Raw genomic sequence first — 124,310 nt, 5'->3', positions numbered from 1 at the left:
CACGTGCCCAATCCACTGAGAGCACGGGGTTCCTGTGCCTCAAGAGGAGGCTCTGTGCAGGGTTGCCGGGGCTGCATCGCCAGGATCTGCCCTGCATCAGGATGACCACCGAGCCTGACACTGCTGATGGCCGGCCTCAGGACCTACAATCCACTCCCAAAGTCACTCCCGGAGGTGCCCCTGGGCAGGGCCTGGCAATGGGGAGCCCAGGGCCAGCCGTGAGCACTGGGGCCACGGTAACTCATGACAATGACACCCCCAGGCCAGATGCCGGCCCAGGCCCAGTGAGAACTTGAGGACCTCACTCCAGGCTGCAAAGAGGTACCGCCAGGGCCACTCTCTCCACAGAGTCAGCAGGAGCCAGGGACAAGAAGGAGCCCCACCCCTTCCAAGTTGGCCGGGTGGGAGCTCCCCAGGTGTAGCTGCGGCCACCCTGCCCTGTGGAATCAGGCATCTCTGCACTCTTAGGAGCCCAGGAAGCTCCCTCTGCCCCCTGCAAGCTCGGGGGTGCCTACTCCCACTGCCTGTCTTCTCCCCACTGTTGGCGCCCCCTCTGATCTCAGAGCAAGGCCAGGGCCTAGCCTGGGCACTGTCCTAGCCCTGCCTGGGATGCACATACTTGGGACAGTGCTGATACACCTGGCCCCTGCTGCCTTGGCTCCCTCTGGACTGTGGGTGCCAATAAGCACAGGAAGGAGGCTGAGGGCAGGTGCTGAGGACGACTGGAGCTGGCCTGCAGACTGAACAGCCTGGGCACCGTGAAGCCTGCAGGAGGCAGACAGGCTCCTAGGTGGAAGAGGGAGGGTCCCCAGTGAAGCCCCACTTTCAAGGGAGTGGTGGGGTAGGGGGCAGCTGCCAATCCAGGACCAGAGAGGGGACCTGTAGTGCTTTTCTCTGAGACCCTCACATAGCCACCTATGGACCAATCAGCATGCACTTTCTCCCTTCGAAAGCCCATAAAAACCCTGGACTCAGCCAAACTGAGCAGAGGGAAAGATGACACACAGGGAGGTGATGACCAGCTGTAGAGAGGAGTTGCCCTCCCCAGAGGAGCTGCCCACCCCAGGATCTCCTCTCTGCTAAGAGCTGAGGAGATGACCAGCTGCAGAGGGGAGCTACCCTTTCTGCTGAGAGCTGAACACTCACTGGGACACCCTCGCTATGGAGAGGAGCTGCTCACTGCGGGTCTCCTCTGAGCTTTTCTGTTGCTCCATAAAGCTCCTCTTCATCTTGCTCCCCCTCCACTTGTCTATGTACTCATTCTTCCTGGTTGCAGGGCAATAACTTGGGACTCGCCAAATGGCAAGACTAAAAGAGCCGTAACACAGACAGAGCTGAAACATGTCCCTTGCTTGCCCCAAACAAGGGGGCGAAGAGGAGAGAAAAGCTGTGACCCTTCAGGGATCTCAGACCTGGGAACTCCCCAAACCAGGGCTGTGACTCCCTCTTTGGGGACCTGTGGTTCCTGGCATCTCCAAGCTTCTGGGTGCCACTGCATTCCCCAGTGCCAGCCAGGGAAGCTGTTTGTGCGCCTGGTCCAGCAGCAGCCTCACACACAGCTGGCGCCCATGCTAGCACCTGGAGCTGCCCACCCTGTGGCAGCAGCCAGCATGTCCAACTGTGCACAATGGCCAGACCCCATGCTCGCTCACGCACCCCTTGCCGCTCCACGCCTGACTTGCAGCCTCCTTTAGAGGCATGGGATTCAGGCCAATAATGTGAGCTGAGTATGGCCTGCCAGGCCGAGTGGGCGGAAAGAGCCCAGCAGGCCTGATCAAAACTTGGGCAAAGACGCTACCGACCACAGAGGTTTCCAGCCAGAAAAGCAATACCCCAAAGATCCAATAACACTACCAAGTCCAAATAATCTAAGTCCTATCCACAGAAAAAAAAAGAAATTTAGTAATAAGTACACCTGAGTTACAAATCACATGACCCACGTGACTTACTGTCTTTCCTGCTACTCCCTACCCACTCCATCTCTTCTCCCACAACCCACAAGACTCATTGCAACCAGACACCACAAAGAAAGGACCAGAGGAACAGGATCACCAGGACACATCCCCCCATTCCACCTTCCCAGCTGGAGCCCCAAGCAGCATTCCTCATTTCCTTTAAGGTCTCTTCGCCTCTTATTCCCTGGGAAGTGTCCCTAACTCATCTGTAGTCTCTGATCATTTCTGTACTCTAAATCATTTCAGTATTTCTGCCCTAATTTTGTTCAATGCTGGTTGGATGGTTGGATTTTTTTTTTTTTTTAACCTGCTGGCAGGTTTGTACCAAGGGGCCTGAATGCTTTGCTGTACACTTCTTTGAATATTCCTATTGTCATGTTATTTGGTGGCCAGAATGGTACGTGATGGCCAAGTAACCAAAGCTGGAGAAGAGGGGAGAAAAAGAAAGCAGACTTCCTAGAACTGGATGGGACCCCAGGGCATGTTTGTCTCCTATACTGCAAAAGGAAACTGAAGCCCAGAAGGAGAAAGTAACTTGATAAGGTGACAAGTTTGACTGGTGGTGAGGGAGAACCAGGCAGTTTTTGTTTTCTACTTCACGGCACTGAGTAGAGAGAATTGGGGTGGCGCCAAGTAAAGCAAAGGGCAATAAGGCATGGTGCTAAGAATGCAGGCAGCGAACTGATGTGGGCCTGATTCCTGAAGCTTCCACCCACTCACTGAGTGCCCTGGTGAGAGTTACTTAACCTCCAGAAGCCTCAGTTTTCTCATCTGTAGAATGAGGTTAATCACACCTACCTCATGAGGCATCTCTGAGAAAGTTAAATGAACAATGTACACAAAGCACTTGAAACAGCATTAGCACAGGGGAAGTATGCAGAAGAGGGAGGTGGGGTCTGGCCACTGTGCACAGTTGGACATGCTGGCTGCTGCCACAGGGTGGCAGCTCCAGGTGCCGGCATGGGCACCAGCTGTCTGTGGAAGAAAGAAAGAAAGAAAGAAGAGAGAGAGAGAGAGAGAGAGAAAGAGAAAGAGAAAGAGAAAGAGAAAGAGAAAGAGAGAAAGAGAGAAAGAGAGAAAGAGAGAGAGAGAGAGAGAAGGAAGGAAGGAAGGAAGGAAGGAAGGAAGGAAGGAAGGAAGGAAGGAAGGAAGGAAGGAAGGAAGAAGGAAAGAAAGAAGAAAGAAGAAAGAAAGAAAGAAAGAAAGAAAGAAAGAAAGAAAGAAAGAAAGAAAGAAAGAAAGAAAGAAAGAAAGAAAGAAAGAGAGAGAGAGAAAGAAAGAAAGAAAATGATGGGAATGGAGGCATGTGAGTGCTGATCATCAGGAAGACTCAGATCTGCTGGGGACCTGCCCATCTGAGGGAGGATGCCCAGTGGAGGCCATCAGAACCTGATGACGGAAGAGAGGAAAAGAGGTGGCCTCAGTGGTGTTCGAGCCTGTGCGCCCTCAGTTCCTACTAGGGGATATGTGCCCCATGCAGATCCAGCAGGGTTTGGAACAAGATTCAGAGGAGCTTGGTGGGAGTGTTTATGCAGATCAAAGTGGCCCCACAGAAGAAGTAAAAGTTATAAGTGGAACTGTGTCTTTAAACCCAAGTGTGACCCAAAGAATAGCGGGGGGCAGAGCTGGAAGTGAAGAGAGTCCTGGGAGAAAGAGATCAGCTGTCTTGGAGTTCATGGTAGCCTGAGAGGAAGACTGGCTACACCAGATGCAATGGCAAAACATTCAGGAAAAAGATAAACAGAATCCCACAAAGGCCCTGAAACAGCAGTTCTTAATCTTTTTTTTTTTTTTGACCTCTGACCCCTTTGAAAATATAACAAAAAGGACAAATCCTCCTCTTGGAAAAAGAGCAGAAATATGCCTATGATGGTTTTCAATGATTAAGAACCTCTGTTTCTATGTGGCACATATACATCATGGAATACTATGCAGCCATAAAAACGGATGAGTTCTTGTCCTTTGTAGGGACATGGATGCAGCTGGAAACCATCATTCTCAGCAAACTATCACAAGAACAGAAAACCAAACACCGCATGTTCTCACTCATAGGTGAGAACTGAACAATGAGATCACTTGGAAACAGGAAGGGGAACATCACATACTGGGCCTGTTGCAGGGTGGGGTGAGGGGAGAGGGACAGCATTAGGAAATATACCTAATGTAAATGACGACTTAATGGGTGCAGCACACCACCGTGGCACATGTATATATATGTAACAAACCTTCATGTTGTGCACATGTACCCTAGAACATAAAGTATAATAAAAAATAAAAAATAGACCTTTGTTTCTATTGTAAAAAGAATGAATGGTACTCAAAATTGAAATTCTAGACGGGGCATGGTGGCTCATGCCTATAATCCCAGCACTTTAGGAGGCCGAGGCAAGAGAATCACCTGAGGCCAGGAGTTGAAGCCCAGCCTGGGCCACATAGCAAGACCCTGTCTCTACCAAAAAAAAAAAAAAAAATGTTTAATTAGCAAAGCATGGTGGCATATGCTTATAGTCCTCGCTACTCAGGAGGCTGAGGCAGGAAGATGGCTTGAGCACAGGAGTTCGAGCGTGCAGTGAACTATGATCGTGCCACTGTACTCCAGCCTGGGAGCAGGGTTCCAGTCAGGAGGCACAGGGTGCCTTCCTCTTTGTCAGCATAACCACAGTTCCTACCTTTTAGGATTTGGGTAAAAAGAAGTAAAGAAGAATAAAAGAAGAGTGAGAAAGAGAACTGGAGAATGGGATGGAGGCAAGGAAAAGGGAAGAAAGACAGGCTGGAGCGGAGAGCACCAATTCACTGTGGAGTCATGTGTACCCGTTCAGAGGTAGAGAAGCCAGGTGAAACAATCTGAAGATAGGTCAGGCGCGGTGGTTCATACCTATAATCCCAGCACTTTCGGAGGCTGAGCAGGGCCGATCCCTTGAGCCCAGGAGGTCGAGACCAGCCTGGGCAATGTGGCGAAACCCTGTCTCTACAAAAAATAGAAAAATTAGCCAGGCACATAAGTAAAAGCGTATATTTGTTGGTTTTAACATATAAACATTTTCATTTCATTTTAGACTTATGCCTTCTTGGCTTTGTTCTCACAGCTCTATGCCACAACTTTACGTCCATCAGTGCCTCTCAGCTCACCTTCAGATTTTTTTTTTTTTTTTAGTCCCAGCTACGTGGGAGACTGAGGTGGGAAGATCACCTGCTCCCCCCCCCAGGAAGGCTGAGGCTACAGTGAGCCGTGATTGCATCATGCTGTGCTCCAGCCTGGGCAATGAAGTGAAACCCTGTTTAAAAAAAAAAAAAAAAAAAAAATTCTGAAGGTGAGCTGCGAAAGCACTCATTCTTTTCTCCCCTAATCTTGTAGAATCACAGAATCATAGGTTTCAGGGTCGGAAGAGACTGTTAGTTCAAACTCTTCCATAAAAACCCATGAAATATTTGCTAGTGCTCACTTGGATACCTACCACGACATGGGACTCACTACTTCGCAAAGTGGACCATTCCATTTGGGATTGACATTAAGTTTTTCCTAGTAGGGATCTGGCATCTATATCCCTGAGGCTTTCATCCACTCATCCTGGATTTGCCCCCAAAGTGACCCAGAAAAAATGTAAAGGCAATTTCCCATGATAGAAGTTGCTGTTTCCCCACTTCTCAGCCAAGTACTTTCCGGCAGGTGCTTATTCTAGGTGAAGATTCTTGAATCCGTATTATGTGGCCATTTGCTCTGAAACCTGTTTTATCTTGGGCCTCAGTTCCCTCTAAGCTACGTATTTTCGTATTTTAGAGTCTCCTCTAAATTAAAGATTAATCTCCTTGACAGAAAAGATGGAACTGAGGTCAAAATAGAGGTTGAGTTCTACTAATGTCACACTGCTAGCATAAAGGACAATGCCCTTCCTGTTCTTCTTGCTCTGAACATAAGTAAAAGCATATATTTGTTGGTTTTAACATATAAACATTTTCATTTCATTTTAGACTTATGTCTTTTTGGCTTTGTTCTCACAGTTCTATGCCACAACTTTATGTCCATCAGTGACTCTCAACTCACCTTCAGATTTTTTTTTTTTTTTTTTTTTTTTTAGACAAGGTTTTACTTCATTGCCCGGGCTGGAGCACAGTGTGGCGCAATCACAGCTCACTGCAGCCTCAACCTTCCCGGGGGGAACAGGTGATCTTCCCACCTCAGTCTCCCACGTAGCTGGGACGACGGGCATGCCTGGCTAATTTTTCTATTTTTTGTAGAGACAGGGTTTCGCCACATTGCCCAGGCTGGTCTCGACCTCCTGGGCTCAAGGGATCGGCCCTGCTCAGCCTCCAAAAGTGCTGGGATTAGGCATGAGCCACCACGCCTGACCTATCTCCAGGTTGTTTCACCTGGCTTCTCTACCTCTGATAGGGTGCACATCACTCCAGAGTGAATTGGTGCTCCCCGCTCCACCTTGCCTTTTTTTCCTTTTCTTTGCCTCACATCCCATTCTCCAGTTCTTTTTCTTACTCTTCTTTTATTCTTCTTTACTTCTTTTTACCCAAATTCTAAAAGGCAGGAACTGTGGTTATGTTGGCAAAGATGAAGGCATCCTGTGCCTCCTGACTGGAACCCCGCTCCCTGAGTTCTTGTCTATTGATATCCCATCAGAGCTTGCCACCCCTCTTCCTTGAAGCCCTCCCTGACCACCCCACCTCCTCTGAGCTCCTAGTGTTCTGGTCCCACACCTCTCCCTTGCTCCTTAGACATATACTGCCTAGTGTCATTTCGATTATTTTGTCTTTTAGTATAGTTCAGCTCCGCTTACATATTTTTTCCCTCAAGTACAGTATAAACTCATAGAGGGAGAGACCACAGATGACTTTGTTTTTATATCCTGAAGTACCTACTGCTGTGCACTCAAAAATTTATTTTGAATGAATGCTTCCCACCCCTGAAGGTTCTGAACACATATATACAATAAGGCTCAAAATAAAACAAATGGACTAAGGCTGACTGTTGTGAGAGGGAGTTGTTGAATGCTAAATGATTAGTATCAGAGAACTGGAAGCGACATGAACCATAGTCTAATTGACTCCGTCATTTTGCAACGTGTGGACTGAGGCTGAGTGGGGATGTGACTTGACCAGGTCCCCACATGTCCGCAAGTGTCCTCTCTATGACCCCTCATTGCAAAACCTTTGTGGGTGTACTGAAGCGAGCGAACGAATTGCTGTGAGTCTTTAAAAGTCAACAAAAACTCCATTTGTTTGAAGGCAAAGAGACGGACTAAGTGACTTCTGAAGTTTGCTTTCAGCCCGGGGTGGCAATCGGTTTTCCTCTGCGTCTCCGGAACGTGTGTGAATCCCAAACGTGGGCGTCCTGTTGGAAGCTCGCTGTTGCAAGTTTGTCATCTAGTGGTGGAAGGTAGGTATTGCACCTCCAGCCCCCTCCACCAACACAGTGTTCCCTAAAAGCCCTGGTCAACGGAGTTTGTGTAGGATGCCAAACGCGTGATGACATTCTGCTAACCGTGGCCCTGAGGTGATTACACTCTACTAGAAGTCTGCAGGGTCTCCTGTAGCTCTACAGTTCCAATCTGGCGACTGTGTTAGGGAGACTAAATTGTGACCATCACTAATTAATACAGATGGAAAAATCTCTAGGGAAGGGATGAGCCTGACTGCATCTGCAAGAGTGGGAATAACGTGGATGAGCAGAATGGGGCACATATCAGGAGAGAGGAACAAGATGAATCAAGAGGTCGTGGGGTAAGGAGAGAGGAGGAGAAGGAAGCAGCATTGGGGAGCTAACAGAAAGAAAGGTCAGCTGGCTTCAGCCAGTGATGCCTCTAGCAAATTTGGGGCAAATAAAGGAAGGTCTTAGAAATTAGATAGAAAGGTTTGGAAACGACCCAGTAGGGGATAGGGGCTCTTTTAAGTCCTAATTGGGGAAGAAATTTGATTAAAATGGTGTTTTAGAAAAATTAATATGCCATGCTACCGTCTTTTTTTCTTTTTTTTTTTTTTCTCGCCACCCCCGCCCCCCGGACTACCAGTCCCACCCCTGAGACAGAGTCTTGCTCTGTCACACAGGCTGGAGTGCAGTGGCACCATCTCAGCTCACTGAAACCTCCGCCTCCCAGGTTTAAGCAATTCTCCTGCCTCAGCCTCCCAAGTAGCTGGGATTACAGGCACCCAGCACCGCATCTGGCTAATCTGTGTATTTTTAGTAGATACGGGGTTTCACCATGTTTGCTAGGCTGGTCTCAAACTCCTGTCCTTGTGATCCGCCTGCTTCGGCCTCCCAAAGTGCTGGGCCACCACACCCGGCCTTCTTTTTTTTTTTTTTTTTTTTTTTTTTTTTTTTTTGAGACGGAGTCTCGCTCTGTCGCCCAGGCTGGAGTGCAGTGGCCGGATCTCAGCTCACTGCAAGCTCCGCCTCCCAGGTTTTACGCCATTCTCCTGCCTCAGCCTCCCGAGTAGCTGGGACTACAGGCGCCCGCCACCTCGCCGGGCTAGTTTTTTTTTTTTTTTTTTTGTATTTTTTAGCAGAGACGGGGTTTCACTGTGTTAGCCAGGATGGTTTTGATCTTCTGAACCTTGTGATCCGCCCGTCTCGGCCTCCCAAAGTGCTGGGATTACAGGCTTGAGCCACCGCGCCCAGCCAGCCTTCTTTTTTTTTAAGATGGCGTCTCACTCTGTTGTCTAGGCTGGAGTCCAGTGGTGCGATCTCAATTCACTGCAACCTCTACATCCGAGGTTCAAGTGATTCTCCTGCCTCAGCCTCCTGAGTAGCTGGGATTACAGGCATCCAACACCACGCCCAGCTAATTTTTGTATTTTTAGTAGAAACAGGGTTTCACCATGTTGGCCAAGCTGGTCTTGAACTTCTAACTTCAGGTGATCTGCCCACATCGGCTTCCCAAAGTGTTGGGATTACAGGCGTGAGCCACCGTTCCTGGCCCATACTACCATCTTTAACTGGAGCGGGGAAACTAGAAAAATTATGAGTCGAGTTTGTTGTTATTATTCTTCCTATATATTTTTTAATTAATAAATATTTTTAATTAACAAATACATAAACTCCTAAACCGCTATGAGAGAATGATAGAAGTGCTTAGCACAGTGCCAGCACATAGTAGGTGCTCAGTATGTTGATGATGATCTTTATTATCATCTCTCTGAAATTCACCTTTGACATCAGGGGACCTCATATGATGATCATCTTAGCTCTAGTGACTGCTTTGTTCATTTTCTCTCTGCGGGGTAGTAGAGGCTCTGGCCTCTGTCAGGGGCCTGTGGCAGTGGATAGGGAGGAGACTTAGAGAAGGCCCCTGAACACCCTCTTTCCCTCTGCTCCTTTCCCACCTCCCTCCTGAAGGTCATTGGCTGTTCGTTCCTCTGACAGTGGGAAGTTTCCATGAAGATACCCATTCTCTCTGACAACTTTCTGGGCAACTTTCTCCCCAGCATCTGTCCACAGGGAGCCGAGAGCCTGGCCTTTAGGGAACACACAGTCATACTCTCTTTCCAGAGAAGCAGCTTCCCTGTGTCCCCTCATGTGTCATCATCCCCTCAGGATGGTGCCGTTGCTGGTTGCAGGCCAGAGCCCCCCTTAAATCTTCCATAGAGCTGGGACACCTTTCCCTTCCTCCTTCTGGCCCACTTACTCACACTCATCCTGCCTGAGATGCCGCCTTCTCAGGCCCTCATTCAGGAACCCCTCAGGGTGGTGGAAGGGCCCCCAGCGGGCTCAGTCCTATTTCCATAAACTGCAGTTGACCCATGAACAACATTGAGGTTGGGGGCACCAACCCACATGCAATCCAAAATGTGCATATAACTTTTGATTCCCCAAAAACTTAACTATGAATGGCCTACTGTTGACTGGAAGCCTTACCAAAAACATAAACAGTCAATTAACATACATTTTGTATATATGTATATTGTAGACTGCATTCTTTAATAAAGTAAGTTGGAGAAAAGAAAATATTAAGAAAATCATAAGGAAAAGAAAATATATTTACTTCTAAGTAGAAGTGGCTAATCTTCAAGGCCTTCATCTTCCTCATCTTCATGTCCAGTAGGCTGAGGAGGAAGGGTTGGTCTTGCGGTCCCAGGGTGGCAGAGGTGGAAGAGGAGGTGGAGGTGAAAGGAGACGCAGGAGGGACAGGCACACTCAGTGTACGTTTTATTGAAAAATATCTGTATATAAATGGATCCACACAGTTCAAGCCCATGCTGTTCAAGGGCCAACTGTACATGGTCTGGATCTGGTAGGAAATAGTGGAAGTCAGTCTAGTTGAAGAAAATCGTGAACTTTATTTAGTCACTTTTTATGCATACCTCTTCCCAGGAGGGGCAAGTGCTGAACCTTAGTTATGGGCCGGGCAAAGTACAGGGTTGGGGAAAGGATGACTAGGAGGACAAGAGCCTCTTCTGTCTTCAGATAAACAAGCCCAACACCACGGAGGTAGCGAGTAAGTTGGTTCCCAAGGAGGTTTGTCAAGTAGAAAATGTTTCCTGGCCAGGTGCAGTGGCTCACACCTGTAATCCCAGCACTTGGGGAGGCCAAGGCAGGTGGATCACCTGAGGTCAGGAGTTTGAGACCAGCCTGGCCAACATGGTGAAACCCCACCTCCGCTAAAAATACAAAAAATTAGCCAGGTGTGGTGGCGCATGCCTGTAATCCCAGCTACTCTGGAGGCTGAGGCAGGAGAATCGCTTGAACTGGGAGGCAGAGGTTGCAGTGAGCCAAGATCGTGCCACTGCATTCCAGCCTGGGTCACAGAGTGAGACTCCATTTCAAAAAAAAAGAAAAAAGAAAAGAAAAGAAAATGCTTCCTGAACTATTCCCTCAGTGGAAGTGATGACTGAGCCGGAGCAGCGTCTTAGACCATGTGTAGAGGTCACACACTGAGACGCCATACGATAAAAGAACTTGGGTCCCTGAGGACCCATGTGGAGCATGCCAGCTGTGCCAGCTATGGACTGCCAATCTCTGGATTGCAATGGGAGGAAGAAATGCACTTCCATGTCTCTTAAGCCACTGTGTTTTGGTCTCCATACGCACAGCCAAATATAATCTTAATTAATACTGTGTTCAATAAATGTCGGCTGATGTTGTCACATGATTATAACTAATGTCTGTCTTCCCACTAGACTGAAAGCTTCATGAGGACAAGGGCCATGTCTGTGTAGTTCAGTATATCCCCAAGGCTCATGCCAGTGCCATGTGCACAGCAGGTACCCAGTGGGCATCTGTTGAATTAGTGAGTGAGCCATGACCTCTGTTCATGCTCTTCTTCTCCCTGGGCCTAAGCACCAACCTTGGGGCACCTTTTCCTTTAAGGTCTCACTGAAAGCCCTTCTCCCAGAGAAAATACTTGTAATGCTTCACTTCCTTCCGGTTCCTCCTTTTATTGGTTCCTTAAAACTTACACTATATGTTACATAGATGGAGTTATCTCTATGCTATTTGGGGATCATTCTCTGTTTATCCCTGGATACTTATGTGATTGCTTAAGTGAACAGTAACCTACTTTGGGCAAGGAGACCACTTTCAGTTTTCAAATCACTGGGAACCTTAACACCAGTTCTTCACAAATGAATATAGTGGGCAATAAATACTTGCTGAAGAAAGAAAGAAGAGAGGGAGGAGGGTGAGGATCAAAAAACTACCTATCAGGTACTATGTGTTTTACCTGAGTGGTGAAATAATCTGTACACCAAACCCCTGAGACATGCAATTTACCTGTGTAACAAACCTGCACAGGTACCCTTGAGCCTAAAATAAATGTTAAAAAAGAAAGAAAAGAAGGGAAGGAGGAAAACCTGACGAGGTCCCAGTGCTAAGGAGAATGTTGGCATCTCAAGTTGGGTGTGTGATTTAAAGAAAAGAAGCAGAAAGTGAGGTCAATAAGAGCAGTCTGAGAGGTAGGGACAAAGAAGAGAGTCCTAGGAGTCAAGCTTGGAAAACATTTCAAAGGCAGGTTGAAAATGGTGTGTTGAAAATTGAAAAAAAAGTAGAATTCAAGGGACCTTGTCAACATTAGCTGTGATCTTGATTAAGTCACTTCACCTTTAAGGATCTGTTTTCCTGATTTCGACACTTAGGAAGTCTGACTAATCAGTGAACTGGCTCTGCGCCAAGGAGACCAGTTAGAGGCTCCAAGAAGCCTGAACCCAGCCCTCTCCTCCTCAGCCAAAGAAGCTGTGTTCTTCAGCTTCATGCACTGAATTTATAAAATTTAGTTTGAACAAAAGGCTATGGGGCTAAACCAAAGTTTGAGAACCACTGGATTCAATGAACTCCTCAACTGTATGAAGATCCCTGATTTTGAGATTCAACCAGTCACTCCCAAAGCTGAAACCCTTCCTCAAAGAAAATCTGGGAAACAAAGGGCATATACATAGATCTTGGCCTTGTCTCCCCAGCCAGACTGTAAATTCTAAGAAGGGCAAACTTGGGCTTGTGGTTCTCAGGTTCCCATGACAGGTAGGCAGCCTTGACTGAATTCATAGATGTTCCACAGAGTTCTGTGGCTGGATGCTTGACAGTTACGCAATAGAAAGGCCATGGGAAGGATTTATTTCCCCTTGGGGAGTTCTCGGGGATGTAGGGACTCCCTTTCTCGGATGACTGGACCCCTGTGCTCCCATTTAAATATTTCTACTCATATACGTGTGTCTTTAACTTCATCACATCATCTTGCTCCTTCTTCTCAATTGCTGGTTTTCAGGTGTCTCCTTTTCCCACATACCTCTACCCACTCCCCTTCCCTCTCAGCCTGAGGTTCATGACCTCTGACCCTGACTCTTTCGAAGGCATTGAGCTGGAATCCTGTGTCTGGAGTCAATGAGATGTCCAGAACAGGCAGGACTGAACCAAGTACCGGGAACTTTGCACACAGAGGAAGAGGCACCTAAAAAAGCAAGGATCAAACCAAACTGTGGTCCATCTATACAACAGGATATGATTCCACCTTAAAAAAGGAACATGAGGACATTGTGCTAAGTGAAATAAGCCAGCCACAAAAGACAAACACTGTCTGATTTCACTTATCTAGCGAGGTCAAATTCATAGAAATGGAAAGTAGAATGCTGATTGCCAGGGGCTGGGAGAAGGAGGGAATGGGGAGTAGTTTAATGAGTACAGAGTTTCTGCTGGTGGAAATGAAAAGGTTCTGGAGATTGATTACTGATATGGTTTGGCTGTGTCCTCACTCAAATCTCATCTTGAATTCCCACGTGTTGTGGGAGGGACCCAGTAGGAGGTAACTGAATCATGGGTTCAGGTCTTTCCTATGCTGTTCTCATGATAGTGAATAAGTCTACAAGATCTGATGGTTTTTAAAACGGGAATTTCCCTGCACAAGCTCTCTTTGCCTGCCACCAGCCATGTAAGGTGTGCCTTTGCTCCTCCTTGCCTTCCACGATGATTGTGAGGCCTCCCCAGCCATGTGGAACTGTAAGTCCAATAAACCTCTTTTTCTTCCCAGTTTCAGGTATGTCTTTATCAGCAGCATGAAAAGAGACTAATATCATTACATGACAATGTGAATATACCTTACTCTACTGAATTGTACGCTTAAAAATGGTTAAGAAGGTAAATTTTATATTATGTGTATTTTACAACAATTTTTGTTTAAAAGCAGCAACAGCAAGGACCACAGGAGGAGTCCCTGCCTCAGCCTGGCCCCTCTCTGCCTGCCACCTGGAGGTGTGATAAGGTAGAGGGTGAGCCCGAAGGGAATGAAACTCCTCCAGGTGACAACTCTTCCAGCTGCTGGCCTTCCAGAGCTTACTCTCCTGAGACTGACCCCAATATCTCTAGATCCACAGGCTTTTGTCTTTGTCTCCTAGTTCCCAGATGCTACTCATTTCTCTGAGCACACATGAGACCGCAGGTGACATTATCACACACACACCACAAACCAACTCAATCTGTTAATTAGTTTTTTAAAAAACAAACAAAACAGAGACTGGTCATAATCCCAAAGCCCAGCCTGGCCGTATTGGAGCAGTTTATTAACAGGGAAGGCCTGTAAGGTCCTTGGGGCAGTGGCGTGGTGATAAGTCGAGGACTCCACCTCAGCTCAACCATCCGGGGCCTCTCTCTAACTCACCCTGGTATGGCTAAGGCCAAGGGCCAGGCACCTGAAAGAAAGTACTAGGTGGAAAGGGCATTTCAGCCTCTTATACCCAGCCCCTTACCACACCCAGGGGGATCACAGGGAGAACCTAGGGAAAGAAGTGAGGAAGAACAGGGTCAAGAGCACAGGCCAGGGACCCTCTCTTCCACTTGGGATCTGGGTTTCTCACTCTCAGGAGCCTGTACAGGAGACCTCAGGCCTGAGGGAAGGGCGTTGCCTTGAGAGATCCTGGGAGAGGCAAGAGGATGTGACTGACAGGGTCAAGACAGGGAGAACAGGCAAGGGCAGGCAGGAGACAGGAGATGGTGAGTGAGCAGGGCTGTCCTCACGTCCTGATCCCAAGTGGTTTCCTCTTAAGGGGTCAGGGCTGGGGCAGATGCCTTCTAGAGCATGTGGTGGTATTCTTAAGGCCCTAAGTGACCCCAGAAGGGACCGGCGGGGGAGGCTGCACTCACCTGGAAGACTCTGCTTCACCCCGACATGATGTGCTTGACAAAGGCTAGGAAAGAAGTGAAAATCAGCTGCCGTGTGGCTCAGCACCTCTAGGCCCATAAACCACTTGTCCCTTCTCCACACTGCCTGACTTCCAACCCTCCCACTCCCCTTTCTCCAGACTGTGTAGTTCCTGCTTTTATTTGGGGGTTGGTGGGGAGAAGGTGGAAGAAGGGCAGACACTTAAACTCTGCTCTGTGCCCACTCTCTGTGCTCATTCTCAACACAAATGGAATGAACTACATTATGAATCCCCACAGCCTTGAGAAAGGTGCCAGCATCACCCCTATTCCTCAGACGGGAAAACTGAGGCTCAGAGAAAATAAGTGACTTAATCAAGTCCACTAGCTAATATATCACAGAGCTAGCTGCAAAATCCATGCTCCCACCATCACACTAGGAGGTTCACTCACAAGATGGAAAAGAACAACATCCAATAGGGGGTCTACCAAAGCCCACATCAGACACACACTCCCCAGTTCCTGGGCCTACCCCACCCAAGCTGTTCCCACCCTACCATCCCTGGCTGCCCTGGGAAGCAAGGCGTGGCTTAATACCTTCATAATTGATGCAGCCATTGGCATCCTCTTGCCCGGCTAACAGCTGCTCCACTTCAGCCTCAGTCATCTTCTCTCCTGCAATGGGTTTGGGAGGTGGTGCGCTCTTAATTACAGATGGCAAAGGAGGAACTGGCAATACCCAAAAACCCCCATAAGTCTGAAGGTTCAAGACTGCCTGGATCTGGGAAGTGGTTCAAACCAAGCCTCCCCCAAATGCTTTGAAGGGTGGGGTCAAGGGTCTTAAGGTCTTGCCTAGTCTCCGAAGCCTCCCCCTCTGCCTTACAGCTGCCAGGGCCTCAGTGTTTCAGGGAAAGACAAGGAAAGAAGCCCTGAGTCCCACCTCTTAGGCCTCAGCAGTAACCCCTGCTCTGCCAACCTGCTCTCCCCTCCTCTCCCAAACCCTGGTACTTGCTGAGCAAACCCAACTGGGGATGGTTATTCTTGCAGGGCCCAGGGAGGCAGGGCCTGGATCAGGTCATTATCCTCAGGATGCAAAGACCCTTTTATACCACCCCCCAACCCAACCAGTATATGTCACCTTGGCACCTCCCACCCCTCCATTCCTCCCTTGGTCTTCATCTCTGCCCAGCTGGCATACCCAGGGTGGCAAGGACGTGCCGAAGCTCAGCACCCATGACCGTGCCATTGCTCTCCTTGTCAAAGACACGCAGGCCCTCCACGAAGTCCTCATAGGTGCCCTGCTCCTTGTTGCGGGAGATGTGCTGCAGGATGGGTAAGAATGTCTCAAAGTCCAGCATCTTGACATTCATCTCTTTAGGCAGGCAGGGTAAAGAAAGAGAAAGCAACGTGAGCTGGTGCTCAGGGGAGCAGAGGGTCAAGAGAGGGCCTCGCCCCAAGTCTGGCAGCACCCAGGGCTTGGGCTACAGCCACTTCTGGGTGGTACACCCATTAGTGCTCCTGGAGGACACAGAGCTGCCCATCCAAGCAAGGCAGGGGACTGGGGGCTGGGGAGACAGTCTCAGGGGCCTTCTTTTCTCAGTGAAAGGAGTAGGGTGGAAGGAAAAAGGAGCCCTCCACCCAGACCTCTGAGCACCAGGTGGCCAACCAGGTGAAGGAGCTGAGGGTGGCAGCAGCAGGATGTGAGGGGCCCGAAGTGCCACACAGCCTGGGCCTCACACTCAGTTTAGACCCTTGACATGTGACAGACCTATAATCACAGGGGCAAACAGACAGGACTGAAAAAAGAAATGTTTGCACCACTCTGCATGGGATCCCATCACTAGACCACACTGCTTGAAGCTACTCTGAATCAATAATTTTTATAAATTCGCAGTTCTCTTGTGAACAGTGCACTTCTCCCACATGGTAGTGTATTAAAAAGCTTTAATTTAATAGAGGCAAACTATTTTTAAATACCACAAATGTGAGCATTTCTTTCTTTTATAAGCACCCAGGACTTGCTTCTGACTTCTGAGAGGCAAGCTCCTAGCCCTCTGGTCCTTTCCTGCCCACATCCTTCACCCCCGCGGTTATCTTCAGCCAGAGGAGAAGGGGAAAGGGCCAGAACCAAGGGATGGAGGGGGGAACCAATATGGGACCCAGGAGGCCTCCAGAGATGGCCCGCCCTTGCTGAGAGGCTCACCCCACCCCAAATCCCATGCCAACACCACTGAGGAGAAGCATGTGTGTGTGTTTTAGAGCAGCTGTTAACTTGACTGGCACACATGACAGATGACATTACAAATGGAACACACTCCACTGCACCTCTTTTCATCTGCCGTAACAAGGACTGATGGAGGCACAGCTCACACATGAGTATGAACACTCCACGGTCGCACTTAAGAGCTACAAAAGAATCATTTGCACCACTTTCTAAACACTCACTCACCAAAACCTATTGAAGTGCAAATGAATGCAAGAGGCAGCATGTAGAGCTAAGAATCTCAAAGCTGCTCTAATTCATATCAAACAATTTGTAAAGTCAGTACTCTAACCATCATTAGAAACAAATTATTTGTAATACAGCTCACGATGGCCACCACAGGATACTTGGTGCTGTGACAGATGCCTCTCCTGAGAGCTCCTGGGCTGGGGAGTGAGAACCATCAGTTACCAGATTTCCAGATTCCCACCCAGCCTTCCTCAGACACTGAGGCAACAGAATGTAGCTCCTGCCCCGCAGGAACTCCCAACCTCGTGAGGGAAACAAGCCCAGGCTACCTTCCTCCAGGGTCACTTAAGTACGGGACGTCTAGAAAAATTCTCAAAATGGGACTAGGGTAAGCGGGTAGGGGAGGCTGTTCCTGAGGGGCTAAAGTGGGAGAAGAGAGAGCCCAGATGACAGAGAAAATCTGGACAAGGAGGGAGCCCAGGGGCTGCAAGTTGGACCCTGGGAGAGGTCTGCCATGCAGACACACGGACCTTCGGACTTGGGCTTGCCCAGCACGCGCAGCACCTCGGCGTTGGTAGGGTTCTGACCCAGGGCCCGCAGTACATCCCCGCACTGGCCGTAGGTGATCTTCATCTCTCCAGTTGGGGTCCGATCAAACAATGAAAAGGCCTCTTTGAACTCTGTGAAGAAAAGACCCAGCCATACCCCCCAATCCCCATTGAAGGTGGTGGCTGGTGGCCAATCAGCCTCCACCAAGCTGAATAGTAGGTGCGTGTGGTTGTTAAAATATTCCAATATTTCTCTTTGTCCATTATCCTAGGCCCTCCCTCGAACCCGTCCCCATCTCATCTTCTGCCAAACCAAGAGGCAGCCTGGTGCCTCCACAACCCATTCTAGGGCTGGGCCTGGGGTCTCTTCTATTGCTTCATTGTTATAAAATTCAAATGTTGGGAGGCTGCAGAACGAGAATCGCTTGAGCTCGGGAGGCAGAGGTTGCAGTGAGCTGAGATAGCACCACTGCACTCCAGCCTGGATGACAGAGTGAGGCTCCATCTCAAAAAAAAGAAAAAAAATTCAAATGTCTCCCTGGTTTCCACCCCTCCCACCCACACATCCTGCTCTGGTGTAGGTGAGTTTCCTGACTGCTGAAATGACAGACAAGTGAAAATAGCACTGGCCCGGAACTGAGGATTCCTAAATTCTCATCTTGGCTCTGCCTCAGAGTGCAGGATAAGCTGGGCTGGGTCTCAGCTTCCTGTGCACACAAAGGAAGTGACAACTCCACCCCACTCCCTGGGCCTGTCACTGTGAGAGCAAAGGGAGGTCGCAGTGTGTGGAAGCATTTTACAAAGTGATAAGACGGCTGGAAAGTCAGCTATTATCAGTACTGCCTGTTCCAGGGTGAAAGGCGGCTCCCAGGCCTGATGAGGCAGTTGTCAGACCACCCCAGCTCCGCCATCCACTCGCATACGGCCTTGGGCAAACTATTAACCTCTGTGGGTCCTCGTTTTCTTAGCTCTAAGTGGAGACACAGTGATCACTTGAGCGGGTTGCAGGTGGGATCACAAAACACGCCAAGTAATGTCCAGGATATGGTAAGGGAATCGACAAATGGTGGTTACAACTGTTTCCTAGTTCTGTTTCCTACTTAGCAGCCCAGAACCATAGGGACTGGACTCCTTGAAGGCAGCAGGGCAGATATCCCTGCAGCAAGACCAAAGGAAGTCACTCCTGGTCCCATTTTCAAAGAACCTTAACTTTTCATTGATTTGTTTTTGTTTTTGTTTGAGACAGAGTCTCGCTCTGTCACCCAGGCTGGAGTGCAGTGGTGTGATCTCTGTTAACTGCAACCTCCACCTCCCAGATTCAAGCAATTCCTGTGCCTCAGTCTCCTGAGTAGCTGGGACTACAGGCGCCCACCACCACCACACCTGGCTAATTTTTGTATTTTAGCAGAGACTGGGTTTCACCATGTTGGCCAGGCTGGTCGCAAATTCCCGGCCTCAAGTGATCCATCTGCCTTGGCCTCCCAAGTGCTGGGATGATAGGCGTGAGTCACCACACCTAGGCCCCATTCTTCATTGATTGGGATTCAACCAGTTCATTAGTGGAGGTAATTTGGCCTGGGAGGGGCATTGAAGTTACCTTATGCTACCCACAAAGAAGTGGTTTACTAAGCAGATTAACAGTATAAGCCAAAAAAGAATTCATGAACTACTTAGGGAAAAAAGCCAGTTTTAATCCTTTCCAAGTACTTCTTTCCCTAGAGGCTGCATATGGATTATTTACAAATCATTCCACATATCACAGAAGATTCCCTGGACCTTAACTTTCAACTCTTTCTTAGGCTTTATATGAATTTAAAAGACATAAAACCACATTTCTTTCACATTACTGAATAATTGAGTTCAAATTTCATTCCCATTGCTTACTTGACTTTGGACAAATAAATATTTAACCTCTAAAAACCTCTTATATAAATGGTACCTACGTCATAGGTTTCTTTTTAGTTAGATTTTTTTTTTTTTTTGAGATGGAGTTTCATTCTTGTTGCCCATACTGGAGTGCAATGGCATGATCTCGGCTCACCACAACCTCCGCCTCCCAGATTCAAGCAATTCTCCTGCCTCAGTCTCCCGAGTAGCTGGGATTACAGGCATGCGCCACCACGCCAGGTTAATTTTGTATTTTTAGTAGAGATGGGGTTTCTCCATGTTGGTCAGGTTGGTCTCAAACTCCCGACCTCAGGTGATCCATGCACATCGGCCTCCCAAAGTGCTGGGATTACAGGTGTGAGTCACCGCGCCCGGCTATCATAGGTTTCTTAAATTACATTCAAATTAATATAATAATGTATGTAAATATACTATGTGTATAAATACAATAATGTATGTAAAAAATTTTAACACAATGTCCAGCACATAGTAAATGCATAAACAGTGCTGCTAGTATTATCTTATTGAGTTTAATCCTAATTTGGATCACTTAACTGTGTGATCTTGGCCAAATCATTTAACCTCACTGAACCTTGGTTTCCTCCTCTGTAAAAAGGAAATAACACCTACCTCATAGCCTTGTTATAAGGATTTAATCTTTTTTATTTATTTATTTATTTTTAATTTTTATTTTTTTTTTTGGAGACAAAGTCTTGCTCTGTCACCCAGGCTGGAGTGCAGTGGCACAATCTCAGCTTACTGCAACCTCCACCTCCCAGGTTCAAGCAATTCTTCTGCCTCAGCCTCCCTAGTAGCTGGGATTACAGGTGCACGCCACCACACCCAACTAATTTTTTATACTCTTGGTAGAGATGGGGTTTCACCATGTTGGCCAGGCTGGTCTCGAACTCATGACCTCAAGTGATCCACCTGCTTCAGCCTCCCAAAGTGCTGAGATTATAGGTGTGAGCCACTGCACCCGGCCAGGATTTAATCTTTTTTACTTTTAAAACAATTAGCATGGTGTCTGGCACAAATTCAGTGCTCAATAAATACGTATTTGTTAGTTGAATCTGAAGTCAGACTTTTTGATCTCCTAGTTCATTCGGAAGAGTGAGGTCAAGTTTAACAAAAGAGGAAGTCTCGTCAAAAGAAAATGTAGCCGGGCGCGGTGGCTCAAGCCTGTAATCCCAGCACTTTGGGAGGCCGAGACGGGCAGATCACGAGGTCAGGAGATTGAGACCATCCTGGTGAACACAGTGAAACCCCGTCTCTACTAAAAAAATACAAAAAACTAGCTGGGCGAGGTGGCGGGCGCCTGTAATCCCAGCTACTCGGGAGGCTGAGGCAGGAGAATGGCGTAAACCCGGGAGGCGGAGCTTGCAGTGAGCTGAGATCCGGCCACTGCACTCCAGCCCGGGCGACAGAGCCAGACTCCATCTCAAAAAAAAAAAAAAAAGAAAAAAAAGAAAATGTAATGATGTGCCTGGCACAATGGTTCACGCCTGTAATACCAGTACTTTGGGAGGCCGAGGTGGGAGGATCACCTGAGGTTAGGAGTTCGAGACCAGCCTGACGAACATGGAGAAACTCCATCTATACTAAAAATACAAAATTAGCTGGGCCTGGTGATGCATACCTGTAATCCCAACTACTCGGGAGGCTGAAGCAGGAGCATCGCTTGAACCCGGGAGGCGGAGTTTGCAGTGAGCAGAGATCACACCATTGCACTCCAGCCTGGGCAACAAGAGCAAAACTCTGTCTCAAAAAAAAAAAAAAAATATATATATATATATATAATGATGCTTAATAAGAGGGTGAAACCTGAAGAGGGGGGTAATAAGAACAATGACCTATGATTTGAGCACTTACCATGAACCAGGTCCTGAGCAAATAATTTTGGACAGAACACTTTATTAATCTTTATGAGAAAAACTTATGCTATCGGTATTATTATCCTCATTTAAAAGCCAAAGTAGATGTGACTTATGATCAACTATTAAGGAAACCAAGGAAATGATGGGGAGGAAGGAGGAAGAGGAGGACACCTGCTTGTTATAACTGCTGATGCTCCAACCTATCACCTGGCCTGCTGGGAAGTCTGCTATGCACATAAAAAAAATCAAACACTGACGTTTAGGACTACAAATAGAAAAAAAAACAACAACCCTGTGATCTTCAGGTATTAGAGGTGATGTTCAAGGGTCCAGCAGAGACCTTTCCTCAGTACTCTGTACTAGTGTAGTCACCTGCTTACTACAGCAGTGACTCCCCTCTCTAAAAGAATACAGAAATCTGGAGAGGGATGAGAAGGAAGTCAAGGGTTAGAAGCTAATTCCTATGAGGGAAAAAAAAAAAAAAAAAAAAAAAAGCACAAAAGAAATTGGGAGGCCAGGCACAGTGACTTAACGCCTATAATCCCAGCACTGTGGGATGCCAGAGGATTGCTTGAGGCCAGGAGTTGGAGCCCAGTCTGTGCAACATAGCAAGACCCCCCCATCTCTACAAAACATAAAAACAATGGTACATGCCTGTAGTACTAGCTACTCAGGAGACTGGGGTGAAAGGATTGCTTAAAACCAGGAATTCAAGGTTACGGTGAGCTATGATAGCACCATTGCACTCCAGCCTAGGTGATACAGCAAGACCTTGTCTCAAAATAAAATAAAATGATAGCATAAAATAAAATAAAATAAAATAAAATAAATCGGGGCATGTCACCTAGAGAATATAAATCTTAGGAGGGATTTGAAAACTCTCCAAATAGATGGAGGATATCTAGAGGATGCTGAATGGACTAGAATGTCTGAATTGAAACCCAAATACCCGGCCGGGCGCGGTGGCTCACGCCTGTAATCCCAGCACTTTGGGAGGCCGAGACGGGCGGATCACAAGGTCAGGAGATCGAGACCATGGTGAAACCCCGTCTCTACTAAAAATACAAAAAATTAGCCGGGCACAGTGGCGGGCGCCTGTAGTCCCAGCTACTCGGGAGGCTGAGGCAGGAGAATGGCGTGAACCCGGGAGGCGGAGCTTGCAGTGAGCCGAGATCGCGCCACTGCACTCCAGCCTGGGCGACAGAGCGAGACTCCGTCTCAAAAAAAAAAAAAAAAAAAAAAGAAACCCAAATACCCTCACTTTGTAGATAAGAAAATTAAGATTTAAAGAAGTGACTTGTCCGAAGTCTCATGGCCAATAGTGGAAGAATTGGGGCTAATACGAAAGTCTCCTAATTCCACATTATGTTCTTTCCACCATAACATGATAAAACCATTATCATCTTCACCAAAAAACAAATGAAAAGATCGCTGAGGTAAAATTAAAGGAAAAACAATTCTGATTCAACAGAAGGAAAAATGTCTTCAAGGTTGGAGGGATAAAAGATCAGAATAAGTTACCCCCTCCCCATCAGCCCTGAAAAGACACAAGCATCTGTTCCAGTTGGCCATTTGGGAAATTAAAATTTTAAATCATTAGTTGATTTTCTAGTCCTCACTAGTGTCCTTGTGTTTCTATATCCACGTAAGTATATATTTAACTAAAATGCATTAAAATTAATGCTGACTGCAAGTGAGTATCCACTGAGTATTATGAAAACAGAGTCAGGCTCAATTCACTAGTTTCAAAAGGCATATGCCAGCTCTCACGCTGTATTTGTGGGTAAACTGGTGTCACTTTTTTGGAGAGCAACCTGGCAATAACCATTATAATTTAAAATGCACCATCCTTTAAACCACTGCTAGGAAGGCCACCTGGGAAAAGAAAGCTGAAAGCCTCCAACCGGAAACAATCTGAAAGCCTATCAATATAGTCCTGATTAAATTAAAAGGTTACATCTATGTGTGAGAGTCTATATAATTGTTTAAAAGAATGAAGTAGAACTGTTTGTGTGTCTGGGTGCAGTGGCTCACACCTGTAATCCCAGCACTTTTGGGAGGCCGAGGCGGGCAGATCATGAGGTCAGGAGATTAAGACCATCCTGGCTAACACGGTGAAACCCCGTCTCTACTAAAAATACAAAAAAATTAGCCGGGCGTGGTGGCGGGCGCCTGTAGTCCCAGCTCCTCCGGAGGCTGAGGCAGGAGAATGGCGTGAACCTGGGAGATGGAGGTTGCAGTGAGCGGAGATCACGCCATTGCATTCCAGCCTGGGCGACAGAGCGAGACTCTGTATCAAAAAAAAAGAACTGTTTGTGTTAATTGTGAAAAGATATCCAAATACTGTATATTACTAAATCCAAGTATATATTTAATAAAAGGTGGACAGTGTATATCACATGGCTTGATTTGTATAAACTGTATACACTCATCATACATATACACAAGCTTGTGTATCATTGTATATTTTTCTGAAAGGATACATAAATGCCTGTCCACAGTGGTTGTCTTTGGGAGAGGAATCAGCATGGAAAAAAAGGATTTTTATTTTTTATTATTTACTTTTAAGCAATGTGTGTGTGTGTGTTTGCTTTTTTTGTTTTACCATGTGCAAATATTCATTTGATTTTTGAAAGAGAGTATGTGCTTAAAATGAGGGGGCTGGATTAGGTGACTGTTCAAGGTCCCTTCCAATTCCTATAATTTTATGTCCTGGAGGCATTTGGTGGGGGAAACAGAGGGATATACTGCAATGACAGTGAGTCCTGCTTTACAGCTGGGGGACACGGAGCATCATGTGATAAAACATTTCATTGGCCCTGCCACCATTAGTGGGTTAGCATCTTGGCAGACTTCATGGTGGCAGGAGAGGAAGCTGGTAAACTAAGGAGGGCTTTCCAATAATGGGAACAGAAATGAGGGCTTCCAAATATCTTAGATAGATCTTTGGAGTAGAGAAAAAAAGGCACTAACTTTTGTTAAGCATCTGCTGTGCTCCAAGCAGTCTGGCGGGGAGAAAGACTCCAGAAAACAGATCTGGAATCAGATTGCCTGAGTTTGAACCTGAGCTCTACTGCTGACCGCCATGTGAGACTGGGCAAGTCACCCCATCTCTATGTGTCTCTGTTTTATCACTTGTACATGGGGGAGGTAACAATTGCTACCTCATGGTGTTGTTACGAGAATTAAAGGAGTGAATCCATATAAAGTGCCTAGGACTGTGCCTGACACATGGTAGATGCTCAATACAGGTTTGCTATGACGATGATAGTGATTACTATTACCATGAGGACAACAAATACTCCTCCTCTTCTTCCTCCTCCTCCTCCTCCTCCTCCTCCAGGAAAATGCAATAGAGACGGAGAGGTGGGGTTGTCTGTCCATACTCACCTTCAATCTGGTCAGCAGTGAAGTCTATCTGCAGGGAGGGAAATAGAAGTGAGGGCTTGGATTGCTAAAAGCAATTGTAAAGGTCCCCAAAGGGAAGCAGAAGCAGAAGTGGCTTCCAATACAGTCTGGCCACCTCCAGCAGGCCACTCATAAGCAAGGAAGGAGACTTGTGCTAAGGGTAAAAGACAAGTCTCCTGATGAATGAGACACAACTGACAGGCTATAAAATACGGTCGGCCCTCCTCCCCAGCTTCAACCAACTCTGGATTGAAAATATTCAGAAAACAATAAATCATCACATGACAATAAAATATAATACAAAAAATATATAACATAACAACTATCACATAGTATTTACATTGTACTAAGTATTATAAGTAACCTAGAGAAGATTTAAATTATACAGGAGGCTGTGTGTAGATTATATGCAAACTTTATATAGGAGGTTTGAGCATCCTCAGATTTTGGTATCCATGGGGGTTCTGGAACCAATCCCCTACAGAGAACGAGGGACGACTGTAATGTAGACTCTGAAGTTCTCTCAATACCACTTATTAAGTGATGGCTCCAGGTAAGAGAGAAAGAGAAAGAAAAATTCCCTGGATAATTGTAGAACCTACACGGACTCCCTATTGCAATGCCTTTGGGTCAAAGGTAAATTCTTCATCCTAGCCACCCACAAACTGCCCTCCCTGTTGCCTCTTCAATCTCTTCCTAGTCCACAGTCCTCTGACAAGCTGCACTTCTGCCCTCTTTGGGCACCACCACTCCCCACCCTTGGACTCCTCTTTCTATTTGATTCTGATTTTAAATCCACTCCCTTCGATGAAGGCTTCCCACACCCCATCCTACTCCAGCCCCTCCTTCCGCACATGTCCCTAGTTAAGTACAATTTATAAGAGGCCATTGGTTTGTACTGAGCTCCTATACTAGGCCCAACAGACCAAACCAAAATAGATTCACTCATACTGAAGTTCCATGTCACCAAGCTGAAACTAAGTTGTTCATCTGATTCTCCAAGAAATCAGGAAAGTGAGAGATAATAGCCAGATCCCCAAACAGGACAGTTTCAGCCAGCGTGATAAGAAAGTGACATCTGTTTTAACGTTTATAAGAAAAGTAACTTTGCAATGACCAATTTGCATTTTGCTCTTTGTTTCTGCTTGCCTCCGCCCTTCTCTGTCTATAATACCACCTCCTCTGCTCAGCTGGTTGTTGCCAGATTCTAGACTCAAACATAAAAGCCAATTCAGATCTTAAAACTGAATGTGCTGTAATTTTGCCTTCTGACACACTCTTAGGCACTCTGGGACAGCAAGAGTAGCATGGGCCCTCCATGCTTCCTAATTGTTTCCAGTTATGCCTTTAGGTGCACTCTGTCTCCTTGAAGCCACTGTCCCCTCAGGCAAGGATTCTGGTTATTGTTCACTGAAATGCTCAGTACACAGTAGGCACTGAAAAAATATTTGTTGCAGGAAGTAATACATTTTGGACTTCCCCCTCATAATGCATAATAATTTAAAGCTGATTACAGAAGAGGAGAGTGAATGACAATGGCCAAGCCTAAGTCATCATTTTATTTTATTTTATTTTTTATTCTTATTTTTTGAGATGGAGTTTTGCACTTGTCACCCAGGCTGGAGTGCAATGGTGCAACCTTGGCTCACTGCCACCTCTGTCTCCCAGGTTCAACCAATTCTCCTACCTCAGTAGCTGGGATTACAGGCGCCCGCCACAATGCCCAGCTAATTTTTTGTGTATTTAGTGGAGACAGGGTTTCACCATGTTAACCAGGCTGGCCTTGAACTCCTGACCTCAGGTGATCCACCCGCCTCCACCTCCCAAAGTGCTGAGATTACAGGCATGACCCACCGCACCCAGCCCAAGTCATCATTTTGATTTAAGATCTTGTATGTTACCTCATGGTCCTTACGCACCCCACCCCACCCCATCCCATCCCCTCCCCTCCCCGCTCCACTGGTGGTGGTTCCAATCCTGGAGCCTCTTCTTCAAGTGCCATCATCCCTAGTCCTAATTCTGCTGCTGCTTGTGCTGTGCCCATCCCATCTCCTCACCTCCAAGAACTGACCTCCATTCATGAGGACCCAGAGGTGGCAGCCATGAGCTGGGGATGGGTTGGGGCAGTGGGTAGTTAACCGGGTTGGAAAGAAAACTAGCTGTGGCCAGGAATAGACTTTGCCAAAAGTAGGGAGTGGTCAGAAAGTTAAAGGAACCCCCTAGATGGGGTGAAGGATGCTCTGCATTCACTCTGAGGAAAAGGCAGTTTGCCTTACTTTGCAATGCTTTAAGTACCAGGAATAAACATGTAAGAGCAATTAATGTAAAAACATAAAATCTCAATAGATGTGGTCATAACTACACACATTGGGCTTAAGTTGGCTTCTGTTCTATCTTCGAATCTTTTTTATAATTTATTTATTTATTTGTAGAGACAAGGATCTTGCCATGTTGCCCGGGCTGGACTCAAATGCCTGGCCTCAAATGACCCTCCCACCTCGGCCTCCCAAAGGGCTGGGATTATAAACATGAGTCACCTCACCTGGCTTCTGCTCTATCTTGGAGGAAAGAACCTTCTAATCAAAGGAACTGGGTAAGTATAACACAATAATAGGGAAAATGGCTCTCATAAAGATACCTGTTTTTGTCCTACTTCAAAGCAACTTCAACAACCCCCAACAACCTCCAACAACGCCCATGAAGACACAGACATGGAAAAGAGGATTGCAACCAGGTGTGCAATTTCTCACGGGTGAGAAATTGAGAGAGGAGAGTGAATGAAAGAAGTGACAGGCCAAGAGAAGGACATCAGTTTGATGCCAGTAGGCAGCTGTTGCCCAGACACCAGGGACCAGGCCTGGCAACCCACCCAAAGGCACAGTGCTTTATGGGAACAAATCAGAAATAAAGGCGAGGAGGGATCTTGAAGGGGGAAATAGCTTTTCCTGCCAGGCTCAGCTTGTAGAGGGAGTGATGTATGACCTAGAAAACCTGCAGGTGTTTTCAGGGTCCTACAGTAGCCTCAGTTTCCCCAGAGTGAGCCATAACCAAGTTCAGAAATGGGGCAATTGCCTCCATCTCTTGGCTAAGCAGTTCCACCTTAACTCCTGCCCCTTGCGGGGACTGGGTCTTTGGCATAATAATTGTAGGGTTATCCCGGCTGTGGGTATGAGAGGAATTCTCAGAGGGCAGGGAGGTCATACAACTAGAGCTCTGGGTTTTAATTTCCCTGCCTGCTTGTCACAGAACCTGGTCCTGTGCTCTTATTTTGACCCGATACCTCACCACCCCCAGCCCTGTCCTGAGGCTGAGATCCCTGGGGGCTCAGCACTCCCAACCTGTTATTTATAGCTCTTCATACCAGTAGCCACTTGACCTCTTCCATTCTGGTGCCAAGGCTTAAAACTGCTCCTCTCCAGAGGTCTCTGGCCCCCTCTCTGTTCAGCCCGCCCCTCTCCCACCAGTTCCATTCCTTCAGCAGCTGGGCCAGAGAGCTGGGAGGTCTAACATGACTGAGTCAGCAGGCAGGGCCCACACCAGCTCCAGGGAAAGGAATGTTTTGTGTGAGGAGAGCAGGGTGGGGAAAAGGAACCAGGCCCAGCTTCCTGATCCGGTTGGAGAGAGGGTCTCAGCCCCGGGTGGGCCAGTCCTCTGCGTGCTACAGATAGGAACCCAAGCTAAGACCACAGAAGGAAAGGCCTGTCCGGGTAAGGAAAGAGAAAGACAGGAATCCAAGCTCCTCTTACCTTAACCACAACCTCCTTCCCACCCTGCCCTCACCTGCCATAAGAGTGTTTGTGAGTGAAGCCTTTCCCAAACTGCCGTGCACAGGGAGGATATTCCCTGACTGTTTATATCACTTACTCCAAGTTACACTGGCAGCTCCCCTGTGTCTGTTCTCCATAAAGATATCCCACTACCTCCTAGGAAAAGGCTAGTCTCTTTTACTTTGCTATGGTGGTCCTCATAATGCCTTATAAAAGGGTGGATGAATGGTTGGTTGTATCTCTCTCCATTCCCAACTAGCTGCACAAATCTAGGGTAGCAGGACAGGGCTCCCTCAAAGCAGCACCTCATTCTTGATGGAAAAGGTTTATGACCCTATCTCCCCGTCATCAATCAACCCCAACACCCGCTCCACTGCCCCATGGGACTGCGGTCTGGGTCATGGACACCTAGTCCTCATCCCAGTCCGCCCCACATAAAGTAGATCTCTAAGCTCCAGAGCAAAAGGACTCTGAATGTCATCCCCACCTCTATCCCAGTGGCTGAGCCTCACTCACCTTTACACTCTTGGGGTCAAAGGCAGGTTCCTTGGGAGCCTCAGGAGCTGGGGCAGGGGCTGGTGCAGGGGCTGGAGCTGGAGCTGGCTTGGCCGCCTCCTTCTTAGGCTCAGGCTTCTTGGGAGCCATGTTGTCTTGTTGGGATCTTCGGCAGAGGAGTGATCTAAGAAGAAACCAAGAGACGTGGCGTCTGGGAGATGAGATAGGAGCCTGGGCCGCCTCCCTTCCCTTTTATCCTGGGCAGGAGCCCCCACAGAGGGGCTGGGTGAGAGCAAGAGCAACTGCTGCTGACTATAAAAGGAAGAAACGCCAGCAGGGTACAGCTGACAACTGTGTATTGTCACCAGGTTTGGGGCCACCAGCCCCCTCCCCTTCACGCCACACCTCTCTCTTCACCTCTAGGACAGGCTGATCCCTTCCTGCCAATTGGTGGAAACCCAGGAGGACCAGAGAAACAGACCTTCTCAAACATGCCAGAGCAGCCGGAGAGATGAGCTGACTTGAGCAGTTGATAACCCTCACACAAAGCCCAGGGGAGGGTGAGGCTTTTTTTAGCCCCTCCTGAGCAGAGGCAGCCCACTGCACATTCCTTCTAAGCCAAGATCCTTTAAGCTGAGAGCCACTCTGGGCCCTCAGCTCTGCCCAGAGGCCCAACTCTCCAGGCGTGGAGCTCCGAAGTAACAGCTGGTCCAGCCAAACCACACTGCCCCACACCCTCCCAACTCACAGAGTGAAAGCCTCCATTTTCCAGAGCAGGCATCCCAGAAACTCCACAGACCTCAGATCCCTAGATGTACCCCCTTACACACAACCTCAATCATTCATTCAACAAGTAGTGAGCACTTAACCCACGCCTAGGCACCTAGGAGAGAAGCAGAGAGATGTGGTAGAAAGTCAAGGAGATTGAGAGTCAGAAAACTTGGGGTCTAGTTTTCACTCTACCCCTAACTCATTCTGTGCTCTGTGTGTGTGTGTGTGTGTGTGTGTGTGTGTGTGTAGTGCTTACTACTATCAGTACTAGGAACTGTTAAGTGCTATTCATATAAAATGTCATTAAATCTTCACCACAGTCCTATAAGGTAGACACTATTTTGTTTGTTCGTTTTAACAGAAACAAGGTATCGCTCTGTTGCTCAGCTGGAGTGCAGTGGCACAGTCACATTTCACTGCAGCCTCCTCTTTCCTGGCTCAAGCGATTTTCCCACCTCAGCCTTCCGAGTAGCTGGTACTATAGGTGCGCACCACCACACCTGGCTAATTTTGGGGGAGTTTTTTTTGTGTTTTGTGTTTTGTTTTAGTTAGAGATGAGGTCTTGCTAAATTGCCCAAGTTAGTCTTGAACTCCTGAGCTCAAGGGATCCACCAGTCTCGGCCTTCCAAAGTGCCAGGATTACAGGCATGAGCCGCCAAGCCAGTCCAGGTAGATACTATTACTATTTTCATTTTACACCTGGGGAGATTGAGACTAAAACTGGTTGAATAACTTGGCCAAGGTCACTCAAATAATTAGCTATAAGCTGGGATTAGACTCTAGATATGTCTGATTCTAAAGTCTATGCTTGAATAATGTATACGATAATCCAGTTATGGGGGAGAGGCATACAAGTTTGTGCATTCACTGGAAAGGTCAGGATGGATACACACTGAACCGTTAACAGAGACACCTCTGGGGACCTAGGGGGTAAGGGTGGGAGGATAACAGCAATTTGCAGTTCTTTACTTTTTTCACTTCCTGTATTAATGTAAATTTTTATAACGAGCATTTACTGTTTATATAAAAAAAACTTAGAAAGTCAACAAAATAATTCAGAAAAATAACAACAAAAAAGCGTATGTATCCACTACACAAAACTGCTTTGCCCTGAACCTTTAGACTCGACCGTTCAGGGGAAAAGAGGAATAAAGGTGAGAGAAGCAAAAAATCACTTTGCCTTTCTAGGCCCAGTTTCGTCACCTATAAAGCAAGATTGCTAGACCACAGAACGCCTGGTTGCTGTTAGCTCCTAAGCTTGCAATTCTGGGTGCCCTGGAACCCATATCTGCCCATTCCCCAGCTCTCTAACCACAGGTTCCATGCCCCAGATCATTGCTTTCAGAGCCAGAAGGACCTTAGAGATCATCTGGCCCCATCCTGTTTTACAGGCAAGGGATCTAAGGTCCAAGGAAACATTTAAGTTGCCTCAAGACATTCAGCTACTTACAGGCAGAGCTAGTCCAACTAATTCTATTTCCTGGGGTGCAGGGCTCTCTGTAGCACACTGCTCTTCACTGCTCCTCCTGTAGCCTGTACACGCTTACTGGTGGTGACAGAGAAGCCCTCAAAGGAAACAGGCAGGAAAAAGGGCCAGGACTTGCTCAAGGGGATACTAGAATGAGACCAGGGCCCAGACTCTAGCCCAGCCCTGGTCCTGAGCTGGGAAGGCGGCTCCTTTGCTCTGTTTACCTCACCTCCTCCCCTCATCTTCTGCCTTACCGCTCTTCCTTGTCGGCTACCAAACTTGATCCCTTGTACCCTCGATCGCACTTTCTATAATCCCTGTCAGTCCTCTCCCTGACCTACCCCATTCCCCACATGGGTTGGGAGTTCAGGTTGTTGGTGATGGAGAAGGAGAAAAAGTGGAAACCCAGGCCCTCCTCCTTCTCCACCTCCACCTGCATCCCTTCCTGGACTGCATCCTGCGGAGTCTGTGCAAAAATATACAAACTGGGATTTCTGTAAAAAGCTGCAGGATAGAAGCTGGGAGACCCAGGCACTAGTCCTGACTTTGCCAGCCACTTCCCCTCTCTGGGCCTCAGCTTGCTTATTTTAAAAGGAAAAATAATCAGGAGGCTTTCAAACCATGTTCAACAGAATCCTGAGACTAGCAATCTTGCTATCTTGCTTTATACATGACATGCTTCTGGCTGCAAGGGACATAGAAAGGCCAGGCCTCGGAGCTCCTTCCACCACCCTCACTTCAGTCACCACCACTCCTGTATTTTAGATACTAGAACTCCCAGTGCGTAAAACAGTATCATTTTCTAATGGTTACATGGCTTAAATTTTTTTTAAATAATCACTGAATGACACATACCCCCTTCCAGTTAAAACACTCATGCATACACAACAAGTTGTTATTATGTTATTGTTGTAGTTATTCTACAAAGATGTATGATCCTCAGAAGAAAAAGCTGGAAGGTTGTTCTTTTCTTTTCTTCCTTTCCTTTCTTCCCTCACCCCCCACCCCCACATTTCTTTTCTAAATTCTAAGAAGCAAAATGTTAAGTCTGCATGGGAACAGAGCTATGAGGTTAGAAAGCTGGGAAAGCCGAATGGGGTTCCGGAGGCATCCAAAATCATGCAAAGACTGTGGACTCTGGAGGTACGCAGTGATGGGTCTGAAGCCTGGTTTTGCCACTTTCTAATCTAGGCCTGAGTGGCCTCAGGACCTTTGAGGGTAAACATTTCCTTTTCAAATTGTCATGAGATTTGTATGAAATAATGTGAGTAGGGCACTGCAAACAACCCCTGCCATGTAGGAGACATTCAAAGAGATTCATTTCACTTTCCTTTGCCCAGCAGGTTGAAGCTACAGCTGCATTCAGGCTTCCAAGATTTGGAACTTCCAGAGAGAGGTCCTACATGAGAAAGGGACACGGTAAGATGACAGTGGCTGAAGGGATTTTAAGGTGTGGGATTAGGAACGATGAAGAGGTGGAAAGGAATGGAAGTGGGGGAAGGGCAGCCGCTGGGAACTCACGGTGTGAAATATTTGTGGCTCAGAAAGCATGTGGCAGGTCTCTAGGGCCAGGCAGCCTGTCTGACGGAGGACACTCAGAGAAGGCATGCCCAACCACCTGAAACCTTAGGCACAGGTGCCCCAGCAGGGGAGAAGACGCTCCTCAAATCAGTTTCGGATTCGTTTTCAGCAGCCCCAGTGAAAAAAGTGCCTGGCACTTCAGAAACAACTGGAGGAGAGCTGTGGTTTCAGGCAAAGAGCCATGCATGAAGAAGCAACATGTCAACCCCTGGCCTTGTTTTAACTAAAATTCATGACGCCACGCTTCATTAGAGCCCAGTAACTGGAGTCCGAGTTTCCATCTTCTTATGGTCTTCGTTCTGTTTCATGGCCAGTGACTTTCACCTTCAAATCTTACCAATCGAGAGAGTATCCTTCCCAGGGCCTATGACACAGACTTGCCCTACAATATGTGTTGACCCATCAGAGCCAAGGAAAGAAGATGTAGTAGTGTGAAGAGGCAAGTATGGCAGTGGGTACTGGCAGCCAAATAACTTTCTCTGGGAAGCATCTGGTGGTTTCTGAGCCAGCGTTGCTGAGGCTCACCCAAATGCTCCCATGAGGGACTTCCAATTCAGCAGATTGAAAACACAAGACAGAATTTAACACCAACCGGTTTACATCAGATGTCAAATTCAGACATAAATGCACAAAGGAGAAGTGACATCAGCCCTCATTTGGGCTGAGCTCACAAACACTCACTCCTCTTCCTCCCTTCATCTCTAACCACACAGAGCCTGCCTGTGTCCTGCTCAGAGAGAGATCCATTAGAGTCTCCTGCCTGGGAAATGCTGCTGACAGCTAGCCTGGCTGTTAATGCCTTGTTCCTGTCACCCTCTCTCTCTCTCTCCTCTGACCAATGTCTCATAAGTCTGGACATCACAGGGCAATGCCCTGGCCAACACTATGTCAATCGTCCCCATAGAGAGTACTGGGTAATTTGGGTTTTACTGCAAGGCAGAGGTTAAGAAGGCTGATTCATGAATCAGACTGCCTGGTTTAGAGTCCTGGCTTAATTAGTTAACTTCCTTTTTTTTTTTTTTTTTTTTTTAGACAGGGTCTCACTTTGTCATCCAGGCTGGAGTGCAGTGGTGAAACATAGTTCATTGCAGCCTCCATTTCCCTGGTTCAAGTGATTCTCCCGCCTTAGTCTCCCAAGTAGCTGCGACTACAGGTGTGCACTACCACACCTGGCTATTTTTTAACTTCCTTATGCTTCAGTTTTCTCATCTGTAAAATGTGACTGTTATAACGACAAGGTAGTTGTGAGGATTAAATGAGTTAATACAGATGGCACACGGAGAACAGTGTCTAGCACAAAGCAGCTACTCAAGATCTTTAGGCTTGGATCCTGATTGAACTGCTGTGATTATGGCTCCCTATCCCAAGATCACCCGCACAAGAGTTACAAAGAGAAAATACCAAGAAATGAAGAAAACCTCGAGAAACCCCTTGGGTGAAGGAGAGGGCCTTGTTTCAAATTGGTGTGTGTGTGGTAAAAGGGTGGCTTTGATTAGAGGCAGGATGTGACCAGGCACAGCTGTGGAATGATTAAAAAAAGAAAAAGAGCTCTCAGGGTTCTGATCTCTTGTTTCCTCCATCACTGTCTTATAACAAACAGTGCTACTCCCTCACTTGCCATGTGGTCCGGGTGTTGGTAAGAGTAACAGCAAAGTACTGGAGATGCACTGTGCTTGTGATCAAAACAAGTAAGGGGGCAACCCTTACTTTAGACAGATGTTCCCCCTCCTTAGCCCTCTAAATGTCCAGGGCAGGTGAACTACAATCTAAGAAGCATTTCGGCCACAGACGCGGTGGCTCACACCTGTACTCCTAAGGCTCCTTTTCCCAGGCAGGAGGGCAAAGGGCAAAGCCCTGACATGAAGAGTTATTTTATGAGGCTGGGCCTGATGGACTTGGGAGTTTGGGGGCCAAGGGTCCTCAGTTTTAGGGCTCATTCACCCCGGCCTTCAACCTCTAAGCTCAATGGCACCAGTATGCATTGTTGGACAGAACAACCTATACGACCAAGGACAAAAGACACCTGAATAGCACAACTAATCCGAAAGGATACAACTCACTTGATTACACAGTGTAACTTAAGTGGAAATATGACAACAGATGGACCAAGATTTTAAAAGTAGCCCAAAAATCATGCTAAAAGAGATAAAGGAAAATATTACTAATATGACACCTGGACAAGAAAATGTAAAGAACAAACAGAATGGCCGGGCGCGGTGGCTCAAGCCTGTAATCCCAGCACTTTGGGAGGCCGAGACGGGTGGATCACGAGGTCAGGAGATCGAGACCATCCTGGTCTACATGGTGAAACCCCGTCTCCACTAAAAAATACAAAAAACTAGCTGGGCGAGATGGCGGGCGCCTGTAGTCCCAGCTACTCGGGAGGCTGAGGCAGGAGAATGGCGTAAACTTGGGAGGCGGAGCTTGCAGTGAGCTGAGATCATGCCACTGCACTCCAGCCTGGGCAACAAAGCGAGACTCCGTCTCAAAAAAAAAAATAAAAATAAAAATAAAAAAATAAAAAAAAAAGAACAAACAGAATATCAACTATAAAAAGTATAATAGATGAAATAAGAAAAAATATTTTTAAAAAACAAGCAGGCCGGGCGCGGTGGCTCACGCCTGTAATCCTAGCACTTTGGGAGGCCGAGGCAGGCGGATCACGAAGTCAGGAGATCAAGACCATCCTGGCTAACATGGTGAAACCCTGTTTCTACTAAAAATACAAAAAATTAGTTGGGTGTGTTGGCAGGCACCTGTAGTACCAGCTACTCGGGAGGCTGAGGCTGGAGAATGGCGTGAATCCAGAAGGCAGTGCTTGCTGTGAGCCGAGATAGCACCACTGCAGTCCAGCCCGGGGACAGAGCGAGACTCTGTCTCAAAAAAAAAAAAAGCAGATACCTTATGTATGAAAAAGTAATCACCAAAATAGAGCACACAATAGATTTGAAAAGTGGCAGAATAGATATAGCTGGCAAACCAATTAGGGAATTGAAAAACAAAAGAGAGAATATCTCCCAGAAAAAAAAAGAGGGCAAAGAAATAGAAAACATAAAAGAAAAGCTAAGAGATATGGAGGAGAGTACGTTTATATTTAATTGACAATTTTTAAAAAGAGATATGAAGGATAGAAGTCGAAATGTTTTAGCCTGGTATTCCCAGCACTTTGGGAGGCTGAGGCAGGTGGATTACTTGAGGTCAAGAGTTCAAGACCAGCCTGGCCAACATGGTGAAACCCCGTCTCTACTAAAAATACAAAAATTAGCTGGGCATGGTGGTGCAATTCCAGATACTCAGGAAGCTGAGACAAGAGAACTGCTTGAACTAGGGAGGCAGCGGTTGCAGTGAACCAAGATTGCACTACTGCACTAGAGCCTGGGCAATAGAATGAGACTCTGTCTATAAGTAAATAAATAAATACATTTAAGCTTCAAGGAAAGAAAACATCTCTGACTTATCTAGACAGGTGCAAGAATTTATGCTCAAATTGAAACCTTTCACAATACAAATCAATACACATTATTTCAACCTAAGTATGCAGAAGATTCTAATTGTAATAAACAGAATTATGTAAATTGGCTACATAAACAAAAAAAGTTTAAAGAATGCTTTGTTGATATTAATAGATTTAGAGTTGCTTTGTGTTGATATTAATAAATTTAGAGTTGCTTTTTCAATTTATACAATACCTCTTTGAATTTCATGTTAATAATACTGAGTTGACACAAGAGTTAGTGAATTCACTTAACTTGGACAGATGTAGTTTTAAAACTGGTATGTTTTTGCTTCAAAGTCAAGTCAGTTCTGCTAAAATAAATACGACTAATATGACTAATATGAAGTAGTTTTGTCAGTTTGCATGTAAACATTAAAAAAATACTTTTTTGATATTGGATTATTAGAAAACTTTTAAGTATGCTTGGAACAACTTAGGTATATGAATCTACTTTTTCAACTGTGCATTTTATGAAATCTAAATACAGATTAAGTGTTTATAATGAAAATTTACCATCCAAACTGAAATATTCTATAACAGTAAAATACATACTGGATTTTGAAGTACAAAAAAAAGAATGTGGGCCGGGCATGGTGGTTCATGTCTGTAATCCCAACACTTTGGGAGGCCAAGGCAGGTGGATCACTTGAGGTCAGGAGTTTGAGACCAGCCTGGCCAATGTGGTGAAACCCTGTCTCTACTAAAAATACAAAAATTAGTGGGTGTGGTGACGTGTGCCTGTAATCCCAGCTACTCAGGAGGTTGAGGCAGGAGAATCATTGAACGCCTGAGGCAGAGATTGCAGTGAGCCAAGATCGAGCCACTGCACTCTAGCCTGAGCAACAGAATGAGACTCGTCTCAAAAAAGAAGAAAAAGAAGAATGTAACATATCTCATATTGATTACATGTTGTAATGACAACATTTTGGGTATATTGAGCTAAATATTATTAAAAATTTTAATAATACACGCATACTAGAAGCATTACCCATTATCCGAGAACACATATAAACAAAAAAATACACATTAAAAATATTCAGTAATTGCCTAGAGTGGGTGTGGTTTGGATGGATGGGGCAATGAGATAAAAGAAAATAAATAAGTAATCTGGCCAGGCGCGGTGGTTCATGCCTGTAATCCCGGCACTTTGGGAGGCCGAGGCAGGTGGATCACCTCATGTCACGAGTTCGAGACCAGCCTCACCACATAGAGAAACCTCGTCTCTACTAAAAATGCAAAATTAGCCAGGTGTGGTGGCGCATGCCTGTAATCTCAGCTACTTGGGAGACTGAGGCAAGAGAATCACTTGAAGCTGGGAGGCAGATGTCTCAGTGAGCAGCGAGTGTGCCATTGCACTGCAGCCTGGGCAACAAGAGCGAAACTCTGTCTCAAAAAATAAAAATAAAATAAAATAAATAAGTAATTAAAGTAATTAAACAAGAAAGGTCTTGCATGGACTACTGAAGAAAGAAGGCCATAAATCAGGAAAATTATTAACCCAATTCTCTGTATATAAAAATCCTTCCCACCAAGGAGGGAGAAAATAAAAGCAATGAATAACCTGAAGGCTCAATAACTCATAAGGCCCAGAACACCAAAAATGAAAGCAGAAAAGGAGGGGAAAGGTGTCTAATATCAAAGTTCAAGGACCACAGTAAAACTAGCTATCACAACACTTTATTTGTTACTTATTTATTTTTTGAGACGGAGTCTCACTCTGTCACCCAGGCTGGAGTGCAATGGCTCGATCTCGGCTCACTGTGACTTCCACCTCCCTAGTTCAAGCGATTCTTCTGCCTCAGCCTCCTGAGTAGCTGGGATTACGGGTGCCCACCACCATGCCCAGCTAATTTTTGTATTTTTAGTAGAGACAGAGTTTCACCATGTTGGCCAGGCTGGTCTCAAACTCCTGACCTCAAGTGATTCGCCTGCCTTGTCCTCCCAAAGTGCTGGGATTACAGGCATGAGCCACAGCACCTGGCCAACACTTTAAATCATCCTCTCAAACTTCATTTCCTTGACTGCTTTAGTGTAGGTGGAGAATGCTATATGTTCGGCCTCATTGCTCAATTGTTTAAATGGTTGAAGCTCACTTCTGTACTGCAATCAAGGCAGTGCTGTCTAGTGATGTATGTGTGAACTGAATTCTGTGAGGACACTGGGAGGAGGCCTGCCTAAGGTGGGTTAGAGTCTACCTAGGGATCTAAAGCAGAGGGCAGGATAGCTGGTGTTTGGCAGAGATTTATAGTTGCAAAGCAGCAGAGAGCAAGTTGGAATCCTCACCAGTCATCCAAACTGCATCATCCCAGATATGCTAACAGCTACAAGGAACTTCAGAGGTTCAGAGAGAAGGAGGTGACTTGCCCAGTGTCATACTGAGTTATGACAGACCTGAGACTAGAATGCAGCTGCTAAGACAACTGTGGGAGCTGGCAGAACTGATGCAGGGGTTCTCTCAGGGAGAAGCCTAGCCCCCAAGGGGGCAAGGAAGCAAGGAGACATCAACGAAAGAGATGGCCCTGGAACACACAGCATGAGTAGCTCTCAGTAAGCAAAAAGAGCCCAAATCCTTTCTCAGCAATTGGGGATATATTTTTAATGCTAAAGGTTATTCTCTTTTTTCAGTTTCCCTTTCCATCGACTTCTTTTACTTCTTGAATTCTGACTTCCTCTCTAGCACACCACCAGTGACTTCCCTGTGACTAGATCTAGTGTGCTTGTTTTGGGCCTTCTCTGCTATGCTTGTAACACCAAAGTTCGGCCACCAACTCTCCTCTCCCTCATTCAGATTACTCTCATTCATTCATTCAACTAACACTTATTGAGGCCAGGCATGGTGGCTCACACCTGCAATTCCAGCACTTTGGGAGGCCAAGGCAGGTGGATCGCTTGAGCCCAGGAGTTCGAGACTAGCCTGGGTAACATAGCGAAATCCTGTCTCTACAAAAAACACAAAAATTAGCCAGGTATGGTGGCACATGCCTATAGTCCCAGCTATACCAGAGGCTGAGGTGGGAGGATCCCTTGAACCTAGGAAGTGGAGGTTGCAGTGAACCGAGATGGCACCACTGCTTTACAGCATGGGTGACAGAGACCCTGTCCAAAAAAAAAGAGTTTACTACAACTAACATGTATTGAGCACCTACAGTATGCAGGTCCCTTTTTTTTTTTTTTTTTTTTTGAGACAGGGTCTCCCAAGAAGCTGGGGTTACAGGATTACAGGTACACATTTGTTAATGTAATGCCTTGTAAAATCTTTGTGAAACTATTTATCATTATATTAAAAGTACATATTTGTATGTCTGCATCCTCTACACCAGACAGTGAGCTCCCTGGGGCCAGGGATGGTCTCTTATTCATCTTAGTAAAAGTACCTGCAGGCTGGGCACAGTGGCTCATGCCTATAATCCCAGTACTTTGAGAGGCCAAGGTGGGAGGATCATACAACTGAAAGAAAGAAGGTGCACAACTAAAAGATGCTTTTAGTTCTGCCTGAAAACTCTCTCTCCAGTCCCAAATTCTTTCCTTGTTTGTTTGTTTTTGTGGGTTTGTTTTGTTTGTTTGCTTTGAGACAAAGTCTTGCTCTATCTCTCCAGTTGGAATACAGTGGTAAAAATTTTTTTTTTGTGAGACAGAATCTCGCTCTGTTGCCCAGGCTAGAGTGCAGTGGCGCAATCTCGGCTCACTGCAAGCTCCGTCTCCCAGGTTCACGCCATTCTCCTGCCTCAGCCTCCTAAGTAGCTGGGACTACAAGTGCCCGCCAGCACGCCCGACTAACTTTTGTATTTTATTTTTTATTTTTAGTAGAGACAGGGTTTCACCTTGTTAGCCAGGATGGTCTCGATCTCCTAACCTCATGATCCACCCACCTCGGCCTCCTAAAGTGCTGGGATTACAGACGTGAGCCACCGCGCCCAGCCATAGAGTGGTATAATTTTAACTCACTGCAACTTCGAACTCCTAGGCTCAAGAGATCCTCCCAGCTCAGCCTCCCAAGTAGCTAGGACTAGAGGCATACACAACCATGCCCAGCTAATGTTTTTTATTTTTTTGTAGAAATGAGGGTCTCGCTTTGTTGCCCAGGTTGTTCTCGAACTCCTGGCCTCAAGTGATCCTCCTGACTTGAACTTCCAAAGTGCTGGGATCATAGGCATGAGCTACTGCGCCTGGCCAAGCTTCACATTTTCAACTAACCTTTGGATATTTCTCATTTGAGGCTCTCCAAACTCAGTCTGGTTTAAACCTAGATCAGTCTCTATCTCCCAAATCACGTATCTGTAACAAAAACAAAGTCTATTCAAGACAACTACGCTGTATAGTTAATACTAAAATACAATCAATCTGTGTTTAATCCATTGCTCTGCAATTTACCCAGAGAAAAAAATGAGGCTGCTTAGAGCCTAGTTAGAAAAGAGAGAAGCAAATAATCTATTATTTGGTGGGCATCCACTCCAGATGCTATAGATATTTTTTATCTAGTAGTCAGGTATATACGTCACTTCTGAGAAAAAAAAGAGACAATAGCCACTAAGATCATTAAATTTACTCTTTTTGTTCTAAGTCTGTACTCAGTAAGCAGTCTTCTGATTAGAAACTGAATGCCTTCAGGACAAGGAATTGGATAAGAGTATTTCTCATTTTAAATTAGTAACTCAAAACTGTTTAAATTTTCTATCTTTTTTCAGATTCAACCATCTAGGATCCTAGAATAGTGAATATTGAGAGTTGCCCAGACTCCCTGGCAGCCTCTCTGCTGCATTCCCAGCCCCTAGTCTTTCTCTCCTCCGATGCACATAATCCTCAGCTGTTAGCATAATCTTTTTCAAATTCTGGTCTCATGAGGTCACTCTCCAGCTCAATCATCATCAACAGCTCCTTCGGTCTATTTTATCAAAATTAAAGTCATCAGCCAGGAACCCAAAGGTTTTTATCAGCTGTCCGCAACACCACCATTTCAACCAAGCTTATAAGGCCTCCAGGCCAGACAAGCTAATTTGCTTACAGTCTCCTGCCTTTATTACAGATGCTCGCCACCATCAGTTGACAATATCAAGTCAAAAATGCATTTAATACACCTAACCTACCGAGCATCATAGTTTAGCAAAGCCTACCTTAAACGTGCTTAGAATACTCACCTTAGCCTACAGTTGGGCAAAGCCATCTAACACAAATCCTATTTTATAATAAAGTGCTGAATATCTCATGTATTGAATACTGTACTGAAAATGAGACACAGCATGGTTGTATAGGTATTTGAAGTACAGTTTCTACTGAATGCATATTGCTTCTACACCATCGTAAAGTCAAAAAATCGTAACTTGCGGGCTGTCTGTAGTTTATTTCCCTGTGCTTTTGAGTCACCCCTAGTCCCCCTAGTCATAGGCCATTTAGCACATCTCAGAGCTCATCTCATTCAAGATGCATTTTCTGAATAGTCTCAATACTTCAGATACTGCCTTGACTTTAAATCCCTTAAGGATTTGGCCAGGCACTGTGGTTCACGCCTGTAATCCCAGCACTTTGGGAGGCCGAGGCGGGCAGATCACAAGGTCAGGAGATCGAGACCATCTTGGCTAACACAGTGAAACCCCGTCTCTACTAAAAATACAAAAATTAGCCGGGCGTGGTGGCGGGCACCTGTAGTCCCAGCTACTTGGGAGGCTGAGGCAGGAGAATGGCGTAAACCCGGGAGGCGGAGCTTGCAGTGAGCTGAGATCATGCCACTGCACTCCAGCCTGGGCGACTGTGCGAGACTCCGTCTCAGAAAAAAAAAAAAAAAAATCCCTTAAGGATTTATGTGCAAGACCAGCATATTCTCTGGGCTCAGAAAGGGGGAGTCAAAAAAAAAAGGCATCACGTTCAGATCAGTGAGATGAAATGAAGTGACCAAGTCATTCAATCATCAGATATTTCAAAAACATTTATATATTTACAATATTTTAGCGAAATAACAAGTTCAAAATACAGTATTTTAGCAAAACAACAAGAGCAAAAAATATTTATATATTTTATAATATTTGTGCAGGGCACTGAACTAGGTGATGGGGACACAATGTTCAAGCCAAGGTCCCTGCCTTCAATGCAGTTTATATTAAACAAATATGATGAAAATTACCATACATACTATGAAAGAAAAGAACAAAAATGTCATGAGAGAGAATAACAGGGTAGAGCTAAGAATTTAAATTAGGTAGGTCCAGGAATATTCTGAGGATGTGATACTGAAGCTGAGGCAAAAATAGAAGCTGTGAGGCCCCTTAGGCCTAGGCCTGTGGCCATCACTTCTTGTTGGGCAGAGTAAGACTCAGAGCCACCCTGGATTCACCAGGAGGAGAAATAGAGTCTACTTCTTAACGGCAAGAGCGGCAAAGTAGCACCACAAAAGGCATGTGCCATGGGAGGGGTTTTTGGGTCATCTTTGGAAACAATCTACCACACTAGGTATGAGACGAGAGTATCTAAGATTGGGAATGGAAAGAAAAGAGATAAGTAAGAGCTATCACTCTTAAATAAATGTGACCTTTTTAACTGAACACAGTACTCCAGATTTATTCTGATTAATTCAGAATGCAGTCGGACTATTATTATCTGGACACGTCTATTAAAGTGGACTACAGTTGTATTTACATTTTTTTTTTCTCCGAGACTGAGTTTTGCTCTGTTGCCCAGAGCTGGAGTGCAGTGGCGGATCTTGGCTCACTGCAACCTCCACCTCCTGGGTTCAAGCAATTCTCCTGTCTCAGTTTCCCGAGTAGCTGGGATTGCAGGCATGCGCCAGGTTAATTTTTGTATTTTTAGTAGAAACGGGGTTTCACCATGTTGACCAGGCTGGTCTCAAACTCCTGACCTCGTGATCCGCCCATCTCAGCCTCCCAAAGTGCTGGGATTACAGGCGTGAGCCACTGCGCCCAGCCTGTATTTACATTTTTTAGCAGTCACATAACACTGTTTGCTCATGCTAAACTTGTGTGGTCATTTACAAACTCAGCTGTTTTTCACACAACATGCTGCCAACCCAAGTCTTGTATGTGTGCAGCAGAGTTTTATAAACCTAAATATAGGACCTTACCACAGAGGATACATAAAGATGATACTTTGTGTGTGAAAATATGGATCTACAGTCAGCATTTAAAGAGTCAGATGCTTGACACTCTGGCTCATAGGCTTAGAATTTGCCTAAAAGCTTTTTTTTTCTTTTTTTAACCTATAAAAGAGCATTTCCTGGCTGGGCAAGGTGGCTCACACCTGTAATCCCAACACTTTGGAAGGCCAAGTCGGACGGATCACCTGAGGTCGGGCGTTCCAGACCAGCCTGACCAACATGGAGAAACCCCATCTCTACTGAAAAGACAAAATTAGCCCGGCGTGGTGGCACATGCCTGTAATCCCAGCTACTCAGGAGGCTGAGGCAGGAGAATCGCTTGAACCTGGGAGGCAGAGGTTGCGGTGAGCTGAGGTTGCACCATGGCACTCTAGCCTGGGCAACAAGAGCAAAACTCCATCTCAAAAAAATAAAAAGGCCGGGTGCAGTGGCTCACGCTTGTAATCCCAGCACTTTTGGAGGCTGAGGCGGGAGGACCACAAGGTCAGGAGATCGAGACCATCCTGGCTAACATGGTGAAACCCCGTTTGTACTAAAAATACAAAAAATTAGCTGGGCGTGGTGGCGGGTGCCTGCAGTCACCAGCTACTCGGGAGGCTGAGACAGGAGAATGGTGTGAACCCGGGAGGCGGAGCTTGCAGTGAGCTAAGATCGGGCCTGAACTCCAGCCTGGGTGACAGTTGACAGTGTAAGACTCCGTCTCAAAAAAAAAAAAAAAGAAGCATCTCTTTTCTGACTGTTGTTGACCAGGCTAATATACCTGTTGTGGTTTCTACTCATCCACAGCAAAGCCACATTGTTTGAAGTACTTTGATGGGCTATTTTGGAGCGTTTTTACTTCCTTCTCTGCTCCTAATTGACCTACTTAAACTCATTATTCATCAACCACTTGGGCATCCTGCTGTCATCCATTATCCAATATGTTTGTCTAGTGAGTGCAGTTGGGTTACAACAGCATTATTCCAAAAATGGAATTAGAAAATTATTTTTTCTCCTAAGTCTGCTTCTTGGTCTATTTCATATTCAGTCAGATTTGGAGGCTGGCATTTAGGGAACTATTCAAAAAGCTAGACTTGGTATCATTAGCAAAACGTAGGTCCCGCTGAAACATAGCCCAGAATAAGTGTACTCTCCTGAAGTCTTTCAGTCCTTCTTGTCTGTACCCTTCATTTTGTCCCTGTTGCATGTGGTCTTACGGCCTCCTTATCCGACCTTGCACCCCACCACCCCCACCCCACCCTCACCATGTTTACTCCTCTTTGGTCAAATCATCCCCTTCTTTTGGCTTCTCTAATGACACCATCTCCTAATTATCCTCCTACTGCTCTGTTTTTGTTTGTTGGTTTGTTTGAGAGAGTCTCGCTCTGTCACCCAGGCTATAGTGCAATGGTGCTGTCTCAGCTCACTGCAGCCTCCATCTCCTGGGTTCAAGCAATTCTCCTGCCTCAGCCCTCTGAGTAGCTGAATTTACAGGTGTGTGCCACCACACCCAGCTAATTTTTGTATTATTAGTAGAGACGGGGTTTTGCCATGTTGGCCAGGCTGGTCTCGAACTCCTGACCTCAAGTGATCTGCCTGCCTTGGCTTTCCAAAGTGCTGGGATTATAGGCATGAGCCACCGCACCTGGCCTACTGCTCTGTTTTTTAATCGGTTTCCTGTGTAGCTCCTCTGCCAGCCCCTTTAATATTAAGCGTGCTTCAGGTACCTGTTCTAGGCCTTCTTCTCACCCACCCTACACATGCTTCTTAGGCAAAACCTTTCTTTCTTCCTTTCTTCCTTTCTTTCTTTTTGAGATGGAGTCTCGCTCTGTCACCCAGGCTGGAGTGCAGTAGCACAATCTCAGCTCGCTGCAACCTCTACCTCCCAGGTTCAAGTGATTCTCCTGCCTCAGCCTCCCGAGTAGCCAGGACCACAGGCACACGCCACCACGCCGGGCTAATTTTTGTATTTTTAGTAAAGATGGGGTTTCGCCATGTTGGCCAGGCTGGTCTCCTGACCTTAGGTAATCCACCAACCTTGGCCTGCCAAAGTGCTGGGATTACAGGCATGAGCCACCATACCCCGCCCCTATCCATTCTTGTGGCCCCAGTTTCTCATCTACAAATGGTTCCAAAATTTGTATCCAGCCAGACTACTTCTTAGAGCTCCAGGCCCAAATGACTAACTGCCAAGAGGACATCATTATTTGCATGTCTCATAGATACTTTGTTCGGAATGGAACCCCTCATTCTCTTAAAATATTTCCTATCCCAGTTTAAGACATTACCATCTTTCCTTTGCCCAGAGGATTAGATAAGGGTTAGTTAAACAAGGCTTGTACAGATTTCTTTCAGCCTCAACTCTGTCTCTGGTGATAAGAATGGCTTTCTCCTGGTATAAGGAGGGCACCATTCACATGGGAGTTTTATCTCCTGGTTTCAGTAAGAAAAAGCAAGGCCAGAGTGCTCTTCTTGCATATGCTATTTTTCAAGTGTATATTATTCTCAAAATAATCCTTATGCCAAAGTGGCATATCTCGGTGTGGCATATTTTGACTCTACAACTCCAATATCTAGTCACAGTGACCTGCCAATTTTACCTTCTAAATATATCTTCATGTTTCTCCCTGCCTGTATCTTACCTATCTCCAAAAATAAGTCTGATCGTGTTAGGACTCCTCTCTCTGTCTTCCCCCAGCCCCCAAATTCAGGACTTACCTTCAGGTCTGGTACCTGCCTCTTTATTCAGCCTTATCTCACTCATCTCTCGTTTATAGTCCATCTTCCAACTACATATAATTTTTTTTTTTTTTTTGAGACAGGGTCTCCCTGTGCCACCCAGGCTGAAAGCTTATTGTAGCCTTAACCTCCCAAGCTCAAGTGATCCTCTCACCTCAGCTTCCCAAGTAGCTAGGACTACAGGTGCATGCCACCACGCCTGGCTATTTTTTGTATCTTTGTGGAGACGGGGTTTCGCCATGTTGCTCAGGTTCTTCTTGAACTCCTGAGCTCAAGTGGTCCACCCGTCTCAGCCTCCCAAAGTGCTGGTATTACAGGCGTGAGCCACTGTGCCCAGCCCCTTCATGGAACTTTTTTTTTTTTTTTTGAGACAGAGTCTCACTCTTGTCACCAGGCTAGAGTGCAATGGTACAATCTCCGCTCACTGCAAACTCTGCCTCCCGGGTTCAAGTGATTCTCCTGCCTCAGGCTCCCAAGTGGCTGGGATTACAGGTGCATACCACCACGCCAGGCTAATTTTTTTTTTTTTTTTGAGACGGAGTTTTGCTCTTGTTGCCCAGCCTGGAGTGCAATGGCATGATCTTGGCTCACCCCAACCTCTGCCTCCCGGGTTCAAGCGATTCTCCTGCCTCAGCCTCCCGAATAGCTGGGATTGTAGGCAGAGACCACCACGCCTGGCTAATTTTGTATTTTTAGTAGAGATGGGGTTTCTCCATTTTGGTCAGTCTGGTCTCGAACTCCCAACCTCAGGTGATCTGCCCACGTCAGCCTCCCAAAGTGTTGGGATTACAGGTGTGAGCCACCGTGCCCAGTCAGGTATTTTTAGTAGAGACGGAGTTTTACCATGTTGGCCAGGCTGGTCTCCAACTCCTGATCTCAGGTGATCCGCCTGCCATGGCCTCCCAAAGACACCCACTCTGTTGCCTCACAGGCTTTGCAAGTACTGCACTTTCTCCCCAGAACCCTCTTAATTCTACTCTTCATCTTAATTCTATTCTTCATCTGACTAGCTCTGCTTATCCTCCAAATATACTTCTTCCAGGCCTTTTCTGCTCTCCTGGGATAGGTTGGCTCTCCCTGCTGTTACTGTAGTGCTATCAGACTTGTCATTACTCTCATCACTCTTTGCTGTAATGACCTATTTAATTGTCTACTTCCGGTCTAACCTATAAGCTCCATGAGGGCAGAAGCCCTGTCTGCCTTGTTCTTTGTGTATTCTCCACTCTTAGTACAGTATCTGGCATATAATGGGAACATAGTATTATTTGTTTAATGAATGAATAGAGTAAACTCACTCTGTTCCTAGTGTTATTTTTGTTTGTTAATTGATGTTATAGACTGGTTGCATCTCCTCAAAATTCATATGTTGGAGCTAACCCCTAGTGTGGCTGTATTTGGACATGAGGTCTCTAAGGAAGTGATTAAAGTTAAATGATATCGTAAAGACGGGGCCCTAATTTGACAGAATTAGTGTCCTTATAAAAAGACACACCGGGAAGTTTGATCTCTCTGTGGGACTTCACAAAAGAAGGGTCATAGGAGGACACAGGGAGAAGGCCAACATCTAGGAAGAAAGCCTTCACCAGAATCTGTTTTGCCAGCACTTCTAGCCTCCAGAACTGTGAGAAAATAAATTTCTACTGTTCAAGCCAGCCAGTGTGTGGTAGGTATGTTGTTACAGCAAGCCCAGGTAGACTCATATAATTGATTATTCTGTTTATGTCTTGTCTCCCTAATGCAAGGGCTAGGTCTTATATTTCTCTATATTGTTCTTTGAAAAACACCACATATGTAGAAGATTCTTAAGAAATATTGACTGAGTGATTAAAGTGAAAGTATTTCTACATATTATTCTTTCTTCCTGAAATACAATTTCCTTACTCTTTGACCAGCGAAAGAGTTGGGTTAAAAACTGCATTCTGAATTAATCAGAATAAATCTGGAGTACTGTGTTCAGTTAAAAAGGTCACATTTATTTAAGAGTGATAACTCTTACTTATCCCTTTCTTTTTTTTTTTTTTTTTTTTTTTTTTTTTTTTTGAGACGGAGTCTCGCTCTGTCGCCCAGGCTGGAGTGCAGTGGCCGGATCTCAGCTCACTGCAAGCTCCGCCTCCCGGGTTCCCGCCATTCTCCTGCCTCAGCCTCCCGAGTAGCTGGGACTACAGGCGCCCGCCACCTCGCCCGGCTAGTTTTTTGTATTTTTTAGTAGAGACGGGGTTTCACAGTGTTAGCCAGGATGGTCTCGATCTCCTGACCTCGTGATCCACCCGTCTAGGCCTCCCAAAGTGCTGGGATTACAGGCTTGAGCCACCGCACCTGGCCACTTATCCCTTTCTTTCCATTCCCAATCTTAGATACTCTCGTTTCATACCTAGTGTGGTAGATTGTTTCCAAAGATGACCCAAAAACCCCTCCCATGGCACATGCCTTTTGTGGTGCTACTTTGCCACTCTTCCCATTAAGAAGTAGACTCTATTTCTCCTCCTGGTGAATCCAGGGTGGCTCTGAGTCTTACTCTGCCCAAAAAGAAGTGATGGCCACAGGCCTAGGCCTAAGGGGCCTCACAGCTTCTATTTTTGCCCACTTCGTTGTCAGCCACCAAGTCAAGAAGCTGGAGCCAGACTACTGACTGATTAGAGGCCAATGTGAAAAGAGAGGTCAAGTGGAGGAGAAATGAAGGACCCAGCCAACAGTTAGCACTGACACCCTAGGCATATGAGTGAAGCCATCTTGAGTCTTTCAGCCCTAGTCAAGCCAATGCTGGTGATGTTCTATAACTGTGTGACTGTCCAATATGGCAGTCACTAGCCACATACAGGGCTACTGAATCCTTGGAATGTGGCTAAGGCATCTGAAGAACTTCATTTTTCATTTTATTTTAACTTAAACTTTAAATTGCTAATGGCTACTTTCTAGGCCAGCATAAAAGTCTGTTACCACTCAAATCATCCAGCATAATACCACTGAAGCAACTGGGCACAGGGCAACCAAAAATCACCTTAGCACCTGCCCTCTGAGGGGCTGTAAGTACATATACAGTGACAAGAGAAGGCGGTGGAGAAGGATGCAGTGTAGCTCTGTCAGCCTTGTTTTTAAAAATGGAAGAAAAAATATCTCCCTCCAACATCACCCAAAGGGAAATTTCCAAGCAATGGAATATATCATGAGTCTCACATCTAGCCTAGAGAACTCCTGACTAGAAGAGTAACCTTCGAAAACCGTTTTCCTCATCTGCTGAAAAACAAAATTTAAACAGTTCCCTGGTTCACTCTCTTTTGGGGGAGAGGAGGAGCAGAAAGGAAATACGAGAGAGTCTACATTGCGTGCTAGACACGGCCACACTTATAATACATCAAATTCCCTTAATCCTTTTTTTTCTTTTTTTTTTTTTTTTTTTTTTTTTTTTTTTTTTTTTTTTTTTTGAGACGGAGTCTCGCTCTGTCGCCCCGGCTGGAGTGCAGTGGCCGGATCTCAGCTCACTGCAAGCTCCGCCTCCCGGGTTCACGCCATTCTCCTGCCCCAGCCTCCTGAGTAGCTGGGACTACAGGCGCCCGCCACCTCGCCCGGCTAGTTTTTTGTATTTTTTAGTAGAGACGGGGTTTCACCATGTTAGCCAGGATAGTCTCGATCTCCCGACCTCGTGATCCGCCCGTCTCGGCCTCCCAAAGTGCTGGGATTACAGGCTTGAGCCACCGCGCCCGGCCAATCCTTTTTTTTCAAACTAAGCAAACACAAGTTCAGAGAGGTTGTAATTTGCCAAGGACCTATGACTAGTTAGTGCTAAAGATAAAATTCAAAACCAGGCCTCTGAATTTCCGACCCCCTACTCTTCCTACCACAGCGGAATGCCTCGCCTATCAAAAATAAAAATTTCTAATGGCCTATTGAGTTTTTCCATGATCTCTTCACCTAAGTAACTATTTCCAATTAATGCCTTCTTAGCAGGCTGATCTCATTTTTCCTTCCTTCACTTTCCTATACTTATTTTTCCTCTGATTCTACCCATCCTTCAAACTCCAGTTTAAACTTTCTTTTCCTTCCATAAAACTGTCCTCATCTTAACACAATTTCCCTCTGAATTTTTATATTACTTATAATAGGCACCATATAATATAGCGTTCTCTGTTACACTGCTTTTCCCTTAAATAGACCTTGACCTCCTTGAGGACAGAAGCTATCCTATATCTTTGGAGTGGCAATCTTTCCAAATTTCTTTAGCTTTCCCCAGAGCCGTGAGTAGATACTTCTGGAATGGACCGAATGATCTAAACTCAACAGACAAATACTTGTTGATTCATTAAAGTCTGCCCCAAACTCTGCTGTTTCACCCTTTGCTTTATAATCTACAGCACACCAATTAACCCAGAAGGGCTGAGCGGCGAATCCACGCTGCAGCCCCGCCACGTAATGCTCCCGGCCCGCTCAGTCACGCCACGCCCAGCCTGCTGGTTGCCGATTGGGCGTGGCCCAGCCCTGGGACGGCCGATTGGGCGTGGTGTGCGTGACTGAAGGCGTGGCTGAGAAGAAAACCTACGCTTTGGGTTAGACTCGGTAGTTTCCGGGAATCTTCGACAATTTCCGGCAACGATTTTCTCTCCCGTCGACCCACCTCGGGTATTTCCGACCCCTTTCGGGCTTTTCCGTTTGGCTGCCGCTCGGCTTTCTCCACTTCGGGAATTTCCGTGTCCCGCTCGGAAGCACTCGGCAATCGCTCGGCCTCCCCCATCCCCCGGTAACGGTCGCTGGTGAGTTTAAATGAGCCGGGGCTGGCCGGGCCGGAGCCGCTACCGGGGGGGCCTGAGGCACTGCAGAAAGTGGGCCTGAGCCTCGAGGATGACGGTGCTGCAGGAACCCGTCCAGGTAATGATAACCCTCTTCTCTGAGGCTTGGCTTGCAGCCTCGGTCGGGAAGCAGCGTAGGGCCACTCCGCGGCCTGGTGCGGCCTAGGCCCGGCTGCTTCTCCCGCCTCCCCTGCTGCCGAGTCCTGGCTATCTTTCGTCAGTTCGGAGGCCTTGCCCGCAGCCTAAGCCGTGTTACCTCTGGCCCTACGTTACTTCACCCTTAGTGTGAGCGGCTTCGGCGAGAATAACCGTCTTTCCCGTCCAAGCCAACGTCCGGCCAGCCCTTCCTGTCAGTCCAGGGGCCTGGCTTGACTGGGGGTGGGAGATGAGGGGCCGAAAACGCACCCCAGGCGCTCTCTTGCCTAAAAGATGATCGAGAAGCACATTTGATCGGAGCTTGTATGATCTTCGCGATGGTAGGGCAAGTTTGCGGAGGTTTTTTTATTTTTGTCTTTGGTGAGAGAGTGGAGGGAGAGTAGGATCGGTGTCTTTAATACTAATTTCTATTTTGGTAACAGACTTCCTATCCCACGTTTCCTTTCTCGGTGAATTTCCCACCGGACAATGACGGTTTGAGAAGACAACTCCAAGCCTCAGTGCTGAGGTGCAAGCACCAATACCAGGGGAGGAGGTGGAAAGGGCATATCTGGGTTGTTTTCATCCTCTCTGATGGAGATCAGGAGCATTTTGTTGTGCATGTTTATAAAGCATTCAGGAAATGAAAGACAGATAGTGGTGTTTGTGTCTGTTTCGCTGCCCTTACACCAAGGTATGCTTTGACCCACAGTGCTGTGTTGCATTAAAAGAACCCTATTGGATTTTAAGTCTGTGATGCGGTGCCAAGTCATTTTCCCCTCTGACATCTGGAGAAACTGAATCTTTTGTGCCTTGGTAATGGACCAGGTCTGGGAGACTTCCTCCCACCATGTGATCTTTGACTTGATCAGAATTGACCTCTATCAACCGCTGTCATTGAGTCTTGGACTTTATTTTGAAGTTATAAAGCAAACCAATTTTTAGAAATTCCTTCATATTGCCTTTAAAAGGCTTGAGTTATCAAATAGTAAATATTTTATTATGTCACTACTTTCATATTTGTTTCATTTTTCTAAACAGCATGAAATACTCATTTCTTCTAGTTTGGCTTCTTCTCCAGCTGTTTACATATAGCAGCTATTAGTGTTTGAATTAATAAAACGTTAAGATTATGTCTTATGAAATTTACCTGTCTGTAAGTTGTATCGGTTTTTCTAGAGCTATTTCTTTTTACCAGCATAGTTTCTTTTAAGATTTTTTTTTACTCTGGCTGTAGATGAGGTAATTATATAATTTTTTAAGGCTTAACATGAACTTAAATAGATAAACAGATTACTCAAGTTATTTAATTTCTGTTGCATATTCTTGTAATTTTGTTTTAATAGTTAATGATTTTTTTTTTTTTTTTTTTTGCCTTCTCTGGCCCCAGAAGTCTTCTAAAGTGATGAACTAGTTGCACTGATAGATGATAACCACCATTTAATAATAATTTCAGACTTTATAAAAGCATGGAAGGCCGGGCGCGGTGGCTTACACCTGTAATCCCAACACTTTGGGAGGCTGAGGCGGGTGGATCACCTGAGGTCAGGAGTTCGAGACCTGCCTGGCCAACACGGGGAAACCCTGTCTCTACTAAAAATATTTAAAAATTAGCCGGGCGTGGTGATGGGCGCCTGTAATCCCAGCTACTCGGCAGGCTGAGGCAGGAGAATTGCCTGAACCCAGAAGATGAAGGTTGCAGTGAGCCGACATGGTCCCGCTTCTCTCCAGCCTGGGCGACAGAGTGACACTCCGTCTCAAAATAAATAAATAAATAAATAAATAATAAAAGCATGGAAAAGAAAAGGAATATGTATCCTGTTTCTAGATAGTACCCATCAGGTTTCCTATTTGCCCTTAAAGTACTCTTAGCAGTAACACACTTCAATATTTTTAAGGCTTAAATGTCAAATTTGCTTATTTTTCATACTAGCATTGTCCATTAGATTTTTGAGATAGTGGTAAAAAGTTTTAGGATATAACTAGGTAAAAATTTTGGTTGTATAGTATAAGAAGAAGCCATTCAAGAAGGGATTTGGAGCAGTGAGAAGAACAAGTAACTTTGACTACAATGATAAAGATCAATGATCAGGGATAGTGCTGCTAATGGGAAAGAATTAGGAAGAGAATAAAAATAGGACAGACATATAAGATACTGTCTTTATTAAAAAAAAACAAAAAACTATGATGACCGATTGCATGTATTTGGAAAGCAATGAGAGTAAGTTGGAAAATTGTTCTTTCTTGGAATGCCTCAGAGTTGATGGTATTACTAGACATAGGAAAAAGTTCACAGAAAAGATGAACAGCTGTTTTCTGCATTTTTTTTTCTTTAAAATTTTAGCATAGAATGGCCAGGCTGATATACCATATATGCCTAAATTAAAACTCCATCTCAAATTACTGCTTCTCAGAAGAGTATTACTTTATATTTGAGTCCTTATAAAAGTCTCAAATATGAGGCAGAAGTTCTGTCAGTTCCTTTATTTTTAATAGTAACTATTTGGAAAGACACACTAGGCTAAGTGACTTCAGTGAGAGCTTTTTGGATATTTATAAAAGTCACCTGATGAAATTGGTTTTTTAAAAAGAAGCAAAGAGATTTTATATAGATTTAGCAATTATTCCCGAGTGAAGCAAGATTTCACAGGAGTGTTGGATGAAGTTGTAAATAAGCCTTTCAAAAATTGATTTAATAAGCAATATAGCAATTGGGTACTATATACATGATATTGTTTTAGAGATCATTAGATGGTGAAGAAGTACTTTTGGCTGGGGATAAAATGTTCAGGGACAGCATCTAACATGGATTCAAAGAGTAACATATTTTCGCTACTCAATGAGAAATTTAGATTTAATGTACATTGATAATGAATAACCATTATATGAGCAGAAGAGTTTTTGAACAGAGGAATTATGTAATAAAAGCACCACTTTGGGAATATTAATCTGGTGCTGTTGGAAAGGGAGGACGAGACAAGAGTTAGACATACAGACTAGTAGAATAGTCCAACTGCATGATCACATAGACCAGGGCTGCTTAATCTGGGCACTATTGACATTTGGGGCAAGCTAATACTTTGTTGGAAGCTGTGCATTGTAGAATGTTTTGTAGCATCCCTGGCTTCTAACCACTGGATGACCCCTCCATTTGTGACAACCAAAAATACCCTTTAGACATTGCTAAATGTTGGGGCATTAGTTGGGAGTAAGAAGGCAAAATTGCCCAGAGAAAGAACCACTGATGTGCATCTAAACTAAATCAGTATCCTGGAAATTCAGTTATAATGTATAATACAAAATTTCAACAGTGACTTTTTTTTTTCTTTATATTTTCTTACATTGTCTGAAGCCTTTATTATCCATTTCTTTTATGGTCTTTAAAAAAGGCAGCTGACTGGGCACAGTGGTTCACGCTTGTAATCCCGGCATTTTCAGAGGCTGAGGCAGACTAATCACTTGAGCCAAGGAGTTGAAGACCAACATGGCAGCATAGGGAGACCCTGTCTCTTTAAAAAAAAAAAAATAAAGACAGCTTTTTTGATAAAAACAAGAACACAAAATGTATAAAATATTTAACAAAAACAAGTATAAAATTTTTTTATAATAAGCTTTCTCTAACAAAAAATTCACAGTGATTAAAGGCTGGGTGCGGTGGCTCACGCCTATAATCCCAACACTTTGGGAGGCCGAGGCGGGTGGATCACAAGGTCAGGAGATCAAGACCATCCTGGCCAACATGGTGAAACCCCGTCTCTACTAAAAATACAAAAAAAATTAGGCAGGCGTGGTGGCGGGCACCTGTAGTCCCAGCTACTTGGGAGGCTGAGGCAGGAGAATGGCGTGAACTCGGGAGGTGGAGCTTGCAGTGAGCCAAGATCGGGCCACTGCACTCCAGCCTGGGCGACAGAGTGAGACTCTGTCTCAAAAAAAAAAAAAGAAAAGAAAAATTTATAGTGATTACATTTAAGTCTGAGTACAACTTATAGAGGTTTGTTTATATTTTAAATAATATTTTATATTTAAGAATAGCTAGCTGGTAAGGAATTTTACAACTTTAAACTGTTGTTTATTTATCTTTTAAATTAGTGCACCTGGGGACTAACCCATTAACTAGTCGGATTTCTCTGAAACATTTTTTGGGGGAGATGGAGAGGAGTGTTGTTCTTTTGGCTTCATAACTTTCTTTTAGCAGCATTTTACCCATCTGGCTTTAATTTGTAGAACTTTAGCGGTAATGCACTGGGTGTTGTTCTTTTAGGGGAAGGCCCACACCATCAGTTGGGCAGAGGTGCTGATTTTAGCCCTGTTCATCATCAGCTACTAATCTGTAGTGCGTTAGAGAATAATCTGTTCTCCCCTCAATCCCCGCACAAGAGACACTGTCAGTCAGGATCTTAGAATTGATTGAGCAAAGCGGGATGGAAGCAGTATGTGAGATTCTCTACATAGCAAGTTTTTTCTGATGCTCTTAAGAATTGGTGCTAAAGGAATAATGTTCTGAGCAAAGCTTGATTTTAAGTCAGAAATGGATACAACTCTTGAATATGATACCTTTTTTCCTTCTTTTTTTACCCAGCCCTTGCCCCCATTTCTTTAATTTTAAAAGGACAGAGAAAATTTCGAAATTCTAGGACTTTATGACTTTAGTATATATGTGTGAAATTTTCCTGGTGGTCCATAGTAGTAAAATAGCTGGTAAATCATTTGAGTCTTTTGTGGCTTATATGTTGCAAAAAAAGCAGTTGTAGCAGGTATGCTGGGGAGATGTTATGTAACGGAAACTACATATTTATTGAATTTCTTTATATTAAGAGATTAGCAAGAAAAAGGTTTTCCAAGTGCTTAATGTGTGACAGTATACTAGGAGCATTATTAATGGATCATTTCATTTAATCCACAAAACAACTCCAAGAAATAAACTCCATTTATCAATGAAGAGATTGAGGCTGAGAAAAGTTGAGTATTTCCCACAAAGTCCCACTACTGGAAGTGCTGGCACACAAATTTGAGCATGTCTCCAAACATCAAATCTTTGGTATCTTCGTTCTGCTCACCATTTTCTTTCACTTACAACAAAATTAAACATGTAGGTTCTTAGGAAATCCCAGATTTCATAAAGGAGTAATTAAGTGGTAATTATTTGCATGAAAAAATAATTCTTCTATTTATCACAGAGTTTCTTTCAATAGAGACTCCCAGAGATTCTTAATTATTAGATATGCATCTAGGAATACAAAGAAACTTAATGCTCAGACTAATGTACAAGAGTGTCAACAGCGGAAGACTGCCAGAAGTTAAAGATGATTTGCTTATTCATTCAACATATATTTACTAAGCACCTGCTTTAAAAGCACATAATAGATGCTGGGAGTATAATAGTGAGCAAAAACAGACGTAGCCCCTACCTTGTGGAGTTTATAATATGGTGAGGAAAACATGACTCAAATACTCTCCTAAATTAATACATAATTATAGCAGTGGGAAGTATTACAAAGGAAAGGTACTTGGTGCAATTAGAGTGTATAATAATGGTGCCTAATCTCATCTTTTTCCTTGTATCTAGATAGGAGTGGTAAAATTAGATATCTTTGAGACTTTTTAAAATTTAAGCTATATAAACAAAGGTTAAACAAGAGGTTCTGGAGACCCCAAACTAAGTTCATTACTGTTCTTTCTTGAGGAAATAGAAAAGGCTAAGTCATTTACTACTTTTATTTTTTAAATTATAATTAATAATACTCATTACAGAATTATTAAACATTTACTTGTTTGTTCAACAAAATTTATTGAGTCTTTACTGTATCTAAGGTATATTAATCACTTAATATAATTTAGATGTACTGGTACAATGTTAGCTAGTGATCAGTAACCAGATTTTACTGGTTTCCATTGTAACCTTATTAAATTGTTCAACAAATTATAAGCTGGTATATGTGCTAAAAGTAAAAAATAACACTTGTATCATGATCAGGTGTGAGATATCTCAAAAGTAGTTTATTACTAAAAATGATTTGACATTACCTAGTAAAGATGAACATATGCATATTCAACAACCCAGTAATTTTATTCCTAAATATATATCCTAATTTGGAGAGATTCTTTTTGTGTTTTTTTGATGTGAGTCTTGCTTCTATTGCACTGCCGCGGCTATTCACAGGTATGATCGTAGCCTTGAACTCCTGAACTCAAGCAGTCTTCCCAGCTCAGCCTTCTGAGTCACTGGGACTAAAGGTTCACACCTTTAGTAGTAAATGGGCTGAAGAGATTCTTAAACATGTACCCCAGGAGATGAATCTAAGACAGTTGCAGCATTGTTATAATTGGAAAAACAAAGCAAAAAAACAGCCCTAGAAATAACCCAGATGTCCACATGCTGTGAAATAGATAAAATACATTTAGGACTTCGATATATTTATACAGTGGAAATATTATTTATTCAGCAATGAAAACAAATGAACTCTACACACATCAAGAATGAATTTTCAAAACATTGGATTTCAAAAGCAAATCATAGCAGAATGTATACAATATGATTGTATTTATTTAAAGTTCAAAAACAGGGAGAAGTAAATGTTATACTGCTTAGAGATGATATGTACAAATGTATAAAATTGTGAAGAAAACCAAGAGAAAGGTCAAGAAAATTCAGTGTGGTGGTTTCCTCTTTGGGACAGGGAGAGGTTTTGCTGTCAACAAGGAGTGCACAGGGAGTTTCAGAGATATTTTATGTCTTAAGCTGGGTGGTGAGTACACGGGCCTAAATGTTTTTGGTTATTGTTACTTAAAATGTCCTTCTATCTCATATATGCTTTAGGTTATATGTTTCATAATTCTAAAAGAGAAAACATATATTCAAAAAATTAAAGGTTATTCCTATGATAACTTTACTCATTTGCATTCCAATATGCTTCCTGGAGTGGATGAGAATTGAGTGGCATTAAAGGTAATAGATAGTGAAGTTTTTGTGGGAGGATGACATACATTTTAATATCTCTATCGTGTATATCACATAAAGTGGTTGAGAACCACTGCTGCTAAGGGTCTGTAGTTTAGTAGGGTTGGCAGTCCTGTTAACAAATAACCGTGTTATGAGTGCTTTACTAGAAGAGGTATCTTAAAAAAGAAATGGCTTGATATCAGCCAGGAAAGCTTTCTGGGGGCAGATGTTATTTAAGCTGGATCTTCAGGGATGAGCAATTTATAAGGGGAGATTGGTGAGGGGAGCCCACATTGCCCAGTGGAGGAAAAGGATGTACAAAGGCATGGAAACCTACAAGTCCACAGAGAGTTAAGTGAGGAAATTCAGATGTGTTAGGAGCCACCCTGTGAAGAGCCTTACCCAGCACACTCTGGAGTTTGCTCTGTGGGCATTGGGGTTTTATCACTTAAATTAGGGGTATTAATTTCAGTATTCTATATAAGGCTCTGTGCTAGTAGTTACCTTGAAAGTCTGTATGTATGTATATTTATGTTCTTTTTTCCTCCATTTGCAGGCTGCTATATGGCAAGCACTAAACCACTATGCTTACCGAGATGCGGTTTTCCTCGCAGAACGCCTTTATGCAGAAGGTTTGAAATCTATTCATTGCTGTAGAATGATAAATGAATAACATATGAAATTCGATAACTTTTTATCACTGTAACAAGATTCTAGATATCATTCTCTTGTTTTTTCTTTCTGATTGACACTAGTTCATAAAATCTTTTTTTTTTTTTTTTTTTTTTGAGACGGAGTCTTGCTCTGTCGCCCGGGCTGGAGTACAGTGGCCGGATCTCAGCTCACTGCAAGCTCCGCCTCCCGGGTTCACGCCATTCTCCTGCCTCAGCCTCCGGAGTAGCTGGGACTACAGGCGCCCGCCACCTCGCCCGGCTAGTTTTTTGTATTTTTAGTAGAGATGGGGTTTCACCGTGTTAGCCAGGATGGTCTCGATCTCCTGACCTTGTGATCCGCCCGTCTCGGCCTCCCAAAGTGCTGGGATTACAGGCTTGAGCCACTGCGCCCTGCTTAGTTCATAAAATCTTTACTTTTTATTTGAGTAGTTCCCTTACATACTACTTTTAATAACTATGTAGGGTTGATTCAGGTTTATATGCTATGATTTACTTAATCATTTTTCAATCTGTAGGGTTTTTTTTCCCCAGGGTTTTTGTTGTTTTGGGGTTTTTTGTTTTTGAAACAGAGTCTCCCTCTGTCACCCATGTTGGAGTACAGTGGGACCATCTCAGCTCACTGCAACCCCTACCTCCCAGGCTCAAGCAATCCTCCCACATCAGCCTCCCAAGTAGCTGGAACCACAGGCACGGACCACCACGCCCAGCTAATTTTTTTTTTTTTTTTTTTTGGTAGAGATAGGATTTTGCTCTGTTGCTCAGGCTGATCTCAAACTTCTGAGCTAGGCAATCCACCTGCCTTGGCTACCCAAAGTGCTGGGATATACTCATGAGCCACCATGCCACATAGTTTTGTTTTTTTGTTTTTTTAAGAAAATAGTCTGTATTCTATGGTGAAGAGCATGGATTTAGACCCTATAGCCTTGGAACAAATCCTGACCTGTCACTTAAATGTACAGTTTTATAACCTTGGACGAGTTACTTTAATATCTGAAAATTCAGGTATTTCATCTATAAAATAATCATTGCCTCTCAGAATTGAAAAATTCGATGAGATGGTATATTTAAAGCCCTTAGCCATCTGGCTTGGTAATAAATGCTTAATAGACACCACTGATAATGTATGTTTTGTTTCCGTCATTATTATAATTCCCTTTCTAAGATGCTGATGTAGATCATTGTATATAGCTTTTTTTTTTTTCCTTTTGAGTCATTTCCTTGGGTTATATGCTTTTAAATGGAATTTACAAGTCAAACAGTATGTGTTTAGTAGCAGAGAGTTGGGAGAACAAGGCCTAAACCTCAGGGGCAGGAAATCTTACAAAAGAACGAAGATCAATGCTTGGAAGTAGTTTTGAGAAGTTAAGTGAAAACCAATCTTGCCTTGTCTCTGAGATAGTGGGGTGTAAGGTGATTACTGTTCGTGTGAGAGAGCTGTCAGGTCCTGGGTGGAGAATGGGAATTCAGTGAGAAAAGTGAGGAAGATCTGGGCAGCAGGAGTTTAAGTTCCCAATGAAGAGATTAGACAGATCAGAAGGAATGGAAGACTTAGAAAGAAGGTTATACAATAGATTAATCTACTCCATTCACTTATGCAAAAGTGATACTTACTGTGAATAATCTATTTAAATATATTTTCATTGATACCTAGGCAGGCCTCATATTTTGCTGTATTTTTAAAATTTTTGTTGAGTCAGAATCTCACTCTGTTGCCCAGGCTAGAGTACAGTGGCACAATCATAGCTCACTGCAGCCTTGAACTCCTGGACTGAAGTGATCCTCCTGCCTCAGCCTCCCAAAGAGCTGGAGTAACAGATGTGAGCCATTGTACTCGGCCACTGTCTTCTATTTCTAGTATTTCCTTTTTGTATTTGTTTATTGTTAAAGAATAGGCAGTTTCTAGTTTATTATAGTTAGGCTCTTAAAAATTGTAAATTCATGGTTTAGAATTCAATTAGATCTTCCCATAGAATTGGTGGCAAGATTCCCAGATTAGTCCACATAAAGCTGTTTAATCCACATTATTTATGTGCCTGATACAATGCTTGGCACTTGGAAAGTTGCTCAGTAAATGTTAGTTTCTTTCAATATAGAACCTAACCATTCTGTTTAACCATATTTTTTTTTTTTTTTTTTTTTTGAGTTGGAGTCTCACTCTGTCACCCAGATTGGAGTGCAATGGCGTAATCTCTGGCTCAATACAATCTCTGCCTCCCAGGTTAAAGCAATTCTCCTGCCTCAGCCTCCCGAGTAGCTAAGATTACAGGCACCCGCCACCACGCCTGGCTATTTTTGTGTTTTTAGTGGAGACAGGGTTTCACCATGCTGGCCAGGCTGGTCTCAAACTCCTGACCTCGTGATCCACCCACCTCAGCCTCCCAGAGTGCTGGGATTACAGGCTTGAGCCACCACACCCAGCCTCTGTTTAACCATATTTATATGAGGAAAGATTTTAGAATTAAGTGTAGTAAGAGCAGATACTGTCCTGGCTCAATAATAATAACAATAATTTTATCATTTATTGATTTCCTACTGTATACTAGGTACTCTAAGTATTTAATATTAGTTACTAATGTAATCTTTAATAATCCTGTCAAATAGACATTGCTATTGCCATTTTCTGGATGGAGAACTGAGACTAATGTCCACAGGCAGTAACTAGTAGATCTGTCTGATTCCCCTTTACCAAGGGTAGCAAATACTTACCACTTCTCTGATTTGCAACCATAGTAGCCATCGCTAATCCATTATAGTATTCATTCCCACTGAACCAACCTCAGAATTCTTGGCAACATTGTTTTCTTGGCTGGACAATATCAGTTGACATGCTAGATGTTACCTGTTTGCTCAAGGGCCTCCTATGTCACTAGTAGCAGTTTCTATATTTGGAGAAAGACATCCAGCAAGGCATGAGGCTAAAGTAGTTGATGGTAGGATCTTCTGTAAGTCAAATTCTTGAAATAATTTCTCAGTTTCACTAGTTCTTTGTCACCCATTTGTCTTTCTCTCAAGATTTATAGTCGGCCTGAGACTGTGGAATCAGAAAGAAACAACAGCAGAATGATATAAGAGAGAATCTGGGAGACCGAGGTGGGCGCATCACCTGAGGTCAGGAATTCGAGACCAGCCTGACCAACATGGAGAAACCCCATCTCTACTAAAAAATGCAAAATTAGCCAGCGTAGTGGTGCACGCCTGTAATCCCAGCCACTCGGGAGGCTGAAGCAGGAGAATTGCTTGAACCTAGGAGGCGGAGGTTGCGGTGAGCTGAGATCGCGCCACTGCACTCCAGCCTGGGCAACAGAGCAAGACTCTGTCTCAAAAAAAAAAAAAAGAAAAGAAAAGAAAAAAAGAAAAGCGAATCTGAACTCAGATACTCATTTGCCATTTGATCTTAATCAAAAGTCATTCTGAGCCTTATTTTCCTTATCTTTAAAATAGAAGAGAAATATCTATTTAACAAGATAGTTTTAAGGACTAAATACAGTAAAATATATAAAGACTCTGCTGTAGTTTCTGGCACATAGAAAGTCCTTTACAAGTTCCCTCTCTCCCCTAACATATCCTAATACAGTGACTTTTCAGGGTTTTGTGGGGTTTTTTTCTTATTTTTATTTTTGTTTATTTATTTATTTTTGAGATAGCCTGTCACCCAGGCTGGAGTGCAGTGATGTGATCTCGTCTCACTTCAGCCTTGACCTCCCAGGCTCAGACAATCCTCCCACCTCAACCTCCCTAGTAGCTGAGATTACAGACTCATGTCACCACGCCCGGCTAATTTTTGTATTTTTGAGGACACGAGATCTCACCATGTTGCCCAGTGCAGTCTTAAACTCCTGGTCTCAAGCAATCCTCCCACCTCCGCCTCCCAAAGTGCTGGGATTATAGACATGACCCACTGTGCCTGGCCAGATTTTTTTACGCTTGTTAGATATAATACAGTCTAATATTTTCCATTGAGTGGTTTTGTTGTTGTTTTAATGTAGGCTGATAATCACTAAATTGACATCACAGTCCACTATTGAGTTGAGATTTGCTGTTTTGGAAAAACTCTGTCCTAATTTTACCATCTCCCTCCAGTAAATTTCCTTCCCCCATTGTAAGCATGTATTTTTCCTTCCCACCACCAGTACCTGATCCCCTTGACCAAGGTTTTTCTCCTTTGTTAATTAACTGTTAAGAATGAATAGAAATAAGTGCTATAGAACAAATAGAAATAGTGTTAGACTATGAGGAAAAAAATACATTAATGCAACTACTATGATAGGTCTTTGGAGATAATCTATGTGTGTGTGTGTTTGTGTGTAAAATAAGAGTTATGTTCAGAAAATCAACCAGACATAAGTTGTGTGTGCATTTTTTTCAGAAGTAATTGCTATCTATGGAACTCTATGAGACTAAGAGGATTGTAACTAGTGAAAGGAAAAGAAAGAGAAACAGCTGAAAACCTTGTGTCAACATGTATTTTCCTAGGTTATTTTGAGGGTCCTAGCCCAAAGTTCAAAATTGCTTAAGGTCTAGAGTTTTATCTTAAATTAATGTGGGTTTTACATCCCACACTGCAAAATGTTTTTGTTTGTTTGTTTGTTTCAGACAGGGTCTCCCTCTGTCATCTAGCCTGGAGTGCAGTGACCCAATCTTGGCTCACTGCCTCTCAGGTTCAAGCAATTCTCCTGCCTCAGCCTCCTGAGTAGCTAGGATTATAGGCGCCCACGGCCATGCCCAGCTGATTTTTGTATTTTTAGTAGAGACAGGGTTTCACCATGTTGGCCAGGCTGGTCTCAAACTCCTGGCGTCAAGTGATCCGCCCTCCTCGGCCTCCCAAAATGCTGGGAATACAGGCGTGAGCCACCATGTCTGGCCTTTATTTTTTAATATTAGCACTTTTTAAACATTTTTTTTAAAGTCAGGATCTCCCTATGTTGCCCATGCTGGCCTCAAACACTTGGGCTCAAGCGACCCTCCCAAGTAGCTAGGAATACAGGCACATGCCACTGCGCCCTGGTTGTGTACATTTTAAATGACCGTAAAATCGTTCACCAATTTTCTGCCTGTCTTAGTGATTAGTGGGTAAGATGTATAGATTGCATTGGGTGTATCAATTTTAGTAAATTAGGCTCAGTGGGAGAGAACTGAACCAGAGTAAAACGTTCAGCATCTGTTTCTTTTCTATTAACCAGGATACTGAGAGCCCAAACTCACAGAAATATATGCGTACAAATGGCAACATATAAAAAAACTATTTACCAGATTGTGTTAAGAACAATATTAAAGAATATCCAGAATTCTACTAAAGATGTGGAATAATGTATCATTTTTAGGCATTTATTGATCCAAGACTCAACTATTTTCATTGAATTAACTTGGATGTTTCACAGACACATCAAACTCAATATATTCAAATCTAACCTAAGATACCACTAACTGAATTTTCCTTATCTCCGTTTCCCTGCCTATTCCTTTTCCCCTCCCAAATCTATGTTCCTTCTTAAAACTCTTCAGGGGTATCTAATTGTTATAAGGATCTGTTGCTAAATCTTTACACAGTTTACAAAGCCCTGCACAATTTGGCCCTCTTTTTTCTCCTCATATATTGCCATTTTCTGCCTCAAACACTAAGGAACCTTTTAAAACTTCTTCCAGCCCTCTTTTATTTGTGGTCTTTTTACTCTAAGCATGGTTTTAAAATACTTCAGAGCACTATTAACCCCATCATTAACAACAGTTTTGTATAAAACCAGTTAGTATTGAAATGCAGGATGTAAATAAATGTAGAAAAGATAAACATTGAGAATAGTATTGATATGCTAAAGTTGCATATGTAGATGAAATGTTCAACAGTAGAAACAGAATGAATCTGAACAACAGAATGAATAATGCAATAAAAGAAACGTACAGCCTCCATACAAATGAAAACAGCAAAAAAAAAAAAGTTAATGATGAAATAGAATTACTTGAGTATGTGGCTCAGTGACACTTATGTGCGCCCTGCATTAATATCAAATATCTACTCAGGTATTGTAAATTTAAGAGAAGGCCAATACTTAAAATAATAGCACATACAGCCTTCACTATGTGTGAGATACTATCCTAATTGCTGTACATGTATTAAGTCATTTAATCCTAACAGCAACCTTTAAAGGTAGTATCATAGTCCTTATTTTACAGATGAAAAAAAAATGAAGGTCAGAGAAGTTAAGTAGCTCCACCCTAAGTCATAGTTAGTAAGTTGAAGTGCCAGAATCTGAACCCTAGCAGTCTAGCTTCACATTCGGTACTTTAATCCACATGCCATACTGCTTATAGTTGATTTAAAAACTTAACAGATAATCAATTTGTTTTATTATTATTTTTTTTCTTCTGAGACAGAATCTCGCTCTGTTGCCCAGGCTGGAGTGCAGTGGCACAATCTCGGCTCACTGCAACCTCTGCCTCCCGGGTTCGCGCGATTCTTGTACCTCTACCTCCCAAGAAGCTGAAATTACAGACATGCACCACCATGCCTGGCTAATTTTTGTATTTTTAGTAGAGACGGGGTTTCGCCATGTTGGCCAGGCTGGTCTCCAGCTCATGGACTCAAGTGATCTGCCCACCTTGGCCTCCCAGAGTGCTGAGATTACAGGCATGAGCCACTGAGCCTGGCCCAGATAATCAATTTGAAACATATGTCACAAATCATAGAAGATTCCATAGGTTCTCTACCATTAAATACACACAACATCAGAGTTCATGATAGGGTAGCCAGCAGAGTACTCTAACCTTTGAGGGCTTCTCTGATATTTGTATAGTTTATCAAGGCTAGGTAGAGAACACTTACCTCAACAAATTGTAAATTTGTCAAAACTGGTCCATTTTAGAAAGGCTGCTTATTTAGATTATAAATCAGTGTGAAGAAGAGGTGTCTATCTGGTTGAAAAGCATTGAAGGACTAATTTACCTTTCTATTTAATGTAAATGTATCTGGAGGATGCAAGGTTAAACCCTTCTTAATTGTTTTGGACTTATATTCAAAAGACCTTTCCAATTTTGAAGCCAAACCTGTTTGTAAGAAGAGGAACTTCAGTAGTGTTGCTACAACTTCTTTATGTATGTATTTATTTATTTATTGAGACGGAGTTTCGCTGTCGCCCAGGCTGGAGTGCAATGGCGCGATCTCGGCTCACTGCAACCTCTGCCACCCAGGTTGGAGTGATTCCTCTGCCTCAGCGCCCCTAGTAGCTGGGATCACAGGTGCACGCCGCCACACCCGGCTGACTTTTGTATTTTTAGTAGAGATGGGGTTTCACCATGTTGGCCAGGCTGGCCTTGAACTCTTGACCTCAGGTGATCCTCCCACCTCGGCCTCCTAAAGTGCTGGGATTACAGGCTTAATTTGTTTGTTTTTTCACTTTAACAGTACATTCTGGAAATCTTTCTGTGTCTGTATTTTTCATCACATGGACATAGCATAATTTAACTAGTACATGATTGATTTCTCAATATTACTTTAAGAGTGACTTAATGGAGTCAATGCTAACTTCATTCATGATTATGAAACATATTATGGACCTTATAATTCTAATCCCATATTTTAATTAAGTCTGTAGAGAAAGGATGGTAAATAAGTGGCATGCCAACATCTATAACTGTTTCTGGATCCTGTTATTTTGATCGCTACACTTAGTAGCTAGGCCATGATCAACCTCAAGAATTTTTCTGAACGTGGCATTTCAGACAGTCATTATCCATTAGTTGGAGTTACTGTTCCAGGTGAAATCTTTGTTGATCCTGTCCAGTAACATATTCTGTGCTTTTTAGATTTATGGCTGCTTACCACTGGTTCATTAATTGTGTTTGGGGTACTGTTGTCTTTTTCTGCTGCCAAGTTACTTGTGAGGAGCCTAAGAAACCACCCATGTCATAACACTTCAGATTGCTCTGGATTTACTTCATTATCTGACAGTTTCATTACTTTTATTTATTTATTTATTTATTTTTTAAACAGTCTCACTCTGTCACCCAGGCTGGAGTGCAGTGGCACGATCTCAGCTCACTGCAGTCTCTGCCTCCTGGGTTCAGGCGATTCTCCTGCCTCAGCCTCCAGAGTAGCTGGGATTACAGGCATGTGCCACCATGCCTGGCTAATTTTTTTTTTTTTTTTTTTTTTTTGAGACGGAGTCTCGCTCTGTCGCCCAGGCTGGAGTGCAGTGGCTGGATCTCAGCTCACTGCAAGCTCCGCCTCCCGGGTTTACGCCATTCTCCTGCCTCAGCCTCCCGAGTAGCTGGGACTACAGGCGCCCGCCACCTCGCCCGGCTTAGTTTTTCGTATTTTTTAGTAGAGACGGGGTTTCACCATGTTAGCCAGGATGGTCTCGATCTCCTGACCTCGTGATCCACCCGTCTCGGCCTCCCAAAGTGCTTGGATTACAGGCTTGAGCCACCGCGCCCGGCCAATTTTTGTATTTTTAGTAGAAGACGGGTTTCGCCATGTTGGCCAGGCTGGTCTTGAATTCCTGACCTCAGGTGATCTGCCTGCCTCAGCCTCCCAAAGTGCTAGGATTACAGGCATGAGCCACCACTCCTGGCCAGTTTCATTATTTTTAAGTTTTGCCTAAATCACCAATCCATATTCCCATTTGAACATACAATTTTTAAGTTATTATGCTTCATAAAGCTAATTGCAATATTACATTAAAATTACACACGCACACATACACACAAAAAGCATAGTTGGTATCTTTATGTTATTAGGGAATTTTATTGCAGTGAAAGTGGACCTACACATAATCAAATATTTGTAAACAATTGAGACAGCCTTACTATGACTGGGAGTTAAACTAGTTTGTGGGAGCCATTGTTTATTGGTATAATCAATAGTTTTTAAAAACTTATAAGGTGAAAAGAAACCAGACCATTGTAAAATCTAGAATAAATCCAATTTTCTAACTTATGTAAATTAGAAGTTGTAGCTCAGTGAAATTAATAGTTTATTCCTATTGCAGTGAACAACCCATTCTTTTTTTCTTTCTGCACCTGCAGCACTAACACTACTGTACATCTCATTAAAACACATCTGCCAAAATTTCTTATCATTTACTATTTATTATTTTTTACACTGTGGTTTCATGAAAAACCAGAAGATGGACCAGAGAAAAAGGGGTCTGTTGGTTTTTGCTTGTGCGTATCTGTGACAAAAAGCTTAGAAATAAAATTTCAAATTACTTTTTTATCCAAAATCTTAGAATGATGTTAACTATTTAGAAAGATGTGGCAAGTTTGTCTTGTACTTTACAACAGTGGTTCTCAAACTTGAGAATGCCACCGAATCACTTGAAGAGTTTGTTAGCCATGTAGATTACTGGTTCCTACTCCCAGAATTACTAATTTAGTGGGTATGAGATGGGACACAAAAATTTTCATTTCTAGAAAGTTTCCAAGTCATGCTGATACTGGTACAAGGACCACACTTTGAGAGCCACTGGCTTACAAGATTCTTCAGCTCACTGGTATTATTACACAACCCATTTTTAGAAGCACAGTTTTGTGGTTATCCCTCTCTTTCCATCCTCTTTGTTGTTGCCTCTGTAAACCCTCATCTGGATTGTGGGGAGAGAAGTGAAGTGATGATCAATTTGGTAGAGACAGACTAAATAAGGGTGAAAAATGCCACATTGCATTAAGAAGGCAGGGGTCATTTCCTAATGTAAAAAGTGGGGACAGATTGATAGACAACTCAGCCCTTCCCATTATAATGTAATTTAATTCTTGTTACTATACAAGTCTCTCAACTGAATGTTAAAATGCTGTGAGCATTCACAATTTGTAATTTTTATCTTAAATATAATTTAATGTATATTTGACGTTAAAGCAAAGCAAGTGGTTTTTTTTCACTCTGGTCTTTTTTAAATGTAGAAATTATTTCATATTGGTAGTTAGATTTATTTACACTCAGGTTTCTCTTGCTAATGAAATTTGATTTCTATCCTCCCAAAAGATTTATTAGAAAAATATTACCTAAAAACAAGATCCTTTACTGGCAGTCTGTTTAAAGGCAGGGGTATTTGTGTGTGTGTTTGCTTTTCTTAAATATTTACAGAGAATACCATGATTGTCTTCATTGTATTATTTCCTTGGTTTCTTATAGAGAAAAGTAATCAAGAGCTTAGGAACTAACTTTGCTATAAACAAACTCTCCATAATTCAAATTTGAATTAATAAGTGATTGTTTTGTGTTAAAATAGCAAGTCTAATTTTTTTTTTTTTTTTGCTAAACTTGTTTATTGCATAATAAACTGATTATCATTCAAGATACTGAACAATAGCCTTTTTTAAAAATGTCTGTTTTTAGTACACTCAGAAGAAGCCTTGTTTTTACTGGCAACCTGTTATTACCGCTCAGGAAAGGCATATAAAGCTTATAGACTGTTGAAAGGACACAGTTGTACTACACCACAATGCAAATACCTGCTTGCAAAATGTTGTGTTGATCTCAGCAAGTAAGTTTTAAAATATTTTCTAGCTATTTTGTTTTACTTACGCTGTTGAATTTTGGATAAAATTCTTTTCAGATTAAACTCTGATTCCCTTTCTTCCCTCTTTTTCATCTATTTCAGTAACATTTGAAATGTTTGCACTGTTGCCTATGCTATTATTTATATTATGGAAATTTCATTGTTATGGTAATAAATAATAGAGTTTAACTCTGGAGAAACTTAAGTTACAACTGATTCTTATTGGTTTCTTAAATGATCACAAATACTTCGTTTTCTTTGCTTTCACTGTTAGACCAATTTGAATAAGCCTAAAAACCCACGAGTTCACTTGAGATTAAGGCTCCCTTGTGTTTAGGTGATTGTAGTTTCCTTTTTAAGATCATTTTGTTGAGTACTTCTTTTACACATTACAGTTAAACCAAGTCAGCTGTCCCTATACCAAATTTGGAGGCATTTAGAGATACAGATAGTTAGGTTCTGTTAAATTCTTTTCTGTACTATAAGAGATGGAATAATGGTAAAAGGGACTAAACAGTCACATGTGTAAACGGTGTTAGATATTTGTAAAAGCCTGTATGTATAATTGGCTTGTAGGTTTACAAGGGGGAGAGATACAAGTAAGTCTCACCATAGATTGATCAATAACTATATTATCTGTCCAGTGACTAATTGATGACTTTTTAATTAAAGCTAGCTCAAATATCTGAAATTTCTGAGACATTTGTTATTGAATTATTTTTAAATTTCAAAGATTCTAATGTTGAATTCTTAAGAATCTTTCTTACGTAATTTGCCACTTCCTTCTTTTTTTTCTTTTTTTTTTAGAGAAAGGGTCCTGCTCTGTTGCTCAGGCTGGAGTGCAGTGGGATGATCATGGCCCACTGCAGTCCTCCATCTGGGCCTAAGCGATCCTCCCATCTTAGCCTGTCACGTAGCTGGAGCTGCAGACACGTGTCACTACACCTGGCTAATTTTCTTATTTTTTGTATAGATGGGGTCTCACTATGTTGCTCAGGCTGGTTTTGAACTCTTGTGTTCAAGCTATCCTCCCACCTTGGCCTCCCACAGTACTGGGGTTATAGACGTGAGCCACTGTGCCTGGCCTAAGTGTGCAATTTTTAATTAAAATATGTTAGGCTTGTTTAATTTGCATATACATTTCTATTTTAAGGAAGTAAAAAGGACCACCATGTTTGTTAATGAAGAACATTTATATTTTCTCCCCCAGTATAATAATCATCTTCTGTTCCTTCTGACATGAGTAATGAATATGTTGCTCAGACTGGATTTGTACATACAGAGACTAAATGTAACTGATTCTGTTTCTAACGGTAAAAGTGAAATTTTAAGATCATAAATTTCCAGCCTCTCAAATGATTCTAAGTACGTGTTTGCCACTATTCTAATTTTTAAAAAAATTTTTTTTAGAAAAAACAAATTTTCCAGGTGCAGTGTCTCATGCTTATGATCCCACGAGATGAGAGGATTGCATGAGCCCAGGAGTTTGAAACCAGCCTGGTCAACATAGTGAGACCCTGTCTCTACAAAAAAATTTAAAAACTACTGGGTGTAGTGGTGTGCACCTGTAGTCCCAGCTACTCACAAGGCTGATGCAGGAGGATCACCCGAGTCCAGGAATTTGAGGCCATAGTGAACTATGATTGTACTACTGCACTCTAGCCTGGGTAACAAAGCGAGACCCTGTCTCTTTAAAGAAAGAAAGGGAGAGAGAGAGAGGGAGAGATGAAGGAAGGAAGGAAAAGAGAGAGAGAAAGAAAATTTGTGTCTCCATAGTTAAATGCACTTTGGTAATGAAGAATATGTTTACATGAACTGCTTTTTATATTGGTTTTTTAAAATCTTTAAATTTGTATTTTAAAGGCTTGCAGAAGGAGAACAAATCTTATCTGGTGGAGTGTTTAATAAGCAGAAAAGCCATGACGATATTGTTACTGAGTTTGGTGATTCAGCTTGCTTTACTCTTTCGTTGTTGGGACATGTATATTGGTAAGTAAGAAAGATTCAAACTGTCAGAAAAGCATTTCCGTACAAGAATGTTTTATAGTTTAAAAAACCTATGTTGATCAGTGTTTATCAAATATTACTTGGCTGAGGAGTACATAATCTGATTTTATGACCTTATTAAAATAGCAGAGATGTTAATCTAATTTTGGATTCTCCACTTAGCCTTACTGATAATAGCTACAGCAGCCCTGCCTAACAGTTGATCATACATGTTAGGTTTTTTTGTTTGTTTGAGATGGAGTTTTACTCTTGTCATCCAGGCTGGGGTGTGCAATGGCACAATCTCAGTTCACTGCAACCTCTGCCTCCCGGGTTCAAGCAATTCTCCTGCCTCAGCCTCCCAAGTAGCTGAGGTTACAGGTGCCCGACACCACGCCCAGCTAATTTTTGTAGTTTTGGTAGACAGGGTTTTACCATATTGGCCAGGCTGGTTTTGAACCCCTGACCTAAGGTGATCCACTCGCCTCAGCCTCCCAAAGTGCTGGGATTACAGGTGTGAGCCACTGTGCCCAGCCCCATGTTAGTTTTTTTTACCTTGGGTGAAAAGAGTGTCTTTATATGATCCACTGAGGAAATAGAAGAAAAGATAGCCAGGTGCATTGTCTCATGCCTGTAATCTCAACACTTTGGGAGGTGGAGGTAGGAGGATCACTTGAGGCCAGGAGTTCAAGACTAGCCTGGGCAGCGTACCAAGACCCCATCTCTACAAAAAAATAAAAAATTAGCTGGGTGTGGTGGCACATGCCTGTATTCCCAGCTACTCAGGAGACTGAGGTGAAGGATCTCTTGAGCCCAGGAGGTTGAAGTTGCGGTGAGCTGTGATTGTGCCACTACACTCCAGCCTGGGTAAGAAAGCGAGACCCTGTTTCAAAAAAAAAAAAAAAAGAAGAGAACAAGTAACTCTGCCCATGGGAATGCTTCCCATGTGTAAATGTTTTCTGTTGTCACTTCTCCCCTGTGGGGACTGGGGACTGCTTGTCTAAAGAAGTAGGATAGCATCTGTTTTAAGATAAATTAAGGCGGCTGGGCGCGGTGGCTCAAGCCTGTAATCCCAGCACTTTGGGAGGCCAAGACGGGCGGATCACGAGGTCAGGAGATCGAGACCATCCTGGCTAACAAGGTGAAACCCCGTCTCTACTAAAAAAATACAAAAAACTAGCCGGGCAAGGTGGCGGGCGCCTGTAGTCCCAGCTACTCGGGAGACTGAGGCAGGAGAATGGCGTAAACCCGGGAGGCGGAGCTTGCAGTGAGCTGAGATCCGGCCACTGCACTCCAGCCTGGGCGGCAGAGCAAGACTCCGTCTCAAAAAAAAAAAAAAAAAGATAAATTGAGGCTAGTTTGAATAGTGATTATTTTTCAAAACCTTGAAAATGTGTTTCTGAACAGAATACATTATTTGACTAAGTTTGGGGGCCCATTTTCAGGTGTAACAGTTGTATGTTTAGCCATTAATACCACTCTTTTGAACAGGAGTAACCAAAGACATAGTATCAGTATATTCATTTACCTTCAGGACTGAGAATAATGAATTTAGTTCATGCAACTATGATTCTTCTTGTCATTTAGTCAAGAAACTTTGAGATTCTTTCCCATTATAGCTAAACACACTTGGCACTGGGAATATAAAGATAAATAGCTCACAGTTCCCACTCTCAAAGGTTTATAATAGAGTAGGAGAAACAGTAAACAAAAGTTTGTGTGATATAGTGAAATATATATATTTGGTCTTTGACCTCATTTCCTCTTATACACTTAGAAACTCCAAAGTGATATCTTTTTATATGCAAACAAATTGACTGTAGCTGGCATTCCTTGGGTAGCTTCACGATAGGGGTTGGCAGCAAAAGACCAAGGCAGGATTGGAGGGTTGGGACTTTTCATCCCCACCCCCTAACCTCCCAGGAGGTGAGAGGAGCTGAAGATTAAGTTTCACCAGTAAATTGATAATAAGATTATCACCAACAGCTAATGGTTTAATTAGTAATGCCTATGTAATGAAGCCTTCATAAAAACTCAAAAGGACAGGGTTCAGAAAGCTTCCAGAAAGCTGAACACATGGAGGTTCCTGGCAGGTGGCTTGCCTGGAGAGGCCATGGAAGGTCCACACCCCGCTTTCCCCATGCCTCGCCCTACGCACTCTTCATCTCTATCCTTTGTAATATCTTTTATAAGTCAACTGCTCTAGCAAGTTCATCAAACCTGAGTAGAGCGTTGTGGGAATCCCAATTTATAACTAGTTGATCAGAAGTTCCTTAGGCCCAGACTCGTGACTGGTTTCTGAAGGTGAGGCAGGGCAGTCTTGAAGACTGAGGCGTTAACCTGTGGGACCTGAGGCTGTCTACAGGTAGATGGTATCAGAATTGAATTAGCAGACATCCAGCTGGTGTTTGGTGCTTGGTGTGTTTGGCGGGGGAGGGGGGGAGGTGAAGAAAAAACCCAGACATTTGATCACAGAAGTCTTCTGTGTTGATGATTGTTATTGTTGAGAGAGAACAGGAAAAAATAAAATGTTGCTTTTTCCACATTCAGAGTTAGTTTTTATTATCACATTAAAAGTTTTGTCATAAAATTTGAGCAGTATATTGTTCAAATGAGAGAATAATTAGTCCTGCCTGATTAAGAACTAGGAAAGACTTGATAGAAAAAGTAAAATTTGACATCTCATATCTATACAGTGACTTCAGAGGAAAATAGATGTTTGAAGACTACAAATTATTTGAGAGGAGTGATGTACAAAAACTGGAGGGTAGACAATTTATGAAAGAAGTTGTCAAAATTTTAATAAGGAATGTTGGAGAAATAATCCTAAAGAGCATCATATTTTTATTTTTAAAAAATTAACTAAAATGAAGTATTATAATTATTACTTTGTTTAAAAGAGTTGCATTAGATGATAAAAAGTCACACATGGATAAGAAAATCTCAAAACATTTGGAAATTAAACCACTTCATCAAGACCCACACCAGAGTCTCTGTGCAGAGGACCCAGGCTCCAGCTGTGGCTACAACATAGGGTTTTTATACAAGAAAAATAAAGTGAATTAAGCCTGAAAACAAAACAAAACAAAACAAAAAACCTGATCATTTATGCTATATTTAAAGCATTTAAATCACTTTCAGAATTAACACAGGGAATGTTATATTAAAAATTAAGGACAAGTATGGTGGGTCACGCCTGTAATTCCAGCATTTTGGGATGCTGTGGTGGGCAGATCACTTGGGCTCATGAGTTGGAGACCTGCCTGGGCAACATGGCAAAACCCCATCACTACAAAAATACAAAAAGGCCAGGTGCGGTGGCTTACACCTGTAATTCCAGCATTTTGGAAGTTTAAGACAGGTAAATCACCTGAGCTCATGAGTTCAAGACCCGCCTGGGCATCATGGCGAAACCTGGTTTCTACAAAATATGCAAAAATTAGCCAGATATGGTGATGCGCACCTATAGTTTCAGCTGCTCAGGAGGCTGAGGTAGGAGGATGGCTTTAGCCTAGGAAGTAGATGTGGCAGTGAACCAAGATCATGCCACTGCACTTTGGCCTGTATGATAGAGCCAGACCTTGTTCCCCACCCAAAAAAAAAAAAAAAATTAAGAATACTTAACCTCTACGCAAATAAACTAGAAAACCTAGAAGAAATAGATAATTTCCTGGACACTTACACTCTCCCAAGACTAAAACAGGAAGAAGTTGAATCCCTGAGTAGACCAATAGCAGGCTCTGAAATTGAGGCAATAATTAATAGCCTACCAACCAAAAAAAGTCCAGGACCAGATGGATTCACAGCCGAATTCTACCAGAGGTACAAGGAGGAGTTGGTACCATTCCTTCTGAAACTATTCCAATCAATAGAAAAAGAGGGAATCCTCCCTAACTCATTTTACGAAGCCAACATCATCCTGATACCAAAGCCTGACAGAGATACAACAAAAAAAGAGAATTTTAGACCGATATCCCTGATGAACATCGATGCAAAAATCTTCAATAAAATACTGGCAAACCGAATCCAGCAGCACATCAAAAAGCTTATCCACCATGATCAAGTGGGCTTCATCCCTGGGATGCAAGGCTGGTTCAACATATGCAAATCAATAAACGTAATCCAGCATATCAACAGAACCAAAGACAAAAAACACATGATTATCTCAATAGATGCAGAAAAGGCCTTTGACAAAATTCAACAGCCCTTCATGCTAAAAACTCTCAATAAATTTGGTATTGATGGAACATATCTCAAAATAATAAGAGCTATTTATGACAAACCCACAGCCAATATCATACTGAATGGGCAAAAACTGGAAGCATTCCCTTTGAAAACTGGCATGAGACAGGGATGCCCTCTCTCACCACTGCTGTTTAACATAGTGTTGGAAGTTCTGGCTAGGGCATTCAAGCAAGAGAAAGAAATAAAGGGTGTTCAGTTAGGAAAAGAAGAAGTCAAATTGTCCCTGTTTGCAGATGACGTAATTGTATATTTAGAAAACCCTATGTCTCAGCTCAAAATCTCCTCAAGCTGATAAGCAACTTCAGCAAAGTCTCAGGATACAAAATCAATGTGCAAAAATCACAAGCATTCTTATACACCAGTAACAGACAAACAGAGAGCCAAATCATGAATGAACTCCCATTCACAATAGCTTCAAAGAGAATAAAATACCTAGGAATCCAACTTACAAGGGATGTAAAGGACCTCTTCAAGGAGAACTACAAACTACTGCTCAGTGAAATAAAAGAGGACACAAACAAATGGAAGAACATACCATGCTCATGGATAGGAAGAATCAATATTGTGAAAATGACCATACTGCCCAAGGTTATTTATAGATTCAATGCCATCCCCATTAAACTACCAATGACTTTCTTCACAGAATTGGAAAAGACTGCTTTAAAGTTCATATGGAACCAAAAAAGACCCCGCATTGCCAAGACAATCCTAAGCCAAAAGAACAAAGCTGGAGGCATCACGCTACCTGACTTCAAACTATACTACAAGGCTACAGTAACCAAAACAGCATGGTGCTGCTACTAAAACAGAGATATAGACCAATGGAACAGAACAGAGCCCTCAGAAATAATACCACACATCTACAGCCATCTGATCTTTGACAAACCTGAGAAAAACAAGAAATAGGGAAAGGATTCCCTGTTTAATAAATGGTGCTGGGAAAATTGGCTAGCCATAAGGAGAAAGTTGAAACGGGATCCTTTCCTTACTCCTTATACGAAAATTAATTCAAGATGGATTAGAGACTTAAATGTTAGACCTAAAACCATAAAAACCCTAGAAGAAAACCTAGGTAATACCATTCAGGACATAGGCATGGGCAAGGACTTCATGCCTAAAACACCAAAAGCAACAGCAACAAAAGCCAAAATTGACAAATGGGATCTAATTAAACTAAAGAGCTTCTGCACAGCAAAAGAAACTACCATCAGAGTGAACAGGCAACCTACAGAATGGGAGAAAATTTTTGCATCTACTCATCTGACAAAGGGCTAATATCCAGAACCTATAAAGAACTCAATCCAATTTACAAGAAAAAAACAACCCCATCAAAAAGTGGGCAAAGGATATGAACAGACACTTCTCAAAAGAAGACATTCATACAGCCAACAGACACATGAAAAAATGCTCATCATCACTGGCCATCAGAGAAATGCAAATCAAAACCACAATGAGATACTATCTCACACCAGTTAGAATGGCAATCATTAAAAAATCAGGAAACAACAGGTGCTGGAGAGGATGTGAAGAAATAGGACCACTTTTACACTGTTGGTGGGACTGTAAACTAGTTCAACCATTGTGGAAAACAGTGTGGCGATTCCTCAAGGATCTAGAACTAGAAATACCATTTGACCCAGCCATCCCATTACTGGGGATATACCCAAAGGATTATAAGTCATGCTGCTATAAAGACACATGCACACGTATGTTTATTGCGGCACTATTCACAATAGCAAAGACTTGGAATCAACCCAAATGTCCATCAGTGACAGACTGGATTAAGAAAATGTGGCACATACACACCATGGAATACTATGCAGCCATAAAAAAAGGATGAGTTCGTGTCCTTTGTAGGGACATGGATGCAGCTGGAAATCATTCTCAGCAAACTATCGCAAGAACAGAAAACCAAACACCGCATGTTCTCACTCACAGGTGTGAACTGAACAATGAGATCACTTGGACACAGGAAGGGGAGCATCACACACCGGGTCCTATTGTGGGGAGAGGGTAGAGGGGAGGGATAGCATTAGGAAATATACCTAATGTTGATGACGAGTTAATGGGTGCAGCACACCAACATGGCCCATGTATACATATGTAACAAACCTGCACGTTGTGCACATGTACCCTAGAACTTAAAGTATAATTTTTTTTAAAAATTACCCTAATTTGAATAATTATACAATGTATACATGTATCAAAACATCACATTGTACCCATAAATGTGTACAATTATTTATGTGTCAATAAAAAGTAATACAGCTTAAAAAAAAAAAAAGGATAATACTGAAGAATTTGGATGTTTTTCACATCTCCCTCAATAACTCTAGTATCTGAAAGGAAGTTTAAAGTAATAGTAATATTCAAGAAGGCAATGATAGTTTATTTTGTAAGCATTTCTTTTGATTCGTGTTCTATTTGCTTTCACTTGATTTGGAGATTAGCGGATAGGAGAAATTGGTAATTTAGAGAAGCATCACAAAGAGTGCTCTCCGAACTTCTGTAACTTTTACCTAATTTTTTGTACTAAAAGTTTATGATAAAAGTTTTGGGGTTTGTAGCTTATTTAATCTACTTGTTTCTCTCCACAGCAAGACAGATCGGCTTGCCAAAGGATCAGAATGTTACCAAAAGAGCCTTAGTTTAAATCCTTTCCTCTGGTCTCCTTTTGAATCATTATGTGAAATAGGTAGGTGGGTGGGGTTGAGAGGTGGGTGAGTTCCCATCTCCTCTTCTTTTTTCCCGCTACTTAATTTTTGGAGAGCAATACAGATCATCTACCCCCAAGAAAAATATTTTTCCATGTTAAAATTGAAAATAAAAAGTAAGTTAGAATCATAGGTATGTTTCAAGAGTCATATAACTGAAAATTACACAAAGATTAAATCCAGTAGATTCTTCTGTTTAGCCCATCTACTTTCAAGTATCTGGTGTCCTCTAGAATGAGTTATATTGTGTGTTTAACACCAGCAAAAATTGCTTTCTGAATAAGAAAATTAATAGAATTTCTAATGCAATTAATAGAATGCCTGGAGCAGAAACTTACAGTTTCTGAACAGTATAGGGAGAGAATATCTCAGTACATTTGGCCTAGGATACATAAAGGACCATTTTTCGGCATTGTTGCATCTATGTATGTATAGAAGGGCTTCAACCTTTACTGTAAAGTATGGCGTAAAGTATGATGGGTTTTAACTCTTCAACCTCATCTCCTACTTTGAGAAAAATGAGATCTAGTTATTTTCAGCTTTCAAACAAACACAGAAATCTGCATTTTTCTGTGATTTGTTATATTTAAAATTAGTGTTCTTGTAGTTTATTTTCTAAATTTACAGCTTTATCTTACTGGTACACTTTTATGATATATTGATAGATGGGCTTTTAGGAGGTAAATTTGATTGGCAGAAGTGGACAGGAGAATTTAAAATTTTGGATAAGGCCTATTTCCTATTTCCACTAACTTATTCTTACTTGAAAAAAATGTATTCCTCACTTCCTCAGAGACAAACTTTTTTTTTTTGTCTTCACAGGTGAAAAGCCAGATCCTGACCAAACATTTAAATTCACATCTTTACAGAACTTTAGCAACTGTCTGCCCAACTCTTGCACAACACAAGTACCTAATCATAGTTTATCTCACAGACAGCCTGAGACAGTTCTTACGGAAACACCCCAGGACACAATTGTAAGTGTCTTATATTCTAGTGTTCAAAATATTATGAAAACTACAAAGAATGATCTGAACTAAATAATATATTGTGAATGACTTGGTAGAAATTTTCTGTTTCAGGAATTAAACAGATTGAATTTAGAATCTTCCAATTCAAAGTACTCCTTGAATACAGATTCCTCAGTGTCTTATATTGATTCAGCTGTAATTTCACCTGATACTGTCCCACTGGGAACAGGAACTTCCATATTATCTAAACAGGTTCAAAATAAACCAAAAACTGGTCGAAGTTTATTAGGAGGACCAGCAGCTCTTAGCCCATTAACCCCAAGGTAAGTCAAACAAGATACTTTCAAATGTGCTGTAGTACTAAGTAATCTTATAATAACTCATATTGTTTGTAATGCAGATTATTACAATGGCAACTTCTAAATCAGTATGGGAACAGGGGCATTCTGTTTTCAGAAAATGAAGTAAAAAACAGCACATGATGATGTTGACAGGCGCGGTGGCTCACGCCTGTAATCCCAGCACTTTGGGAGGCCAAGGCAGGCAGATCACCTGAAGTCAGGAGTTCGAGACCAGCCTGGCCAACATGGTGAAACCCTGTCTCTACTAAAAATATAAAATTAGCTGAGTGTGGTGGTGGGCGCCTGTAATCCCAGCTACTCGGGAGGCTGAGACAGGAGAATTGCTTGAACCCAGGAGGCGGAGGTTGCAGTGAGCTGAGATGGAGCTGCTACACTCCAGCCTGGGTAACAGAGCAGGACTGCAGCTCAAAAAAAATTGATATTAAATATTGGATTGGCCGGGCGCGGTGGCTCACACCTGTAATCTCAGCACTTTGGGACACCGAGGTGGGCGGATCACGAGGTCAGGAGATCAAGACCATCCTGGCCAACATGGCAAAACCCCGTCTCTACTAAAAATACAAAAAATTAGTCGGGCGTGGTGGCATACTTCTATAGATCCAGCTACTCGGGAGGCTGAGGCAAGAGAATCGCTTGAACCCGGGAGGCAGAGGTTACAGTGGGCAGAGGTTGCAGTGAGCTGAGATGGCGCCGCTGCAGTCCAGCCTAGGAGACAGGACAAGACTCCGTCTCAAAAAAAAAAAATTGGAGAAAAATGTAAAACTCTTAAATTAGGTAGTAAACACATTAAGAAATACTGTCTATGACTGTGCATTATTGGATAGCAGTGAGCCTCGTGAAATATTATAATCAGAGCACCATTGGTTGCTATTAAAATGTTCTTTTCCAAAACATCGAGGAAATTTGACACCTACCGTTTTTTGTTTGAGACAGGATCTCACTCTGTCACCCAGGTTAGAGTGCAATGGCACAATCATAGCTCACTGCAGCCTCAAATTCCTGGGCTCAAGCAATCCTCCTGCCTCAGACTCCTGAGTAGCTAGGACTACAGGCACATGCCAACACACCTGGCTAATTTTTTAAGTTTTTTTGTAGAGATGGGGTCTTGCTGTGTTGCAAGCTGATCTGGAACTCCTGGCCTCTAGTGATCCTCCTGCCATGGCTTCCCAAAGTGCTAGGATTACCATGAGCCACTGAACTTAGCTGTCACACCTATTAATATAAAATATTTTATCAAAATTATTAGTAGTATATGTATGTATAAATACAGGAACTCAGCCCAGAGGATACATATCCAAAAGTATCAAAATGAAAAATTATGTGCTAGAACGGGTTGGGCATGGTGGCTCATGCCTGTAATCCCAGCACTTTGGGAGGCCGAGGTAGGCAGATTACTTGAGACCAGGAGCTCAAGACCAGTCTGGCCCACATGGTGAAACCCTAGCTCTACTAAAATTACAAAAATTAGCCAGGCACGGTGACAGATACATGTAATCCCAGGTAGTTGGAAGGCTGAGGCACAAGAATCGTTTGAACCCAGCAGGTGGAGGGTTCAAATTAGCCAGGTGTGTTGGCATGCCACTGCATTCCAGCCTGGGCAACAGAGCAAGACTCTGTCTCAAAAAAAATATATAGATAGATATATAGATAGATAGATCTATATCTATATCTACTAGAACAAATTCTATGGATCAGGTCCTGAGGCCAGGGAACTACTAAAATAGCATGACCATGAGATTGCCACTCTGGAGAGTTATTGTTATCTAATGGTCGCTAGAGACATTTTCTCTGTAGTTGTATCTAAATCCCATAAATTCCAAGAATTTGAAGTAATCTGATCATTTAGATCTTAGATTTATAAAGCTACTCTTCTTTATTTCTAATAAATCTCCTGAGATCAGTCATTGTTGCTCACTTTAGTTCCTTGTTTGATAGCTTTTTTTAGTTTTAGTTATGGTGGGTGGAATAGTCTATATTCACAGCTTATTTTTAATCTGCCCCTCAGATCCTCACTGTTCCTAAGACTGATTTGCCATTCTCTTCCTTTTAGACCTTCTAATTTAAGTATACTGCTGCTTTATATATGCCTTGATGACTTTTTGACACCTTGATTTCAACCTCTTCTCAGTTTTGGGATTTTGCCATTAGAAACCCCAAGTCCTGGAGATGGATCCTATTTACAAAACTACACTAACACACCTTCTGTAATTGACGTGCCATCCACCGGAGCCCCTTCAAAAAAGGTATTTTCCATGTAAAATGCAGTTTGGGTATTGATTAAAGCAACTTGTTTATTTTAATCTTTTAAAGGTAATTTCAGGGAAAATCTAACTTTATATAATTGCTTTTGCCTTAGATTTATTGATCTAAATATAAAAGAATGTCATTATTGTAGCCTCTTGGTTATAGTAGGAGGCAGACTTCTTACTCTTTTGGCCAAGTAAGACTGTATCTCACAATTTTAGTTTATTTCAGCATATAGTTAAATAAACATATTCATATTTTTACTTTTTAATTTCTTTTTTAAAAAAACAAAATTAAGATTGTTTATATTACTTGAATATAAACAACAGAAATTATGTCTGCCATAGTTTTTACTTGTCCCCACCACTGTGTATGTATGTTTTTTTGATAACACTAATAATTATATGAAAAAAAATCGCTCAGGTAAAGCCAGATATTTCTAATAGATATTTGTGGTAGATCATGGATATATAGTTTTAAAATGAAAATGAAAAATATTTGGTCGTATACTTATAGTAAATATTGCAGCAAGCATCATGAGGCCTTTTTTTTTTTTTTTTTTTTTTTTTTTTTTTTATGAGACAGGGTCTCGCTCTGCTGCCCAGGCTGGAGTGCAGTGGTGTGACCATGACTCACTGTAACCTCAACCTCCCAGGCTCAGGTGGAGGCTAAGATCCTTCCACCTTAGCCTCCCAAGTACCTAGGACTATAGGTGTGTACCACCACACCCAGCTAATTTTTTTAACTTTTATTTTTGGAGAGACAGAATCTAACTGTGTTGCCAGGGCTGGGCTCAAACTCCTGGGCTCAAGCAATCCTTCTGCCTTGACCTTTCAGAGTGCTAGGATTATATACATGAGTCACTGCCCAGCTGAGGCTCTTGTTTTATAATGTTCCCTTATATAGGTATATGGAAATAGAGGCTAAAGTACCATTTTTTAAAAGCGTATCTGTGGCACAAGGTAACTTCTGTGAGATTTAAATTAGGCTCTCTATATAAAATACCTATTGCCATGCTTCACAGATATTCAAGAAATGGAAGCTACAAGTCATACTAATATGTGAATAACAGTTATAGCCTCTTTACCTTAATAGAAACATGTTTCTTCTTATAGTTGTTTTTTACTATTTTACTCCTGAACATCCTTAGAATCTGCAAAAGATTTTTCTATAATAACTCCTTAGTGAGTGATAATAGGAACTCCAAGAATACTTAAAAGGGACTGCAAAATAGTTTGTGTATGTATTGTTTTAAACATTACAGTTATGAAGAAGGCAAAGCAAAATGGTAGTTAGCATGCCAGGTGAAGTAGGCCAAGACTAGAAGAGCCATAATAACCAAAGCAAGTTAAGGCAGTAGGTAGGCACATGATTTTAGTGCCCAAATAAGATTGCTGTCTCATCCTCTTCTGCCTCTGTTCTCCTCTTACTTTATACAAGACATTCGCAGAAAAGTCACGCATGTAGGTCTGCATGCAGTGTCAACTGAAAATATCAAACCAGGTAGTGAGTGCAGTGTACATAGTTCTTTGATAAATAAGGAGGCCGGGTGTGGTGGCTCAAGCCTGTAATCCCAGCACTTTGGGAGGCCGAGACGGGCGGATCACGAGGTCAGGAGATCGAGACCATCCTGGCTAACACGGTGAAACCCCGTCTCTATTAAAAAATACAAAAAAATTAGCCAGGCAAGGTGGCGGGCGCCTGTAGTCCCAGCTACTCGGGAGGCTGAGGCAGGAGAATGGTGTGAACCCGGGAGGCGGAGCTTGCAGTGAGCTGAGATCCGGCCACAGCACTCCAGCCTGGGCGGCAGAGCGAGACTCCGTCTCAAAAAAAAAAAAAAAAGAAGATAAATAAGGAAGGGCCATAATTGACTTAAGTTTTGTCCCTTGGATGAATGTAGTGATTCCAATTTGGAAAAGGTGGAGAAAGGCTTATGAAGTTTTATTTTGAAGTGGTGGTACGGTAGGTGAAAATATTCAGTAGAAAGTTAGTCAAAAAGGAAAAAATGTGAGCTGCTGATAGAAATAATAATTGAAGCTATTAAAATGACCAGGCTCTCCTAGGGAAAGAAAGAGTAGCTAAGGAGAACAGCGTAAACCTAATTTAAAAATAGTAGAAGGATAAAGGGCCAGCAAATGAAGTGGCAGGACAAATAATATAATGTTTTGGAAGTAACACAAAGTTTCAAAAAGTAGGGCACGATCAGTGATGTTGAATGTGGGAAAGGCTAAAATAAGGTTTTCATATCTGATGAGACAGTGATTATTAGTGATTATTTATAATATGCAGTTTGAGGATTATGTACAGGATATCAGGGTAATAGTAAGTTTTGAAGAAAATTCTCTGGTAGCCAAAGGAGAGAAGCAGTGCACTGATAGAATAGTCATAGATCATTTAAAGAAGCTAGATGGTGGAAATGAATAGAAATAAGGGAATAAATTAGAGAAGACTGAAGAGCCAAGCAAAGACTTTTTCTCCAAGGGAATAGAGACCAATTAATGAAAGATTAGAAAAACTAAGCAATATTAAGTCTAAAGAACAATATCCTTAGATTTTGGAAAGTAATCAGATGGTTGTTTTTTAAAATCTACTCCTCTGAACTCCTCTAGAACTGTTACCAAGTGCCAAAGGAGTATAAAATATTATTGTATCATTATTTTTTCTGTGTATAATGAGATAAATCATAAATCTTGAGAATTTAGCTGTCTTAAAATTTTTTAGTACTTAACCCCAAATAGAGAAGGTATGTAATAAATGGAGGATGGTCACAATGAGATGAAAAGAATAGCTTCTGGGGATTTTTAGCCTTTGAAACTAAAAGCGAAAGATGAAAAGGTGTTATAGAGGTAAAAATACTCTGAGGTTAAAACAAGGAAATAGACTAATGTTCATACTAATGTCATAACCAACCATAATGATATAAATAATGATATAAATAGTTTATCTTTAAGGTGACAGTATATTATGGCTGCGTGTATTGAGAAAATGTAGATGGGAGCGTTGTGGTGTCTTATCATTTACAGTGCAGCCTGTAATTCACAAACCTTAGACTTTTTGTGTTTTACAGTCTGTTGCCAGAATCGGCCAAACTGGAACAAAGTCTGTCTTCTCACAGAGTGGAAATAGCCGAGAGGTAACTCCAATTCTTGCACAAACACAAAGTTCTGGTCCACAAACAAGGTATTTATCATTGTAATTATTCAACTTTTCTTGCCGTAAAACTTGATTCTTTATATTTCTTCAATTTAGGCAGATAGTGACTCTCATGGATTCTAGAATAACTACTGTAAATTTTGAATATGTAAAATTTGAAACCTCTCATAACACTAGTGTAATTTTGAGTTGAGTTTTGTAATGCACAGAAGACAATGCTTAACTAAAGCAGCGTTTTAGTCTACTCTGATTGCCTCATGGATTTATAATTTTCTTCTTATGCATATGACCCTCTCTATAGTTTAGGTACAGATAGGTTTCATACTCCCGTTCCCACATTACGCATGTCTATAAACAGATTATAAAAATAACAGACAAATAAACCTTTAAATAATAAATCCATTTCCACACAGTAATGGTGTGAGATAGGATTTTCTTTTCCTTATTCAAGGACTCAGTAGATTATAGCTAACATTTTAAAAGAAAGATACAGTTTTCTTTCTCTTTTCTAAAATTGTGAACATGTACCTAAATTTTAAAACAGACACAGGTTTGCATATGCCTCCTTGACTATCTAAAAGACCTCTATGCTCCTGTAATGCTCCCAGAATGGTAAGTCTAATTCTCTTGAGTGCCAGCTTACAGTGATTGCCTGAGACTCTGTTGTGAGAAGGAACTTGAAGCCTCCTGCAAAACAACATTATATGTAAAAATAATTTCTGATTTGTACATTTCACGTAGAGTCAAACAAATAGACTAACACTAATAAACATCATCTATTTATTTATTTTCGGAGACGGAGTTTCACTCTTGTTGCCCAGGCTGGAGTGCAGTGGTGTGATCTCGGCCCACCACAACCTCTGCCTCCCGGGTTCAAGTGATTCTCCTGCCTCAGCCTCCTGAGTAGCTGGGATTACAAGCATGTGTCACCACACCTAGCTAATTTTGTATTTTTAGTAAAGACAGGGTTTCTCCATGTTGGTCAGGCTGGTCTCAAACTCCCAACCTCAGGTGATCCCTCCGCCTCAGCCTCCCAAAGTGCTGGGATTACAGGCATGAGCCACCACGCCTGACCAACATCCACTCTTAATAATTTTGTATTCTTTGTATTGTTGATTCCATTTTATCTCCTTAATTGCCTATATTAGTTTTCTAGGGCTGCCATAATAAAGTACCACAACTTAGTATCTTAAAACAACAGATACTTATTATCTTACAGTTGTAAAGCCATAAGTCCAAAGTCAAGGTGTTGGCAGAGTTGTACTCCTTCCAAAATCTCTAGAGGAGGATTTTTCCTTGCCTCATCCAGCTTCTGATAACCCCAGGTGTTCTTTAGCATGTGACAGTATAACTCAGTATCTACCTCTGTCTTCACATGGTCATCTTCCATGTGTGTTTCTCTATCTAAATATCTCTCTTCTTGTAAAGACAACAGTTATATTGGATTAGGGTCAACCCAGATACCCACAGCTTAACTCAATGACATCTGCAAAAACCAGATTTCCAAATAAAATCACATTGACATGTACTGAGGCTTAGGGCTTCAACATATCTTTTGGGGAGGTACAATTCAATATTGCCTTATTAGCAATTGCTCTTTATTTTGCCATTTTAGAGGTTGTTTGGAATTTGTAGTATACATTTTAACTTATCAAGGTTTGCCTTCAAATAATAGACCATTTCATGTATAGTACAGAATCTTACAATAGTATTCTTTCATGCTCCTCTCTTAGTCTTTATGAGAGGGATAGTCGTAATATATTTAATTTCTGTGTATGTTATAAACCCCCAGTGCCTTATTGTGGTTGTGGTTTCTGCCTTAAACAGTCAGTTTTCGTTTATAGAGGTTTTTTTGTTTTGTTTTTGTTTTTTAGACGGAGTTTCACTCTGTCACCCAGGCTGTAGCACAATGGTGCAATCTTGACTCACTGTCACCTCCACCTCCCCGGTTCAAGCAACTCTACTGCCTCAGCCTCCCATGTAGCTGGGATTACAGGCATGCGCCACCATGCCCGGCTAATTTTTGTATTTTTAGTAGAGACAAGGTTTCACCATATTGGCCAGGCTGGCCTCAAACTCCTGACCTCAAGTGATCCACCTGCCTCGGCCTCCCAAAGTGCTGGCATTACAGGTGTGAGCCACCATGCCCGGCTGAAATTTTTTTAAATGAGAAAAAGAAGTCTACTTTATATTTACAAACATAACTAATATTTCTGGTGCCCGTTACTTCTATAGATCCAGATTTTGATCTGAAACCATTTTCCTTCATGTTGAAGGACTTCTTTTTAACATTTCTTTTTTTTTTTTTTTTGAGATGAAGTCTCACTCTGTCGCCAGGCTGGAGTGCAGTGGTGCAATCTCGGCTCACTGCAACTTCTGCCTCCCGGGTTAAAGCAATTCTCCTGCCTCAGCCTCCCGAGTAGCTGGGACTACAGGTGCACGCCACCATGCCCAGCTAATTTTTGTATTTTTAGTAGAGACGAGGTTTCACCATGTTGGCCAGGATGGTTCCGATCTCTTGACCTCATGATCCTTCCGCCTTGGCCTCCCCAAGTGCTGGAATTTACAGTCATGAGCCACCACACCTGGCCTTTTTACCATTTCTTTTTTTTTTTTTTTTTGAGACGGAGTCTCGCTCTATCGCTCAGGCTGGAGTGCAGTGGCCGGATCTCAGCTCACTGCAAGCTCCGCCTCCCGGGTTTACGCGATTCTCCTGCCTCAGCCTCCCGAGTAGCTGGGACTAAAGGCGCCCACCACCTCGCCCAGCTAGTTTTTTGTATTTTTTTTTTTAGTAGAGACGGGGTTTCACCGTGTTAGCCAGGATGGTTTCGATCTCCTGACCTCGTGATCCACCCGTCTCGGCCTCCCAAAGTGCTGGGATTACAGGCTTGAGCCACCGCGCCTGGCCACCATTTCTTATAGTACGAGTCAGCCGGTAGTGAATTTCTTCAGCTTTTGTGGATAAGAAAAAAAGTTCTGATTTCATCTTTGTTTTTGAACAATATTTTTACCAGGTAAGAATTACTTTTTTTTTTTGAAACAGAGTCTTGCTTGTTGCCTTGGCTGGAGTTCTGTGGCGCAATCTTGGCTCACTGCAACCTCTGCTCACCGAGTTCAAGCGATTCTCCTGCCATGGCCTCCCGAATAGCTGGGATTACAGGCATGCGCTATCATGCTCAGCTAATTTTTGTATTTTTAGTAGAGATCAGCTTTCACCATGTTGGCCAGGCTAGTCTTGAATTCCTGACCTCAGGTGATCCGCCCATCTCGGCCTCCCAAAGTGCTGAAATTACAGGCGTCAGCTGCCACACCTGGCCAAGAATTTCTAATTGACAATTTTTTTAGGGATGTTACTTTACTGGTTTTTTGGCTTATATTGTTTCTGACAAGAAATCTGCTGTCAATCTCGTTTTTGTTCCTCTATATGTAATAATATGTCTTTTCTCTGTTTCAAGGTTTTGTTTTTAATCGCTGATTTTAAGCAATGCGATTATGATGTGCTCTAGTGTAGTTTTCTTGTTTCTTGGTCTTTGGATTCATTGAGCTTCTTAGATCTGTGGATTTATAGTTTTCATAACAGTTGGCTAAATTGGGGGCATTATTTCTTCAAATATTATGTCCACGTCTTATCTCTCCCTCTGGGACTCCAAGTACTTGTATATTAGATTGCTTGAAGTTGTCCCACACCTCACTAATACTCTCTTCATTTTTGTTTCCAGTCTTTCTCATCTCTGTGTTTCATTTTGGATAGTGTTTATTGCTATGTCTTCAAATTAATCTTTCTTCAGCAGTGTCAGACCTGTTATTAACCACATCCAATGTTGTTGGGTTTTTTGTTTTTGTTTTTGTTTCAGACATTCTTCTTTCATCTCTAGATTGATTTAGTTTTCTTTTTTCTTTGAGACGGAGTCTTGCTGTCTTGTCCAGGCTGGAGTGCAATGGCATAGTCTGGCTCACTGCACCCTCTGCCTCCTGGGTTCAAGCAATTCTCCTGCCTCAGCCTCCTGAGTAGCTGGGATTACAGGCATGTGCCACCACGCCCTGCTAATTTTTGTATTTTTAGTAGAGACGAGGTTTCACCATATTGGTCAGGCTGATCTCAAACTCCTGACATCGTGATACACCCACCTTGGCCTCCCAAAGTGCTGGGATTACAGGTGTGAGCCACCGCGCCCAGCCTTGTTTTTTTTTTTTTTTTTTTTTTTTTGAGACAGGGTCTCACTGTCACCCAGGCTGGAGTGCAGTGACACTACTATGGCTCACTGTAGCCTCAAACTCCTTGGCTCAAGTGATTCTCTTGCGTTAGCCTCCTGAGTAGCTGGGACTACAGGCACATGCCACCACATGTGGCTAATTATTTTTATTTTTATTTTTTTGTAGAGACAAGGATAAGGTCTCTATGAGACAAGGTCTTGCTATGCTGTCCAGGCTGATCTTGACCTCCTGGCCTGAAGCAGTCCTGGCTTGGCCTCCCAAAGTGCTGGGCTGACAGGCATGAGCCACTTCATCTAGTCTCTTCTATGTTTTTGAACGTATAGGATATATTTGTATTTTTTTACTGTTTTTGTCTACTAAGTCTGTTACTTTGTTACTTCTAAGTGTTTCTTATATTACTTTTCCTCTTCATTGTAGATTTTATTTTCCTGCTACTTTGTATGCCTAGTATTTTTTAATTGGATGTCAGTTATTATAAATTTTACTTTTTTTCTTTGAGACAGGGTCTTTTACTCTGACGCCCAGGCTAGAGTACAGTGGTGTGATCATAGCTCAGTGCAGCCTCAAACTCCTGGGCCCAAGAGGTCCTCCCACTTCAGCTTTCCGGGTAGCTGGAACTATAGGCACGTGCCACATGTGGCTAATTTTTTTTTAGTTTTGCAGAGATGGGATTTTGCTGTGTTGCTCAGGCTGTTCTCAAACTTCTGGCCTCAAGCATTCCTCCCACCTCAGCCACCCGAGTTGTTGGGATTACAGGTGTGAGCCACCGTGCCTGGCTATAAATTTTACATTGTTGATTACTGGATATTTTTGCATTCCTTTAGGTATTTTAAAGTTTTACTCTGAGATGCAGTAAAGTTCCGTGGAAACAGCTTGATCCCTTCAGGTCTTACCTTTTGAACTTTGTCCAGACAAAAGTAGCCTTAGTCTGGACTAACCTTGTCCAACCATTGAGGAAGTGCCCTTTGGGTACTCTCCTCAGAAACCTGTTTAGTATGAGTTTCTTCACTCTGCCTATTGAAAGTGTGAGCTATTCCCAGCTTGGAGTGAGATCTAGTAATTATTCTGTCTACTTCTTTTCAGTAATACTTTCCCCAGCTTTGGGTAGTTTCTTCACTATAGTACTATAATGTAATTCTGATGCTAACTACCCAGACTTAGCACAAACACCACAGGTTAAGATCACTGACCCCAACAAGAACTGTCTGAACTGCCCAGTTGCAGGTTCTGGGTTCCCCAGGCCGCCCACATTTCTGACCAACTGGTTACAAATTTAAGAATTCCTACTACCCTCTTACATTCAGTAATTTGCTAGAGCACCTCACAGAGTCCAGGAAAGTGCTATACTTAGGATTGCAGTTTTATTATAGATGACACAATTAGGAGATCCATAGGATTAGATATGGAAGGGTCTTGATACAGAGCTTTCATGTCTTCTTTGTGGACTCGCCCTCCCAGTGCATCAGTATGTTTACAAACCAAGAATTTTAGCCAAGTTTTGGTGTTCAAAATTTTTATTAGGGTTTTTAAATTATGTAGGCATGATTGATGGAATCATTGGCCACATGATTGAACTCAATTTTCTTTCTGAACGAGGTCAGGCTGGTGTTGCTGGCTAAAAGCCCCAGCCCTCTAATCACATGGTTGACTTTTTCTTTTTTGAGACAGAGTTTCACTCTTGTCGCCCAGGCTGGAATGCAGAGGCACGATCTTGGCTCACTGCAACCTCCACCTGCCGGGTTCAAGTGATTCTCCTGCCTCAGCCTCCTGAGTGACTGGGATTACAGGCACCCGCCATCAGGCCCAGCTAATTTTTGTATTTTTGGTAGAAACGGGGTTTCACCATGTTGGCCAGGATGATCTCGATCTCTTGACCTCATGATCTGCCTGCCTCGGCCTGCCAAAATGCTGGGATTACATGCGTGAGCCACTGCGCCCGGCCACGTGACTGACCTTTACAGCATGGCCAGCCCCCGTCCAGAAACTACCTAGGAGTTACTTCATTAGCATAAATTCAGCCAGGGTCCCAGGAGCTCACAATGAATAACAAAGACATCCCTGTCACTTGAGGAATTCCAAGAACTTAGTAGATCTCAGGAGCCTGGGGTGTGGACCGGACAGATTCTTTATTATTTAACACTCAAACACCTACACTGAGCAGTTTTCAACTGAAGAGTCCAGGGAAGCCCTCTGCAGATCTTTGTAGGTCCTCTCTTTGTAGCTCGTTCTTCTCTCTGGTGCTCTGCCTTCAAATTCTGGCTGCTTTGACTTTTCTCAAATCCTCAACATTTTCTTTTCAACACAGTGGGACCACTGAGCTCTATTTGCATTCTTTTTTCCTGCACGGTGGCCCTAGAGCTGTCCTCAGAAATGTTTTGCCAATTGTCCAGTGTCTGAAAACCATTGTTCCATATATTTGGTTCAGTTTGTAGTTATCTGAAATGGGAGAATAAATGTATTCCATATTACTCTGTCATGACTGGCAGAAGTCTGTTCTTTCTATTTAGAAGTTCTTTTAGAGATTGTTAGAATGGCATAGTACTTTTAGCTAAATCATCCAAAGAAAGGTTGTGTGTCATTTTGCTCCACATAAAGTGAAGTCTGATTTTGAACTTTGGAAGCCTTTCATTATCAAACTCCTAGTTTATCAGATGCAGATTAAAAGGATTCGTGTGTGTGTGTGAGAGACATAGACACACATGCATATATAGAGGTATGTATACATATTATATATGTACATATCGTAAAAGATGAAAATATGTATCTCTTTTTATTTTCTGAAATTCTTTGACCCAGACTCAGGTAGCTAGTAGGATTTCCCATAAATTATAAAGTTTAGATAGTTTAGTCCGTAAGTTTACCCACTGTCAATTCTCGATTGTTTCAGATTTTAGATTTCCTTGCTCCTAAGATTGAAATTCTCAAATCTCAGGGTTTGCCTTTAAAGTGAAAATGTACAGAGTCTCCTTTTGCTCTAAACAGAATAAACCTTTGATGTAGTTGTTTGAATTTACAGGGAGATGACTTCTCAAATATCATTTGTTCTAGTGGTATTTGTTGACAGATACCCCACATTTAAGACTGTTTGCCCAACTGTCTTTTCTTTTTTCTCTAATTTGTTGTAGTTGCAAATGAAGGGTAAAAATAATTGATTTATAGATGGGCTTATCATTTATTGATCCAGAATTTTATGAGGATTATTTTTAGTTCAAATTAACAATTTCAGGGAGAGTGAAGATCTGTGCTATAATCTTTACTATTTTGTAGTAACAAGTCCTTTTATTTTTATTTATTTTTTATATGAAGGAAAGTTTATTAAGGAGTAGACTTATGATCATAAGCTGAAGTCCCACAAGAGGCCGTCTGCAAGCTGAGAAGCAGGAAAGCCAGTCTGAGTTCCTCATTTTTAAATACTGTGTTTTCATAGAGAAACCACGAAAAGAACTGATCAAAATCATCAACTTTAGAGTACTTACATAATTAATGTGTATTTTTAAAATATACCTGAATTGAAACAACGGTTAATGGTCATAAATCAAGTAAAATATTAATGTCTTCCTTTATAATTTTTTTTAGTACAACACCTCAGGTATTGAGCCCCACTATTGCATCTCCCCCAAACGCACTGCCTCGAAGAAGTTCACGACTCTTTACTAGTGACAGCTCCACAACCAAGGTAATTTGAAGATTTCTGTATGTCACATTTACTTAATGCTTCCCCTGCTGAAATTTCTGTTCATTGATGACTCCATTCCTAAAAAGTTAATAAAGAGACTATTTCAAATTTAAGAATGTTTTAAGTTAGAGGGACATCTATAATTTTTGTGAAGTTAATTAGTCCTTTGGTAAATATTATATAATATTCTTTTTCAATTAAAAAAAATTTTTTCTCAAGTTAAAAATGACAGGAATAATCTTGAAATGGCAAAATTATAGTAGTGGACAACAGATCAGTAGTTAGTAAGAGTTAGGCCTCTAGGAAGGATGTTACTATTAAATCATGGCACAAAAGAATTTCGTTGTGGTGGTACAACAGTCCTGTATCCTGATTGTGGTGGTTGATTACACAGATCCATTCAGAACTATGCACACAAACACACGGTTTTATGTAAAAACTGATGAAATCCATATAAGGTCTTTAGTTGATAGTATTGTACTAATTTCAGTTTCCTGGATATGATGATACTATGGTTATGTCAGATGTTATTATTTGCAGAAGAGTGAGTCTAAAATTATTTTAAAATAGAAGTTAAAAAAAACTGGAGATCTGGCAGACACAGTGACTCACGCCTGTATTCTTACCACTGTGGGAGACCAAGGTGGGCCGATCAATTGAGGTTAGGACTTCGAGACCAGCATGGTCAACATAGCAAGACCCCATCTCTAAAAAAAAATAATGAGCTGGGATGGTGGTACTCTTTGATCCCAGCTGCTTGGGAGGCTGTGGTGGGAGGATCGCTTGAGCCTGGGGTAGTCAAGGTTGTGGTGAGCTCTGATTACATCATTACACTCCAGCCCGGGCAACAGAATAAGACCCTGTCTCAAAAAACAAAACAAAGGCTAGGTGCGATGGCTTATGCCTATAAGCCCAGTTACTCGGGAGGCTGAAGCAGTAGAATCGCTTGAACCCGGGAGGCAGAGGTTGGGTTGCAGTGAGCCAAGAATTACATCTACTTATTTTCTTACTTTTAAATAATAAATGAGAGTTTGATATACTTTCACAAGAGGGCTACACTTAATGCTGACACACCTTAATCACTATTAGTTAATGTAATTTATGTTCAGAATTACTGTGTTTAAAATTAAATGACTTTGAAGACCTTTGTTTTTATAAACTCTCTTCTGAAAAAAATATAGAATTAATCAAGATTGTACATTTATTTTATATCTAATACTGGATAAAGGGCTGAGGAGTAGTCTGAAATACATGAGTATAACAAGTGTGAAATTTCCCCCCTTTTACAGGAGAATAGCAAAAAATTAAAAATGAAGTTTCCACCTAAAATCCCAAACAGAAAAACAAAAAGTAAAACCAACAAAGGAGGAATAACTCAACCTAACATAAATGATAGCCTGGAAATTACAAAATTGGACTCTTCCATCATTTCAGAAGGGAAAATATCCACAATCACACCTCAGATTCAGGCTTTTAATCTACAAAAAGCAGCAGCAGGTCTGTTTTAAATGCTTAATATTATCTTTATATTTTATTATGTACTTATTTTAAGTAAATTTCTTTATGTTCATTACAGTACCTTCATTGTTTTCTATATAGATGTTGGAATTTTCAATAGATTAGTTTGTAATTACCTTTTCTAGAGAACCAAACTGTTTTATTGCGTTTTTTCCTTTGTTTACTGTATTATTTTCTCCTAGAAGGTTTGATGAGCCTTCTTCGTGAAATGGGGAAAGGTTATTTAGCTTTGTGTTCATACAACTGCAAAGAAGCTATAAATATTTTGAGCCATCTACCTTCTCACCACTACAATACTGGTTGGGTACTGTGCCAGATTGGAAGGGCCTATTTTGAACTTTCAGAGTACATGCAAGTAAGTATAGAAAATGGTTATATATGCCTCTCTAGGGATAATTTCAATTTCATTAAAATAAATTCCCATGCTTAAGAAGGCTAGATCTAAAAGATCAGTATTTATTATATAATGTCTATATATTTATTTTGTCAGTATTTATAATGTATAGATACAGTTCTTTCTTGTGTTACTTGTGTTAAGGAGTAATTTAAATTCTTTGCAACTTCTTGGAATAGGTTTGTAGAGACCCAAGTCATCCAGACATTCTTACGTAGAGTGTATCCTATTCAGTTGTATCTGAAAATACATATTTACCATGTAATAGGATTTATATTTTTTCTACAATATACAGAGTTAATTACAGGGATGAATTTTTGATATTCAATATGTTTTATAAATTTGAAGAATGCCATGAAGAAAATTGTGTTTGAGGACACAATGTCCTTATTACAAGGCTTTTACTCTTTGGATTTTAATTAAATTTGTTGATTAAGTTATCTGTCTATACCAGAAAAGGAGAGAATGATTAACCTAAAGTCAAAGAAAATTCTAATTCCCAATTTAAATTACCCCTCAGTTCTTCCCAAAGCATTTTCTCCACCCCCAACTTAAAAAAAGAAACCTTTTAGAAACATATATTAATAAAATATCTCTAATATGGATTAAAGTTCATATGATTCATTTTTTGCTTAATTTGCTTTCAGTTCATTTATTCAGTATATATTTCTGTGCATATGATATCCTGGACTCTCTTCTAGACTCTGCTAGTCGGACAATTTCTTGCCTCTGTGGAGCTTACATTCTAGCAACAGACAAATTGTAAGCCAATAAATGTATAAGAACAGGTAGCAATAAGTCATGAAGAAAAATGAAGCATGGTGAGGAAACTGGGGGACAATGAAATATGGTGTTTTTGTTTTGCTTTGTTTTTGTTTTTATGCCCTCAGAGGGAATGTTACTCTTCCCTTCATGATCCATGCAAAGTTCTAGAGGAAAGGTGTTCTTTGCCGCAGAGAATACATACGGAGGATACCTATTCATATAACTTAATTTTGAATAGTACAGAAAAGAGAGTTGAAGACAGAAAGTCTTATTCATTACTAGAAAACCCGTGTTTCGATTATGGTCCTTTATTGGTATGTAGCATATACACAGACAGACAAGAACTGTGTTTGGAAAAGCCCTTTAAAAAATTATTTCTAATTTATTGTTTCACAGCTACTTTAACATAAATGAATTTTACTGTTTCCCCTAGTTATAGTGGTGACCCAAATATTTAACTAAAGAAAGCCTGTGTTTCAACTTAATTTCATGAGTTTTTTCCCATTTTTCTTTTTGTCAATGCCATAATCATTTTTCAAAGGAAGCAACAGATTCTGAAAACTTTGAAACCATATATTTGGCTGATAGGTCTTTTATCTTGTTACCATGCCTACATGAAAATCTTGGCCAGGTGTGATGGCTGAAGCCTATAATACCAGCACTTCGGGAGGCCAAGGAAGGGGGATTACTTGAGCTCAGGAGTTGGAGACCAGCCTGGCCAATATAGTGAGATCCTGTCTCTACAAAAAATGAAAAAATTAGCTGGGTGTGGTGGCACTCACCTGTGGTCCCAGCTACTTGGGTGGCTGAAGTGGGAGGATCACTTGAGTCCTGCAGGTCAAGGCTGCACACTTACCTTTACAACTTTTAAGAGATTGCAAGGAAGTTACAAATCATTAAACTATTCTCAGATATCATATGGCCACTTCTTGGCATTAAGCACTCAGTTTTAAAATGCTCTTATTTTCTGTCATATTCATTTCATTAAGAACAGTCCAAATATTCCTTATTCTAAACTAAACTGTGAGAATTTATTTTCCTTTCTTTTTTTTTTAGTACCTAGACCTTTTCTGGCAGCTGAGAATTTTGAACTTGGTAAATTGATAAACTAGGAAACTGATTTTATATAACCTAAATCCTCAAACTTTAGAGGGAGAGAAACACAGTTCTGGGAGCTGTGAATGTCATGAGGAAAAAAATTGATCAGGCAGCTGAGGAGAGACCCTGAAGTCAAGAGAGAGATGCAAAGGAAAGGGTAATTAATAGGTAGGGCCTATAATTCCTAGCAGACACAATATTGGTGTGTGTATTCAGGGCTCAATAGGATTGATAACCATAGGATTGATAGCCAGCTTAACCTGTTTTTTCCCCTCTAAATTTTCTAGCACAACCTCTCAATAAAAAAATAGTTCAAAAAAATCACTTGGAAATGTGGTTTTTGAGAAGGAAATATTGACTCTTCTTTTGAATTGTAGCTTTGTATAGATTTCTCTTCTGTCTTTTTGGTAGAAACTCAAATTTCCCTTTCAAAGTTCATGTTCTTACCATGACTTGTGTATAAATACCTAGGTTGACTGTCAATATGGTTACATCAGTATTTGACCTACCATAGTAGATTGCTCAATTTGTCCTTGTGTTAATACTCATTCACATAAAAACCATAATACAAGGCAGCATTTAGATCCTGTGAAGATAATGACAAGGGCTTTCCCTGTGTATATATATAAATTATATCAACTTATTTTCTCTTACTAGTTTTTTTTATTTCAGGCTGAAAGAATATTCTCAGAGGTTAGAAGGATTGAGAATTACAGAGTTGAAGGCATGGAAATCTACTCTACAACACTTTGGCATCTTCAAAAAGATGTTGCTCTTTCAGTTCTGTCAAAAGACTTAACAGACATGGATAAAAATTCGCCAGAGGTATGTTAACCAAAATACTTTGCTTATATAGTTACCTTTTTGATCACCCTCAACAGATAGAGATGAACCAAACAATTCAAACACTATTTAGTGTCACCCGCAAGTATTTCTTTTTTTTCTCTCTATCTAGTCAGGGACTCAGAGAGGAAGAGACAGTCCTAGAATGTGAGGTGCAGATTCACAAATAGAAAAATCACAAAGCAGATATTTCATTCAGGATTTATCAAGATTTGACTATGTTAAATTGGCTGTTGTCACCAAGATTAGAGTTCATTGAGCAGAAGTTACATAGATTGAAAAACTTAATAATTTTAAATTAAAATAAATTAATATTGTCATTGTAAGACATAGGTGCAATTAATTTACATGCTCTAATCTTGTAAGATTGTATTTCATTGCATTTCAAAAATATTAAAATGATACTTTTGTAACATATCTAAGCTTAGAATTAAATACAGTCAATTCTCATTATTTGCGGTAATTCTGTAGTCAACATGAACACCGAATTAGTGCTACTGAGCCAATGTTCCTAGGAGTGATGGAGAGTTTGAAACAGAGATAGATTGTGGATTATGATCTTAAACCCTAAAAGCAACTCATCCTGGTAGATCCTATTTTCTGTACAAAAGAGAGAATGCTGCTGGGCGTGGTGGCTGACACCTATAATCCCAGCACTTCGGGAGGCTGAGGCAGGCGGACTTCTTGAGCTCAGGAGTTCCAAGACCAGCCTGGGCAACATGGCAAAACCCTTCTCCACAGAAAATACAAAAATTAGCCAGGTGTGGTGGCTGGCGCTTGTGGTCCCAGCTGCTCGGGAGGCTGAGACAGGAGGATCACTTGAGCCTAGGTGGCAGAGGTTGCATTGAGCCACGATCACACCACTGCCCTTCAGCTTGGGCAACAGAACAAGACCAGATCTCAAAAAAAAAAAAAAGAGAGAGAATGAGGTTCAGAGGTGACTTGCCTGAAGCCACCCTACTTAAAAGTGCCAGCATTGGGATTCAAATTCTGTCCAGCTGTCCCCAGAGCCAAAGCTTCTTGCAGTACACTAAACTACCCCACAGAGTTTCTGTCCCCTGGTCATCTCTGCATGAGAGCTAAAACAAGAAGGCAGAGTCACATTATTCAACCTCAAATGAGAACATACCTTTTGATGACCATGAAAGCACTATGAGTATTGATTTTGATTTTATAAATAAATTTTAGCAATCAGACAAATTCACAAATATGGAATCTGTGAATAATTAGAATTGACTATCTACTGAAGCTCTATTTTTATCTTTCTGTTCTAAGTTGAGGCTTGATTTTAGTCATAGATTTGGTTTTAGAAAAAAATAAAATTTTAATTCTGTTTGGTTTTTGTTCCCATTTTTTAAGGCCTGGTGTGCTGCAGGGAACTGTTTCAGTCTGCAACGGGAACATGATATTGCAATTAAATTCTTCCAGAGAGCTATCCAAGTTGATCCAAATTATGCTTATGCCTATACTCTGTTAGGGCATGAGTTTGTCTTAACTGAAGAATTGGACAAAGCATTAGCTTGTTTTCGAAATGCTATCAGAGTTAATCCTAGACATTATAATGCATGGTAAGTGCTAATGAAGTGCAAAGACAAAGTCTTACTGATGGTGCTGGCACTCACTAATTTTTCTTGTTAGATAGCTCTTTATTGTCGTGAATTTGGTTACTAATACTTAGGGATGGTGCATACTGGTCAATAACTTCTCACTAAAATGTTTTCTTATGAAATGTATGTCTTTATCAAACTCTTAAATTAACTAATGATAATAGAATACCAGATTCTTATACTCAACAGTTTCAGCCTTCTACCAAACTTTTGCAGATACTGTAGTTGTTTTTTGTTTGTTTGTTTGTTTGTTTGTTTAGTTTTGTTACTTGATTTGTTACTCTTATAACACCAAAATGGTGATTGGGACAAAAAGTCCTTGGGAAATTGGAAAGGAATAGCATAATTCACTTATTGAATAATAGAAAAAACCATTGAAAACATTCACTAGTTGCTGCTTTCTGACAGTGTTCCAGTTTATTGAGTTACTATTAAGAACTTAGTGTACCCTTTTATTTAGCAGTGTCTCTATTTTACTTTTTTGTGCTTGTGTATAAGTAGGCACATAGGAAATTACTACCTAGGTCATATTGTTATCAGCTGAATAAGATATGAAAAAGTTTGGTCCTATTTCTGCCTCAACACCATACTTACTGTTGGCATGCATTGTATTTTTCTGGACTGACTGAATAGTTTAAATATCAAGAGAAAGTATAATTTTCTGAAGTCATAATTTTTGGTCTTTTTTTGTCATGTATGGTTATCTTTGGAGTTAATTATAGCAGTTGAGTTTTATCATTCGATTTGCTTCTAAATCTGAAGCATTATATTACTAAAACATTTTTTGATTTGTGAATATGTTGTTTAATGGATTATATCTCATTTTACAGTAGTAGTTACATTGCCTGAAAGATGGCCAAAAAAATAGTGCTAGCTTTTGCTGACCAATGTAACAATCAACTTGCCAATACTGCCTTCTCTTCCAATAGATATGTTCTCTGTAATATTTTAAGAACTCAGTTCTTAATAAGACTTGTGTTGTTTTTTATTTTTTCCCACATCTGATTGATCCTTGTGTTGTTTTTTTAAATGTGTATTGTCTGTTTAGCTATTTTGCAGTAGTCACATTCTTAAAAAACTTAATCATATCAAAAATTGTGTTTAAAGGAAGATTATTCAGATTCGCAAGCTTTTACTGGGAGGAGTTTAAATGCTGACGTATTTAGGTAACTAAATACTGAGCAACTTTATTTTAACTACAAAATAGCCTTTCTTTTGTTTTCACTTTCACTATCATTAGTATAGTGTTTAATACCTTTTCTTCATCTATAACACAATTATAATGATATATAAAGCCACTCAAATAAAGCAGATATATTGTGCTTTTTTCTTATTCATTTGGTGCTTATTCCCCTTCATCATCATCATCATCTAGTTATGGCCGTGAGAAGTCTCTGTAACATAAACCATCCACGCTATGTTCATTTGACATTTGAAAAATTCAGGAGAAATACCTGCGTATTAACCTAATACACTATTACATAGCCTTTAAAAATTGTAATTTCAAGGTCTATAAGTATAGGAGCATGCTTTTAATAACAGTAAGTGGGGGAGAAGGAAGCCAAACATGACACTATGTATGCTGTAATTATAATAATATAAAACAGAATGTGGAAATAGCATTGTTAGGAGTTCAGCCTTTAGAATCATTAAGGAAGAACCTGGTTAGAATCTTTATTAGCTGTATAACTTTAAGGAAGTCATTTAACTTCTCTAAGTTTCAGTTTCCTTATTCGAAATAAGGATGATAATGGTACCTATGATTCCTCCAGGGATTAAATGAGATAATTTAGCAATGGTCTTGTCACACATGTAATAACTACTCAGTAAAAATTAGCTGTTAAATCTAGAATATGGCAGGTATGGTGGCTCATACCTGTAAGCCCAGCACTTTGGGAAGCTGAAGCGGGAAGATTACTTGAGACCAGGAGTTCGAGACCAGCCTGGTCAACATAGCAAGACCCCTTCCCTAATAACAACAACAACAACAACAAAAACAACAAAAATTAAGGCCGGGCGTGGTGACTCATGCCTTTAATCCCAGCACTTTGGGAGGCCGATTCGGGTGAATCATGAGGTCAAGAGATCAAGACCATCCTGGCCAACATGGTGAAACCCCGCCTCTACTAAAAATACAAAAATTAGCTGGGTATGATGGTGCGTGCCTGTAGTCCCAGCTACTCAGGAGGCTGAGGCAAGAGAACTGCTTGAACCTCGGAGGTGGAGGTTGCAGTGAGCCGAGATTGTGCCACTGTACTCCAGTATGGTGACAGAGTAAGACTCCCATCTCAAAAAAAAAAAAAAACAGTCAGACATGGTGGTGTATGCCTGTAGTCCTAACTACTCAGGAGGCTGAGGTGGGAGGATTACATGAGCCTAAGAATTCAAGGTTACCTACAGTGAGCTATGATCATGCCATTGCACTCCACCCTGGGCGACAAGAGCAAGACGCTGAATTAAAAACAAAAAAAAACTATACGGGTTTAGGGGTGTGGTTTCTTTTTTCCTTATTATCGTAGTTTGATTTGATTTGATTGATTGTTTTGCTTGTAAAAGGCTGGGGGCGGTAACTCACACCTGTAATCCCAGCACTTTGGTAGGCTGGGACAAGTAGATCACTTAAGGCCAGGAGTTTAAGACCAGTCTGGCCAACATGGCGAAACCTGGTCTCTACTAAAAATATAAGAAAATTTAGCTGGGCATGGTGACACATGCCTGTAATCCCAGCTACTTGGGAGGCTGAGGCACGAAAATCACTTGAACCCAGGAGGCAGAGGTTGCAGTGAGCTGAGATTGCACCACTGCCCTCCAACCTGGGTGACAAAGCAACACTGTCTCAAAAAAGAAAAAAATATAGGCCAGGCATGGTGGCTCATACCTGTAATCCCAACACTTTGGGAGGCCAAGGCTGAGGTGGGCGGATCACCTGAGGTCAGGAGTTCAAGACCAGCCTGATGAACATGGAGAAACCCCATCTCTGCTAAAAATACAAAATTAGCTGGGTGTGGTGGTGCATGCCTGTAATCCCAGCCACTCGGAAGGCTGAGGCAGGAGAAATGCTTGAACCTGGGAGGTGGAGGTTGTATTGAACCAAGATTGCGTCATTGCACTCCAGCCTGGGCAACAAGAGCAAAACTCTGTCTCAAAATATATATATAAAACAATATATATATGTATGTGTGTGTGTGTTTGAGGGGGGTGTGTGTGTGTATATATATATATATATATATATATATATATATATATATGCGCGCCTGGGCAACATGGCAAAACCCCATCTCTACAAAAAATTAAAAAATTAGCCGTGCCTGATGGCGTGCACCTGTAGTTCCAGTTACTCGGGATGCTGAGGTGGGAGGATTGATCACTTGAGCCTGGGAGGTCGAGGCTGCAGTGAGCTGTTATTGAGCCACTGCACTCCAGCCTGGGCAACAGAGTGAGACGCTGTCTTTAAAATATAATAATAATAAACTGCTGGCCGGGCGCGGTGGCTCAAGCCTGTAATCCCAGCACTTTGGGAGGCCAAGACGGGCGGATCACGAGGTCAGGAGATCGAGACCCTCCTGGCTAACACGGTGAAACCTCGTCTCTACTAAAAAATACAAAAAACTAGCCGGGCGAGGTGGCGGGCGCCTGTAGTCCCAGCTACTCGGGAGGCTGAGGCAGGAGAATGGCTTAAACCCGGGAGGCGGAGCTTGCAGTGAGCTGAGATCCGGCCACTGCACTCCAGCCTGGGCGACAGAGCGAGACTCTGTCTCAAAAAAAAAAAAAAATATATATATATATATATAATAATAATAATAAACTGCTTTAATGGCTAGGCATTGTGGTTCATGCCTGTAGTCTCAGCTACTCTGGAGGCTGAGGCTGGAGGATTCCTTGAACCCCGAAGTTCAAGGATGCAGTGAGCTATGATTGGCCCACTTCACTCCAGCCTGGGTGACAGAGTGAGACCCCAATTCAAAAAAAAAATTTTGTAATGAAAAATAAGTAAATAAAATGCTTTAATGATTTTTATCATAACTGGTATTTTTTGCCTCCCCTCTAAGACCACCAGTATTGTTCCACTGGTTTATTAAAATGCCAGATTCTATACTTGTTCTTTTACTAATTGAACTAAGTTAGCAACCTAAACTTTATATTTTTAAAAATTATACTTTGTTTTATACTTTCAGGTATGGTTTAGGAATGATTTATTACAAGCAAGAAAAATTCAGCCTTGCAGAAATGCATTTCCAAAAAGCACTTGATATCAACCCTCAAAGTTCAGTTTTACTTTGCCACATTGGAGTAGTAAGTAGCTTTCTAAACATTAATACTCTATTAATCTCCCTTTTGAAATATGTTTGTTATTGATTCAATTGCTATGATAAAAATTGGTCCTTTTTTGTGTTGAAACAGTATTCTGGAGTCTATTACAACCAAAAATACTACCCATTTGGCTTAGCATAAAGAAAAATCACAGAATTGCCCTTATACCTTGCACAAGTCACTTCATTGCTCTGAGCTTCTATTTTATGAATGTCATATACTACTTACTTACCTTATAGGGTTGTTCTGTGACTCAAGTAAGATGTCTCCTGGCCGAATGCAGTGGCTCATGCCTGTAATCCCAGCACTTTAGGAGGCCGAGGCAGGTGGATCACCTGAGGTCAGGAGTTGGAGACCAGCCTGGCAAACATGGTGAAACCCCGTCTTTACTAAAAATACGAAAATTAGCTAGGCGTGGTGGCACACGCCTGTAGTCCCAGCTACTCAGGAAGCTGAGGCAGGAGAATTGCTTGAACCCAGAAGGAGGAGGTTGCCATGAGCCGAGATCGTGCCACTGCACTACAACCTGGAAACAAAGCGAGAATCTGTCCCCAAAAAAGAGAGATACTTCCTATTTTTGAAAGCATGGGCTAATATTTAGCTCCTAAGTTAAGTAGTTTTTTTGTTGTTTTTTGTTGTTGTTGATTTTTGTTTTTTGTTTTTTTTTTGAGATCTGTCACCCAGGCTGGAGTGCAGTGGCCCAGTCTCAGCTCACTGCAAGCTCTGCCTCCCGGGTTCATGCCATTCTTCTGCCTCAGCGTCCCAAGTAGCTGGGACTACAGGCGCCCACCACCACGCTTGGCTAATTTTTTGTATTCTTAGTAGAGACGGGGTTTCACCGTGTTGGCCAGGATGGTCTGGATCTCCTGACCTCATGAGCCACCTGCCTCGGCCTCCCAACGTGCTGGGATTACAGGCGTGAACCACCACGCCCGGCCTTAAGTAGGTAATATTTTAAGGCAAATGGTTCCCTGTGTTTTTTAAGCCTCTGAGTAACATAGGCATGTTGTAACTAATTAAAATTCTTATAAGGTAATATGTACAATCATTTTTATATTCATATATTTTAAATATATCTGGTAACAAATTGTACTTTGGCTGGGTACAGTGGCTCATACTTGTAATCCCAACACTTTGAGATGCCAAGACGGGAGGACTGCTTGTGACCAGGAGTTCAAGACCAGCCTGGACAACATAGCGAGACCCAATCTCTACAAAAAAATTTTAAAATGAGCCTGGCATGGTGGCGCACACCTGTGGTCCTGGCTACTTGGGAGGCTGAAGCACAAGGATCACTTGAGCCTAGGAGTTCAAGGCTGCTATGAGCTAAGAAGGTGACATTGCACTCCAGCCTGGGCAACAGAATGAGACTCCATCTCTTAAAAGAAAAGAAAATAAGTAAATTGTACTTTAATAGGAGAAAAGATGTGTACATTATGTTTTTTTGCTTTTTAAAATCTCATTTATTAGCTTCTGTATAAGTATGGTACCTTAAGTTCTTGTTCTCATCGTCTCATCCCTTTCCCCCTCTCCCTTCTCTCAGCTTCTCTCTTTTTTCCCCTAGCAACTTTAGCTTTTGTGGGAATGGTCATGCAAGGTCAGGAAATTATGTTAGTTTGAAATGTCACTATCTTGTGGGGAGTAGAATTCTAATTCTCTTTTGACTATAATGAAATTGACCATGATGATAATTTTCTTAAAAATGGACATAGTTCAGCACCATAAGACAGGGCAAGAAAAAAAACTTGACAGTAACTTCTTTTGTAGTTAGCTACTACGCAAAAAATGTAGAGATAATGTGTCTACTTAAAATTATTTTGTGTTGTCATCACCTTATTTATTCAATTCAAAATTAGATATCTCTTGACACCTTTTGGTGAAGTTGAACACTTTTTTTTTTTTTTTTGAGGCGGAGTCTCGCTCTGTCGCCGGGGCTGGAGTGCAGTGGCCGGATCTCAGCTCACTGCAAGCTCCGCCTTCCGGTTTCACGCCATTCTCCTGCCTCAGCCTCGAGTAGCTGGGACTACAGGCGCCCGCCACCTCGCCCGGCTAGTTTTTTTTTGTATTTTTAGTAGAAACGGGGTTTCACCGTGTTAGCCAGGATGGTCTCGATCTCCTGACCTCGTGATCCGCCCGTCTCGGCCTCCCAAAGTGCTGGGATTACAGGCTTGAGCCACCGCGCCCGGCCAGTTGAACACTTTTTTAAAAATAGGAATTCTTCGAAACTTATTGTAGAACAGATTTTAAATTTTTGAGTGGTTTATTTGAAGAAATTGTCAGGTAAGAGAGTAAGCTTTTCTCTTTAGGGAACTAGTATTTAGGGTCTCAATCCTGTGGGCAGAATATTTGGCCACCATTAGATCATTGCATAGATGAGTTCAGCAAGCAGAAGTTGGCACTACCTACTCTCACATTCTTATGACCATGATATTTGTTAAAGTTCTGCAGCCACTTGGCCGGGCGCGGTGACTCAAGCCTGTAATCCCAGCACTTTGGGAGGCCGAGGCGGGCGGATCACAAGGTCAGGAGATCGAGACCATCCTGGCTAACACGGTGAAACCCCGTCTCTACTAAAAAATACAAAAAACTAGCCGGGCGAGGTGGCGGGCGCCTGTAGTCCCAGCTACTCGGGAGGCTGAGGCAGGAGAATGGCATGAACCCGGGAGGTGGAGCTTGCAGTGAGCTGAGAACTGGCCAGTGCACTCCAGCTTGGGTGACAGAGCAAGACTCCGTCTCAAAAAAAAAAAAAAGTTCTGCAGCCACATTCATACATTCATTCACCCCCCCTTTTTTTTGTTTTTTTTTTTTTTGTTTTTTTTTTTTTTGTTTTTTTTTTTTGAGACAGAGTTTCGCTCTTGTTGCCCAGGCTAGAGTATAGTGGTGCAATCTCAGCTTACTGCAACTTGCACCTCCCAGGTTCAAGTGATTCTCCTGCCTCAGCCTCCCGAGTAGCTGGGATTACAGGCGCCCGACACCACGCCCAGCTAATTTTTTGTATTTTCAGTAGAGATGGGGTTTCATCATGTTGTCCAGGTTGGTCTCGAACTCCTGACCTCAGGCGATCCACCAAAGTACTGGGATTACAGGCGTGAGCCACCGGGCCCAGCCCACCCCACTTTATTTGTAACATATAATTTGTCCAAGGAGGAACATAGCAGAATATTAGTATATACATATGAATGAATAGTGAGGTTTGGTACTTTTTAAAATCTTTTAAATTTTAAGTTATTTAAAATAAATTGTTTGCTTCCCAGTAGTAGAGATCAGTGATTTTCAGTTTTGTAAAGCAGTAAAATCATTTTTCAAATAAATATCTAAAATATGAAAATATCATTGTTCTGAGTGAAACAAGGTTTGTAAACAGGAGTTTTTTTTAACACAGTTTTGAGAAGTCTAATATTTGAAAGACTGCATAAACCTGATGAAATGTGAATATTATCTGGCTAAATAGTACAGATCTTTTTTTTTAATAGAACACCAAGGTTTTGCTTGTCTTTTAGACTTAAAGGTAACCAAGTATCTGCTCTAAAGATAGACTATTGATTATCATCATAAATATGTACCAGAGGACCTAGATTTTTATCGCAGAGCAAGTTATTTAAGATTTCTAGACTTCAGTATTCTCATCTTTAGTGAAGCAGTTGAACTAGAATTAGAAGTGATTTTAGAGATAATCTGTTAATCATTTGGTAATCAATTACTAAATCCACTTAATGCAGTGGACAATCCAGTTAGACCCTACAGCCTTATCTCTAATAATTTGATTATGTTGGTTTTGAGTCACGTTGGTTCTCACCTTTCTTCATAAATATCAAGAGAGAGTATTAACATGATCTTTATTTCTTACAGGTTCAACATGCACTGAAAAAATCAGAGAAGGCTTTGGATACCCTAAACAAAGCCATTGTCATTGATCCCAAGAACCCTCTATGCAAATTTCACAGAGCCTCAGTTTTATTTGCAAATGAAAAATATAAGGTAAGATAAATATCTTAAGGGTCTTCAGGGTTGTGTTGCTTAAAAACAACCTTATCCCTTGTTTTCAATAAACTGAAAGTTATTTGTTTAGTTTTGATCTGAGACATTTTTTCAGAGCTGTTAATTTCATTTTTTGTAATTTTTATTTCTTCATGAAGTACTCATAGGAAGGATAGGTGTGTGGAAATTTAGGAATATGTGGTTATCCCTTGTAAAGATGCCTTATACAGAAAGGCAGTTTTTTTCATCAGGTGGTTATCTTAAAGGTAAAACCTGAACCATCCTCTTAGGACCAAAGTAAGGGAACAGATGAAAATGAATATACGGGCCGGGCGCAGTGGCTTACACCTATAATCCCAGCACTTTGGGAGACCAAGGCGGGCGGATCATCTGAGGTCAGGAGTTCAAGACCAGCCGGGCCACATGGTGAAACCCCAGCTCTACTAAAAATACAAAAAAATTAGTTGGGCATGGTGGCGGGTGCCTGTAAATCCCAGCTACTTGGGAGGCTGAGGCAGGAGAATCACTTGAACCCAGGAGGCAGAGGTTGCAGTGAGCCAAGGTCACACCACTGCACTCCAGCCTGGGTGACAGAGTGAGACTTCATCTCAAAAAAAAAAAAAAAAATTAAAAATTAAAGAAAAGAAGAAAATGAATGTGTGTGCATTATTCAGCATTTATTGATTACCCACTATGTATCAGGCACCAGAAATATAGTGGCAAGTAAAGCAATCATCTTTCCTGCTTTTGAAGGGCCTACTATCTAGTACTTCTCTAGGAAAACAGACATTAACCAAATAATCACAAAATATAATAAATGTTGAATACATAAAGGGAAGGTGTAGTAAGTTACGAGAGCTTATAACATGGAGACTAATTCTAGTCTGATGTGTCTTTCTCTTCTCACTTTTTCGAATTATATATGCTTAGCCTGAAACAAGTATTGAAAAAAGAAGATAAGGAAACTGAGAAAGAGAAAAGAGGCAAAAAGACACGAGATTTTTGTTATCATTTATTCAGTCGGAAACCATGAAGCAAAATCTTTTAAAATAAATTCGGGGCTGGGCACAGTGGCTCACACCTGTAATCCCAGCTCTTCGGGAGGCCAAGGTGGGCAAATCACTTGAGGTCAGAAGTTCGAGACCAGCCTGGCCAACATGATGAAACCCCGTCTCTACCAAATATACAAAAATTAGCCAGGCATGATGGTGCACACCTGTAGTCCCAGCTACTCAGGAGGCTGAGGCACAAGAAACATTTGAACCCAGGAGGCAGAGATTGCAGTGAGTCAAGATTATGCCACTGCACTCCAGCCTGGGCAACAGAGCAACACTCTGTCTCAAAAAAAGAAAAAAAGAAAGAAATATACCAAACCAGTGATAACTTATTTTAAGACTAATAAAAATCCCTATAATCCCAGCACTTTGGAGGAAGAGGCGGGCAGATCACATGAGCCTACGGAACTTGAGACCAGCGTGGGCAACATGTCAAAACCCCATCTCAACCAAGAAGAAAATACAAAAATTAACCAGATGTGGTGACGTGTGCCTGTACTCTCAGCTACTCAGGAAGCTCAAATGGGAGAATGGATTGAGCTCAGGAGGCGGAGGTTGCAGTGAGCTGTGATCACACCACTGCACTTCAGCCTGGGCCACAGAGCTAGACCCTGTCTTAAAAAAAAACAAAAAAAATAGGGCTAGGCACAGTGGCTCACGACTGTAATCCCAGCACTTTGGGAGGCCGAGGCAGGCAGATCATGAAGTCAGGAGTTCAAGGCCAACCTGGCCAGCATGGTGAAACCCTGTCTCTACTAAAAATACAAAAATTAGCGAGACATGGTGGCAGGCACCTGTAATCCCAGCTACCTGGGAGGCTGAGGCAGGAGAATCACTTGACACCGGAAGGCAGAGGTTGCAGTGAGTTGAGATCAAACCACTGCACTAGAGCCTGGACAATAAGAGTGAAACTCCATCTCCAAAAAAAATTTAAAAATAGACTAATAAAGATATACAAAGGGATTAAATATATAATTTATCCAGTAATTCCTTTAGTTTTAATTTATCTTTTTTTTTTTATTCTATCTTCTTTATGAAGACATGGATTTCTATTTTTACTGGTTTTGTCCTTTTAAAAAGCCTCTCTTTCTTTAGTTTTTGTTTTTCTTGCTCTGTTGCCCAAGCTAGAGTGCAGTGTTGCAGTTATAGCTCACTGAAGCCTCAAATTCCTAGGCTGAATCCCAGGTACCCAGGACTACAGGCATAAGCCACCATGGCCAGCTAATTTTTTTGTCAAAATCAAGTCTTGAAAAAGCTTCTTTTAGGGCCAGGTGCCATGGCTCATCCTTGTAATCCCAGCACTTTGGGAGGCCAAGGCAGCCAGATCACTTGAGGCCAGGAGTTCAAGACCAGCCTGGCCAACATAGTGAAACCCTGTCTCTACTAAAAATCCAAAAATTAGCTACGCCTGGTGGTGCATGCCTGTAATCCCAGCTACTCGAGTGGCTGAGGCATGAGAATCGCTTGAACCCATGAGGCGGAGGTTACTGTGAGCCCAGATCACACCTCTGCATTCTAGCTTGGGCAACAGAGGGAGACTGTCTCAAAAAAAAAAAATTTTTTTTTAAGCTTATTTTAAATCTAATAAACCCTTTTCAACTTTTAACTACTCTTTGAAGTACTATAATTGCAAATCAGTATTTGTTTTTATGTACTTACTTTATTGTACTTCTTTAGATATGAAGGACTTTATTCATTATTCTTAAAGCCATTTTAATACCAACATACCTACCAGATAGGCCACATAAATCAGCCTTTACTTGCTTCAAGAAGCCTAAGTTCTAATCTCATCAGTTGTCTGGACTATGATATATATATAGTTATAGCCATTTTTGTGGGGTTTTCTTTGTTTGTTTGTTTGTTTGTTTGTTTAGGCAGCCTTCCAATCCAAAGTAGTACCAGAGAGACTCCCTCTTTTGTTATTATCGTTATTATTATCATTGTCATTATCATTATTATATCAGGCAGCCTCCTGAGCCACAGTAGACTCAGAGAAACTCCCAGTTATAGGCATTTTGGGGTATGAGCTTGCGGCTTCACTGAATTATGAGGCCTAATTTGATGCATGGACTAGATATAGATATGTGACTGTATGAAAAGGGCATAAAGAAATGTTAAAGGGTACATGTTCTCAGGATCTCCTGGGACTGTATCATGGGGCATTCATTAGTCACTTGAAAACAAGAAAGAAAAGTTAACGATTGCTTCTGAGATTTTCTGGCTCCAAAATGAAAATCAAGGGGACCATTTCAACATCTCTAAAACATTGCTAGCCATCACCTTATTTAATGTGTTGTACTGATATTTAATCATTTAAATCTTAAGTCTTTAGGGTAAAAGTAAGAACTCCGATGCTGTGTTAGACACTATTTCTCAATGAATCCTTGTAATTAGATCATTGCGGGTGGGGATAGGCATGCTGGTTGCATGAAATGTTGATAACAATTATAATATGCAGTCATAGCAAGAAAACATATCAATTCTGAATTGGGTGTGTTGTAGCAGTGAATGAGGATTGGAGTCTGTCATCTTAAAGGTTAAGATTTCGTTCAAGGACAGGCACAGCAGCTCACGCCTGTAATCCCAGCACTTTGGGAGGCCGAGGCGAGTGGATCACAAGGTCAGGCGTTCAAGACCAGCCTGGCCAACATGGTGAAACCCCATCTCTACTAAAAATACAAAAATTAGCCGGGCATGGTGGCGGGCGCCTGTAATCACAGCTATTTGGAAAGCTGAAGCAGGAGAATCGCTTCAACCTGGGAGGCAGAAGTTGCAGTGAGCTACTGCACTCCAGCCTGGACGATAGAGCAAAACTCCATCTCGGGGGGAAAAAAAAGATTTCTTTAAAGGGTGGGCATGATGGCTTACACCTGTAATCCCAGCACTTTGGGAGGCCAAGGTGAGAGGATCACTTGAGGTCAGAAGTTCGAGGCCAGCTCGCCAATATGGTGAAACCCTGTGTCAACTAAAATACAAAAATTAGCCGGACGTGGTGGCACACGCCTGTAATTCCAACTGCTCAGGAGGCTGAGGCAGGAGAATCGCTTGAACCCAGGAGGCAGAGGTTGCAGTGAGCCAAGATCACGACACCATACTCCAGCCTGAGTGACAGAGCGAAACTCCATCTCAAAAAGAAAAAAGATTTCTTTAAAGTAAGGCCAGTGCAGTGGCTCACGCCTGTAATCCTAGCACTTTGGGAGGCCAAGGCAGGTGGATCACCTGAGGTCAGTTCAAGACTAGCCTGGGCAACATAGTGAAACCCCATCTCTACTAAAAATACAAAACAAAATTAGCCAGGAATTACAGGTAAGCATCTGTAATCCCAGCTACTCAGGAGACTGAGGCAGGAGAATCACTTGAACCCAGGAAGCAGAGGTTGCAGTGTGCAGAGATCGCACCACTGCACTCCAGCCTGGGTGACAGAATGACAGTCCGTCTCAAAAAAGAAAAAGAAAAAGATTTCTTTAATGATTCTCAGAAGTGGTCTGGGAACTTCTGGGGTTCCCTAAAATTCTTCCAAAGAGTCCTAGAGGTCAGAGCTATTTTTACAATAATGTCTTGACATTATTTACCTTTTTCAGTCTTCATTCTGTCCCAAATGGACAGTAGAATTTTCCAAAAGCTACATAATATGTGATATCAAAACAGATTAAATGGAGGAGATAGATGTGAGAATCTAGCTGTCTTCTACTAACAAAGACTTGCAAAAATGTTAATGCCACTCTTCTCAATGACTTTTTGTTGTTCTGAAAAACTATACAGTTATTTTTCATTAAAAAATAAATCACTGGGCCAGGCACGGTGGCTCACGCCTGTAATGCCAACACTTTGGGAAGCTGAGGCAGGCAGATTACTTGAGGTCAGGAATTCAAGACCAGCCTGGCTGACATGGTAAAACCCCGTCTCTACTGAAAATACAAAAATTAGCTGGGTGTGGTGGTGCATGCCTGTGATCCCAGTTACTCGGGAGGCTGAGGCAGGAGAATTGCTTGAATCTGAGAAGCGAAGATTGCAGTAAGCAGAGATTGCGCCACTGCACTCCAGTCTGGGCGACAGAGCGAGACTCCTTCTCAATAAATAAAAATAAATAGATAGATAGATAGATAGATAGATAGATAGATAGATGACCAAAAGCAAGGATTGTCACCACCTGCATATTTCACAAAGAGGGGTGGGTGTGTGTGGGGGTGTGTGTGTGTGGGTGTGTGTGTGTGTGTGTTTTCAGTGTACTAGAGTGCCTGCTATTTGTTAGTACTTATTGTCATATAAGTATGCATTTTATTTTCACAACAATAAGAACTAACACAATAAGGAAGTATATTGATTAAGATTTAGTTAGCTTTTATGAAGATGATTTGGGAAATCGAATAAAAAAATTGCTTGGTCAAAACTTTAAAAATTTTTGCTACTTTAAGGTTTTTCTTTGCCTTTTTCAGTCTGCTTTACAAGAACTTGAAGAATTGAAACAAATTGTTCCCAAAGAATCCCTCGTTTACTTCTTAATAGGAAAGGTAAAGACTGGGGCCATGGTCCCAAACAGTGACTTTCACAGCAAATATTGACATTTTATAAGAATAAGTTTAATACTGTACAATATCTATTGAGCAAATTCAACTAAAGCTCCAAACTGAGTGCTCTGGGAATAACAGATTTAGTTCTAACACTTAAGAAAATGATATCCTAGCTGGGCATAGTGCCTCACGCCTGTAATCCCAGCACTTTGGGAGGCCTAGGCAGGTGGATTACCTGAGTCAGGAGTTTAAGACCAGCCTGACCAACATGGTGAAACCCGACCTCTACTAAAAATACAAAAATGGTCAGGCGCGGTGGCTCAAGCCTGTAGTCCCAGCACTTTGGGAGGCCGAGACGGGTGGATCACGAGGTCAGGAGATCGAGACCGTCCTGGCTAACATGGTGAAACCCCGTCTCTACTAAAAAATACAAAAAATTAGCCAGGCGAGATGGCGGGCGCCTGTAGTCCCAGCTACTCAGGAGGCTGAGGCAGGAGAATGGCGTAAACCCGGGAGACGGAGCTTGCAGTGAGCCGAGATCGTGCCACTGCACTCCAGCCTGCGTGACAGAGTGAGACTCCGTCTCAAAAAAAAAAATATATATATAAAAATTAGCTGGGCGTGGTGACTCATGCCTGTGATCCCAGCTACTCTGGAGGCTGAGGCACGAGAATCACTTGAACCCGGGAGCGGAGGTTGCCGTGAGCCAAGATCATGCCACTGCACTCCAGCCTGGGCAAGAGAACAAGATTCTGTCTCAGAAACAAAAAAAAAAAAGAAAGAAAGAAGAAGAACATGAATGGCACTGTGTTGTCTTGATTAAGAGAAATGGCTTCTGAGAGTCCCACGGCCAGACTAGTCAGTTTTTTACATACTAGACCCCCATATGCCAATTAGTTAAGGTGCCTGTAGACAGTTGTTAAGAGTTGATATAACTCAATTTAAAATCACTGTAAATGAAAGTTAAGTAAGCAATTTATAATGCATTTAATCCCATTATCATTGTTCCAGTCAGAGTGATATTTATTGGAAACTTACTACCTGAAAGATAGAAGCAAGGAATTCTGAAAATAATATCTGATTATATGAAAAGGAACTCAAAAGCTGGTATGAGTTCATCTGTAGGAAGAAAATATCCTACCGTTAGAATGAGCTTAGATCACATAAATCAGGAGCCTAGTTTAAATTATAAATATTTAGAATTGTAGAGACGGTGCTGTGGCTCACGCCTGTAATCCTAGCACTTTGGGAGGCCGAGGCAGGTGGATCACCTGAGGTCAGGAGTTTGAGACTAGCCTGGCTAACATGGCAAAACCCTGTCTCTACTTATAAATACAAAAATTAGCCAGGGGCGGTGGTAGACACCTGTAGTCCCAGCTACTCAGGAGACTAAAGCAGGAGAATTGCTTGAACCTGGGAGGCGGAGGTTGCAGTGAGCCAAGATCACGCCATTGCACTCTAGCCTGGGCAATAGAGCAAGACTCCATCTCAAAAATAAATAAATATATAAATATTTAGAATTTTATAGTTGAAGCTCACAACTTAATGAAAAATGTAGTATTGCTGTTTATTTTTAGGTTTACAAGAAGTTAGGTCAAACGCACCTTGCCCTGATGAATTTCTCTTGGGCTATGGATTTAGATCCTAAAGGAGCCAATAACCAGATTAAAGAGGCAATTGATAAGCGCTATCTTCCAGATGATGAGGAGCCAATAACCCAAGAAGAACAGATCAGTAAGTATCACACATATGATTTTGAGTATTTAGAAAGTTACCTTTTGCATAAGGATTTGTAGGCTACTCCTTTATTTTATTTTCCTAACCATGGTATTACCAAATGAACTTTTAGGGAAATTTAACAGGGTGATGTAATAACAAAATGCATATAAAGTCAGATAATTAGTCTCTCTTCTGGATCTAGTTTGCTGTGTGACTTTGATAAATTCATTGCTAATTTTTACCTGGGCCTCAATTTATGTTTGAATATGTAACCAGTAGTGTTTTATCTGGTCCTAAGAATGTAGTTTTTTAAATAAGAGAATGGAGACATTTCTGACAAGGTAAATTCTGATTAGATGCCTTTGTTCCAGAAAACTTGGTGAAAACCTTTAATTAAAATTATAAGCCACGGGGCCAGGCACAGTGACTCAGGCCTGTAGTTCCAACACTTTGGGAGGCGGAGGTGGGTGTATCACCTGAGGTCAGGAGATCGACACCAGCTGACCAACATGGTAAAACCCCATCTCTACTAAAAATACAAAAGTTAGCTGGGCATGGTGACAGGCACCTGTAATCCCAGCTACTCAGGAGGCTGAGACAGGAGAATCGCTTGAACCCAGGAGGCTGAAGTTGCAGTGAGCTGAAGTCATGCCATTGCACTCCAACCTGGATAACAAGAATGAAACTCTGTCTCAAAAAAAAAAAAAAAAAATTATAAGCCAGGCATGATGGCTTGTGTATGTAATCCCAGCTACTCAGGAGGCTGAGGTGGGAGGATTGCTTGAGCCTAGGATTTCACGACGAGCCAGTGAGACCCTGCTTCTAAACAAATTTTTTAAATTAGCTGGATGTGGTGGTATGCATCTATAGTCCCAGGTACTTGGGAGACTGAGGCAGGAGAATCATACCACTTGAGCCCAGGAGCTTGAGGCTGCAGTGAGCTATGATTGTGCCACTTCACTCCAGCCTGAGTGACAGACCAAGATAAATGATTGATAGATAGATAGATAGATAGATAGATAGATAGATAGATAGATAGATAGATAGATAGATAAATAGATAGACCCCATAAACCTTTTGAAACTGAAGGTTATAGTCTATGTTTCTGTGGACTAGCAGGGAGTATTCTTAAGTGAAGTCAGTGATTGGAGGTTTGGGAAATGTCAATTTTTTTTTTTTAATGTCTCAGAGAACTAGCTAGTTGTAATTCCTAGGGCAGGAATAAGGAACCCATTAGGGAGAGGCAGTTTTGGTAGTTAAAACCTTAAAAGTAAAATGCAGTAAGCTAATGTCAGACCTATTACAAAGTTAGGAAACTTGAGTTGCATTTTATTAAAGGATATGAGGATTTTTAAGGGCCTTTATTTAGGGTTTTATCTCTCTGAATATACTACAATTTTTCTTGTTTTCATGAACCAACAGGATATGTTTGTCAGAAACCTTACTGTAGACTTTTGTTTTATTTTTAAAGTGGGAACAGATGAATCCCAGGAGAGCAGCATGACAGATGCGGATGACACACAACTTCATGCAGCTGAAAGTGATGAATTTTAACTTCTGGAAATCGGACTTTTACAACTGGATGTGTGACTAGTGCTGACATGTTTCTCGTCCCTCCATATACTGAGTCTTTACTCTTGAGCCGGCGGTGTCATCATCCATCACTTATACCATGAGTGTGCCACTTTCATTGGACCCTGACTGTATACGGAATGAAAGGCAGTGCAATATTTAGCTGCTAACAAGACTGGCTCTTTTACCAGTATGAATGACAATTTATGGGGGGTAGGGTGGGGAACTTTCTTTTCTGTTTTTCTTTAATCTCCCTTTGTTGGAAAGTATCATGAAAGGAAGAGTTATGTTTTATCTTGAAGGAACCATTAGATATGGAAAATAGTGATGAACCAGAATTTCTTGGTTGCTTTCTCAAAAATTTGTTTTTATTTGGTTCTGTTCCTGATAAACAGAGTAACTGACCTTCATTTCTAGGTTCTTCAAGAATGGTGTTTGCAAGTGCCAGATGGAACAATAAAAGACGTTGCCTATAACAGTAACTTGATTGCCAAGGAATGTAAATTACCTTCAACTTGCAGTGTCTCCCATAAACAAATGTAATGGGCATATTGGGACTCATATGTAGGAATCAAATATCCCTCCATACAGTGTACACTTATTCTTGGCAAGAATGCTTTAATGTCTAACCAAGAATTTTAATTTATTCATCTTGCTTCAAAGTGTTGATCATTGTTGTCTTGGTATTGCAAACTTTAAAATTGGTTCATACCATATTGCCTCTTCTCTTTGAGCTCTGTGGGATCACCTTTAACATTCAGAGATGATAGAGTGGTTCCCCACTGAGAAGCCAAAACAAGGCCCTTAGTAATCCCTTAAGTTCACCATATCAATCAGAATGAGAACACTAAAGTGGAGAGACTTTAAGAGATCATGATAGTGAAAGCCTTAATATAATCAGAATGGTACCATAACCTTGAATCTATATTTGTTCAAAACATTATCCCTTTGACTTTTCTAAGTGTTTGCTTAAGCAGAGTATAAGAATGTGTGGATCCATCCTGGCTAACACAGTGAAACCCCGTCTCTACTAAAAAATACAAAAAAAAAACTAGCCAGGCGAGGTGGCGGGCGCCTGTAGTCCCAGCTACTCGGGAGGCTGAGGCAGGAGAATGGCGTAAAACCTGGGAGGCGGAGCTTGCAGTGAGCCGAGATCTGGCCACTGCACTCCAGCCTGGGCGATAGAGCGAGACTCCGCCTCAAAAAAAAAAAAAAAAAAAAAAGAATGTGCGGTTACCTTTGGTTGAGATCCTTTCCATTCTTTTTGACTCTCTGCTTCAGATTTTTTCAGTAATGTGAGTCACCAAAACATTTACTAAGAATTGGATTTAGGATATTGGAAATTTTTAGCTTGGGTGAAGAAACATTCTTAAGAAGGAAATAGGTTCTCTTCTGAGTTTATCATAATATCGGTTGGTGTCTTTGGGAAATGACCACAATTTTAAGAATTTAATTATGCATATAAATTGATAATTATTGGAATTCCACCGTAACAGATTTAAACAGTCTTAAATTGTTTATCTCCTTTATTGTAATGTATTGAAATTTTAGAGAAACTTTAGTTGTTAACATTTTATTAAGTGCCAATGTCAGAATATAACAAATTATAGTTTCTTATGAATAACAGGCCTACAGTTATTATTTTGGATTATTTGATGAAGGACAAACTTACCTGTATTTGTTAGTCAAGCTGTGAAAATAAGGTGGATTATGAAAGATGTGAAAAAAATTTTAGCCTGTAGACTCAGTAATTTTCTATAATTTACTGTTAATCTCATTTGAATATGGATTAGGTACAATTATAAATTAATTCAAGTCAGGGTCTTTAGGTATCAGGTGCCAGAGAGATATTTAACAGATTTCCCTACCTAAATTTATGTATATGTACTGTCTAAAAAAGTACTTTTTAAAAAAAAGGAACAGTTGGGAGAAAATAAATATAATGAAAAATTCCCAGAGGCTAGCACTTGGATTCTAACACATATGCTATTGTATTATCCATTAGTTCTGTAATATTTAATTTTAGATTCTTTTATATTTTTAATTGGCAAAGCACAAGGTGCTGTGTAACAGTGTCATTTAGAGTTTTATAGAAAGCTTCAACCTGAGTTCTGCGTTTTAAAGCCTGGAGAAAGCTAAGCTTAGAACATAATTTGCTGAAGTATAATTATCTTTTTGTAGTAGGAATTTATGTCCTGTGCCAGAGGTGAGAGTCTTTCTGGTACTGATTTTTTGAGACCAAGGATAAAAGGATCGTTTTGTAAGACACGCCATGGCAATGGCTGGCTGGGGGACAGTTTCCGCCCAAGCTTGGCCTATTTTATTTTTCCTCATACCTACTTTTAAAGTCATTAGGTATCTGAAGCCTTATTTCCCACCTAGTAACACTTTCTGGCTTTTGTGGTTTCTTTTTTTGTTTTGTTTTTTGCATGGAATGGGGATCAAACAACCAGAAGAAAAACACATTTTGATCAAGCAAAATGTTTGTTTCAAACATCAGAAGTTTATTTTACAGAAATTAAATTAAGTAGTTTGACATCCTTTTCTCTGTTTCACACATATATTAGGTTGGTGCATAAGTAATTGTGGTTTTTGCCATGACTTTTATGGCAAAACCTGCAGTTACTTTTGCACCAACCTAATACATATATATGCGCACACACTTGTTCAGAAGCTATGTTGTGGCCTTGGATTTGTTTTTCCCCTTGGAAATGGTTCTTAACTCTGGGATTTTAGAAGGTTAGAATATTTTTTCAAGAGAACAGTGGTACTCAAAATAATGAAAGGTGGTCCCTACATTTTCTGTATTCATCACTTAAAATTTTTGATTTTTCCAAGAACTACAAGTAACATTTGAACCATGCTGCTGTTGTACCTTAAACAAAAACTCAGTGATAACCAGTATTTAGTCTATTAAAAATGCTCTTTTTGAAGAAAAAAGTTTGGAAGTCTCTGATTAGCCAGAGTATAGTATGAGTCTTCACTGAGAAATATGGTGACCCATTTTCTTTGTGAAAACCTGGGAAAATGCAAGTGTGGGTGTGAAGTGTGTGTTCTGTTTGCATTGAAACAATGTAATTTTGTGTCTTCTTTTTGCTTTAACTGACTTATTTCAGAAATTGTACAGTCTTGAGGGGGAAAGTCTTTTCTGTTAATATATTTGCAATTCATTAAAGGATATGGAAAATCCAAATAAGTTACTTTTGAAAGCAATTTATAATCAAGTTGTTAAAGCTATATGAAAGCTGTGCCATCTGTATTTTAATAAGAAGGCACAGAAAAATAGAGATACAGTTTTATGTTTCACAAAAATCTAGAGCAATGTTTATCTAATTTTTTAAAACTTACACTCTCTTTTAATATATTTATATTTTTAAACGGTCATACTCTTTTTTAGTATTATTTGGAATATCAAAATAAATACTATGACAAAAACAATGGTAATTTTTAGAATACCTTTTTTCAAACTACAGAAGCCAGCAGCTGTGAATTTGCAAGTCAACTGCTTATCCTTTGATCACATGATTTCTGAAATTTCTTCAAAAGGGACACAAAGGTTTTTTGTTCCAATTAGAATCTATTTAAAAAGGTCAGGATCTGAAAGAAGTAAGAATTTTACTCTAATTTGAAAAATTTTTTTTTTTTTTTTTTGGTATCTTGGAGAAAGTACAGAGAACTGAAGGGTTTTATTCAGACTTGAAGAAAAGGCAGTAACTGGGAAAAACACATAAAGGTGGGGTGAGCTGGGCAGTTCCAAGGGGAACAACGCAGACCTCATAACCTTCCCTAGGACCTGCCATTTAATGTCAGCTGAACAAGGATAAACAGCAGCTTAGACATGAAACTATTCTTTGGCTTGTTTAGCTGACAACTCATGGTTCATGAAGGTTCAGTACAGGTTTTATTTTTCTTTGTAAGTGCAAACTTTGTTAAAAAGCTGTGTTTCTTGAGATCCTGCTCTATGGATTGTGTTGCTTGCTTTGTGGAAGGTATTTTCAATTCTCAACACTAGAAGGTAGGTATTACTTCATTTTACAAAAGAGAAAACAGGCTCAGCTATTAAATGATACAACTGGGCACTTTTGGCATTAGTGTATGTTCAGAATCTTATATTTTAGTTTTGGACTTCCTCTGGAGGTTTCAAGTCATGTTTAATGGTAACTAAGTTGTCTTCTCTAGCATTTTTTTTTTAAGACAGTCTCGCTCTGACCTCCAGCCTGGAGTGCAGTAGTATGATCATAGCTCACTGCAGCCTCGAACTCCTAGACTCAAGCAATCCTCCCACCTCAGCCACCCAAGAAGCCAGGACAACACATGCAGCACCACACCTGGCTCATTTTTTATTTTTTATTTTTGTAGAGTCAGGGTATTGCTATGTTGCCCAGGCTGATCTCAAACTCCTGGCCTCAAGCAATCCTCCCACCTCAGCCTCCCAAAGCACTGGAATTATAAGCGTGAGCCACCTCACCCAGCCCTCTCTAGCTATTTTTTTTTTTTGGGGGGGGGGGGGGACAGAGTTTCACTCTTGTTGCCCAGACTAGAGTGCAATGGCGCGATATCCACTCACCGCAACCTCCACCTCCCGGTTTCAAGCGCTTCTCCTGCCTCAGCCTCCCAAGTAGCTGGGACTGCAGGCATGCACCACTGCGCCTGGCTGATTTTTGTATTTTTAGTAAAGGCAAGGTTTCTCCATGTTGGTCAGGCTGGTCTCGAACTCCCGACCTCAGGTGATCTGCCCACCTCGGCCTCCCACAGTGTTGGGATTATAGGCGTGAGCCACTGTGGCCAGCCCTCTCTAGCATTTTTTTTTTTCTTTTTTTGAGACAGAGTGTCCCTCTGTCACCCAGGCTGGAGTGCAGTGATGCAGTCTCGGCTCACTGCAAGCTCCCAGGGTTCACACCATTCTCCTGCCTCAGCCTCACGAGTAGCTGCGACTACAGGCACCCCCCACGACGCCTGGGTAATTTTTTTTGTATTTTTATTAGAGACGAGGTTTCACCATGTTAGCCAGGATGGTCTCGATCTCTTCACCTCATGATCTGCCCACCTCGGCCTCCCAAAGTGTTGAGATTACAGGCGTGAGCCACTGTGCCCAGCCTAGCATTTTTAAATATAAAGTCTACTGTAAGCTAATATCCAGGTCCAGGTTTTACAGAGGAAACTTGATTATTAATCATCCAGATCTGTTATAGTCCTTTGTTAGGGTTTGGATCTATGTGCTGCTTCCTTACTCTTCTCCCACTGAAATTGGAATATATTTTCCCTCTTTGAGTGACTAGGATTTGCTTTAAAGTAGAAAGTTATAAATCTTCAATTTTCCTTCAGTTCTTGCATTTTTATTAACAATTTTCTCTATCACAAGCATTCTTTTTTTGGAGACAGGGTTTTGCTCTGTTACTCAGGCTGGAATGCAGTGGCACGATCACAGCTCACTGCAACCTCTACTTCCTAGGTTCAAGCGATCCTCCTGCCTTAGCCTCCCAAGTAGTTGGGACCAACAGGCATGCCCCACCACTCCCAGCTAATTGTTGTATTTTTGTAGAGATGGGGTTTTGCCATATTGCTCGGGCTGGTCTCAAACTCATGGGCTCAAGCAGTTCGCCCGCCCCAGCCTCAAGCATCCTTTTAATATTCAACACTGTTAAGGAAAACTGTAGGCCAGACGTTGTGGCTCACACCTGTAATCCCAGCACTTTGGGTGGCCAAGATGGGCAGACTGCTTGAGCCTGAGATAAGAGACCAGCCTGGGCAGCATAACAAGACCCCATCTGTATTAATTTAAAAAAAAGAAATGGGCCGGGCATGGTGGCTCACACCTGTAATCCCAGCACTTTGGGAGGCCGAGGCGGGTGGATCATGAGGTCAGGAGATCAAGGTCATCCTGGCCAATATGGTGAAACCCCATCTCTACTAAAAATACAAAAATTAGCCAGGCGTGGTGGCGTGCATCTGTAGTCCTAGCTACTCAGGAGGCTGAGGCAGGAGAATCGCTTGAACCTAGGAGGTGGAGGTTGCAGTGAGCCGAGATCACACCATTGCACTCTAGCCCGCGTGAAAGGGCAAGACTCCGTCTCAAAAAAAAAAAAAAAAGGAAAAAAAAAGAGAAATATATGCTGGGCACCGTGGCTCATGCCTGTAATGTTAACACTTTAGGAGGCTGAGGGTGATGGATCACTTGAGCCAAGGAGTTCGAGACCAGCCTGGGTAACATAGTGAGACCCCATCTCTACAAAAAATGGGTAAAAATTAGCCAGGCATGGGGGAGTGCACCTCTGGTCCCAGCTACCTAGGAGGCTGAGGTGAAAGGATCGCTTGAGCCTCGGAGGTTGAGGCTGCAGTAAGCCATGATGGCACTGCTGTACCCAGCCTGGGTGGCAGAGCGAGCCCTTGTCTCAAAGGAAAAAAAAATGTATTTATATTTGGGTACGTGTCTCACGCCTGTAATCATAGCACTTTGGGAGGCCGAGGCAGGCGGATCATGAGGTCAGGAGATCAAGACCATCCTGGCTAACACGGTGAAACCCTGTCTCTACTTAAAAAAAAAAAAAATATATAAAAAATTAGCTGGGCGTGATGGCGGGCACCTGTAGTCCCATCTTCTCGGGAGGCTGAAGCAGGAGAATGGTGTGAATCCGGGAGGCAGAGCTTGTAGTGAGCCCAGATTGTGCCACTGCACTCCAGCCTGGGCAACAAAGTGAGACTCCATCTCAAAAGAAAAGAAAAATGTATTTATGACACTTGCTAAAGATCATAAGGCACAATAGGGGGGCATGAACGTAGATATAGGGCCTACTGCAATATCTACTGTAATGGGGTCTTGCAGTAGGGGAGAGAGAGAGGATTCTGATTTTAACAGGGACAAGTGGAGGTGTATATCCAAGGAACAGAATGGGGTCAGTTGATGGAAAATTACTAAGAGAAAACATCAAAGATAAGGGGTTTCTGGCTAAACTGACTTGATAGGATTATTGCTGGAAGCTAACTACGTTGATAAGATATCAAAGATGGGAATTTTTGCTAAAATGATTTAGCAGGATTTTTTTTTTTTCAAACTATATTCTACAAAGACAGAGAGGGAAGCCCAAGGTCAGGCCTAATCAGAAAGGACTTAGAGGGGCCTGCCTAAAGTTTTGGTCAAAGGAGAGAATCTTTTCAACATCATCAACATAGAATTTTCAATTGAGAGTTAAAGCTGTATTTGAATCCCAAACAAATTCAGGGAAAGAAAAAGCTGTATTTGAAAATTCAAGGCCTTGAAAATGCAGAATTAAGTTTGAATAAGAAAGGGAATAATAGACCCAGTGCTTTGGGAGACTGAAGCAGGAGAATCCTTTGAGGCCAGGAGTTCAAGACCAGCCTGGGCAAGGTAGGGCTACCCTGTCTCTAAAAAAAAAAAAAAAAAAAAAAAAAAAAAAATTAGCTGAGCATGGTGGCGTGTGCCTTTAATCCCAGTGACTTGGGAGGCTAAAGTGGGAGAATCATCTGAGCCCAGGGAGGTTGTGACTGCAGTGAGCCATGATTGCACCACTGCACTCCAGCCTGGGTGACAGAGTCAGCACTTTGGGAGGCCAAGCTGGGTAGATTGCTAGGTCAGGAGTTCAAGACCAGCCTGGCCAAGATGGTGAAACCCCACTCTACTAAAAATACAAAAATTAGCCAGGCGTGGTGGTGGGTGCCTGTAATCCCAGCTACTCAGGAGGCTGAAGCAAAGAATTGCTTGAACCCAGAAGGCAGAGTTTGCACTGAGCCAAGAAAAACAAAAGAATAGATTTGCTGTGACCAATTTCGATATTTCTTTTTAGCCAAACGTATTGACCAAGAGTGACCAGTTTAGATAAATCATGATCCTGGGATGGAACACAAAGAAACTGGAATTTTATTAGCAAAGGAGAAGGGGAATGGCTATTGAATGTTGATGTCATGTTCAATTTAGTGAGGATTTTTTATTTTGTTTTTTGAGACAGGGTCTCAGGGTCTTGCTCTGTCTCCCAGGCTGGAGTGCAATGCAGTGGCATGATCATAACACTGTAGCCTTGAATTTTTCAGGCTCAGGTGACCTTCCCACCTCAGGCTCCCAAGTAGCTAGGACTACAGGCATGCACCACCACACCCGGTTCATTTTTAAATTCTTTGTAGAGATGGCATCTCATTATGTTGCCCCAGCTTGTCTCAAACTCCTGGGCTCAAGCAATCCTCCCACCTTAGCCTCCCAAAGCACTGGGATTACAGGCACAAACCACTACACCTGGCCTGAACTTCG

General features: G+C 42.1%; 2 protein-coding genes and 1 pseudogene across 18 annotated transcripts; 1 reads left to right on the top strand and 2 right to left on the bottom strand.

Moving 5' to 3' along the window:
* Positions 1 to 9,889: 9,889 nt before the first annotated feature.
* MYL4 (myosin light chain 4) lies at positions 9,890 to 50,824 on the bottom strand. Of its 4 annotated transcripts, none has more exons than XM_030923236.1 (8): positions 50,703 to 50,824; positions 28,979 to 29,141; positions 24,678 to 24,705; positions 17,506 to 17,655; positions 15,722 to 15,895; positions 15,121 to 15,198; positions 14,527 to 14,570; positions 9,890 to 10,189 (listed from the first exon to the last, which is right to left on the bottom strand). In XM_030923236.1, the coding sequence occupies exons 2-7, from the start codon at positions 29,105 to 29,107 to the stop codon at positions 14,542 to 14,544; spliced, it is 588 nt and encodes a 195-aa protein (XP_030779096.1). In that variant the 5' UTR covers positions 29,108 to 29,141; positions 50,703 to 50,824; the 3' UTR covers positions 9,890 to 10,189; positions 14,527 to 14,541. The 4 variants fall into 4 exon arrangements, with proteins under 4 accessions (XP_030779096.1, XP_010361833.2, XP_030779094.1 ...); XM_010363531.2 differs by lacking the exon at positions 9,890 to 10,189 and adding an exon at positions 13,905 to 14,075; XM_030923234.1 differs by lacking the exons at positions 9,890 to 10,189; positions 50,703 to 50,824 and adding exons at positions 13,905 to 14,075; positions 29,375 to 29,468.
* Positions 16,853 to 16,941, bottom strand: LOC115895076 (annotated as a pseudogene).
* On the top strand, positions 50,795 to 119,243 carry CDC27 (cell division cycle 27). Of its 14 annotated transcripts, none has more exons than XM_030923228.1 (19): positions 50,795 to 50,953; positions 58,506 to 58,581; positions 68,951 to 69,098; positions 70,977 to 71,102; positions 77,942 to 78,039; positions 78,881 to 79,035; positions 79,141 to 79,352; positions 81,520 to 81,634; positions 84,703 to 84,815; positions 92,580 to 92,679; positions 93,969 to 94,176; positions 94,383 to 94,552; positions 97,127 to 97,279; positions 98,657 to 98,865; positions 103,080 to 103,197; positions 107,065 to 107,193; positions 112,685 to 112,759; positions 114,401 to 114,493; positions 115,950 to 119,243. In XM_030923228.1, exons 1-18 carry the CDS (start codon positions 50,927 to 50,929, stop codon positions 114,473 to 114,475), a joined length of 2,307 nt encoding a protein of 768 aa, XP_030779088.1. In that variant the 5' UTR covers positions 50,795 to 50,926; the 3' UTR covers positions 114,476 to 114,493; positions 115,950 to 119,243. The 14 variants fall into 14 exon arrangements, with proteins under 14 accessions (XP_030779088.1, XP_030779087.1, XP_030779085.1 ...); XM_030923227.1 differs by having other exon boundaries at positions 94,380 to 94,552; XM_030923225.1 differs by having other exon boundaries at positions 84,685 to 84,815; positions 94,380 to 94,552.
* The last annotated feature ends 5,067 nt before the right edge of the window (positions 119,244 to 124,310 follow it).

The sequence above is a fragment of the Rhinopithecus roxellana genome, chromosome 19 (assembly GCF_007565055.1).
Source record: "Rhinopithecus roxellana isolate Shanxi Qingling chromosome 19, ASM756505v1, whole genome shotgun sequence".
Classification (NCBI taxonomy): Eukaryota; Metazoa; Chordata; class Mammalia; order Primates; family Cercopithecidae; genus Rhinopithecus; species Rhinopithecus roxellana.
Note: the sequence above shows the minus strand (reverse complement) of the source record. Positions and strands in the feature narration are given on the sequence as shown.

Coding starts and splice junctions, on each gene's coding strand:
- MYL4 (XM_030923236.1), bottom strand. CDS start 29,107: ATGGCTCCCAAGAAGCCTGAGCCTAAGAAGGAGGCGGCCAAGCCAGCT. Junction 15,896..17,505: donor GGGCAAGCCCAAGTCCGAAG/GTCCGTGTGTCT, acceptor GCCTGCCTAAAG/AGATGAATGTCAAGATGCTG. Junction 14,571..15,120: donor TGGCTGCATCAATTATGAAG/GTATTAAGCCAC, acceptor CTTCTTTCCTAG/CCTTTGTCAAGCACATCATG.
- CDC27 (XM_030923220.1), top strand. CDS start 50,927: ATGACGGTGCTGCAGGAACCCGTCCAG. Junction 50,954..58,505: donor TGCTGCAGGAACCCGTCCAG/GTAATGATAACC, acceptor CTCCATTTGCAG/GCTGCTATATGGCAAGCACT. Junction 107,194..112,684: donor TTGCAAATGAAAAATATAAG/GTAAGATAAATA, acceptor TGCCTTTTTCAG/TCTGCTTTACAAGAACTTGA.